Source organism: Pleurodeles waltl, chromosome 11, assembly GCF_031143425.1.
Source record: "Pleurodeles waltl isolate 20211129_DDA chromosome 11, aPleWal1.hap1.20221129, whole genome shotgun sequence".
NCBI lineage: Eukaryota > Metazoa > Chordata > Amphibia > Caudata > Salamandridae > Pleurodeles > Pleurodeles waltl.
The window spans coordinates 585,788,554-585,926,565 of record NC_090450.1 but is presented as its reverse complement, the minus strand read 5'-3'; the positions used below and the strand labels follow the sequence as shown (position 1 = coordinate 585,926,565).

At 47.0% G+C, this 138,012-nt stretch overlaps 1 protein-coding gene across 3 annotated transcripts; it reads right to left on the bottom strand.

The window, feature by feature from the left end:
• Nucleotides 1–16,383: 16,383 nt before the first annotated feature.
• On the bottom strand, nt 16,384–77,416 carry AP3M2 (adaptor related protein complex 3 subunit mu 2). 3 transcript variants are annotated; one of them, XM_069214090.1, is made up of 9 exons: nt 77,186–77,416; nt 69,022–69,344; nt 38,839–39,010; nt 33,570–33,707; nt 33,342–33,427; nt 25,946–26,079; nt 25,374–25,581; nt 22,287–22,431; nt 16,384–19,580 (listed from the first exon to the last, which is right to left on the bottom strand). In XM_069214090.1, the coding sequence occupies exons 1-9, from the start codon at nt 77,316–77,318 to the stop codon at nt 19,480–19,482; spliced, it is 1,440 nt and encodes a 479-aa protein (XP_069070191.1). In that variant the 5' UTR covers nt 77,319–77,416; the 3' UTR covers nt 16,384–19,479. The 3 variants fall into 3 exon arrangements, with proteins under 3 accessions (XP_069070191.1, XP_069070192.1, XP_069070193.1); XM_069214091.1 differs by having other exon boundaries at nt 77,082–77,210; XM_069214092.1 differs by lacking the exon at nt 77,186–77,416 and adding an exon at nt 76,856–76,965.
• Between the last annotated feature and the right edge of the window lie 60,596 nt (nt 77,417–138,012).

Sequence of the window (138,012 nt, the reverse complement as noted above, 5' to 3'; positions counted from 1 at the left end):
TGATGAAGACTCATTTTTAGATTTGTCCCCACCCTTGTCAAAAGACTTACCATCCTTCTTTTTGTTGCCATCTTTGTCACCCCCTGTATGAACTTTTCTGTTCACTCTTGTTCTGACCCATTTGTCTGCCTTCTTTCCCAATTCTTGGGGAGAGGTCAGATCAGAGTCCACCAAGTACTGGTGCAACAAATCAGACACACAATTATTAAGAATATGCTCTCTCAGGATCAAGTTATACAGGCTGTCATAATCAGTAACTTTACTGCCATGTAACCACCCCTCCAAGGCCTTCACTGCCTGGTCAATGAAATCAACCCAGTCTTGTGAAGACTCCTTTTTGGTATCTCTGAACTTTATCCTGTACTGTTCAGTGGTTAAGCCATAACCATCCAGGAGTGCATTCTTAAGAACTTGGAAATTGTTAGCATCATTTTCTTTTACAGTAAGGAGCCTATCCCTACCTTTTCCAGTAAATGATAGCCATAGGATAGCAGCCCACTGCCTTTGAGGGACATCCTGTACAGCACAGGCCCTCTCAAGTGCAGCAAACCACTTGTTAATGTCATCCCCCTCCTTGTAAGGGGGAACTATCTTATGCAGATTCCTGGAATCATGCTCTTTTGCAGGATGACTATGGGGAATACTGCTGCTGCCACCATGGGTATCTAAACCCATTTTCTGTCTTTCCCTCTCTATTTCTAAAGACTGTCTATCCAAATCCAGCTGTTGCTTCTTGAGCTTCAGTCTGGTTTGCTCCACTCTCAATCTATTGAGCTCCCTTTCCAACAATCTGTCATCAGGGTGGGTGGGAGGGACATTTCTAGATACAGAGGTATGATGGGAATGAACAGAAGGAGACCTGTCCCTTACAGAGGGCACCCTAACAGCTTGGCTACCAGTATAATGTGAGAGCACATCATCAGTATGATGTGATTCAACCTCTGTACCAACTATGCTAGACTGTCTAGTAATGGGCAGGCTGAGAAGTTTCTTTCCTGAACCTTTTCCTGGGGGAGTCCCTGGATCAGATTGAGAACCATTAGCTACTTTTTCTACAGATTGGGCACTTATGGCCTTATCCTGTACTCTAAGCATATTAATTAACAGTTCTAAGGAAGGATTCTTCCCTACACTCAAACCTCTCTCTATGCAGAGACTCCTTGCTCCTTTCCAGCTAAGGTGATCATATGCAAGTTTGGACAGTTCAACTTTTTGGCCTGTGCCAGACATTTTTTAGAGAGAGTTAAAGTGATAGACAAAGAAAAAAAGTTTTCAGAACTTTTTGGAAAGACAGAAAAAACTTTTTAAACTTTTAAGAACTTTTTGAAAGTTTAGAAGTACTTTTCAGCACTTAGAAAAGAGTGAAAAGAGGAAATGCAAAACTTTTTGTCTATGTGTATATACACTGACCTTGTTTTGTATATTTTTCTCTTATGAAAAGTACAATGACAAGAGTGGTAAGTAGTCTCAAGCACTTATCCCACCACTGCACAACCAATGTAGGAGGCTGGACTGGCTTGTAGTGAGTACCAAGGGGTACTTGCACCTTGCACCAGGCCCAGTTATCCCTTATTAGTGTATAGGGTGTCTAGCAGCTTAGGCTGATAGATAATGGTAGCTTAGCAAAGCAGCTCAGGCTGAACTAGGAGACGTGTGAAGCTACCACAGTACCGCTTAGTGTCATATGCACAATATCATAAGAAAACACAATACACAGTTATACTAAAAATAAAGGTACTTTATTTTTATGACAATATGCCAAAGTATCTTAGAGTGTACCCTCAGTGAGAGGATAGGAAATATACACAAGATATATATACACAATAGCAAAAATATGCAGTATAGTCTTAGAAAACAGTGCAAACAATGTATAGTTACAATAGGATGCAATGGGGAAACATAGGGATAGGGGCAACACAAACCATATACTCCAGAAGTGGAATGCGAACCACGAATGGACCCCAAACCTATGTGACCTTGTAGAGGGTCGCTGGGACTATTAGAAAATAGTGAGAGTTAGCAAAATAACCCTCCCCAAGACCCTGAAAAGTGAGTGCAAAGTGCACCAAAGTTCCCCTAAGGACAAAATAGTCGTGTTAGAGGGAAAATGCAAGGAAAACACAAATCAGCAATGCAACAACGATGGATTCCTGTCTGAGGGTACCTGTGGAACAAGGGGACCAAGTCCAAAAGTCACAAGCAGCTCGGAGATGGGCAGATGCCCAAGAAATGCCAGCGGTTGGTGCAAAGAAGCTCTTACTAGGCTGAAGAACTGTGAATACTGCAGGAACGACAAGGGCTAGAGACTTCTCCTTTGGAGGATGGATCCCCCACGCCTTGGAGAGTCGTGCAGAAGTGTTTTCCCGCCGGATGGACGCCAACAAGCCTTGCTACACGCAAATCGTGCGTTTGGCGTTTTTGGACGCTGCTGGGGCCCAGGAGGGACCAGAAGGTCGCAAATTGGACCTGCAGAGAGAGGGGACGTCGAGCAAGACAAAGAGCCCTCACTGAAGCAGGTAGCACCCGGAGAAGTGCCAGAAACAGGCACTACGAGGATGCGTGAAACGGTGCTCGCCGAAGTTGCACAAAGGAGTCCCACGTCGCCGGAGACCAACTTAGAAAGTCGTGCAATGCAGGTTAGAGTGCCGTGGACCCAGGCTTGGCTGTGCACACAGGATTTCCGCCGGAAGTGCACAGGGGCCGGAGAAGCTTGCAAAGTCGCGGTTCCCAGCAATGCAGCCCAGCGAGGTGAGGCAAGGACTTACCTCCACCAAACTTGGGCTGAAGAGTCACTGGACTGTGGGGGTCACTTGGACGGTGTCGCTGGATTCGAGGGACCTCGCTCGTCGTGCTGAGAGGAGACCCAAGGGACCGGAGATGCAGCTTTTTGGTGCCTGCGGTTGCAGGGGGAAGATTCCGTCGACCCACGGGAGATTTCTTCGGAGCTTCTGGTGCAGAGAGGAGGCAGACTACCCCCAAAGCATGCACAAGCAGGAAAACAGTCGAGAAGGCGGCAGGATCAGCGTTACAGAGTTGCAGTAGTCGTCTTTGCTACTATGTTGCAGGTTTGCAGGCTTCCAGCGCGGTCAGCGGTCGATTCCTTATCAGAAGGTGAAGAGGGAGATGCAGAGGAACTCGGCTGAGCTCATGCATTCGTTATCTAAAGTTTCCCCAGAGACAGAGACCCTAAATAGCCAGAAAAGAGGGTTTGGCTACCTAGGAGAGAGGAAAGGCTACTAACACCTGAAGGAGCCTATCAGCAGGAGTCTCTGACGTCACCTGGTGGCACTGGCCACTCAGAGCAGTCCAGTGTGCCAGCAGCACCTCTGTTTCCAAGATGGCAGAGGTCTGGAGCACACTGGAGGAGCTCTGGACACCTCCCAGGGGAGGTGCAGGTCAGGGGAGTGGTCACTCCCCTTTCCTTTGTCCAGTTTCGCGCCAGAGCAGGGGCTAAGGGGTCCCTGAACCGGTGTAGACTGGCTTATGCAGAATTGGGCACCTCTGTGCCCAACAAAGCATTTCCAGAGGCTGGGGGAGGCTACTCCTCCCCTGCCTTCACACCATTTTCCAAAGGGAGAGGGTGTTACACCCTCTCTCAGAGGAAGTTCTTTGTTCTGCCATCCTGGGCCAGGCCTGGCTGGACCCCAGGAGGGCAGCTGCCTGTCTGAGGGGTTGGCAGCAGCAGCAGCTGCAGAGAAACCCCAGGAAGGGCAGTCTGGCAGTACCAGGGTCTGTGCTACAGACCACTGGGATCATGGAATTGTCCCAACAATGCCAGGATGGCATAGAGGGGGCAATTCCATGATCATAGACATGTTACATGGCCATATTCGGAGTTACCATGGTGAAGCTACATATAGGTAGTGACCTATATGTAGTGCACGCGTGTAATGGTGTCCCCGCACTCACAAAGTTCAGTGAATTGGCTCTGAACAATGTGGGGGCACCTTGGCTAGTGCCAGGGTGCCCTCACACTAAGTAACTTTGCACCTAACCTTTACCAGGTAAAGGTTAGACATATAGGTGACTTATAAGTTACTTAAGTGCAGTGTAAAATGGCTGTGAAATAACGTGGACGTTATTTCACTCAGGCTGCAGTGGCAGGCCTGTGTAAGTATTGTCAGAGCTCCCTATGGGTGGCAAAAGAAATGCTGCAGCCCATAGGGATCTCCTGGAACCCCAATACCCTGGGTACCTCAGTACCATATACTAGGGGATTATAAGGGTGTTCCAGTAAGCCAATGTAAATTGGTAAAAATGGTCACTAGCCTGTCAGTGACAATTTGGAAAGAAATGAGAGAGCATAACCACTGAGGTTCTGATTAGCAGAGCCTCAGTGAGACAGTTAGTCACTACACAGGTAACACATACAGGCACACTTATGAGCACTGGGGCCCTGGGTTACCAGGGTCCCAGTGACACATACAACTAAAACAACATATATACAGTGAAAAATGGGGGGTAACATGCCAGGCAAGATGGTACTTTCCTACAGGGGGGCCCAGACTTCCCACTAGTTCACTTTACGTGGTCCAGTACCGCAGGGCTCCTCTGTGCCCCAGGATCACACAGGCTCCCCGGCGCACCCCAGCCAAGTGTCTGAGGCAGGGGTGGCTCATACCCTTTCAAAGTGGTGTAACCAGCATAAGAGAAGTGCCAGGATTGGATCGATCGGGCTGGCTATATCCTCCTTGTGGCCCTGGAGGCTTGTGCTTGGTCCCCACCTAGTTGTCTTAAGACAGCCGAGTGGAGAGCTTCAAAGTGCATGTGTCACTTTGTCTGGTGCAAAACAGACGGCCAAAGTGGCATGCACACTTTGGAGCATGCAGTCAGTCCTTCCTCAGCCTTCTGCTGCCAATCAGCAACAATAGACATGACCAGCATGTCTCGGTGCTCGGCACTAGAGCTGCTGCAAAGCACACTGCACCGGTAAAATTGAAATGGCAATTAAATATTTTCATTGCCATTTTATTTTTGCCTGTGCTGCTCGCAGCAGGCGGGGGTCGACGCTCCCCCGCCCTTCAGAAGAAATCACGATGGGCTCAGGCCCTCTGCGGGCCTCCAGCAATCACACTCAGCAGGCCTTCATGCAGTGGTTACCTACTGTGGTTATGGCATCCCCATCTTGAATGTCAGGCCTGACAGCTTGGAACAATAGATGGCAGATTTGACTGTCCACTAAGCCTCTGGCGTCCCACACAGCAGGCAGCTCCCCTCCCAGGGTCAAGCTGCGCGGCTCTGAGCAGGCCTTGCTCTGTGAGGTGAGACACCACACGCTCCGAGCCTCTCTGTCCGGCGGGGGGGGCAGCCTTTGGTGTTAGAGGGAAAGGCAGGAGGGTTGGAGCAGGCACCATATCTCCCAATGTGTCACTAGCGGGTCATTCTGTTGGAATTCAGGGCCCGCTGCTGGGATGCGACGCCGCCATCAGCCCCTCATTCACCACCGGCCATACAGGTCTCTGCTGCGTCGCACACATTCGGACCGCAGTGTGAGGGCCTCCCAGTTTCAGCACCCCCACTCAGTGTACCTTCCTTCCCTGGCCAGGTGCACGCAGTAGCCCAGGTTCATCGGGGAGCCGGCAGGGCAGTTTGCATCTAGTAGCTCCAGGACATGCCACCATCTTGAGGGGCGGTCGCACGGTCCTCTCTCTTGGATTAGCCGATCTGCACCTGCAAAGTCCCCAAGAAATACAGTGCTGGGTCAGCAGCAAGCAGAGCACCACAGCCTCCTGTCCAGCACGGGCAGTATGGGCAGCAAAAGTTCAGGATGCCCTTGGATGGTGAAGTTTGGCCGGGGGTGTTGCAGCTCCCATCCTATTCCCGAGACAGCATCACAGATGATGCCTGAAAAATGGCTTTTTATTGGGGTATGTGGAGGGCTCCAGCTGTAAAACACTCAAGCATTGAACATCCTCGAACCGTTTGTGCACCTGCCGGGTATCTCATTAAGAGCTGATAGTTTAACCACTTGTGTGCCCGTGTCTCTCTTCTCCACCTCCAGAGAAGGCAGTGGCACATTTAAGCATCTTTTTTCCAAGTCAAATGTGGGAGGCGCTATAGGTTCTTCAATTTAGCTCACTTCTTTTCCTTATCAGACAGGTAGGGTGATCAATCAGGTTTGTGCAGGCTGTTTAAGCAAGAACCTTGTGCCCTTGCTGCAGCCCCGTGAAATTACATCATGTAAGTGAATTAATGTCCACCATAGGTCTACAAAAGATGCAGATGAGTTCCTCCAGTGGTTAAGCGTTGTCTTACAGGCCCTTAAATATGATTTGTTTCGAACGAGTAACAGCAAATTGTTCCTTGAGCAAACACTATGATCCTTGGAATCTGCCTGAACGAGGGTTAGGAAGGGCATGCAGCGAGAACGAGCTGCATATCTTACTTATATGGGTAGTACTGCATGGTCCACCTGGGTAATATCAGTCAAGCATATGTGTTGAGCATGTTTTTATAATATGTGTATATTTTAACAGGAGGCATGCTTCGGTCTTGTTCATTTTTATGTGTTCTAAACCTAGGTATATGGGTTTGCGATAGATCCCTCAGATCCCACTCTCCCGTTAGATTGCCTTTTGAAGAAACATTGGTAATGTGGTTTCAGATCAGGGGGATTTGAAAATCTCTTTGCTGTTTTTTTTATTTTGTTGTTTTTGCTCCAGCCTGGGAGTTTTCATATACTGAATGTACCAGCTGCCTTCAATTTTTATTTTTTGAGTACATGAATTTAGTTTTTTTTTTCTCTCCATAGCCATCTATTAGCAAATTTGCAACAATGGGACTGATGTAGCTGCTGTCTGTCTCTTTGGTTCTCCATTGCAACTTTTTTCGTTCTCTCAAGTGCCTTATTCTTCAGTTATTCAGATATCACCTTTCCATCAGCAAGAATGTTAAGTTTGCAGGCAGTTTGATATGTGTATGAAACTAACTTGCCAAATGAGGATAGAAAGATATATTCTGTACCCATGGGAAGTATATATGCGTTCAGTAATTTCTCCATGGATCATGGCTTCAGTTGAGCCCTTCAAAAGACTCTGCCAAAGGTGGCACCAGTTCCCGGTAGACTTCCCATGTGGTCATTTGTGAAGTAGCTGTGGGGTCTTATTTCCGTGTCTTTGGACCTGGTGACTTTCTAAGACTCACAGTTTTCTTTGCTGAAGTGTCTTATCCGGTGAAGGCTGAATCTATTATGTTCATGGAATTAATACACAAGTGCAGCCACAGGTCAACTAAGGTCCGGCATTTTTTAAAAACTAAGTCAAAGTGGTTGGCGCTGTAGTGTTCCCATCTGTAATAGCAGGACACCAGTGGCTGCCATCTGGGGCAACGGTCTAGTCGCCCGGGGGGATTTCCTATTTAATGAAGAAGCTGCTGTGACCGTGGAGCCTCACCAGGATCTCCTGCTGGTAAAACACTGTTTCTGATATTATTTCTTTGTTGCTATATAGCCACCATTTTTCACAGGCTCATTTTAATTTTTTAGCTATAAATTATTTGAGTGTGTATCTTTTAATACCGGTATTGTTTTATACTGTGTCCAAGTGGTTGTGACTGTAGTGTTCTCACCTGTTACAGCAGGACACCAGTGGCTGCCATCTGGGGCAACGGTCTAGTCGCCCGGGGGGATTTCCTATTTAATGAAGAAGCTGCTGTGACCGTGGAGCCTCACCAGGATCTCCTGCTGGTAAAACACTGTTTCTGATATTATTTCTTTGTTGCTATATTGCCACCATTTTTCACAGGCTCATTTTAATTTTTTAGCTATAAATTATTTGAGTGTGTATCTTTTAATACCGGTATTGTTTTATACTGTGTCCAAGTGGTTGTGACTGTAGTGTTCTCACCTGTTACAGCAGGACACCAGTGGCTGCCGATTTGGGTGATGGTCTAGTCATCCAGGGGGATTTCCTATTTAATGTAAATGCTTCTGCGATCGCACAGCCGACGCACCAAAGGCAAGCCCGTCTGCGCCCGTCGATGCACCATTCACGCACATCGCCAGCCCTGCGGCCAACCCCTCCATCAACCCCAGAAAGACCTTGAATACCAGAATCTGCTTTTCCAGGGATAAGCTACTGGACCATTGGTAAGAAAGCTGTTAATCCCATCCCACACTCCTGTACTTATTGACTCCATTGCAAGTCCTTTTGGTGTTGGGAAGCCTCTGCAGCCAGTCTCACTTAAGTGAGGCTTGCTCAATGCCAGGTCCCTGGTGAAACACGCCTCAGAGATCAATCTGTTACGACAAAGCAACAACTGGGACATTTCATTTATCACCAAAACTTGGACCTACCGACTCGGCCGTCGACCTGGGCCTGGTGTCCCCCCCCCTGGTTTTAATATCCTTCGATAAACCCCTTTATTAACAGGAAGTAGGGAGGAGTTGGGATAATATTCAAGGAAAGCTGGAACTTTGCCACTCTTGTTCTCGGCAAACTATCTGGCCCTGAACTGCTGGGCTTTATCCTTAAAACCAAGAAAGGATGTATAATTTCTGGCATGCTCTGTTACCGTCCTCCTGGCCCCCAGGTGCATATCTGCAACCGCTGAACAAGATTATTACCAACCTGACCGTCACTCACTTGAGATTTCTAGTGTTAGGAGACTTCAATTGGTGGGCCGAGGACAATCTCTCCTCCGTTTTTACAGAATTAAATGGCTCCTGTTACACTATGGGTCTGCAGCAACTAGTTCAGGGCCCTACACATCAGAGCGGCTAAACTCTTGATGTGGTCTTTGCTACAGAGGGGCTAATTACCATGGGAACACTCCTTCCCCTCTGTTGGACCAATCATATACTTGTTACCTGTGATGCCTCCAGCTCTCCCAAGCCCTTGTCAGCCCCTAAATGTATTGGTAGAGCAAGGCACAAATTGAATAAACCATTACACAGCAGGCACTTTAACCTGCCAAATGTAGACAATCCTGACAGCACAGTGGGTGGAAATTGTATTGCTTATGAGAACAGTATTGTTGAAACCCTGGATGCAGTCACTCCATTAAAGAGTCTGAAAATCCCTCGCAGACACTCTGCCTCTTGGTTTAACGCATCCCTTAAACAACTTAGACAATCCTGTAATTAACTAGAAAGGAGGTGGCACCAATTTTATAAAGAAGAAGATAAAACTGGTTCAAAAATTTCAACACAGGAATACAAAAGAGAGATTGGAAAGGCTAAAGCAAGCTACTATGCTGAGACCATCCTGGCCACCCCTAGTGAAGAGAAAAATGTTTTTGACATTGTGCGTAATATCTCTAATTCGAAGTGCGTGAGCCAAGCAGTAACTCCCTCACAGGAGCTCTGTGATAAACTCTGATTTTTTTGAGGAAAATATATGCAAGGTCTTCTGAATCAGTTCAAAACCTAGGAGTTATGTTTGACAATAAGTGGTCCATGGAAATGCATGTGAACAAAGTAGCAGGCACCTGTTTTTCACTACTTTAAGGTCTCCAGAAGATTCTCCTGTTGATGCCTCCTACTGCTGAAAAACACTCCTTGTTCTCTGAGTTATTTTGATCAGAATGGGTTATTGTAAAGCCCCTTTTGTTCAGTGCACCAGAGTACCTTCTAAATAGGCTGTACAGAATCCAGATCACTGCTGCCAAGTTGGCTTTAATCAGACCCAGGAGGTCTTCTGCCTCTATGGCATTGAAAGATCTGCACTGGCTTCCATTGTGTTAGCGCATAGTCTTTAAATCTCTTTGTAATGTTTTTAAAGCCCTCTAGGGCAGTGGACCACTGCCATTACAAAACAGACTAAAAAGAAACGACCTGGGGAGGTGTCTTCATTTTGCCACTGCCAACCTTGTGTGCACTCAAAAAATCAGGAAGACAAGACAAGGCAGACATGCCTTTGTGGTAAGAGCAGCTCAAATCTGCAATCAGCTTCCTGGTTCCATCAGATCCCTGACAAAGCTCTTGCAATTCGGAAAAGGCCTGAAAACATAGCTCTTCCCATAGAAATGTTGGCTTACACTGTAGCATTATATATATTACATCATCGTTATCTCTCTGGTAATTTCCCATTTGCAGTTTTTTCCTTTATCTCCTTCCTTATGTTCCAATGAACTTTCTTTCAGCACCAGGATACCTTTCTGGTCACAGTGTGCTTAAAAAGGGTTTAAAATAAATAAATGGTTCTTAATTCTGGACCACAGCTTGGTGCAAAAGGTGATTTTCCTCACTGGCATAGACCGGGCCAAGGAAGAGGGACACAGATTTCATGCTTAGATAACCTTCTCCTAATCCTGTTTTAGAATGCCACACTCCTTGTACGTCACCTAACCCCGCACCCCACCCTAAGTGTTAATGGCTCCATGCCAGACATGAGTACGATATTAAAAGCAGATTATTGCTGTTACAGCACTATTGATGGTACCTCTGCATGAGCTGGGACATCTCAATACTGAAAGTTATCTCAAGGCTGAAGAGAAACAACAGGAATTCTTGTCTTGGAGGTGGAAGTTACACTACTAGTATTGAGTAATCTATACATGAGAACCTGATGAAATCATGGCCCTAATTGGTGCTGAACGTGAGCTTATATCTGGTAAATAAATATCACTGCATATTTTCCTCAAGACAAGAACACGTCATCAGTGCTAAACAAGATGAAAACCTGGAGTACAAGTCTTCACCCCAATCTATCAAAGGAGCAGCAGAAGACTGCAGCAATGGCTAATTCCACTAGCAATATTCCTTCAAAGACGACATCCTTTTGTAGTAAATCTAAAAGAGAGGCTTTTGCGGGAGTGATAATCAGGTCAAGTTGTGAGTATTGCAAGGTCAAAAGTAGGGTGTCTAAAACAAAAAGCAGATCTAAAGCACAGGAGCTAGGACTGTAAAACACTGCCACGTGTCTCCAACCCTGTATAAATTCAGTGAATTCATGGGTCTTGTTTACAACGTTTCACTCGACTCCAACAGATCGTCTGAACCTCCTATATATTAGGAAAATGTTTTCAATCAATTGTGTGTTGGGTAGGGCGCTGCGATGTGTAGATAAGTGATCACTTCTCGTGCTAGCAGGCCATGATAGGAGGTAGCTCCTTGGATGTACTAAACTGCAGTACAATCTGCAATCAGACATGCAAATGAACAGAACTATACCCATTTAAAAACAAGCATTTGCATAGCCAATAGGTCTCGTTTTTGGGACCTTGTAAGTGTTAGCCATACAGTAGAATACCCTGGATGCTGTGCTGATAGGGATTGAAGAGCTACACAATTACCACACACTGGGTTATGCAGTCGGATTCAGGAATACATGCTTGCCTCATGAAACAGAATTAATTCTTGGTTGGTGGAGTGGAGAATAGTGACTTGTGAATTTTTGTGCTATGAGGTCAGAGCCTGTGTGAATATTTATTATTTAAAACTTGCATTACACACAGTATAACGTAGACTGCTACAAAAAGCACATCTGGACAGCACTTTTTCTTCTAAAATACCATTACGAGGTTCTCACACAATTTGGCCTTTGAGCTCTTTGGATTGGCAAGTGGTGTTCTTTTACAGCAAAAAAAAAAAAAATGCATAAACAAAAAAGGTGAAATGTTTCAAAGTATTAGCCACCATCTAATGTAAAGTTGGCCATTTATCACGTCTGTGTTATTCTGGGAGCAGTACATACATAGCGCATAATTTGTGGGGGTGGCTGCACTTATTTTTAGGGACCAGAACCTTTTTTTTACATCAGACTTTAACACAGAGCAATATAAAGTAATCAACCCAATCCCTACAATACATTACTGTAAGGAAATGCCTCCTTGGCATGGTTACCCCCTGACTTTTTGCCTTTGCTGATGCTAAGTTTTGATTTGAAAGTGTGCTGAGGCCTGCTAACCAGGCCCCAGCACCAGTGTTCTTTCCCTAACCTGTACTTTTGTTAAGTCCCTTGTAACTGGTACCCCTGGTACCAAGGGCCCTGATGCCAGGGAAGGTCTCTAAGGGCTGCAGCATGTCTTATGCCACCCTTGGGACCCCTCACTCATCACAGACACACTGCTTGCCAGCTCGTGTGTGCTAGTGGGGATAAAACGACTAAGTCGACATGGCACTCCCCTCAGGGTGCCATGCCAACCTCACACTGCCTATGAAGTATAGATAAGTCACCCCTCTAGCAGGCCTTACAGCCATAAGGCAGGGTGCACTATACCATAGGTGAGGGCATAAGTGCATGAGCACTATGCCCCTACAGTGTCTAAACAAAACCTTAGACATTGTAAGTGCAGGGTAGCCATAAGAGTATATGGTCTGGGAGTTTGTCATGCACGAACTCCACAGGACCATAATGGCTACACTGAAAACTGTGAAGTTTGGTATCAAACTTCTCAGCACAATAAATGCACACTGATGCCAGTGTACATTTTATTGTAACATACACCCCAGAGGGCACCTTAGAGGTGCCCCCTGAAACCTTAACCGACTATCCGTGTAGGCTGACTAGTTTTAGCAGCCTGCCACACACCAGACATGTTGCTGGCCACATGGGGAGAGTGCCTTTGTCACTCTGTGGCCAGTAACAAAGCCTGTACTGGGTGGAGATGCTTATCACCTCCCCCTGCAGGAACTGTAACACCTGGCGGTGAGCCTCAAAGGCTCACCCCCTTTGTTACAACACCCCAGGGCACTCCAGCTAGTGGAGTTGCCCGCCCCCTCCGGCCACGGCCCCACTTCTGGCGGCAAGGCCAGAGGAGATAATGAGAAAAACAAGGAGGAGCCACTGGCCAGTCAGGACAGCCCCTAAGGTGTACTGAGCTGAGGTGACTCTGACTTTTAGAAATCCTCCATCTTGCAGATGGAGGATTCCCCCAATAGGGATAGGAATGTGCCCCCCTCCCCTCAGGGAGGAGGCACAAAGAGGGTGTAGCCACCCTCAGGGCTAGTAGCCATTTGCTACTAACCCCCCAGACCTAAACACACCCCTAAATTCTGTATTTAGGGGCTCCCCAGAACCTAGGAACTCAGATTCCTGCAACCTAAGAAGAAGAGGACTGCTGACCTGAAAACCTGCAGAGAAGACGGAGACACCAACTGCTTTGGCCCCAGCTCTACCGGCCTGTCTCCCCACTTCTAAAGACACTGCTCCAGCGACACGTTCCCAGGGTCCAGCAACCTCTGAAGCCTCAGAGGACTACCCTGCATCTAGAAGGACCAAGAACTCCCGAGGACAGCGGCCCTGTTCACCAAAGACTGCAACTTTGCTACAAAGAAGCAACTTTGAAACCCACACGTTTCCCGCCGGAAGTGTGAGACTTTACACTCTGCACCCGACGCCCCCGGCTCGACTTGTGGAGAACCAACACCACAGGGAGGACTCCCCGGCGACTACGAGACCGTGAGTAGCCAGAGTTGACCCCCCTGATCCCCCACAGCGACGCCTGCAGAGGGAATCCCGAGGCTCCCCCTGACCGCGACTGCCTGCTTCAAAGACCCGACGCCTGGTAAAGACTCTGCACCCGCAGCCCCCAGGACCTAAAGGATCCGACCTCCAGTGCAGGAGCGACCCCCAGGTGGCCCTCTCCCTTTGCCCAGGTGGTGGCTACCCCGAGGAGCCCCCCCCCCCTTGCCTGCATCGCTGAAGAGACCCGTTGGTCTCCCATTGATTTCTATTACAAACCTGACGCTTGTTTGCACACTGCACCCGGCCGCCCCGTGCCGCTGAGGGTGTACTTTCTGTGTGGACTTGTGTCCCCCCCCCCGGTGCCCTACAAAACCCCCCTGGTCTGCCCTCCGAAGACACGGGTACTTACCTGCTGGCAGACTGGAACCGGGGCACCCCCTTCTCCATTGAAGCCTATGCATTTTGGGCACCACTTTGACCTCTGCACCTGACCGGCCCTGAGCTGCTGGTGTGGTAACTTTGGAGTTGCTCTGAACCCCCAACGGTGGGCTACCTTGGACCCAAACTTGAACCCCGTAGGTGGTTTACTTACCTGCAAAAACTAACAAACACTTACCTCCCCCAGGAACTGTTGAAAATTGCACTGTGTCTAGTTTTAAAATAGCTATATGTCATTTATGTGAAAACTGTATATGCTATTTTGCTAATTCAAAGTTCCTAAAGTACCTACCTGAAATACCTTTCATTTGAAGTATTACTTGTAAATCTTGAACCTGTGGTTCTTAAAATAAACTAAGAAAATATATTTTTCTATACAAAAACCTATTGGCCTGGAATTGTCTCTGAGTGTGTGTTCCTCATTTATTGCCTGTGTGCGTACAACAAATGCTTAACACTACCCTCTGATAAGCCTACTGCTCGACTACACTACCACAAAATAGAGCATTAGAATTATCTCTTTTTGCCACTATCTTACCTCTAAGGGGAACCCTTGGACTCTGTGCATGCTATTTCTTACTTTGAAATAGTACATACAGAGCCAACTTCCTACAATTACCTTAGCCTCTCTGTGTCACAGAGTTCTTGCTAAGCGGGAGTGAAAGTTCAGGTGCACAGACAACGAAACAGCCAAAAGGCGAGCAACGAGGGTGAAAAAGAAAGGAAAGGGGCCGCAGGGTGCAGTTTGTGACTTGAAGGGGCTGGCAGTGTAAACAAGGAAGTGAGGTGAGGGACAGCTGGTTGAGCACGCTAGAGAGCCCCAGTGCTGTCTCCATGCACACACAGCAGCAGAACTGGGAGGTGGCGGCCAATCTGTGACACACCTGAGGAAGACGCGGAAAGCATGTGTCTATAGGAAGGGGATATATGGAGGGTGAAGGAGAGCTGTATACGAGATAAGACCTGCTTGGGGGAGCGCACATGAGACAGGTGATATGTGAAAATAAAGAACCGGTGTAAAGAGAAATATGGGAAGGAAAGGTAGGTTGAGACATCAAGCAAATGCAGTTAGTGTTATTTGCCAATCGATATGCCGCAAAAGGGCTACCACTGTATTTATATAGTGCTTAATAACCGATGAGGTGTTGTGAAAAGGTGAGGGAGGGTGTGGGATGCTAGGGGTTATGCGGAGATGCTCTGAGAGATGTGGATTTAGAGAGGTTAAGAGAGATGCAAAGAAATGTACAATGTGGGGAGGTAAGGGGAAAAGGTAGGCACGGATCCATGGGACAATACCAGGTTGTCCTGTTGAGATCCAGAAATGGCACGTTTTCTGAAGGAGCAGTGGGCGTGTCCTATATTGTTCCATAAACCGCTTTTGTAATTTTTGAAACGGTAGATATAAACAGCAAGTGTGTGTTCCATTCCAACTTGGGCACTGTCGCAGCCAGAGTTATGGCAAATAATTACGGCTAGACATGACACCCTGCTTTATTATGTCCGATGGCTCCTTAGCCGAAATAAGTAGATGAAGAAGACGCACCTACAGACAGCGCTTCTGGGTTAGATTAGGATAGACTCGCCACCAACAGTCTGAGTGAGTGACTCGCAAGAGAAGGGGTATGCAACATAAAGAAAGGACAAGGGAACTCTGCCACAAGCAGGTGAATGATTTGGCCCTTTTACTAATGGAACATAGTTGTTGAATCCCAAGCGCAGACTTGAGAGATAAGGAAAAATCAAAACATTCACTCAGGGCAGAAGCCACAGCGGAGGGCCTTCAGGAATCAGAGTCTGACTCTGAGCAGAAAGATGCATGCTTCCTTCTCCTGGCTTACAGGTCCCCCAAACAAACAGATAAACAACTGAAGTGTAAGAGTACAGTACTCGGCTGGTGCTCCTTTTGGAGAAAACAAAAGACAACAAGCATTTGTAATGCAATGGGTCTCACATTTGCTCGAGTTAGAGCTATTAGCGTTGTAAATCCCGATCTGGACTTTTCTTCCCACAAATTGAAAATGAAAAGTAAAACAGTTGACATAAGCAAGCTGATTCAAAGTGCCACGGCCGCCAAGAGCATAAAGGAGAGACAAAGGAAAAAGAAGTTTGCTTGCAGTCAAATGTGCAATTATCTTTGTAACAGAGAGAATGGCCAAGGTGGTAACAAAGCTGCCCCAAGGAGGTGCAAACGTGAAGCATTTACCAATGATAACAAAGGATTTTGAAAGGCAAGTCCATGAACGAGTGATAGTGGTGGTTAAAGATTTTTGAAGGACACTGACCGACAAATGAAAAGCAATGGGGGAACTTGATGCCCACAAAGCATAAACAAAAGGTCTCGAAGCTCGACCTAAAAATGCAATGCCAATTGTAGGCCTGGCCTCCACTTATCTGTGAAAACTGGTCCTTCCCGATCCAGCCTCACACAGCAGGTCTATGGGCAGCACGAACCCATACAGGAATGGGGCTACAATCCTGTGTGCAATGAATACTCAGAGGACAGAAATGTTCATACATTTTCCTTCACATGGTTATCAGCATCACTGAAATCACATACAAAACCTCACATTAGTTTAATGACAATTCATACACAATATGATGGATGCCATACTCTGGAGATTTATTTATGTAAACTCTGCTCCTATCACATAAGGGAATGAGAAGCATACATTTTGTTTGCCACGACAGCTCTCTGAAAAGACAGGTACACATTTACACACACACTCAGGAAAACACAAATGCTGCGCCATTTGTAAACTAACTCTGATGGCTCACGTTCACACAAGTTAAATACACTTCTGGCCTTTCTCTTATATCACCACAGGCAGGAGCCACACCCACTCCATACACCTACTCTTGGGCTTGTAGCAAGATAATAGCGAAGAGATAACCAGAAAACTGGGCAGGGGTGAGGTCGGTCATTCTGAGCTCCACAGGTTCCACCTAAATCAGGGCTTAAATCAGCTCCTATGTGGAACGCATGAGGCTTCTGACTTGGCTGTAGGCCAATACCGACACAGGTGCCATCCAACAGCACTGGAGCAGGATCTCATCTGGGTTGGTAGCCCTAGGTTTGAGGATGACTGCATCTCACTCACATACTGTCTACGCAGGAATCAATGGGTATGAGTTCAAGTTGCTGAGCTCCATCTCCTGTACTTAACAGCCACTGAGAAGAAGCTCTGGCAAAGGCACTCCTGGGGAATATATTTGCCAATGCAGACCACCTGGCTGCTGGCTCACCAAAGGCCTGGTTGACCCTCCAGAAAGGGGACAGGCTCCTCTCGGGGACCCTAACAAAATGAGAGCTCCTCTAACCTATTATTACCCACACCAGACTATGCATGGGCAAGGCTATGCGTTGGCAACTCCCCAACTAACCACTCAATCTCAGATCTCTGCGAAATTCTGACTCTCTGGAACCCCTTATATCTTACATGCCCACCTACCACAGTCACATATTTGCATAAACATACCAATCGATCACTGCGGATCCCATGTGGACATGATAAAGGCTGCAGAGAGCCTCCCACATTCAGGATGGTGAGTATATGGACCACAGCTCAGACTGTCACAGTAATATTAGGGCTTGACAAGTATATGTACTGATCTGTTACATGTTGGGGAGCCTCAGAGCTAAATCAATCAGCCATGTCAATAGTTTCCACCCCCCACTGAATATGCACTTGCTCTGCAGAATACCTACATAGCAGACTCGAAATTGAGTAAAGCAGTTTAACCATGGTTCACTTGACCATTAGTTTAGCTAGGGGAGGCTTCTCTTCATAGAGTAAATGTGTCTGTACTAGAGTGGAATCACATCACAATTTATTAGAGATGTCTGTAAAACAGATTTATCCCAACAGTCCACGGCATCAACCAGCTCAAACAGAAACCTCGCAATATGAAACGTGCCGGGCACCAAAGAAGCAGACAGCAGCATGTGGAGCCACATACTACAGTGGGTCTGTCTACAGAGGGTTGCCAAGGGCAGGTCAATTCTGTGGCCTCTTATGGTTAAGCAATACTGGATCAGGAGGAAGAATGCAGACTCTACTTAAGGAAATAATTCAAGACACAAACGTCCTTAACTTCAGCTTTTTGGTGCGATTATTTGCTTTGACACATTAGAGGGCTGTTAAAAATCAAGAAAGGGCATCCAAAGGTGTCCGCTGCATTCGGGGGGGACTTGTCTTTATCAGGAACATACATGGAAGCATGGAAGAAGCCTATATGAACTCTAGAGATCCCTCTGCCGGCAGAGTTAAAAGAAGCAATGACAGCAGTTTTGCAGAGTAATCATCTGTTTGGTTCAGAGACTTTGCCTACTCCTGCTCTCTGAAGAATATCACGCAATAGTTGTAGAAGGTTTTCCAAATAAGTCTCTGGGAGATCACAGACTCTCGAAACATTTAAAGGAACACTTTTGGACGTGACATTATTTTGTTAGTCCATTGCACTTCCTGTGCAACTCACAATTCCTGCCACCTTCTTTTATGGAGACGTTATGTAAAACAAGGGAATCCATACAAGCCCCACCCAACTTTTGATGCTTTTAAGGGAACTCTGGTATTGCTGGGTTGTTTGGGTCCTCGATTGTTGGCTAAAACCAAACTCCCACTGAACATGGCCCCTTCTTCACGGAGAATGACCTCATACACTATGGTCCAAAACAGCTGCATCTTTCTATACAAAGGACAATATGGGTTGGTGCTACAGACCAGAATCATCACTTAGCCAGGAAAGTTCCAATGTCCTAAATTCATTTGGATTTAAACATATCATTATTATACAAACTAGTCCTGTGGGGCCAACTCCGATTATCACTTGACAACTGATCATAGGCCAATGTTAATAAGGAAGTACAGCTAATTTGCCACAAATCTTGAAAACAGTTACTTGGTCCGATTTCCACTCTGAATATAATGGGTGGCAAAGGACACTGAACATGGAGTCAAAGAGGATTCTGGGATTTCGGGTGACATCATCAGCACCTGATAATAAACACTTCCTCTACTGACATTCTAGGATTATTTACTAAAAGTAATTTTATAACTATTTCAAATGTAACCACTAGAGGACAGTTGTACGCAAAGCATCAGAACATATGACACATTCAAGTTTAAAACCCTTTTATAGTCTTTTGGGTCTGTTCAATTCAAAAGTAGCCAGTACAACTGGGGTCTGCTGCTGTGACTCTCATTGCAGAGTACACAGTCCCTCCTGACACCAACGGCATCATCGCCTCATGTCCAAAGAAGAAAGGGCAGACTTCCTATACTCGTTTATTCCAGTAGCGTTCCCCAGTCCAGAGGGCTTAATGCTAAACACTCATTATTATTCCCACTCCTTCCCCCCAATGCAGAAACACATTTCTAGTGCAAACCAACTCTGGTGTCCACACACCAGTACACTCACACAAGCACAAACTGTCTCTACCCACACACTCTCCCCAGTCCTAGCACTGTTATTCCTTTGTAGTCCAAGTTCCATTATCGGTCGCCGTCTCAAACCCTGACGACCTCTTTCATTCGAAGTCTGAGAGAAGATGGATCCTCCCACAGCAAGGTCTTTGAGTGTCGAATCCCCACTCCCAGGAAAATGGGACGGGGGAAAATGTCTCTGGTCCAAAGGATAACTGCTGGGGTGGGGTAGTCTCCCTGGAGGAGTTTTTTTTTTCCTCACAGATGACCTGTTATGTGCGCACCTGGAACTTTCCAGCCTTTGTCATGTACTTGATGCCTTTGAAGGGTTTGTACTTCTCACCATACATATCCAGGCGGTTCACCTTCAGCCCTGTAAAGTACAAACAGAGGGTGGTCAAAGTGGTGCCTCAGGCAGAGAGCATAAGAGAAGGGAAGCTAAGGGGTATTACAGACAAAGTGGAGGAGTAGGAGGTTAAGCTGTGTTACAGAAAGTCAATCGCGCATAAACCGGCACAGGAAGGAGAAAGTAGAGTCAATGTCACTGAAAGAAATGCTGCCAAGAGCATAAGTCAATGGGTGTAATATACAGTCATATATTCTACAGAGAGTGTTGTTAAGGTGCGATTACTTATCTGTATTCTTGCTTATCATACATGCTAAGTCTTTGAAAAGGGTTGCAACGTGCTTCCTTACTATTCCGAGATGAAGCATGCCGATACCTTTCTGAACAAAAGATTAGAAACCTCTAGGAGCAACGTCATGTTTCAGGGCTGGCGCTATGAAACAACAATGAAGAATTCTGGGTCTCTGTGGAAGAGGCCCTTTTTAAGGAATGAACTTGAACTTGGTTATGGCTGGCAACCCATTGAGAGAAAGGTTCTGTGGTTGCCCAGAAGGGCCAAGCTGAATCAGTGGCGTCTATAGAATTGATTAATAGCGAAGGGAGCACAAGCAGGGCCACTGATAAGGCTAGTGGGGCCCCACCTACAAAAGGTCATCTTAAATGGTGCGCCAGTGTCTGTGTGCGTGAGTGAGGGTATGTACGTGAGTGAGGGTGTGTGCATGTATATCCACGCATATATATATTTATATATGCATATCTGCTTGACATGTTTAAAACTCATTTATAGACATACTTAAGTTCGAATTTAGATTTAAATATTTTAAGTAAATGTGGTTTTGTATTGCCTCAAACAATCGTTGCTTTGCAGTGAAAGGTAGCGAGACGATTTGTGTGTGGAAAGGTGCGGTGTGAGTTTTTTTCTGGATTGCCTCTGGGTTGCCTCTGACTAAATTCAACAGCTGTGGTAGTGAGGCCCAAGACTGAATTATAACTACAAATATGTTATGCCTTGAGGTTGCTAATGCTACTTTTAGTTTTTGATTTGATAATTATGCATGGTATTAATTTTATGATTAAATGTTTTTAATTTTTGCAATATCATTTAATGATAAAGCTGAACTTCTAAGCATCAGAACGTCCCCAAAGTATGTATGCATGTTTCACTGGGGTAGCTAGATTTAAGTCACATGCTGAACACTTCAGTGGCAGGATCCACTGCAGTCTTTCTGCAACTCACGCGAACACAAAGGTTATCTTTGCTGATCCTCTTCCTGATACTTTGCACACCTATATTGCAATGTTCAAATAAGCCAGATGATTTATGTCAATTTCTTTATTGATTCAGTTATTTAAAACCATAACAAAGTGAGGTTCCTAAATCACCACCTGTCCTTGTGCAGTATTGCATGATAAAAGATCAGCTCCAGAAAAAAAACCTTAGCAATTACAGGACCAATAGTTATTGACAGCTTTGAGGCGTCTCCATTAGGAAAAATGCTTAATTAAGATACAACGGTGCATGATAATACATAAAGCGTTGTCTATCCTTGTATAATATTCCTTATTAAAAAAGAATAGATCTAGACCCTTAACAGGATGGCAGATCCAGTCCCAATTATTTGCTTTCTCAGCTAACCGCCTGTAAAATCTTATTGTCCTCTGTTGTTACTTGTGTAAAACTAACATGTTGACCAAATTAGGGTGATCGCCAAATAGTGCGGACCAACAGTGCCTGAATGGGGTGCATCAATACTAGATAGTACTTAAGCACACAAGGTCAAACATTCTATGCTTGCATTCGAGTCACCTTTTACGGGAGGGCGCTTTCATGTGTTGAAAAAAATGTCACCAATTTGAAGTTCAAGTGTGGATCAACTGGATTGAGACTCACTATTACAGAATTTCTACATGCGTGAAAGCCTCTGTAGTGGTGTGGTGTGAGGTTTGTACAGATGAGGTCATGTACAAACCAGGTGTATAAAGTCCTTCTTTCTAGATAGGATAGATAAGCCAAATTCACAACTTAAATTCTATAAACAAGCAAATTAAGTATTCTCAAGAGTCGTCCCTAATTATGCCTTTAGATTAGAATTGGCCACTCTATTATTTGAAAATTAATTTCCGATTGATACATTTTATAAATCTGCAATTTGTGTATCATGAGAAAGATTCTGTCTTGTCAATACTTTCAGATTAGAGTGAAGATGCAGTGACTGTGCACAATTCTCGCAAAAAAGAGCTCTTGTGGCAATCAGTAATTGGATCTTTTTTGCTAGTGGAATAGGGTAATTTATTAGTGTACTAAGCGCATCACAAACAGACAGGGTGGGTTAGTTACATCCTCGACACATACTTTAGGGATCTATTCATATTCTCTAGATGTCAACTGCACCATTGTACACAGATAAGTAAAGCTGGTTAAACATTTATTTATTGGATATGTAATTTACACTAGTACACAGACAGGTCTTAGAAAGGGTTGTTATTCAATGGCGCATAACAAGGATCTGTCCAGTGACGTGGTAAGTATGTCATGATCCTTAATGCTAAAACCAAAACTGCCACTTCAACGGTTTCGTAGGAATAGAAAAACACACAATTGGGGTGCACTGAGCCTCCGACTCCACTGGCCCCCTTGGCTAATTTACCTGCTGCTCTATAGTTACTTTCCTGGATCTGTGCTTTGACACTCAATAATAAGTACCTATCGTAGTCTGCATACAAGACACTCACCAGAGATTGCCAGCTGCTGAATCTTGAAGTTCAGGTTGATTGTAGGGTTTTCGTCCGGTTTGGAGCACCCGGCCTGAAGACTCATAGACCCTTTCAAACTTGGTAACTTTTGTGGGTTTATCTTCCCCATGTCCCATGACAGCAACTAGAGAGAAACCAGAAGAGGACTGCTTAAGACTCGCACACAGGACTCGCAGAAACACAGAGGACAGACGCCTTGAATGCAGAGGAAAGAGGAACTGGAAATCAGGGGTGATGTAGCGGCCTCCACCCAACAACCATAAAATATTGACACTGAAGCGCTGGGAGGATTAGTAAAATCCTGTCCTTCAATATGGCACACCACAAGTGTTGGGAACCTACTCCAGTAACTTCTACTGGCCTTGTTCTTGCATTAATAAATTGTTCCCCACCTAAGCCCCTACCCCCACCAACACTCCCTCTTCAGAATGCCAAAAGCAAGCATTCTGTCGGAGTACAGACCACCCCAAAATAAGTGAAACTCTTCCCACAAACACAGACCGGGTACTTGCCAAAACAAAAATATATAATTTCCAAAGACTCAATTAAAAAAGAATGAGAATTATTAGAATACATATGAATATATTAAAGGAAAAAAACAAAGAAAAAAATAAAAATGAATCGGGGAACCCATCAATGTAGATTTAATATGAGGTCTTGTTGCTAAGGGCAGCAAAGTCTTTTGTGCCTTTACCAAGGGTCGCAACTTTCTGTGCCTTGATTCATATTACGCAAGAGTAGCTGCTAAACTTAAGTTGGTGACAAAAGGCAGAAGTCTAAACACGCTTTAGGATAAACCAATCTGGGAAATCTATGGGATTCCACAGGTAGATTATAGGGACAGCAGCTTTTTTCCATCTATTAAGAGCTGTAGCTTCAGAGCACTAACAGATCAAAATGCTTCCCCTACTGTTCTCTTTGTCTCTATTCCAGGCGCTGTGATGACCTCCTGCCATTCTAAGCCCTACAAATGTGAACAAACATCTAAATTAAAGATGGCAGTCATCAGCAAAGATTAGACAGGAACTAGTTGGACCTGAAGGCTGTGTCACTGCACCCTTTGCACTTCCCAGTAGCTACTCTCAGATCCTCAGAAAGAAAACAGTGATGACCATCAAGCAAATGCACAAAAGACATTCTTTGGCCCAAAGAAGGTGGGAGGATAAGCAACATCAACAGCCTGTCTGTAATATTTTGAAATGTGATAGATAAAAGCATAAAAACAAGGTAACTGATTTGTGCATTGGACCACCAGTTGCGGTCTGGTACAGGCTCACAGCCTGTAGGTTTTTTGGGGGAGTCTAGTAGATGGGTATTTCATGAAACCCATGAGTAAAGCTCAGAGAAGCAGGTATAGGCACCCTTCTTGAGCCTCAGCAATGGATGATATGCTGATCTGACATTACCAAAACATTTTTCAAAGCCAGAGGTGCAAAAAAAATAATATATTCCATTATATAAAGATGGTTTGCACAGCAGACAATGCTAAAAACAAACTTGCCTGTGTGCCAAACACTCGTCAGGTCTTAGGGAAGTTTGTGCCCCCTCTCTCGCTACCCTGGACTACTTGTTCCATCTTTTTTTTTTTTTTTTTTTTTTTTTAACATCTGCTGCCCTTAAATGACTTCCTTTATTGCAAGCACCCCCCACTCCATCTTGCGGTTCCTGGAAGACATCAAGGCACTCAACACCTCCCAATCCGGATTCCGCAAACACCACAGCACCGAGACCGCACTCATTGCTGCCACAGACATCAGGACCATGCTCGACGAAGGAGAAACAGCAGCACTCATCCTCCTGGACCTCTCCGCAGCCTTCGACACAGTATGTCATCATACTCTCCGCACACGCCTCCATAAAGCCGGAATCCGCGATAAAGCACTCAACTGGATCTCATAATTTCTCACAGACAGAACCCAGAGAGTCCGCCTTCCACCGTTCCGATCAGAAGCCTCCAGAATCATCTGTGGCGTCCCCCAAGCATCGTCGCTCAGCCCCACGCTCTTCAATGCTTACATGGCCCCACTCGCCCAAACACACCACATCATAGTTTCCTACGCAGACGACACTCAGATAATCCGCTCCCTCACGAAAGACCCTACAGCTGCAAAGAACAACCTCCACAACGGACTTCACACCATCGCCAGCTGGATGGAATCAAACCGCCTCAAATTAAACACAGACAAGACAGAGATCCTCATCTTTGGTGCCAACCCCTCAGCATGGAACGACTCCTGATGGCCCACCTCCCGAGGATCCGTACCCTCTCCCACCACCCACGCACGTAACCTGGGATTCATCTTGGATTCCACACTCAGCATGACTCATCAACACCATCTCCTCTTCTTGCTACAACACCCTCTGCATGCTCCGCAAAATCTTCAAGTGGATTCCTGTCGAAACTAGGAAAACTGTCACCCACGCCCTGGTCAGCAGCCGACTGGACTAAGGAAATGCCCTATATATGCAGGAACAACAACCAAACTCCAAACAAAGCTGCAAAGAATCCAGAACGCATCCGCCCGCCTCATTCTTGACGTCCCACGCCGCAACCACATCACCCCCACCTCAGAGACCTACACTGGCTACCAATACCAAAGAAGATCACCTTCAAACTCCTCACCCGCGCACACAAGGCCCTCCACAACACAGGCCCAACCTACTTCAACAACAGACTCACTTTCCACACCCCCACACGCAACCTCCGCTCCGCCAGCCTCGCCCTTGTCCCCAGCATCAGACGCACCACCGCCAGAGGAAGATCCTTCTCCCACCTAGCCGCCAAGACCTGGAACTCCCTACCGCTCCACCTTCGCCAGACCCAAGACCTCTTAACTTTCAGGAAATGCCTCAAGACATGGCTTTACGACCAGTAGCTTCCCCCCCTCAGCGCCTTGAGACCCTAGCGGGTGATTAGTGCGCTTTATAAATCCTGTGATTGATTGTGTAACGCTGATGCACTTATTGACCTCTTTTTGTTGGTTCGTTCCTCAGTGGGGGGTATGGAATATTGACTACCTCATTGACAGAAATAACATTTCCATCCTTGGGCTCTACGCCTCTCACCTTAGTAACAGGGTCAAATGTGTATGTCCCCTGTGAAGGAGTCAGGGTCATATTTAAGACTCCTTTGGGCATCTGGCTTGTGACAGTTGCTCCTTCCACAGTTTTTCCCATAGTCTGCTTGGGTCCCACAGTGATCTCAAAGTGGCCAATGGAGCTGTTCTCTCGAAATGTAATGTTATGTTTTACGTAGACTGGAATTGCCACCAGGCTGCAAAAACAAAACAAAATAGTATTAGATGGACCAAGAAGAAGAATATACAAGCATCTGAAGCATTAGTGCAGGGTGAGCAGGGAGTGAGAGAATTTACAGTGAGGAAACAGAGGGAAACTTGCTACACTGGGAAGAACAAGGTGGGGGAAGAATTTATAGGAAGGAACAAGAGAAGCTGCTAGATCAGCAGTTTTCTTGCTCTCAAGCTTCAGGTATTAACCAAAGAATGGGTTTAGGATCAGGTGTGGTGACATATGGCCTCGATAATTGGTAGTGATGTCACCACAAGTTCTAACATCAGGAAGGACACCCCTTCCAGGGCCATGATTGTAGGCTTGCTGCCCACGCACGGACCACTTACTTCTGAGCACTAACATGATAGGACAAGAGCCGGAAGTTCCCATCTGGTGGAATGAAGGACAGAATACGCTCAGACTCCCAGCGTTTGAAACGGACACAAGGATGAAAACTGACATCATCAAGAAGACGGGGATTCTAAAAAAAAAAAAAAAAGAAAAAAAAAACATGTAAAGAAAACAAAATCAATAGTGGCTGAAAACAGAATCAATAATGACTTTTGGATAGCAAAACACCTAGAATTCATTGAGACTGAGCAAATGTGGTCAGGAGATGCTCCAGGCAAACATGACCAGGAACAGGGTCTCTAGATTAGCTAATTCAATCACCCATGTTTTTAACAACACATAAAAAAAGTTTAGTTATTTATTTAGTAGTGCTGTATAGTGGAGAGGATACACAGGGAACAAAGTACACAGAAGCAGTTAACATATGGGATTTCAATGTTTATTGATTACAGGGGTTACAGCAATACATTTGTGGGAGGGAGTAGATCACAGTCCTTCAGGCCTAGTGCAAGGTGTGAATAAGATAGTGGTATGTACATTGCATTTACGTGTTTTACAGGTCAAAAGAGAGCCAGCCATTACACAGTTGTAGTTAAAACAGTAAATTCTGGGTAATAAGGGTAAGAATTGAAGACAGTCCTTTGGAAATAACGTCCACATGGTACAGGTAACGGGGGCATTGTGCACATTATTTTTACATATTTCACAGGTTGAAAGAGCCAAGAATGTACTAAAGTCATGCATCTGCAATTTCGCTTATCCGGAAGCATCTTACAAATCTACATTCAGTGCGAGAAATTATGAGTGTTAAGCAAAGTTTGTATGAAGTCATCAGACGGAGGAGGAATGAGATCATTTATCTGAATTTCAGCAGACTTCGAAGGCAGTGGTGACTGAATAATACGATTTTCAGCTTTTTTTTTTTTTAAACAAATCACATGGTGGAAATTTCCTGGCATTCAGAGGAATGAAGTTTCAGATTCTATATGTACTTCCCCAAAAGGATTGTTTCAGACATTTAATCTTCGTTGCAGAGATATTGAGCAGGAGGTTTTATTGTCTTCCCAGATGTTGTGTATCACCTGAACTCCATGGTGTTCAGCTGGAGTAAACTGGCATACCATCGAACAGTGGTCTTTGAGTAATCCATGCCAGTGTGAATACACACCTTGTGTCCAGGGGGAGCCAATGCAATAAAATCAGCATAGGAAATATATGGTCATATTTTTTGATCCCATAACGAGTCCAGTGGCAGCAAACAGGGCTGCTTTGAGGTAAAACCTGTAACTTACTTATTGCCGACAGTAGGTGTGAGAAAGTAGCCTCTTTCTAGCCTTGTTACCCCCACTTTGGGCCTGTTTGTGAGTGTATGTCAGGGTGTTTTCACTGTCTCACTGGTATCCTGCTTGCCAGGGCCCAGTGCTCATAGTGAAAACCCTATGTTTTCAGTATGTTTGTTATGTGTCACTGGGACCCTGCTAGTCAGGACCCCAGTGCTCATAAGTATGTGGCCTATATGTATGTGTTCCCTGTGTGGTGCCTAACTGTCTCACTGAGGCTCTGCTAACCAGAACCTCAGTGGTTATGCTCTCTCATTTCTTTCCAAATTGTCACTAACAGGCTAGTGACCAATTTTACCAATTTACATTGGCTTACTGGAACACCCTTATAATTCCCTAGTATATGGTACTGAGGTACCCAGGGTATTGGGGTTCCAGGAGATCCCTATGGGCTGCAGCATTTCTTTTGCCACCCATAGGGAGCTCTGACAATTCTTACACAGGCCTGCCACTGCAGCCTGAGTGAAATAACGTCCACGTTATTTCACAGCCATTTTACACTGCACTTAAGTAACTTATAAGTCACCTATATGTCTAACCTTTACCTGGTAAAGGTTAGGTGCAAAGTTACTTAGTGTGAGGGCACCCTGGCACTAGCCAAGGTGCCCCCACATTGTTCAGGGCCAATTCCCCGGACTTTGTGAGTGCGGGGACACCATTACACGCGTGCACTACATATATGTCACTTCCTATATGTAGCTTCACAATGGTAACTCCGAATATGGCCATGTAACATGTCTATGATCATGGAATTGCCCCCTCTATGCCATCCTGGCATAGTTGGCACAATCCCATGATCCCAGTGGTCTGTAGCACAGACCCTGGTACTGCCAAACTACCCTTCCTGGGGTTTCACTGCAGCTGCTGCTGCTGCTGCCAACCCCTCAGACAGGCATCTGCCCTCCTGGGGTCCAGCCAGGCCTGGCCCAGGATGGCAGAACAAAGGACTTCCTCTGAGAGAGGGTGTTACACCCTCTCCCTTTGGAAAATGGTGTGAAGGCAGTGGAGGAGTAGCCTCCCCCAGCCTCTGGAAATGCTTTCTTGGGCACAGATGTGCCCAATTCTGCATAAGCCAGTCTACACCGGTTCAGGGGACCCCTTAGCCCTGCTCTGGCGCGAAACTGGACAAAGGAAAGGGGAGTGACCACTCCCCTGACCTGCACCTCCCCTGGGAGGTGTCCAGAGCTCCTCCAGTGTGCTCCAGACCTCTGCCATCTTGGAAACAGAGGTGCTGCTGGCACACTGGGCTGCTCTGAGTGGCCAGTGCCACCAGGTGATGTCCGAGACTCCTTCGGATAGGCTCCTTCAGGTGTTAGTAGCCTATCCTCTCTCCTAGGTAGCCAAACCCTCTTTTCTGGCTATTTAGGGTCTCTGTCTCTGGGGAAACTTTAGATAACGAATGCAAGAGCTCATCCGAGTTCCTCTGCATCGCTCTCTTCACCTTCTGCCAAGGAATCGACTGCTGACCGTGCTGGAAGCCTGCAAAACTGCAACATAGTAGCAAAGACGACTACTGCAACTCTGTAACGCTGATCCTGCCGCCTTCTCGACTGTTTTCCTGGTGGTGCATGCTGTGGGGGTAGTCTGCCTCCTCTCTGCACTAGAAGCTCCGAAGAAATCTCCCGTGGGTCGACGGAATCTTCCCCCTGCATCCGCAGGCACCAAAAAGCTGCATTACCGGTCCCTTGGGTCTCCTCTCAGCACGACGAGCAAGGTCCCTCGAATCCAGCAACTCTGTCCAAGTGACTCCCACAGTCCAGTGACTCTTCAGTCCAAGTTTGGTGGAGGTAAGTCCTTGCCTCACCTCGCTAGACTGCATTGCTGGGAACCGCGACTTTTGCAGCTACTCCGGCCTCCGTGCACTTCCGGCGGAAATCCTTTGTGCACAGTCCCGCCTGGGTCCACGGCACTCTAACCTGCATTGCACGACCTCCTAAGTTGTTCTCCGGCGACGTGGGACTTCTTTGTGCGACTTCGGGTGAGCACCGTTTCACGCATCCTCGTAGTGCCTGTTTCTGGCACTTCTCCGGGTGCTACCTGCTGCTAAGAGGGCTCCTTGTCTTGCTCGACGTCCCCTCTACCTCCTGGTCCAATTTGCGACCTCCTGGTCCCTCCTGGGCCACAGCAGCATCCAAAAACGCTAACTGCATGATTTGCAGCTAGCAAGGCTTGTTGGCGTTCTTTCGGCGGGAAAACACTTCTGCACGACTCTCCACAGCGAGAGGGATCCGTCCACCAAAGGGGAAGTCTCTAGCCCTTTTCGTTCCTGCAGAAACCTCAGCTTCTTCTGTCCAGTAGAAGCTTCTTTACACCCACAGCTGGCATTTCCTGGGCATCTGCCCATCTCCGACTTGCTTGTGACTTTTGGACTTGGTCCCCTTGTTCCACAGGTACCCAAGATTGGAAATCCATCGTTGTTGCATTGTTGGTTTGTGTCTTTCCTGCATTATTCCTCTATCACGACTGCTTTGTCCTTGGGGGAACTTTAGTGCACTTTGCACTCACTTTTCAGGGTCTTGGGGAGGGTTATTTTTCTAACTCTCACTATTTTCTAATAGTCCCAGCGACCCTCTACAAGGTCACATAGGTTTGGGGTCCATTCGTGGTTCGCATTCCACTTTTGGAGTATATGGTTTGTGTTGCCCCTATCCCTATGTGTCCCCATTGCATCCTATTGTAATTATACATTGTTTGCACTGTTTTCTAAGACTATACTGCATATTTTTGCTATTGTGTATATATATCTTGTGTATATTTCCTATCCTCTCACTGAGGGTACACTCTAAGATACTTTGGCATATTGTCATAAAAATAAAGTACCTTTATTTTTAGTATAACTGTGTATTGTGTTTTCTTATGATATTGTGCATATGACACTAAGTGGTACTGTAGTAGCTTCACACGTCTCCTAGTTCAGCCTAAGCTGCTCTGCTAAGCTACCATTATCTATCAGCCTAAGCTGCTAGACACCCTATACACTAATAAGGGATAACTGGGCCTGGTGCAAGGTGCAAGTACCCCTTGGTACTCACTACAAGCCAGTCCAGCCTCCTACAGTAGGGAGCTGCTGTTAGTGCCTCCACAGTTTGCTTGAAATCGTGGTCAAAGATCTATTACTTCATCTCTGACCAGCTTAAGTTGGATCTGCTCCCTTGTCAATATTATTCATATCAAGTTGAACGGTTAGTTGTTCACCCAGAATGAATCCCAGAGAATTTTAGAATCAACAATGAGTGACCTACATTTAAGAACTAAGCTTACGTTTAGACATGTTTATATAGGGAGGTTGCATTTTGAGGACGATAGGATGAGGACAAAATCAATTTTTATGTATTTTAGATTCAGATGGTGAAAAGATATTTAGGATTGCATTTCATTGAGAACTTGTGATAACACCTTGATGTCTTTTGGTGATGTTCCTTAAAATAAAGTTGTGTGTTGTCTTCCTATAACCCACAAAGTAGTCTGATTAATTTAGGATGGAGGCAAGATGTTTGGTGTAGATGTGTTACGGGTGATGCAAGAATTGAACGTTAAGGTACTACTTGGTGCAGCTCAGCTATGTTGGAGTCGAATTCGACAATTTTGATATACTTTAAAGGAATGATGTGAATCATTTGATGACTGAGCCATTTATGTCTAGTCTTTTGTCGAGTATTCTCAGTAGTGTGTCAAATGAACCATGTTAAAGAACGCAGAAAAGGCTAATAGGAAAAGGAGGCAAGAGTCGCCTTTATCTTAAATGTGGAGGGCATCTGTCTACTATCTTCATGGTGGCAGCTTAAGCGCTGCATCTTGCCCTGAACTCTGAATGAAGTTGTCCAGCAGCTCATTTTCATTTAGGAGGAGTCTGAGTTGTATTTTTACATAGCCTGCTAACATTTTGGCCAGGAAGGGCAATTTGGAGACTGGGCAGGAATTACTGTGACCTTCCAGATTCACCTCTTGTTTCTTCAGACATGGTGTGATTTGTTTAGTTTTTAGACAATGCCTTGCATCAGAATTGAGTGCTTAATATTAAATTGATATTTATCCCACATAACCTGTTCTTTTAGTCACTGTTTGAATGATACACCTATATTTTGGAGGAATGCAAGTCAAATGAAATTAAGACTACAATAGGTGTTTTCACAAAACTCATTTATTTACAGCAATATTTATTTAATTAAATTATGGTCTTTACAAAGCTTGACACTCATCCTGAAGGGGATATCACGGCGTTATAGCTCACAGCATAACACTTACAAAAGTACTGCAGGTGGGCACAAATGGGCAGATAATTCATTTGGAAAGAGCCAAATTTTACGCTTCTTTCTAAATCTAAGATAGTCATTTGTGCAACAAAAATCTAAAGGCAATAAATTCCAGTGTGCTGTGGTCAAATGGGTGAAAGAGCGGCCTCCCGCGCTTACTATTTTCACCTGTATAGTTTTAGCAAGGGCAAAATTAGCAGATCTCAGACTTTTTCTAGGAGTACAAAAATCCAGCTTAGATCTAAGGTCGCAGGGCCAGAGTTGTAAAGAGCCCTGTCTGCATGGCACAAAAGTGAGTTTTGCAGCTGTATTTTGAATCACCTGCAAGCGGGAGAAAAGATGTCCGACATCCTAAAGTAAAGGGCATTTCTATAGTCCAGTCTACTAACAAAAAGGGCTTGGACTATGATTCTGTGCCAACCCACAGGGATCCAGTAAAACCGTTTTTTAAAGAAGTTTCACAAATGTAGCATTTGCCACATGTAGCAATGACTTGCTCAGCATAGATAGAGACTCATCAATCAAGACCCCCTAGGTTTCTTACCACTTTATAATTAGGCATATATTGGGCACTTTTATGGATGAGGTTCAAACAATGGTGTCAGTCAGTATTCAGCGATGAAGTGCAATAGCAAAGGATAAAACGTGCAAATAGAATTTCAAGGATTAGTTGAAGCCGGTTAGTACTCATTAAGTGCTTTTTGTTCATGCAAGAGTCTAGAATGTTATTCAAGATAAAACTTTCAATCTCTTCGAATACTGAAAAAGTTTTAGAAACAGCTTACAACTGTAATGTTATATTTTTTGTTACCACTTTCTTTTTCCAGAAGTGGGTTGGAAAGGTGGCTTCAGACTTTACTACTTCACTCTGCAAGAGACCCCTTATGGACGCCGTCTATAGTTGGTGCCTAGAGAGTAGTATCTGGCTAATTGCCCACCCTGAGACCCTCAAATACGGTGCCCTGTCTCCACCAGGCTAGGCAAAACTTTTAAAATGAGGGCAAAAGCTTCTGAAATTTGTGCACTTTCCTGCCATTTCTTTGTTACTTAATTTTGAGTAAATTTTGCCAATGGTAGAGAGGGTTGAGCTAAAGCAGGAATAATCTTTCAATCATTGTGTCCTTTTTAATTTCAGGGCGACACATATAAAATGTATCACTAAGTAATATACTATTCTAACCTCGCCACCCAAAATGAAATAGGACTCCCCTCTAAAGAGTAAAAACACAAATAAGAAAAACGTCCCTGCCCACTTTAATTCAGATCAACGAATACCCAACAACCTTAAAGCAGCATTTGTATGGTACCTAAAGAATAACAAACAAAATGCAGAAACTTTAAGAGGATTAAATATGTTGATAGATTTCACAGGTTCTATATGCCCATGTCAACTTCCAAACACCTTCCAACCAAACCCTCTGTCTCTGTACAAACCTGCTAATGATATGATAAAGCCAAAGCCTAGGTTGAACTCTATTCTAACCTTGTGACAAATGCGGACTCTGACACGCCCAGAAGTCAGGAAGAAGTTTGAGTTGGTAAGAAGGACCTCTCGAATCAGAAATGATCTACTCCAGCCACATTACCACTAGAGTAAGGCCAGTCAATGCATTCAGTTGACAGTCAAAGTTGTATGTGAGCAGATGTCAGCATCATCTCTATAAAAGACTGCTGATCAAATAATCCTAAAATACAGGAATCGGTTTAAATGACAAAGCCAATATGAAAAATAATGTTCACGTTTTGCTATGTACATGGACACTCAGGTCTTCCCTCCCCCAGCTCCCCTGGTAACTTACCATGAAGGAAAGTGTCAGATCCGGCATTCCAGTCAATTTAACACAGGCATCAATCACACCCTGAATCTCTGCTGTAACTGTTGAGCCTACAGAATGGAAGTGACAGAACACAGATCACAGTGAGCCATAGGAGGGAGGCAGAAAGGAGATGAGGAGATTGCAAGGGAGAACGTTGGAGGCATATCCACTGAGTGTCAAGGGAAATAGAAGAAAGCCCTTGTGAATTACCAGATTTATCCATGATTACATCAATTTCCTCTATCACATCAAAGTAGGCCTCGTTGTTGGTGTACTTCACCCCAGTGCGTCGCCATGGCACGACAGAGAGTTGCCCTGTAGGGAGCTGGTCTCCAACATTAGTGCTTCCTGCAAAATAAGAATATATACTGAGAATGGAAAAGGAAGAAAACAGGTCTTCCGATTAAAGTACTATGCCCTTTATACTCCATGGCAGCAGAAATCCTTCTCCGAAAGATGAAATAAGCCAAGTAACCAGACAATCCATCTTCTATTTGGGGGTGCGGATGGTCTTTCTGAAGCACCGCAGAAGTACATTTAAACATTTCTAGTTTTTCATTGGTTGTGGGCACCCAAATATATGGTGCACATAGCAGTGGAAACCCAATTCACCCAAAATCACTCCCCTCACTGCGAGGGCAACCACCTAGTGCTTCAGAACAGGACTATATGCCAGTATGGTTACACAATTGGCATGGGTAGCTCTATGTAGGCTAACAGGCTGCCAGATTCTATAGTCTCCAGTACCACCCCTCTACTTTTCTCCCACTGAAGCCCTTGCTTTGGAAACTAGCACATCAAAGCTTTGAAAAGGGTTGGAGAGGTCACTACTCTTGGTGATCTCTTCCCAAATTAACACTTCTTGGACCAGCCGGGCAGTCACGAAAACTGACATATTTACTTATTATAGACTATGCAAAGATTACTATGTCACATTCCCAACTGCACCAACAGAATTTGTTACATTTACGTTGCCCCTGAAGGCCCAGTCTCACAGGCGGCTTGTGTCCCAGTTATATGAAAGCAAACAGGCTGAGTATCCCATTGTAGCCCAACAGCTTGCATCAATGGGAAGCCGGTTGGGGACCCCTCCTACACCTAAAGAATGGACATATATGTATGTGGATAGACTGGGGAAGTCACAATGAATGGCTGATTAGGACTGATACATTTTAATTGTATGCATCAAAAATACTATACACCCCTTGGCGCCACCGATGGCCGCTACGCCGCGATGACTCATATGTGCCCTCTAGAGCTGGACACGCAGACTATTTGCAACTTGTTTGAGCCTGTCTCCCTTTTGCAAGTTACTAGACCGATATTCTACTTGCCTTTTCTGACATTATTGGCGTTCCCGTGGCCCTGACCCCAAGCTTGTCTTGCTGGGACTGATGCTCGGGATCTACAATCATTCACACAAACTGGTATTGGTTGGCCTCTTCCTAGCTAAGAGGCTAGTAGTGAAACATTGGGGAGGGCACTTTACTTCAACTCTGCAGCGCTGGATTATGAACATCACGTTCTATAGTGAATGTATGGAAATATGCTACTCTATGATGCCACTGAAAGGCTCCCCTAAAGACATATGGGGCCCCTTTCATACTTACTAAATCGTGCCCATTGGAACACCCAGACAGATGACTAAATGAGGTGGACTGGGAAATCAATCCTGGTGACAAACTGTTTACTATGCAATACCTTGCCAAACATGCAAGCTATGTAACCTTCGCTACCTGTGGACCGGAATATCACATAATCCATCACAACTGATGTTCTATGTCTGCGTATAATGTTATGTCATGTAACTCTTACTGTGTCCAAAATCTGTGTAGTGCATCAAACAATCGACATATACCATTTTATTTTGTACAATCTGAGCTGACTCAATATAAAGTTTAAAATAAAAAAAAGATTTTCAGTTAACTGGTCATTCAAATGATAGCAGTTTATAGTGAAGTTAAAACGAGTAGCCACAAAGAGCCCCTGTTAACTCTCCTACTAACTGGTTACTGGTAACTCCTGGGGAGGATTACCAGAGATTACAAGTGAGGCCCTGAGGTTCCTCTGGGAAGAAAAAAAAACAGGTATTCTCGGTCCGGTTCCCCCAGTAAATCTTTATTTTCAATGCTATTTCACCCAGACACTCATGTTATTCTGATAGGATCATTAACTTCTGGTCCCCACTCCATCAACATTTAATGAAACATGGTTAAGAGGCCCACTCAGGAGTGGGATAACTATGCCTCGGCCCTCACAATAGACCTGCACACTTCAGGAAGTCCATGCCAAGTAGACCACCCGGTCTCCTGCGGGCCCTTTCTCACAGAATTCTGAGGCACCTAGATGACGAATGTCTAACTGAAGTCCAGGAGGGCCGGATCCACGCTGGAGTTTAAGGATGACCACTAAGAGGAACTGGTCATCAGGTTCTGTAACTCAATCTTCCTTGTGCATTTGCTGCCAGTTATCGGTTGAACAATTCTTGAACAAAACATATTGACAGAGGATAATTTAATCAAAGGCCAGGTGGCAAACAACCCCCATGTTGTACATCGGAGCCCTCGCTACTACGACTAGCACTTTGGTACCACCCTGTCAGTCTAAGACAAAGGCTTCGTCTAGATTCCTCCATGTCTTGGATTTCTATAGCTGATGTTGTAGTGCTCTTGTATTTACTAATTAATACTTATTCAAATATTTTCCTTACTTCTCATTGCCAGTCTCGTTAACAGTTGTAAATGCTGTGCTTTCATCTCAAACGGATTATAGGCATGACCCATATCCTTCGGTCCGCCTTTGTGCTTTTTCAGACTCGTTTCAGAGTTTGTCTCCGATTGGTGATTGTAAAATCTCCTTTACACACTGAGACGAGGCCTGTGTGACAAGGGTCTATACTTTTACGATTATGACACCGACTTCCGCTGTGCAGATAACAGATTGTTCCTAAAACGTTAATATTGCTATTAAGCATTAGGTGAGGGTTTTGAACTGCTTGATTCCGTCAACTTGTGCCACTACATGCACTATTGTGATGCTAAGCAGAACACTCCAAAGCGGACATGTCCTCTGTTAAAGATATGTTACAAAGAAGTGTTGTTAACAACGTTCTGCGGGGATATTCTGCATCTGGGGACTGTAGCACAAGCATGGAAACAGCTCTGCCATGCCACCTACTGATACATCAAAGTATATTGTCTTCCTCAGCAGTCTGAGTAAAATGAGAGCGATATCAAAGTTGTGCCATATTTGCAGTATGAAGGACACGTATGGCTCAGTTGGTCAGTTTGGCTACAGCAGGAATCGTTGTACAGTCTGCATTTTACAGTCAAATCCCAATGGGGTGAGTCCTTTGCCATCGTTCCAAGGTTAACAAAAGTGAACCCAACTGACTAGAATAATGTTAAAACTTGTGGCGCAAAAAGCCGTGTAACCGCGAGATAGTGGCAGCAAGACCTTTATGCAAAACGAGCTGGTTAATAAACATTGCATACTTATTCTCACAGAAATTACACAGATGATCATCTGCCAGTAAATTGTGCATATTGTATACTGTGCAACCATCACCTGTTTCCACGAGCTCTTCTTCATTTGGTACCCATTAAATTAATAAGTCACTACTGCATATATTCAGGACTACAGACGTGCCAACCACCTGTCTGAACTCGAAACAGCTGCATGCTCTCGTTGTCTTTTGAAGCATGATCTCGTTTGCTTATTCTGACCCACCAGCTTCACTGTCCACAGCACTTGTTCCCAAAGCCTTAAAGCTGATCTCTTCCCCTGACGAGGGGAGCCAGAGAGGTATTTTCTAAAGCCTTAAAAGTTGATCTCTTCCCCTGACATGGGGAGCCAGAGAGGTCTTTCCTAAAGCCTTGCAGTGGATCTCTTCCCCTGACGAGGGGAGCCAGAGAGGTCTTTCCTGAAGCCTTAAAGCTGATCTCTTCCCCTGACGAGGGTAGCCAGAGAGGTCTTTCCTGAAGCCTTACGGTGGATCTCTTCCCCTGACCAGGGGAGCCAGAGAGGTCTTTCCTGAAGCCTTGCAGCAGATCTCTTCCCCTGACCAGGGGAGCCAGAGAGGTCTTTCCTGAAGCCTTGCAGTGGATCTCTTCCCCTGACAAGGGGAGCCAGAGAGGTCTTTCCTGAAGCCTTGCAGCGGATCTCTTCCCCTGACAAGGGGAGCCAGAGAGGTCTGGATGAAAACACAGAGAAAGATCCGTTCTGAATGGTTAAGCACTGATCATTCAGCGAGGAACCCAGTGTGAGTTGACATCCCAACTTCAAAGTTTGGCAATCATTTGAAGAAACGCCACCTGGATTTTGTGACAGAGGGTTGGTTTTGTATGAGAAGAAATACATTTCTTTCCATTTCACTCTAGCTTTCAAGATTTGTCTGTGCTCGGTGCATTCCTTCTGTTTAGACACTTGCTTAACTCTACACTGGTTTCCAATCAACAATCTTGATTGTAGTGCAAAGTGCTATATACGAATTTCTGCCAATAGCACCGCCTCCCCTTCTCGCTGAGTTAACGCTTATACCTGTGTTCATTGGGCAAGACATGGACGAGTGTGATGCTTAGAAAAAAAGGGAGTGACAATGACTTTTGAATTCAGCTGCTATTGCCTTTTCTCACATAGAACTATATATTATTATCTTTAATATTAATAACAAACAGGTATATATTTATTAAATATTTGTCTTATGTGCCATTGCTTTTAACACAGAAGTAAGGTTCATAAAATGCATATTGTCTCTCTGAAATATTTACAAATATTCCAGTGTTTCAAGTATAGATATGTATTTACAAATGGGATTGCTTTAGGTTTATGCACATATTAAAGATATAACATATGATATGTAATGTTACATTCCGTATTACAGGACATCAATACCTATAATGTCACAATTATTCCATGTTCAGCATTTGTCCAAGCACCACCTTTTTTGCTATCAATGCCTGACCTGAACACAGTGTTTGTGAAGCCTGCCACTGTTATGATGCTCCAAACGTTTGGCACAGAAGATAGACAAGAAGACCTTCCCAGAGGTTAAAATGATCATGTCATCTTTTTGCAAATCTTCCACTGCCAAAATAAACCTTTGTCTCCGGACTGTCTTTCTCCCTATACAACGAGAAACCTTTGAATTAAGCCTGTTATTTTGGTGTTGAACCACATGCACTTACCAAATTGATGTTGTAACCAAATTTGCTTTGCAAATAATCGTTTACGGTTTGTTCATACGTACGGTTCTACAAACAGATGTTGTTAACAAATGATTGAGTAGTGTTGACAGTTACTAAGAAGCTGGTCTGAAACTCCGCCTATATTGTGTGGACCGATATGTATAATGCATATAAATATACATTATATGTATCTCTTGGATCCACGCACCTATGCCCCAACATTCCCAGCCTGTATGCCTTCACTCTGCACAAGATGCTCCCTTCTCCACCCTTGCTCTGTTGCGGTCATTTACCTGTGATGGTGTTGACAACGGTGCGTAGAATTGTGGGGGGTTTAATGAGCTCCTTCAGGATATTCGACTCTGTGGCCAGTGGAAACCCATTGTCCAGCATTTCCTCCAGCACCTCGTACACAACCACAACATTATCCTTAATCACCACTTCGGAACACACTCCAAAATAATCCTGCAAGAGAGAAGGCATCACTAGTAACGGCAGGAAAGACCAAAGAGGGAGAACGCGATGGGTTAAAACAGAGTGGGAGACACTGAAAGAGGGGCTCATGTCAGAAGCGATGTCGGAGTATTTAACTAAAACTGGGGGTACGTTCAGAAAGCCAGGGTCAATGAAGTTGGGATGCCTTGTTCAAAAATCATAGCCTCCATCAACCAAAGTAAAAAGTTTATTTATGGGTTGTCTTTTTAGCCTTCCACATAAGATGCAAAGGGCAAGTACCAACAGATGAATAAAATATAGATTCCCGGAGAGGAAAGGATGGCTCCTTGAGAGGATCCCTGCACTCTGTAATAGAACCAAAAGGAAGGAGGTCGCAGAACGACACACAATGTAGTTGAGAACCACACAAACCAGGCACTGTATATGAAGGTCAGTTTGTTTTTGGATTCATTTCCAGAGGCAGCTGCCAAGCAGCAAAACACATCCGGTCAACCTTTTTCGTTTAGAAAGAGTTCTGGTCACAATGTAAATTACAAACACAAACCAGACAATAGTAAAAGGGCTACGGGGGTCTCCGAATGCAGCCCAAGGGGATGTTCCTCGGACAAGGACGCCAGAATAGTCTTACCCTGTGAAAGGGACACACTATTGTATGGTGCATGCAGTAGGTCCTCACAGGTGGTGCCACTTAAACACCAAAGGCCTCAATGTACACCACATGTTAGCCCAAAACAGTCAAAACCATGCTACACAACCCACAGTGTACATACAATGGAAGTTAAGAACCCTGTAAGGAGAGGCCAAGGAGACGGCTAGTCAGGGTGGCAGTGTACACATTCTCATTTGCCTCTCTGCTCTGTGCTCATACTTCAACATGTTCCTCCTTTCCAAACACTTGGTGACAAGCATGTCTTGTCCTCTCCTCACACAAACCACTGCTGAGAACAATGGTGGTCAAGGAGAAGATTCTAAGGAACCCTGACCCAGAGCTCACCATCCAGCTGCCACCATGTCTCTGGTGCTGCAGCTTCTAGTCCATGAGGCCTTTTTGAAGAAGTGATAGCTGTGCAGCATATACACGGTACAACATTCCTGGTGGTTTTAACCACCTATCACCTCGTGTCGGATTCTGCTTCAAATGTTCAAGTGCACAAAATCTCAAACTAACATCACAATTAATTTTAAGCTTGGAGACCTTAAACTCATTGAGTAGGCCCATCAATATCTGTACCGACCTACTCGGCTAACGCACATATACCAGGGCGTCGTCTGCGTATAAGGAACGATATGGAATGCGATCTCCCACCTGGATCCCCAAAGGCTCCAGCTCTCTGCCCAAAAACTGAGCCAATGGCTCTATAGCCAGGGCAAAGAGGAGTGGAGAGAGAAAATAACCCTGCCAAGTCCCCCCTGTAGGAGGCTGGACTGGCTTGTAGTGAGTACCAAGGGGTACTTGCACCAGGCCCAGTTATCCCTTATTAGTGTATAGGGTGTCTAGCAGCTTAGGCTGATAGATAATGGTAGCTTAGCAGAGCAGCTTAGGCTGAACTAGGAGACGTGTGAAGCTACTACAGTACCACTTAGTGTCATATGCACAATATCATAAGAAAACACAATACACAGTTATACTAAAAATAAAGGTACTTTATTTTTATGACAATATGCCAAAGTATCTTAGAGTGTACCCTCAGTGAGAGGATAGGAAATATACACAAGATATATATACACAATAGCAAAAATATGCAGTATAGTCTTAGAAAACAGTGCAAACAATGTATAGTTACAATAGGATGCAATGGGGAAACATAGGGATAGGGGCAACACAAACCATATACTCCAGAAGTGGAATGCGAACCACGAATGGACCCCAAACCTATGTGACCTTGTAGAGGGTCGCTGGGACTATTAGACAATAGTGAGAGTTAGCAAAATAACCCTCCCCAAGACCCTGAAAAGTGAGTACAAAGTGCACCAAAGTTCCCCTAAGGACAAAATAGTCGTGTTAGAGGGAGAATGCAAGGAAAACACAAATCAGCAATGCAACAACGATGGATTCCTGTCTGAGGGTACCTGTGGAACAAGGGGACCAAGTCCAAAAGTCACAAGCAGCTCGGAGATGGGCAGATGCCCAAGAAATGCCAGCGGTTGGTGCAAAGAAGCTCTTACTAGGCTGAAGAACTGTGAATACTGCAGGAACGACAAGGGTTAGAGACTTCCCCTTTGGAGGATGGATCCCCCACGCCTTGGAGAGTCGTGCAGAAGTGTTTTCCCGCCGGATGGACGCCAACAAGCCTTGCTACACGCAAATCTTGCGATTGGCGTTTTTGGACGCTGCTGGGGCCCAGGAGGGACCAGGAGGTCGCAAATTGGACCTGCAGAGAGAGGAGACGTCGAGAAAGACAAAGAGCCCTCACTGAAGCAGGTAGCACCCGGAGAAGTGCCAGAAACAGGCACTACGAGGATGCGTGAAACGGTGCTCGCCGAAGTTGCACAAAGGAGTCCCACGTCGCCGGAGACCAACTTAGAAAGTCGTGCAATGCAGGTTAGAGTGCCGTGGACCCAGGCTTGGCTGTGCACGAAGGATTTCCGCCGGAAGTGCACAGGGGCCGGAGTAGCTTGCAAAGTCGCGGTTCCCAGCAATGCAGCCCAGCGAGGTGAGGCAAGGACTTACCTCCACCAAACTTGGGCTGAAGAGTCACTGGACTGTGGGGGTCACTTGGACGGTGTCGCTGGATTCGAGGGACCTCTCTCGTCGTGCTGAGAGGAGACCCAAGGGACCGGTAATGCAGCTTTTTGGTGCCTGCGGTTGCAGGGGGAAGATTCCGTCGACCCACGGGAGATTTCTTCGGAGCTTCTGGTGCAGAGAGGAGGCAGACTACCCCCACAGCATGCACAAGCAGGAAAACAGTCGAGAAGGCGGCAGGATCAGCGTTACAGAATTGCAGTAGTCGTCTTTGCTACTATGTTGCAGGTTTGCAGGCTTCCAGCGCGGTCAGCGGTCGATTCCTTATCAGAAGGTGAAGAGGGAGATGCAGAGGAACTCGGCTGAGCTCATGCATTCGTTATCTGAAGTTTCCCCAGAGACAGAGACCCTAAATAGCCAGAAAAGAGGGTTTGGCTACCTAGGAGAGAGGAAAGGCTACTAACACCTGAAGGAGCCTATCAGCAGGAGTCTCTGACGTCACCTGGTGACACTGGCCACTCAGAGCAGTCCAGTGTGCTAGCAGCACCTCTGTTTCCAAGATGGCAGAGGTCTGGAGCACACTGGAGGAGCTCTGGACACCTCCCAGGGGAGGTGCAGGTCAGGGGAGTGGTCACTCCCCTTTCCTTTGTCCAGTTTCGCGCCAGAGCAGGGGCTAAGGGGTCCCTGAACCGGTGTAGACTGGCTTATGCAGAATTGGGCACATCTGTGCCCAACAAAGCATTTCCAGAGGCTGGGGGAGGCTACTCCTCCCCTGCCTTCACACCATTTTCCAAAGGGAGAGGGTGTCACACCCTCTCTCAGAGGAAGTTCTTTGTTCTGCCATCCTGGGCCAGGCCTGGCTGGACCCCAGGAGGGCAGCTGCCTGTCTGAGGGGTTGGCAGCAGCAGCAGCTGCAGTGAAACCCCAGGAAGGGCAGTCTGGCAGTACCAGGGTCTGTGCTACAGAACTCTGGGATCATGGAATTGTACCAACAATGCCAGGATGGCATAGAGGGGGCAATTCCATGATCATAGACATGTTACATGGCCATATTCGGAGTTACCATGGTGAAGCTACATATAGGTAGTGACCTATATGTAGCGCACGCGTGTAATGGTGTCCCCGCACTCACAAAGTTCAGTGAATTGGCTCTGAACAATGTGGGGGCACCTTGGCTAGTGCCAGGGTGCCCTCACACTAAGTAACTTTGCACCTAACCTTTACCAGGTAAAGGTTAGACATATAGGTGACTTATAAGTTACTTAAGTGCAGTGTAAAATGGCTGTGAAATAACGTGGACGTTATTTCACTCAGGCTGCAGTGGCAGGCCTGTGTAAGAATTGTCAGAGCTCCCTATGGGTGGCAAAAGAAATGCTGCAGCCCATAGGGATCTCCTGGAACCCCAATACCCTGGGTACCTCAGTACCATATACTAGGGAATTATAAGGGTGTTCCAGTAAGTCAATGTAAATTGGTAAAAGTGGTCACTAGCCTGTTAGTGACAATTTAGAAAGAAATGAGAGAGCATAACCACTGAGGTTCTGATTAGCAGAGCCTCAGTGAGACAGTTAGTCACTACACAGGTAACACATTCAGGCACACTTATGAGCACTGGGGCCCTGGGTTACCAGGGTCCCAGTGACACATACAACTAAAACAACATATATACAGTGAAAAATGGGGGTAACATGCCAGGCAAGATGGTACTTTCCTACACCCCCTCTGACTGACCATGCTTTCGAGAGGCCTATTTTCAAACGAACCATGGGATTAGTGTACAACAGGCACACCCAGCCACTAAAGTTGGGTCCTTCCAACACTGCCATCAAATAAGCCCACTCCACCACATCAAAAGCTTTCTCTAGATCAAGGGAGCTCATCAGTTCCAGTTCACGTTCATCCCACATGGTCTCATGCATCAAATGAGTGAGTCATCATAGGTTGAGTGTTGTGCGTTGAGCTGGCATGAAGCCGCACTGGTACTCATGTACCAACTCACAGATTACCCCTCTCAGTCTAGTCCCTAAGAGTTTACACAGTATACTTAGATCAGAATTTAACATAGTAAGGGGTCTCTATGAGGAGGGTTCATCAGCGTCACCCTCTGGTTTCAACATAAGACATATAACTCCTCCCCTCATGGTAGGCGGGAGTGTACTGCTTTCCTGAGACTCATGAAGGACATCTATTAGTTTTTCTTTAAGCGCAGCAGAGTATGTCTGAAAAAAACTCAACCGTAATCCCATCCCTTCAGTGAGCCTTTGATCTATTGAGGGCACTTAGCACTTCACCCAACTCCGCACCTGTGATTTCACCCTCCAAAGCCCATGCTGTGTTAGGTGACAGAGCCGGCTGCCTAACATCCATTAAGAGTTCTTCCAAGCTACCAGGTGGCCCCCCACCTCCCCACCACTATAAACCACTCGGAAGTGCTCTGCGAGAACATTCAGGATGTCCTGTCAACTAGTTACTAGTGCACCACCAGGGTACAAATATGTAGTATAGGGGAAATCTCCTGCTTTCGTCGCAGAATCCATGCGAGGAGCCTCCCAGCCTTATTACTCTCCCTATGCAGGCACTGTCGGTATGTCCAAAGGGTGCATTTATCTGAAGTATCCCAAGTCCTGTGTATCTCCCGGTGGGCTTGAAGGGCCCCTACACGTGCCTCTGCAGCAAAGGACTCCGAGCCCTGAAGGCATGCCAAACGTCATTCCAGCTCCAGTATTTCCACCTCCAGCTGTTGGCAGACCCCACAGGTGGTTCCAATGCATGCCCCCTCATAACTGCCTTTGAGGGTCTCCCAATCTGCAGCCCTAGAGGACGCAGTTCCCCAGTTAGCATCTAAATTATTAGTGAGAGACATTTCCAGTGCTTCCTGACGCATTACATCCGACAGGGGATCAGGGGGCATGTGCCAAGTATGCACTCTGCGCCCAACACTCCATCGCATTTGCAGCAGCACTGGCACATGGTCAGAAAGGACCCACCCCCAAATGTGTCACCCCAGTCAAATTCTGCAAATCCATCTCAGCTACTAGTATGCTATAGGTGTCATGGGTTAGGGACCGACAAGTGTATTCCCAGTCCCAAGGATGGAGCACACACCAACTATCCCTGAACCCCAAAATCTTCATAACTGCATTAAGGGAGGAGGTCATCATAGGTTTGGTATCATTTTTAGGTGGGTAGCGATCCCAATTTCCATCAAGGACACAGTAATAATCACTTGCCCAGATCATCAGGGCTCTCACGCTGTCCTCCAGTAGGCCCTGCATTCGATCAAAGAAGTGCCTGTCATCAACACTGGGGGCATAAACATTCAAAAACGTAATTTTCTTACCATCCAATACAACTTTAGGGAGGAGATAGTGGCCCTCTATGTGTGCCTCACTGTAGTTGTGTTTAAATGTGACTCCAGGTGCAATCCAAACGACTACCCCTCTAGCATATGATGAGTATGTGGTTGAAAACAATTGGCCTGTCCACTTTTCCCCCAGTTTCTGTGCCTACCTCCTGACAAGTGGGTCTTCTGCAAGTACGCAATTTGTACCATGTGCCACCTGAGAGTGGAATGGACCATGTATCCCTTAGCATAACTTCTCAGGCCCTGGCCATTCCAGGTTAAGACAGACGTATAATCAACCTTGCAATGTTACCATTCCCCCCCCTAGGAGTCAATTGCACACGTCTCCCACCCCCATTGGTTGACACCATAAAGAATGCCATCTGATGCATGTACGTACTGAGCTCAATTCCTGCACTGCAAACTAGAACGACTAAAACTGAAAGGAGTGCAAAACACCACAACATCCCCTACACCCCCTACCGTGGATAGACAATAAAGCAATGCAAAACGTATACTGCAAATCCAGCAATATCCACAATGCTAGGACTGACAGCCTAACCCCCAATCCCACAACCATGGCCTACTACAATATATGGGAGGAGCTTTCCCAGCCCCATATAAAAATATACATCTACATCCGGCGTCATGGGAAAATTAAGTCATCAGGTTTTATGCCCTAAATAGACAAAGTTGTGTCTTGACATAGCAAAGCTGCAAGAGATACCTATTTAAACAGCAGGGGGGTCACCCACATTCATGATAGAGTGTGAGAGTCCCCCTCTGCAATGGATACAGCATCCTCAGGCACTATAGCCATGGTACCATCTCCCTGGATTATCACTCTTGTTGGGCTGTCCCCTCCAGAGGCCTGGGATCGGTCTGTCCTGACCATCTCCTAGATCTCCAGTGAGCTGCCCAATAAAATCCAGGCCTCATCTGCCTCGAGTACACCCGCTCTCTGGGCATCTTATCCCAGAACTCCAGCCACTTCCAGACATCTTCGGCATGTTCAAAAAGGTGGGACTTGCCTCCTGACAGGACTTTCAAACGGGTTGGGTATAATAACTTGCAGCGAAGGACCACTGATTGTAGTTTAGCTTTGACTTCCAGAAAGCCCTTCCTGAACCTCATGACCTTACTGATGTACTTTGGATACATACAGATCCGATGATTTTCAAAATGGGCCGAATTGGTTTCTCATGTCGCACGGAGGTTGCAGTCCCTGTCCATATACTTCAAAATGCAGGCAAAGATAGCCCACAGAGGCACCCCGGGTCTCGGGGCACCAACAAGGCTTTGTGCACCCTTTCAACTGCAAACAGTGGAATTCGTCCGATGGGTTTCAAAATTGTATTCATCCAGTGCTCCACAAAGGCTTCCGTCGCAGTCTTGTCGCACGTTCTGGGAACCCCAGGAGACTAACATTATTGTGGCAGGACCGTTCCTCCATGTCCTCCACTCTGGCTTCCAGGGTCCCCATCCGGGAGGTGATCTCTGCGACCTGCTTTCGTAAGACGGCCACCTCAGTCTGTAGATCAGAGATAGAACTCTCTGCAACTTATACCTTGTCCAACACCTTGCGGAAATCAACTCAAAGGAGATTAACCTCCAGCACCACTGTCTCTATATTTCCTTCTAGGGCCACCCTGGACCCTTTTATCGCCGCAAGCAGCTCCAACCATGAGGGCTCCTCTGCAGCCCAGCCCTGTCCTCCATCCTCCCTGTGTCCAGTTTGTACCGTCTGCCGCTGTGATGCGTATGTGCAGGTATGGCATACTGTTCCATGGTATTTCCTTGAGAGGAAGCTGACTGCTTATTCCTCTGCATAAGAACAGAACTGGGCATATGACTGACCCTCCTCTTTTTCAGATGGGCCACACTTCTTCACCCCATTTGCTTGATGTACACAACATCACCCCAGGAGGTCCGCCAAGCAGCCTTGAGCCAGGGCAACCAGTCGGGCGCATCAATAAAATATCCAACCATTGACACTACCATGCTCCCTGCTTACATCGTGCCCCTGGAAACAGAGATCAGGAGTGAGATCAACTGTCCCCAATTTCTTGTAAGCAACAAGTTGCCTGTGAACCAGGCCATCATCTGCTACGGCAACTCAGCAGTATACGCCCCATCGGGCTCCCAGGCTCCAATATGTGGTTCCCCAGACCCAGCAACCACCTCTGCTCAAAGGGCCCATTAAGCTCTGAGGTGCTGAGCCACCTCTTCAGATTCTTCACGATGAGGGCCCTCCCCCCCCCTTGATTTCCAGCACCCCCAGCTACAACACTCGGGTGTCTCCAAGTAGAGGCCCGAGGATCAGCTGCACAATGAAACTCAAGGGTTACCCAGGGCCCAGCGACCGTCTCAGACAGGTGATGATGATTCCCAGAGGGCCACTCGACCCAGACTCACTGTTCCGCACCATTCCGCAGGCCTCCATCCTTAGAGGAGAGGCCAACTTGAGTTGTTGCCCCTGGTGGTGCTTCACGACATATTCTGTGTCCCAGGTGCGGCAAACACAGCTGTCTGCATTCGGCAGCTAGCAGACCCACCCCACAGTCCAGATGGGGATCAGTGGTAAAATAGCAACACAGCCCCAGGCCCAGCCCTGTCGGTGAGTCATCCAGGTGAGAGGCTGGGGTGCAGAAAGCAACTTAGGCAGAGTTAGCACATCCCCAATACCATCCCACTGGCCTGATTCCACCCGCAGTATTTCCTCGCTGGAAGCAGGAAGGCCTACTCTCCATAGTGGCAGTCCCCGGGGCCAATTGACACCACAGTCAGGTGTCGCACCAGCCACCAACAGCATCCCCTCCAGGCATCAGGGATGCACGCAGCAGCCCCCAGAGCAGCTCCGCAGGCCCCCCCGCCGCAGAGGTGCAATCAGTGCTTGTCCACAGCCCCAAGGAACACCACAGGCCAGAGCGGCTGGGGGGAGAATAAACAGCTTCCCCCCACCTCCAGCCACCTAGTTCTCAGGCATCCTGGGAGTTAATGTGGTACAGGGAATTGTTTCAGGGTTTTTAAAGCTAAAAGTCCCTGATAGTGGCAGGATCATGCAGGGTTAAAGGAGCTCGTCAAATGTGCATCCTGTCGGCCATCTTCCATGGCCACGCCCCCTGATTTAGTGAAATAGGTAATATGATCTTGGATTCTATATTCCTTCCTAGTGTTGTACATGAACTTCTCACACTTATTAACCACATATATGAATGTTCTGCACATGCCATACTTGTGAAAGCCATGTGTATATGATGTCAAACAACTTGTCTGAGATGGGAGTATGAAGCAGTCAGGACTAATGTGGTTTGTAGTGTCTTGACTGAAAGTAATGCTGGGCTTCTTAGTTGTGAATTTGCTAATCGTAGGGTTTCCTCTAGTATGGTGCAGGGCTTGTCACGTTTGGGCTTCTATATGGCACGTTGACACCAACATACTATTTTTTCATTCTTTTTATTCCACTTGGTCTTGAGAGTGTTCAGGAAGTACCCCTGTTAATACCCTCTATGTGACTTTTTGCTTTGTTGAATACCTTTTCAGTGTATCCTTTGTTGTGTCAGTTGCTGCATTTTCAAAATTATAATTCAGACAATAAATAATTCTTCTTGTGATCACTTATTTGCATGGAGTGTATTTCTAATTTTTGGTGGCCACTGCCTGTAAGTAGTGCTTCATGAAATGCATAATCCTCTTAATTTATTCTGCATTTTTTCATTGAGAGCAAATAATTCTATATCTAGAAATCTCACTGGTTATCTGTTGTACTCTAAATGTAAGTGTAATTTAAAATCACTGTGCTGTAGACGGATGCGTGGTTATAGTAACTCTTCCTCAGTCAATTCCTGTCCAGATGATCAGGATCTCATCTATGTATCTGTCCCAAAATTGGATTTGTTGGTGAGACGTCCAAAGCCCAGAATGCTTCTTCTTATACCAACCCATGAACAAATGGACATATGAGGGAGCAAACTTGCAGACCATGGCAATACCCTGAAAATGTTTGCACAACCAATCTTCATGCAAGAAGACATTGCTCTCTATTATCATCCTGATTATGTCCTCTTCTACCCAGTTATATTCAGAGTAATTCACAGATCTGGAGCATGTGAAATAAGTTCCCATTGGTAACACATACAGACTGGCCTGTAACACCCATGCTGACATGAGTTATGTACTGTAGCAGGATAGGTCATTAAAAGGTGTGGAACATTTCTTGAGGGCCCTGTAGAAATTATGGTAAGTTGGTCACATTGTAAGACTCTTGCCAAGAGGGTACAATTGCTTAGGCTTTGGGCGGCAGCACTACCGCGTGTGGGCGGCTGAGTCATTCCCACACCGACTGCAAGCTGTCGGCCTGTTTTCGACTAGCTAGCAACACCTCACTCAACCTAGAAAGTAAAGGTGATTTGTGGCAGCCTGACGCATGACCCAGACTCCTCAGAGAAGTCATGGAGGAACAGATCTTACCCCTTTCTCTCATTTGCACAAGTCTCACACATGCGAAGACAGACAAGGAATGCAAGGTCTTAAGAACACACCTACAGATGCAAGTTTTTCTCTATGCCCGAGATGATAGTTTTTCCTGGGTAAATAGATCCTCGTTTGTATAGATTTTAGACAATATGGATGCATGTGTATTTGGGACTGTGTGCAGTGGGGTATCCTGCGTTCATCATCATTCAGTAGTGTTGCGTTACTGACCAGACATCAAGTCGTATGCTAATAGGTTTGACAATTTTAAGAAAAGGTTTATTGTCTAAAGCGTAATAGAATTCTGTGTCATTAGTTACATTATTTCATTGTCCTGGACATCTGTTCTCATTACACACAGGTTAACTCATTTGATTTCTTTGCTTATGATCAGATCGCCTTCCATCTGCAATTTCTTGATAACGGAGGTGAAGTTATAATCACCCAGTCACCGTTTGACAACGTTTTTGTTCTCTAGTTTCCCTATATCCTTTAGGACTACATCTTAAAGCATGTTAACACTGCTGCAAATTGGTGGTGGTGTTAAGAATGTGGATTTGTGTCTTAAACCTCTAATAGCTTAACCCTCAATTTCTCACTGTCAGTAATCGCCTCTTTGAGTTTGGGTCTGTGTGCCAATCATGTCTTGGGTGTGTTTACATATATCTTGTTTTTGACCCCGTAAGCGTATTAGAAACATGTACAGATCAACCTTAAATTAATTATTGTAACATTTATTTATTTATGAGGCAGAATCCAATTCCTTCTTTTAACAACAAAATCATGTCATCTGTCTGTCAAATGAACCACAGAGATATCTGTGTTCTCCACCATGTCATTGGTCATCTGTTCAGGAGGGTGGGTCTGAAGATAAAGCAGGTTGGTCTAAGGATATCTGTGGGGTTGTCGTGGACCACAAGGGTATCTGCATCCCATCTTTGGCTCTTCCCCTTTCCTGGGGCTTTCTTTCCCCTTCTGGTGTTTCGTTTCCACCTGCTCCTAGTCTTGTATTCCTGTGGCACCTTCTTATATTGAGACCACTTTCAAAAAAAGGAAAAGGGAGGACCATGGAAGTTGAAGGCATTTATGAGAATGTGCCTCATCTTGTTTCTCGATGTCACTACTTACATTAGAGACACACAAGCTACTAGTACTGGGTGTTTTGTCTACTTGATTCCTGATATGGTCTGGTTCCCTTTTGATTAATTCAGTAAACCTTTTTGCAAATATAAATATTTACTCCCTGCTTGGAATCTCACTCATCAAGCTTCAGTTTCTTATTTTTCATGTTTTATGCCTTCCTGGAAGTTCTTAATATCTTCCATACCTCCTTCTTCAGCTTCTGCTAGCCATTTTTACTTTATTTTGGAATTCTCATCACCTTTATTGATGTTATGTTGAGACCGGTCTCCTACATTCTCATTAGTTCTGCATCTAGATCTCTGATATATGCCCAGTTTATGACTCTGTAGGCAGCAGTGTGTCTGATAAATGTGTACCCACTTGCTAACTTAAATATTTGCTGAAAAAAATGCATTGTGCATGGTTAAAAAGCCACAGTTGCTAAATCTCCATCAAGTCCATAAAGCAGCTGCGTCCTTGGGCTTTCATTTGACTGGAAAGACTGCGATTTCTGTGTGTGAACCCTCATTTTGCTATGAAAGGCATCAACAGGATATTCAAGTCACTGGCCCACACAGATGACATCTCAAACTATTTGCCTCCAATGATTGCACTTACTTTCTAACAACTAAAGGGACATTTATATTTTCAATGTTTTAACTTGTTCACAGCTAAGCAGAGACAGGATAAATCAGTGTCGTTCATGTAATTTAGAGCCACCTCACCAGGCTTGTGACCTGCATGATATACGCAGTCTGAGAGAGTCTATGTTTGCATGTTAGTCCTTCATAATCAGACTTTCTCAGACTGGGAGGACCAAACTTTTCTCTGGTCTACATTCTGGATGCATTAAGGAAAATAAATCTTCTTTGTGCGTGGGGAGCAATTAAGGCCCAAATTCGTGAATTACGCCAGAAGCAAAAGATATCCTGAGGAGGATGAAGCTTGTTGGCATGTTAATAAAATAAACCCTGTAAAAATCAGACTCTAAAGAAACCCATGGAAAAATGTGATGGTGATCTTCTGCATGCTAGTCTCTGATCAGCAGGGGTCTATCTACCTCTAGCTGTATGCACCAGTTTTAGATGGCCAATCCGGGATGGAAAGTCTCTGAAGGTAAATACATACCATAACGTTCCAGCATACAAGAGAGAATCCCTAACATAATGAGTGTATGAGGCAAACTACACCGAGCATCCTAAAGTGTTCATCTCCATCGTCTATCTTGAACATCATTACAGCAGCTTTTTGACACTCCCTTAGTCACACGAGTCCTGGCCAAAGCCAAAGCCAAACACAAATTCACACTTTAAACTGAGAAGCAGAAATGCCATAATCTTTGTCTCTGTGGAAAAGCTCCCTGTCCTGCTGCTGAGTGTGTTCAATGCCCATGTCCTCTACACTGATCAGTAGGCCCTGCATATGCTGACAAGGTACATGACAACTTTTTGGGGGGAAACTAATGTCCCAATGCAGCAACAGCAGCTTGAGAGCATCCATATTTCTCTCAGCACTATCCAACTTCGAAATGGCGCTGTTAGTGTTGCACAACAACCTGCTTCCTTGCGGCTCGAGGTTGGTCATTCTGCGAAATCTGATGAAAGGACTAATGTCTCCAGTGCATGAAGGTCACAAGACTCACACATACGAAAACAGACAAGGAAAGCAAGGTCTTAAGAACACACCTACAGATGCATGTTCTTCTTTAGGGGAACCGATGCCTGAGATGATAGTTTTCCTGGAAAAATAGATCCTTGTTTGTATGAATGAGACAATATGGATGCATGTGGACACAAGTGGAGGACCAGCTTCCTGGCACTGATGAGGTGGTGGTGGTGGAGGAAATTGAGGCAGACCACATTATGTTCCAGGTAGCAGACTATGCAAGAAACCCTTTGAAGATACAGCACAACTACACATTCATCTAAGAACTGCTCTGTCACGTTCAACAGGATTGCCAGGTCTATCTCAATAGGTGTCCCCCACCAATGAACCTGCAACTAATGTAATATTTATGAAGGAAAGGAAATTGGGAAGCATCCTGAACACAGACTCCTGAACAACGAAGTTGTGGAAAATGAAAGCGGAACAACGCTTTCGTTTTGCATGACTTCTTTGTTCGGGGGCCTTAACCACGCATGTGCTGAACCACGCACATGCATGGTTAAGGCACAGAAGAAGGGAATCGGCTGAGGAGGATGACGCGATCAAGGAGGAGGTAAGTTGGGCTGGGACTGGGGCTGTTTTAAGGGCAGGAGGGGGTCGGGGTATTTTTAGTTTTAGGGGGTCGGGTGGTTTAGGGCCAGGGGGTGGGGAGTCAGGGTGATTAAGGTTTATGGGAGAGGGGTTCAGGGCATTTTTAGTCTTTGGGGGTGGGAGTGGGTCTGGGTATTTTTAGTTTTTGGGGGTGTGGGTTGGGGTGGTTTAGGGGTGGGGGGTCTGGGGTATTTTTACTTTTTAGGAGTAGGGTTGGGGTAGTTTAGGTTTTAGGGGCGGGATGGGGGGCGGTCGGGTATTTTTACTTTTTGGTAGTGGAGGGTTGCGGTAGTTTAGGTTTTAGGGGCGGGGTGGGGGGGGTCGGGTTATTTTTAGTTTTAGGGGTGGGGGGTCAGAGCGGTATTTTTTGTTTTGGGGCAGGGTGGGGGGGTCGTCAGGGCATCTTTCGTTTTAGGGGCGGGGTCTTTTTAGTATTTGGGGGTGGGAGCTGGGATGGTTTAGGTTTGTGGGGTGGGGGGGTCGGGGTATTTTTTAGTTTTAGGGGTGGTTTAGGAGTGGGAGAAGGGGGGGGGGTCGGGGAATTTTTAGGGCGTTGAGGTGGTTTTAGGGGCAGGGTGAGGGGTTGCAGTAATTTTAGGGGTGGGGGTTAGGGTGGCTGTGGGGGGTTGCGGTCATTTTTTTTTTTGGGGGTGGAGATGAGGGGGCAGGGAGGACGCATGCTGGAATCGTGCATGCCGTTCACTAATGCCTTTACCATGATTGCCTTTACAACAAAAAAATCGTTAAGGCATTCGTGGTGAAGGCATTAGTGGTAACAACGAGGTTGTTGTTCTGACCTTTTCCAGCATGCGTTGTTCTGACGTATATTCAAGGAAACCACGAAGCAAGGCAAAGGTAGGTTGTAAAACCCCTACATGTACAAACACAAGAAGTATATGTAGAAGCCAATTCTAGTACGAAATGGATATCAAAAGTGCAAACTAAATCAAAACTTCAAAATCACATCCCATGCAAGTATGACCATGGAAGGTACCGTGATTACAGATACTTGATGGAATGAGATTGTCTCCAAGAACTCATTCATGTAATAACACAGAAGAAAAATAGGTACCAATACGGTCACTTTCCAGTTGAATCCCGAGCCACCAGTGATGTGTTTATAGTGGTCCCAACCAAGCTAAAATACCTTTTGCACCATGTAAATCTTCCACGTGTTAAAAGAGCAGTCAAAGGTCACAGACTGCACTGATAGCCAAGGTTCTTGCACTCTTAAAACCATAGGTCAACATGCGAGTCAGTTTACACCAGATGATCTTAGCCTGTGAGCCAAGGACCCCTGTAGGCCGCGGACAAGAACTGTGGGGGTCCACGACTGTTTGGAAAATTAAACAATATCAGCAGATTAATTAATTATATATATATATATATATATATATATACACATATACACACACACACACACACACACAAAGAAGCAAAATGTAAAACTGCAAATATTAAAACTTTCTCTAAATGGGAAGGCATATAAAATTGGATGCTAAAATTAAGTTATCCTTAGCTCGATTTGTAGGAGCAGTGTAAATGCACTAAACAGAATACAGTATGTGCGAAGGGTGGCCTCAAATAAAGTGCTGAAGAAAAAAAAAAAAAAAAGGTGGCCATGCATTACGATGAAAAAAGACAATGCAATAAGCTCGAGTCTAGTACATCGCTTTGTCTTTTAGAATTAAGAAGCAAATTTAGAACATTCAACCTTACAATTAAAATGAAGAAAAAAAAAAAATCACATTTTGTGAATCAAATAAAATATTTCATCGTTTGTGTGTTTTTTTTTATGTATATTTGCTTTTTTATTCTTGTGCATTATTTTGAGGGTCAAATGGTAGGAATTGCTTCGAGTGCATTTCTCCGCTTCCAGCAATGACTTAGTGAGGATCCCAGGAATCACGTAATGATTCAGTGAGGGGCCACAGAAGTCAATAGGTTAAGAACCACTTTTTAACAGTTTAAATTGATATACTACGTCGAGGTTAAGGGCTTCTAGTTTTGACTTTTGAGGGGTGTAATGTGCAGCTGACTGCAGCATGAGGCTCAATAGCCTTTTCAATGCCTGATGGTCATACATAACATCCATCTGCCTGTAGCCTCATGCTTGTTTCGCTAGAGACTGGAGGTGTTGCAGTAAGTAATATACAGCTACCCATAGGCCCATGCTCGTTTCGCTATAGACTGCAGGTGTCCCAGTAAGTAACATACAGCTACCCATAGGCCCATGCTCGTTTCGCTATAGACTGCAGGTGTCCCAGTAAGTAACATACAGCTACCCATAGGCCCATGCTTGTTTCGCTATAGACTGCAGGTGTCCCAGTAAGTAACATACAGCTACCCATAGGCCCATGCTTGTTTCGCTATAGACTGCAGGTGTCCCAGTAAGTAACATACAGCTACCCATAGGCCCATGCTAGTTTCGCTATAGGCAGAACTAGCCTCCTGCTCCCCTCGGCGATGTCTTCTACCAGACAGGCCATCCTGCTTCCTTTGCAAACAGTGTTTGCATTAGAAAATCAACGGCTCTGGAAGACAACGCACTCCTAGGAAAAACATGTCAGCAGCAGAACCTGATATGTGAAACAGGAGACGCAGGTCTTCAGAGGAATGAATAAAACAAGAGCTAGCAACAGACAGAAAGAGCAACACAGTGTAAAAGAGTGGCGTGGGTAGAGACAGCGGGAAGCAGTAGGTGACGGTAAGAGACTGAAAGAGCACAACAGGGGCTGTAAAAAAAAAATGGGAGAAGGAGTGGTAAAAAGAGGGGTGATCCGGTTAATACAAAGAGGTGGTCTAAAAGAGAGATAGAAAAGAGGACTAGGAAAAAAGAAAGGTGATAAAAAAGGGGGTGGTAGAAAGAGAAAGCTTGGAGAGACTGAGAAGGAAATATATTGAGAACGTGGCAAAGGTTAAATAGTGAGATGTGGGTGCGAGCGGAGGGTGAGAAAGAGAGCGAGTTAAAAAGACATTGTCCCGAGTGAAAGCCAGGCGAAAATCAAGATACTAATGAACATAAAAATGGGCCCACCATGAGAACCTCCCCCCACCCCCATCAAATATCACAGCCTTTTACAGGGAAGGCTGTTAAAGACAGTAAACTATCCATTAACAGATAAAACCAAGAAACTCAGTCAAAGACCAAACATAGGATGAACATTGACTGGTGTACGAGGGGCTGTGGCTGTTACCAACAAAGATTCAAGGCTGGGACTGGGAAGTCAGTGCAATATTCGCCAACAGTCAGTGTCTCCAGTTGGCAAGTATAGTATGAAAGACCCCCCCCCCCCCCCCAATCTGTAAACATTTCCGAGTGCGTGATCATACAGGACATCGAGCCAGAAACTACACTTCCGACGACTCCAAGCGTCGCTTGAGTAAGTATTCAAGCGTCGCCGTGTGCCAAAGGCGGACCCTCCTGTATCTGGGCAATAAAGTCAGTTAACGCCCATGTGACAGGCTATTGGCGTGAACCAGTGTTCAAAATACAGTGTACAGATTTACTTTTCAAACTGTTGTGATTAAAAGCTTGTGCTAATGGCCATTAAGACTCCTGCAGGGTAGTACATCCATCTTCTATAGTTGTTTACCAACAGGGTAACGGCACTAGTGCCAGCAAATATGTTTTTCAAAGCAATACTTAGATTGTTTGTGTGTTATTGTGGATATTCCAAACCGCACCCCCTTTGCATTGCAGAATATATTTTGGGACTGGAATGTGGCTTCCAGCCAAAAGGAGGTTTTGGCTCAAGCAGACTTAGATTTGTTACCTCAGAAGAGCTCCGAGTACTCAAAGCTGTTACATCGCTGGTCTATTCATCTATCTTGAGTAGCACTGTACCCTTTGCAGGCTGCTTCCAAGGTCAAGCCTAGCAAATCTTTTGGTATCACGCGAATTACTGCTTGAGCACAGCTGCATTCTGTTTTTTGGGTCTAGTCGTTAAATTGTTTTCAGGAACGTAAGAAAAAAAATATTGAGTGGGTGGTGGAAAGCTGCAATCTTCAAACGGATTTGTACACCAAATCTGACATGAAATTAAGTATAAGTCTGGTACAACTAATATAATTTCAAGCCATTTTTATTTGATTATCGTTAATGTAAAGCATTTTTCAATCGTGAACAAAGTATCATTAATATGCACTGAGTATGTATGTAAAGGGACACAGGAGTTATGGGACTCATCCGCGTTGGCATTTTCTCCATAATTATGGATTTACCAGGGTTGCCACATATTCCATTATTTGCAGCATAATGTGCAGATTTCAACAACAAAAAAAGTTCCAATCTCAAACAGATCAAAAGTTATTAAAAATGTGTGCCACACATGGTGCTGTGTCAGGTGCGGCCCGTCCTTTAGGGCGGTGGCGCCACGCTCCCCCACCAGAGTGTCTGTCAGGGTGAACAAAGGTCAGCCTGACAGACACTCTTCATGTCCAGGTCAGGCAGCCAGGAGGAGACATGCGCGATTTGCACAGACTCCTGGAAGCCTGAGCTGAACTCTGCTGGGCTGAAGAGGTCACAGCTCCTGTGGGCGTGACCTCCTCAGCTCAGCAAAGGTGCCTCGAGGCCCTCCCCCAGTGACAATGGAAGCGTCACCCATTGACTTTGACCAGGGCGCTTCAGGTTTAAGCCCTGAAGCGAGTGTCAATCAGTGACACCTCATCACAGAGTGGGGTGGGGTCAGCAGTCTCACTGACCCCATCGCACTCTGTGACGAAGTTGAGACTGCTGCCTTCCCTCCGAGGCTAAAGGTAAGAGAGTGAGTGTGTGTGTGTGTTTTCTTTTTAAGAAAATGTTTGGTGCGTGCGAGTATGTTTGAATGTTGTGTTGTTAATGGATGTGCGTGCGTGAAAGTGTGAGTGTGCTTCCCGCCCGCCACCCTCCCTCCTAAAACTGCTGACCGCCACTGTGCTGCGCAGTGCCAGAAACTTTGCAAAAGTAACTAGCCACACAAGAGTAAACTGTCACTTTATACCACATAATTACTTTTTCTTGACGCATTATTTCCTCAATCCCGATGCATAATTTGATCCTCCAGTGTTAAGTTATTCTAAAGGCTTTATGTCTGGTCATGGTGATCAAACCTTTTGGTCTCATCACCTTACTTTTATCACCTTTTTTATCACCATCGACTTCTTCACTGTCTCCATCTACTTTTCAGACTAGTTTCTGTTTTCCCTAAAGTCATTTTTATTCTTGATCTTCTAGGTTAGAGATAAGTAAGAACTCCCTGCCTCTTTCAGTATAATTGTCCCACATTTTGATGTATTGCCTTTGTTTTTTGTAGTGCAGCATCAGTTCACCTACAGCCACTTCTACCCTCAGGCCCGTTTGCTGAGCTTTAGCTATAGCAGTACTAGAACAAGACTGTGAGAAGCTGGATCTCTATATAGTGCACTTAGATGAGGTACCCTGTGCAGGGAGTCTACTGGCTCCCCAATTGGTATTGCAGAGGCAAAAGTAGATAGGACTAATACTCTATTTTGTGGTAGTGTGGGCAAGCAGTTAGGCTTATCAGAGGGTGGTGCTAAGCATTTGTTGTACTCACAGGGGCAATAAATGAGAATAAATCGGAGATTAATTTAGAAAAATCATGGGGAGGAGCCAAAATGGCGGCCGGGACGGTCGCTTGACTTGAGCGCTCCGTCCCCGGCTCAAAGGAAACATCCTGAAAGGCGCCCTCCGCAGCCTTGTTGAAGCGGCTGGGACGGCGGCCCGTCCGGGGAGGACTGGAGCGTCCGCTGTGTGCGGCGCGTGCCCCTCGGCGATCTGGCAGACCGGAGCCGGGTCTCGTGGGCTTGCGCCTGGCGCGGCGAGGAGCGGGGGAGGGGGGGTGCTCCTGCGGCCCCGACCGCACTCTCGCTTTGCTCGGCCGCCTTTCGCCCCTGTGCTTGCTAGTGCCCGGGGGGGCTGAAGCGCCGCGGCCAAGCGGGCCGCACGGAGAATTTTTCAAGGCGCCCTGAGGCGCGCGAGGCTGGTGCCGGCCCGAGGGGTCAGAGCGCCATCTTGGACGTCGTCGCGGCAGAAGCCGCGTGCACACGCCAGAGAAGCACAGAGAAGGGGCACCCCTGCCCAGGAGTGAAGATTTATCATTATGGCAGTTTAGAAGGACGCAGGGGATTCCAAGAAGGAGCAAGAGGAATGAGGTGAGGAGGGCACCTGGAGGGGGGGTGAAAAAATTAAAACCAACGCTGTGGGGAAACTCCTGGACTTTTGGACACCCCCCCCCCACCCCACCTCATCATTAATGCAGGGGAGCAAGACTGATGTGGGCCGCGTGCCCCCGTGAGCTCGGACCTAGTAATCAGCACAGTACAGACGGCTGGTGCACGCTGCGGGCGCCTGGCCTGCGCTGGACCCCCCTGCAGTGGGCGCCTGTCACGACTGTCCTCTGCTAAACGGAGCCCATCCGCGGCGCCTGTCGTTCGCCCTATGTTGTGGTCTCTCACATGCGACGACGCCTCCCCCGGCCCTCAAATACGCTCCCCTTCTATTTGGGGAAACCTCTGGCACCAAGCCCTGCCATCACACATGAGGGAGAGAGTGCTCCCCTCCAGCTCCTACGCTCCCTGTGCGCCCCGGTGGGTCCTGCGGACAGTCCCACGAGAACTCAACGCCAGACCACCAAATCAATCAATGGCTGCAGCGTTTGTCAATAAATACAAGGCCCCAGGCTACCAACACGCCTGAATAAGGCTACAACATCCCTTGGCATCGCTGGCCAATCTCGCGCTCTTAACAATGAATGTGTACACCACCCCCAGGTCGCTCAGTAAAAGTTTAAATCAACAAACTAAGTGGACTAAAAGTGCGAAATCACTGTAGTTTGGGAGGAGATCTCGAAACAGCCAAAATGGCCGGTAGAGCCAAAGCAGCTAAGAACTCAGACCGAACCACTCAAGGACTAACGCCGGCCGACCAACAATCTAACCCATCCCTACAGTCACTAGAAAGTACACTTCTTGCGCATTCTGCTCAGTTCGAGAAAGTATTGCAGGCAATATTGGACACTAAGTCATCTCTGGAAAGCAGAATTGACGCAGTTGCGCAAGACTTGAACCTTTTGCGAGTGGACCACCGAAGCTTAGCTGAAAAAGTGAAAACAGAAGCTGAAATAGCCGACTTAACTCCAATAGCGCAAGGAAACCAAAAGCAGATCCAGCGCATGGATGAGGAGCTGAAGGTACTCTGGAGGAGATCGGAGGAAATGGAGAGCAGGGCGCGCCGCAATAACGTGAGGTTTCTGGGCTTTCCAGAAAGTATGCGACAACCGGAATCAGAAATTTCCCTAGAGCAGTGGCTAATCAAGGAGGTGTTAAATGGGGCTCCATCTAAGTTTTTTTCAGTTGAAAGGGCTTACAGAATTCCGGGTAGACCCCCGGCCCCCGGCCAGTCCCCCAGGCCACTGATTGCTAGATTCTTGAACTACAGAGATCGAGATGCAATATTGCAACAATTCCACAGTAAAGGACCAATCAAATATGAAGACTCGAACATTAACGCATACCCAGACTTTACACAAGAGGTGCAGAACCAACGCAATTCTTTCATCAAAATTAAGCAACGCCTACGGGAACACAACATAAAATATGCCTTGCTCTTCCCTGCCAAACTAAGGGTAGTAATGGAGGACCGCACCCATATATTCACAAACCCCGAAGATGCCTGGACAGGGCTACACGCCAAGGGCCTAGCACACCCCCGGGAAGACAAGGAAGGGGACGAGAAATGGCAAACTCCTGCTGCTAGGAAGCAATCCAAAAGACGCACCAGAGGCCAGCCCAATGACTGGCAAGCAGCAGAAGAAAGAGCAAAAGTGCTAAAAGAGACGCCGTTACACATGCAAAGTCACAGTGCAATAGCTAGGAAACCCCCAGAGCCGGGATCGGACTCAGACACGGCCAGCTCCACATCCACGTTAACAGGAGAACTAGGTGGGCCAAAGGTCACCCCCAGAACCGCTGACGAACTTTAAAACTATACGCACACGCCCAGTGAGACCGCCAGCGTCGATGCTTGAAACCTGGAAATCTGCAGAGACTTTGTGGCACCGCCGAGGTGTGGGGACAATGTGCCTCCAACAATATGTATCTTTGACATAAACGCTAAGCTAAGGGATTGGGGGCACACGGGGCGGAATACGATTGGCGGGCGGGGCCAGAGGGAATAAACTCATGCCTAGGTGGGGCGCCTGACGATATCAGCGGACTAAGTCCGCGGAAAGATGTGAGCCCCTTATAAGAGCCACATCTGTATGATATGAGAATCCCACTATGTAAATCCAACTGGATATGGGTTATTTCACGTATTTTTAAGTTTTGTAGTTTCACAGTAGTTGAAAGTAGTATAGGGGGTTTAATAAGGGGAGTTGGGGTTAATAGTTTAGTAGAAACGCAAGCTTCGGAATCACTTAATGCACAAAATGATCACCTGCGCCTGCTATAATTAAATACCAGCTACAGAAAGGCAGTGACCAGATGGGCCAATTCTAGAGCCCAGATCCTTAACACAGCAATGCACCCTCAGAATTCCATATGATGTCTTCCCGCAATAATACTAAAAACCAGTATATCATAGTAACATGGAATATCAGGGGTCTTGGGGCGCTGAGTAAACGGGCCAGAGTGCACGCTCGACTCAAACGACTAGGAGTACATATTGCTATTTTGCAAGAGACACACATGTTAGAGGGGGACCTACGCGACCTGCACACGAAATGGGGTGGTCAGTTGATAGGCACGACATACTCGGCCTTCGCAAGGGGGGTGTTGATCTGGATAGCGGCAGGAGTTCCATTCCTTTTGACATCACACAAGATAGATCAGGGTGGGAGATACGTTGTTGTGGAAGGCAGACTAGATGGCAGACAAATGGCGGTGGTCGGGGTATACGCTCCAAACAGTGGCATCATGGGTTTTCTTACCACTCTCACTCCAACATTGTTGTCCCACCCCATGGCCCTAGCCATCTGGGGTGGTGATTTCAATAGTACCCCATCTGCAGTATTGGATAGAACCAGTGCCTATTCGAGCTCACTAACCAATAGGAAACCCATAGGTCCCCTGCAGGAATGGGCAAACGTTATGGGACTCCATGACATAGGGCGACTAGGTCATCCAGAACAAAAAGAATATTCATTTTACTCAGTACCACACAACACTCATACTAGAATAGACATAATATGGGGCACTCGCAAAATAGGGGCACTGGTCACTGAATCGGAATACTTAGCAAAGACGCTCTCGGATCATGCGCCTTTGAGAGTAATACTGAACTGCGGTAGGACACGTCAGGCAGTCCCCACTTGGAGATTCCAAGCGGAGGCTTCACAAGACCAAGCATTCAACCAAAATATTGGGAAAATCTATAAGCCAATACTGGGAAATAAACGCTATGTCTGCAACAACTCGGGCGACAGAGTGGGACGCCCATAAAGTAGTAGCACGCGGAGTATGTATATCCACTACGTGGGGAGTGAGACTCTCCTTACAGGCAGAGATTAGCAAACTAGAGAAGGAGCTAAGAACAGCGGAAAAAGCGGTAGCGCTAGGGGAAATCTCCAACACCGTCCTCAAAGAAAAGCGCTCAAAATATAATGATGTAGATAGCAGACTTCGCTGTCACGACTATAACTACTACTTAACTAGGTTGCAAACGGAAGGAGATAGATCAAGCAGAATGCTAGCATGGCTACTCCGCGAAGATAGACAACAGGCTCCGATAGCCATCTCTTGCGCACCCGCACGGTTGGCACCTACTACACAAGTAGAAATAAACGAGACGTTTAGGAATTACTACTCAAACTTATACACTAAACGCACCTCATGCACAGCTACACAACTTGAGGCTTTTCTTGCGGACTCCCTCCCGCCCCAACTATCACAAACAGATAGAGATATAATCGAATCCCCCATAACAACAGAAGAAATAGAACTAGCCCTTGCACAGCTGCCCAGGAACAAAGCGCCCGGGGCAGATGGCCTCCCCTCGGAATATTATAAAGCTTATCTACCCAGCCTGAAACCCCACCTGCTAGGAGTGTTCATAGAGGCGTGGACTAAAGAAAGCCTACCTATATCCCAAAGGGAAGCTATGATAGTGGTACTCCCTAAACAGGGCCGAGACCATACGGATGTCAAATCCTATAGACCACTATCGCTTCTAAATACAGACTGCAAAATATTAGGCAAAATATTAGCTAATAGATTAGCCCCCCACATGCACTCATTGATACACACAGATCAAAACGGCTTCATCCCAAAGCGTAACACCTTCCTAAATATTCGCAGACTGTTGAGCATAATGGGGGACACCCCCGTGATGCACAAGAGGAAATGGTGCTCTCACTAGACATAGAAAAGGCCTTTGATACGCTGGAGTGGGATTTCTTGTTGGCTACGATGGCTCGCATGGGAATAGGTCCTAATTTCATCTGTTGGGTCCGGACACTGTATTCCAACCCAAGTGCGAGGCTGAAGACGGGCGGGGTGATTTCTGATAGTTTCCTGATCTCCCGGGGGACACGGCAGGGCTGCCCCCTATCCCCGCTATTGTTTGCCATAGCAATGGAACCGCTAGCGGCAAGAATACGCCTCATGGAACACGAATGGGGAATAATCAGAAACGGGTTATACCACACGGTCTCATTATACGCAGATGATGCTTTAATATATATCAGGAACAGCTGTGCAGTTATTCCTTCTGTAATATCCTTATTGGCTGAATTTGGAAGCCTGTCAGGCCTTGTGGTAAATTGGGAGAAGTCCTGTGCGTTTCCCCTGGCAAAGAGGGCTCCCAATAATCAGGATGCCCCTAAGCTAGGGCACTTAAAGTGGTGCCCGACAACATTTAAATATCTTGGGATAAACATATATCATGACACAGAAGATTTAAGAGACGGGAATTTGGGGAGGGCGCTAACCTCCATAAAAGGCTCCCTGCAATTCTGGAATAAGCTTCCGCTCTCGCCACCCGGCAAGGTGGCGATTGCCAACATGTTGATCCTACCTAGACTGCTATATTATTTTGCGGCCCTGCCGATAACTATTGCCAAAAGCTTTTTCGGCAATTTAAACACAGCTCTACTGCAGCTCATCTGGGGTGGTGGCAGAGCACGGGTGGCACTAACCACGCTGCAACGCCCGCTAGATAACGGCGGCCTGGGAACTCCTAATTTTGAAAGATACTATGCAGCCGCACAACTTCAGTGGGTCCAATATTGGATCCACAGACCAGAGCAGGCAGAACCCATGAGCCTAGAGTCTCGGCGGAACGGGACCCCCCTCATAAATTGGCTGTCGTCTAAGCCCCCCAAAACGGAACAGGTCAACCCATTGCTTGCAGTTGCGCACGTGTGTTGGGCTAAATATGTGCAAAAAGGAGCGGATAAGTTTCCTTACTCCCCACACACACCACTCAACTATTTATTGGTGGGGACAGCAGCCGGAATGCAAGCTGCGAGGGTGTGGAGTGAAGCAGGAATACAGACAGTAGGAGATGGTTTTGAGGAGGGCAAATTAATGTCGTTTGAGGCTCTCCAGGCCCTCACGGAGAAAAACCCGGGTCAGTTCCTGACATATCACGCCGTATGCCACGAAATAAGGAAAATATGGGGGGCAGGTATTTTGGAACCAACGATTTCCCCAGTAATCCACCAGCTTTTACAATATAATGACCAAATAAAAATTATATCTAACCTATACAAAACCCTCAACAAGACTCCCGAACCACAGGCGGGGAAAGCCTGGGGGAGATGGAACGCAGTACTCTCCACCCCGATCCCACAGGCAGATTGGCCAAAAGCCTTGTCCCACACCTGCGGCGTGTCAAGGAATCCCAGATTTAGGTACACTCAATTCAATTTCATGCATCAAACATATCTCTCCTCAGCCAGATTGAAGCGTAGGTTTCCCGACTCTGAGCCAGTATGCCCAAGATGCAAAACACCGTCAGCACCCTTCTATCATATGGTATGGGATTGCCCTAATATACAAACGGTCTTGGTGGAGGTGGTAGGGGAGGTATACGAGTTAACGGGGCTTGCATTGATAGCAGAACCCAGGTCCTGCCTACTGGGTCTGAGAAAGAGACCAAAAAAACAAAGATACCTACACAAGTTTACAGACCTAGCCTTTTTAATGTACAAAAGACTAATAGCGATACACTGGAAAGCCCCCAAGGCTCCCGACCTGAAATCCTGGCACTCTCTAATATTACGTTGGGCTCGCACTGAACACCAGGTACTAAAAAGAATGGTACGCGAGGGGCGACAACAAACAGGGTGCACCACCTGGGAAGATCTGGTAACAAAATTGGAGGCCAAAAACAATGAGATGCCCCCTTGAACGTGGGAACACACACTTGTAATAATTACGACACAAATCACCCTGCATCTCCCACTACAGAAATAAAACCCATAGGGCACCCAGGCACCACAGCACATGCGCATCACCCCCTTTCCCCCTCTCTTGTAGCAACAATCCGTCAAACCTCCGTCACTGAAGTACCAGCGACACACGAGGAGTAGAAAACTTGGGCAGCTGCCTGCATTTATTATTCTGAATGGAGCCCCCGTTAGTCAGCCAGGGAACTCACGCACGCAAAACAGGGCCCACACTGGTCACGAGCGAATACCTTTATAAGATAAATAGCAAAGGGTAAACTCATGGCGGGTGCAGTTAGAAATGATACTGTGAAACTGGAAGTGTTCCGTCTTGTGCTTATTGGGGGCGTTTGTGATTGTTAAATGGTTTAGATACCAGATATTGCACTGGGTTATCCTGTGGTTGAAAATTGTACAACTTGTATTACATAAAATCAATAAAAAATATTTTAAAAAAAATAAAACAAGGTTTAGAAAAATCATTATAGGTTTCAAACCCAAGAACTTCATAATCAGATAAGTAGATTTTTAAGCACAAATACTTCACAGTTTTAGAAATCAACACTTAGTGCAATTTTCAGAGTTCTCTCAATGTTATGCTATAGAGAAAAACAATGTTCAATAAACACAGGGTTAAAAACGGCTGACAAGGTTGAGCTCAGGAAGCAGAGTTAAGTAGTGGGCACTGTTCAGAACCACACCAACAGGTCACACCAGGCAGCACTAGGGCAGCCGGGTGTAGGAGGCAGTAAGGCGTCAGGTGCCCATTGGTTCTCTATGGGAGTTGGATCTCGTGACAAACAGGCTGCAGTTTCTGGCTAGGAAACTTGTTAGGGACAACAAGCAGGTAAGTAATAGACTTGGGGTGCTCAAGAATGTGGTTGCACCTTTGGTCCTCTCCTCCCATGCCTAGGGGTGACAGATGCAGGGGTGTCTTTAGAAGTTGGGTTTTCTCATCCAGGAGCACTCGCCGTCAGGGGGTCCAGTGTGTTGAGGTTGCAGGTGTTGTCGAGAAGACCGTCAGGGGTGGGTCTGAGCTCTTAAGAGCCAGGGGATGTCGATGGCACCAATGACCCACCTCAGCTGGGGCCAGCGGTCACGGATGCAGTGGTTGCTGGAGGTGTCAGATTTTCTCTCACCACAAGCCTGAGGGAGAGGGGGCCTGCGTGCAGATGCTGCACGCATCTTGGGAGAGTCCAAGATGGGCAAGACCACATTGAACTCTGTCTCTGGGCAGCTGGGGACCCACATTGGCACCGTTGGTTGGCTTTACCTCGGGTCGTGGACATAAAGTGCAGTGGCCACTTCTGGTATGGGGTTTCTGGGGTCCAGCAGCTGCAGAGTCTTTTCCTTGGAGTTTTCTTCTGCCCATGGGAGACTTTAGTCTTTATTGAAGGCTGGACGAGTTGACTTCTTGTGCAGGGTCCTTTGAGGTCAGCAGGCAGCCCGGAGTGGTCAGCTGCTTCTTCTTCTCCTCACCTGTGGGGGCAACTCTTCTTTGTCCAGGTCTTCTTAGGTTGTCGAAATCTGAGTTCAAGAGTTCAGGGGTTCCACCTAAATACTCAATTTAGGGGTGTTACATGGAGTACCAGGCGGTAGTCAATGGGCTGACCACCTTTAGTGTGATTACACCCTTCTTATGACCACATCTACTGGGAAGTGGACATAACCCTAAACCTAGTGGACTAATTCCTTCCAAGCAAGATGGAGGATTTGAAAAAGTAGTGTCCACTTCAGCTCGTCTGCCTTAGGGGTGGGACTGGCATGAAGTGGGCACTTCGCCTAATTTAACAAATTTTCCCGCCTGTGCTGCTGCCAAATGTGTGGTCAGAATTGGGGTTGGGGAGTGTTGGTCACCCACGCCATTCGGAGAGACGTGGGATGCATTACAATGGCAGCAGGGACTTTGAGGCTCCCCGTCTTGGAATGTCCATCCTGCCTGGGAGAGGAGGTTACACCTCTGGACAGTTCAGGCTTTTGTCTCAGGCCCTCAAGAGCGCTGCTCTGACCCTGGGGTGGCAGAAACGCATCTGTGGTGGCTTACCTAGTCAAGACCAGTCAACGTACTAGTAGTTCATAGGTTTTCAGGGGGCACCTGTAAGGTGCCCTCTAGGTGCATTTTTAATAAATTCATCACTGGGGTCAGTGAGAGTTTATTGTTCTGAGATATTTGATACCAAACATCCCAGGATTTACAGAAGCCATCATGTAGCTGGCGAACTCGTAATGACTGCTGTCCAGCACATGCATTTAAAATGGCTTTCCTGTGCACTTACCGTGTCTCAGAATCAACAGATATAGCAGAGGCATATCTGCTCATGCATATATACCCTCACATATACTTGGATGCACCCTGCCTTAGCACATGCAGTGACAGGGGACCTGGCACACAGGGATGTGTGGCAGGTCGAGTTTTCAGTTTAGCCTGCACCAACACATGCAATCTGCAATGGCAGCACTGTTTGGGTTTGGTGAGGGGTCTCTGGGGTGGCACAACTGGTGCTGCAACCCTCCTAGACCTTCCTTAGTACCCCAGGCCCTAGGTACCATTTACTATGGACTTACAGTGGTAGCTAAAGAGTTTGCCAATTGTGCAAAACAACTGAGCAGTTTTGAGGAAAGAGATCTGGCACAGGGGACCTGGTTATTAGGGACCCAGTGCAGTAACAGTCAAAGCCACATCAGAAACCAGGCAAAAGGTGGGAGCTAACCATGTCAAAAGGGTGCTTCCCTACAAAGTCTTTAAGATATGCTGATTCTTACCTGAACTATAGTACTTGCTTGCCCGAGTGACAATACTTGCATGCTAGACACAACCTTTCATCTCATGCACATTCATTCTCATTGTCCCCAGAATACACCAGGCGCAAAATTACTCCAAGTTATGAAGATTTATATTTAATTAGTTTTGGAAACAGTAAACGGTTTGCCTTCTGGTAACTGTTGTTACTCAGACTGGCCTCTCACCAATCCTCGTTTTTGCAAGCTTGTTAGTCAGGGCATGGAAAAAAGGGACATCTGGAAAACATTTCCAGCAGCTCCAAAACAACGTGTTATTCTCTCCTGAAGAATGACAATCATCTTGAAACATGTATCTAGCGATACGCAGCACTGGCTGCAACAAAGACGATGAAAACTAAAGATTTTTACTAAAGTAAGTGTTACCATGCACTGCATTTATCATAACACATCTGAGCAAACTGAGTGCTAGGATGAGAGGTTGTGTGCTTCCTTCCTCCTTTGCTGGAAAAGTGTATTTGCTAACAACGCAACACATGCCTGACGGAAAACAATAACTAAACACGCCAGGCATGATACATGAGATAAATGAAACAGAAGACTGACGTACTAACACGCATGTTGTCATGTTTTGACACATGAATAAAAAGACTTACTAAAAAGTCTGGCATAAACAACCTTAACCATAGCCAGTTTGCACAATATTTGCATAAGTTGTGAATATAAAAGCATAAAAAGTATAAACTGTGTTCTAATTCATAATTGTATTGCAATAAAAAAAATGAGGAGAGAAAGGCTGTAGCAGGTATAAAAACAAGGCAAGGCGTACCAGAGACATGAGGTAAAGCAATGTGGCTAACTCTACTCATGTCCAACTATTCCACAAACCCCTCCTTAGCAACTACTCAATGGTTAACACACCGCTGAGTTCCCCACTCTAGCTCTATCCATTTCTCATATGCTAAATCCCACTGTCTATCCCATTCCAACAGGTAACTTCTATTTGTGAGCTCACCTGGAATGTGTCCACCACACGGTGCAGAAACTCTATTGCAAAGAGAGGAGGCACCTCGGTCTGGATCACAGCCACAAAGAAGATCTTGTGCCGGTAAACACTTAAGAGGTAGTGATGGGGGGTGGGAATCACAGGGGGTACGTTCTCAGCTTCAGACGCCCGCTCCTGTGCCTCAAAGAAGTAATCGCATACAGAGCGGCTGACTACGCTCTTCCAATGTTTCTCCAGGAAGATGTCTCCTGATGCATTGATGAGGAAGAGGCTGTGAATCATGGTTGGACTACGAATGACTCCAGTGTAAGGTACCTTTCCAAATCTCAGTCCTAAGGGAACAAAGAGATTTATGTCATGTGTGACAATCAATAGGGGGATGCACTAAGAACAAAGGAGACATTCCATTGGGAGCATTACAATACATAGACCACAGTAGCAGGCAGTGTTTTGGGACACAAAGTGACATCACTGGTCTTTTCATACCCCATGCCGCTCTCGAACACTCATCTCAGGACCACCAGGCTTCTTTAACCTAACCACTCTATCTCAGATATCTATATGTACTTCTCAAAGCTTTGTGCAGCACTCCATTGCATTGTAGATGGAATCACTCTATATAAAACTCATATATACATTGTTGGCAAAGGTAGAGTCTTTCACAGAGAAGAGTGTGTAATGTAAGGTTTGCTGGTGTTGAGTAGTACTACCAAGATGGTTAAGTGGGTTGCATGACAGAACCACACATGCCATTACCATGCATGCCTTTACAATGCGGTCATTACAAAATGTGTCTTTACCACGCAAACCTTTACAACTAATATGCCTTTACCACATAAACATAAGTACTATATATATATATATATATATATACACACACATACATATACACACACACACCTTACCTTCTTAACCTACAACCAAAAACCCATACCCACCCACCCTAACCCCTAAAAAAACCTTTACCAAACATAAATCCATACCCGCCCTAAACACTAAAAATAACCTTGTCACACAAAAACACTTAACCACCCTAAATCCCAAAAAAATGCCCTCGCCACCCAACAACCCTCATCAACTCTAAAAACAACCTTGCCGTAACATAGGTGTATATATATATATATATATATATAAAAATAAAAAAATCTATAAATAAATAATTCACTTACCTGCGAAATACATTTTCACAGCAAAAGCATGTTAGATTTTTGTGGTAAAAACCCATGCGTTGTAATGGATGTGCGATAATGGTATTGCGTGGTTCTGGACACCTTCTAAATGCTGTTTCCTGGTTAAATGAGGTCACAGATTCATAACAGAGCATTATGTTCGAGAGAAGGGACTCCACATGCTTAATGAAAGGATAATAGTTGGATTAGGTAAAATCCTTTAACCACTTGCTTTAAGATAGCAATTCCTCTTTCTCCAAGACTGTGGGTTTGTCAGAGTTAACCATGGCAGCATTTTAATGGTGTCAGGAGCTACAGAACCTAATGTGTTGGTATAAAGCACACAAACATGGTGTTTTTTTTTTTTTTGGTCAAATGTATGAAAAAACAGAATACCCACATTCAAAAGACTGAGTAGGTATAAACTTAACTGTAGGACTTTGTGTGTTTCCAAATAAATCGTGTTAAGTGTTCTGTTTTAATCCCCACTGTTGAAAACAACATTTTCAAAATCCATGTATACGAAGCCAGCTTTTTATGTCCTGGTTCATGGGAAGTTTACATCCTTTCTCTCAGAGTGGGTTATGAACATCTTATCTTTCACCCCCTTCCACTGATCTGTGGGGTTTCACAGGAGTTTATCTTGAGCCTCTGAATCGGTCACAAGTATCCATGTTTACAAACATATGGGTGATACCAACATAGTCTTATGGTTGGATGGCACACATCTGTTATCACACTCACATTCCAACAATGTATGTTCGAGTCCCAGGACTGATGGGAAGCAATTGGATCTTTTTTATGATATGTCTTGACAGTGCAGCTGTCGCCAGACAATTATGTGAGAACCACCAGGAGAGGGGTTTTGGCTCCCCCACATGTTGGGAGTCAGGAGTACGTTTTGATTAGGCAGGAGTTGTGTGCTTAAAACACAAAAAGTGCTTGCCCTCCACACAGCTATGATCATTTTGTTTATTTATCTAGCAGCCTGAGACTGAACTTCCAGGGGCACACAAACAACACTAACGCTATTAATTAGACAGTTTTTGGTGGTTTCCCTGAAAATAGCACCGATGGGAGGAGGGCAGTCATTTACCTACATGGATTTTCAGGTCTGCCTTGACAGTGCATTCATTAGACAGACCTATTGGCATTGCCAATGTTTATCATTAGAGGTGGGCAAGTCACTGAAGCTTGAGCTAGGCTCAAGCCAGATTCCTAGCTTTTGCTCAGCTAGGGGTCCTCGTGGATCATTTAGCTCAAACTAATTCAGCTAGCATTTAGCTTATTCCTGCCATCTATGCTGTAACCTATTGCAGCAAGAATTAAAGCCAAAGGAGTGTCCTCCGATTTTGAACTGGAGGGGAGAAGAAGATAGTTAGGAGCTGAGTTGCACAATGTGAAAATATAAATGGTGGGTTGAATACCAGCTCTGCTACTTGACCAAATTATCTAATTCTAGGGATATATTTTATTTCACCAAGCTTAGCTTCCTGTTTCTACATTATCACATTTGAGAGCACCTTCAAATAAGTGAGTTCAGGATGTGTGTTGTAAAAAAAAAACAAAAAAAAAAAAAAGATTGTGTTTGATTTAACAGCCCATAATGTTACTCCGCCTATAATAGGAATCAAAGCCATACATATAGGTTACACATGACAGCTGACTTGCCCCTTAGTTCACTACTAATGCTGTCACTGTGGTGGCAGTTATATTTCTAAGTTCATAATTAAAAGCTATCACTAATAAACCCCTTGCACAGACCTTGTCAGCGGATCTAGGCAGGTGCTGACGCATCCCACTGAATCCCTTGGCCCGCATCGCCCTTTTCAAGATGGTCTGTCTCCCCAATACTTATACATCTTGTCAAATTTCCCAAACTTGGTCCCACAGGCTTGGTTCAGATCCCTTACTTCCAAAAACTTACCTATTTTGTATGGGGGGCTGGGGTGCACAGGGAGGCCTTCAGCTCGGAAGTCTTTGTACAAAGAGGGAATGGGAATCCCAGATTTGTACATCTACTATCTGGCGGCACAGACGATCCCCATTAATGAATGGTTGAACGGGGTTGGGATGACCCGGCCTATCGGCTGGAGATTGGCCAGGCGGGTTTTGAGGGTCTCTTGGGATTCCTATAGAGAGGCCGCATTCCCCATACTGCCCCTCACTGTACGCAGGAGGCTGTGAAGTGCTGGAGGGTGGTGCTGCGGTTGACGGGGTGGGAGCGACGCCTCACTAAGTTGACAACCCTATGGCAGGGCACCTGGCTCCGGCAGGTTGCGGAGCTAGAAGGTTTTAAACAATGGGACGATATTGGAATTACCTAACTAGGTGACGTGACAAACATAGAAGGGATTTTGTCCTTCCAACAGCTGAAGGCCCATTATGCACTGACTAATGCACAAATCTTCCTTTTCCTCCAGCAGCGACATGCCTTGAAGACTCACTTGTCTCCGGCTCAGTCCGTCCCCAACTACAGCCCGCTTGAAGCTAAACTCCTGATAGGAAAACTGGGAAAGGGTGCCATTACCCAGTTTCACCGCTCCCTACTCACCAATGCACCCGATGGACTTGGAGGGGTGTGGTACAGATGGGCGGCTTGGGTTGGAGATTTGGATAAAGATGACTGGAGAGAGGCCACCCTAGCACTCCGGGAACTGGCTATCTCAGCGTGATTGAGGATGGTACAGATTAACTATTTCCACATGGCGTACCTCACTCCATGGCGCTTGCGACACATGAGTACTGGGACTTCTGGGAAATGTGTGAGGTGTGGACAAGAAGGGGCGCATCTCTTGCATGTTGCCTGGGAGTGCCCGAAGGTGCACCCCTTCTGGGAGAGGTTAGGGAGGGAAATCTCCACAGTACTGGGAACGCTCGATCGATTTGAATGTCAGGGTGGTGATATTGGGCCTTCTGGAGGAGCTGGGGGGCCCAGGCAGAGAGAACTTTCATTGGGCTGCTAGGCCTAGTGGCCAAAAGAGACATTGAGCAACAATAGAAAAATCCCAAGACGCCACCTGTCCCGAAGTGGCGAGCAGGGATGGACTTGTATTCTGTAGTGGAGAAGCAGATTTACGAGGTATGGGGCTGTCCCCGGAAATATGAGGCAATCTGGGGGTAGTGGAGGGCACATCGTGGACTGCACTACTAAGCAATGTACTTGCCCGGGGCAGGACTGGTGGGTATTTGGCTCCCGATCCCACACTATGTATGACCCCCTCCTATTGTACTTGTGGGCTACTGTACTGTAGTTGTATTTTGTTCTTCAATGTGAAAGAAAAAATAAAACAAGAAATAAAATTGGATATAAAAATAAAAAGCTATCACTAATAAATACCTCTCTATGCAGTGATATAATCTGAGGTACTAAGGTGAAATGCTTTTGCATGCTAAGGGAATAGACATTTTTTGGATTTGGAAGCGACTAGGTCATATTTTGTACAAGATGTTTTGTGCATGGTTTACATGCCAAATATTTCAGGGCTCAGCTCGAGCATTGGCTTCTAGAGCCAAGCCAGACCCTTGGTTTGGCTCATGCTGTTAATTTGTTTGCTTATCTCCCTTTAATTTTCATCCCTGATAAAACAGAAATGATGAGCGACAGCAATAGAGTTTGGGGTTACACCTTATGGTCCCAGGAACAGGATTCTTTTCGAACCACAGTAAGCTCATTAAAAAAAATGAGGCTTCAAGATGAAGATAGGCATTCATATCCTAGGTCATCTTCATGTTTGTCAACTCAGACAGCGTTGGTAAATGAATTCCCTGCTTTACTTTTCTTTAAGAATTTCAGACAGCCTTCCATTATAGGGTCGGAGCTAGAATAATCTATGTGCCCACACAATGGTCTTTCTTCCGGTACTTCAGGACACTCCTGCTGAAGTCTTTCGGTTTGAGCTACACAAGCAGTACATTTAAAAAGATGTGCATTTTTCATTGTTCTTCTTGTGGACATGCCCTACAACTTCTAAAGACCACACTGTACAAATTTATAGTTTCTGCAGTCAGCAAGGCTGCTTGGAAAAAGCCCACTTCAAGAACGAGCAGGCGGGGGAAGGGTTACCCTTTTCTGTGGTTGATCCAACCGTCTGCAACAGCCTTCTATCTGAGCTATGGCTTACCTGTACCAGCCTTGGCTTCAGAAAGCTTTTGAAAACTGGACTTTTTATTTCATGCTACAGTTGCTAATTTTCTACCTTCACAGGACTCTGCGTGTTATGAAGGTGCCAGGATCTTCTTTTAAGAGTCCAATCTTTTCCTGCTTTAAAGAAAGCCCTACTCTGTTTGGATATTGATTATATTGCAGACCATTATGGACTCTAGATTCTGAGTTTCAAACCTACTACCACTTTTCAGATAAACGTGGCTGCTTGATGAAGGAAAAGTCAAGGGCTCTTGGTCAATCCAACTGGGAAAACAAACCTGCTGGATACCGGGACATGCCACAGATACCACACAGGAGCCCCTGGCTGCCACAGGACTCGCAGCGCGTCTTTGTTTCATACATAGCCAGTGGATGTATGTTGAGGGTCTAGACACGAGGTAAGCTAACACAGTGGCAGTGATAGTACATGGGCACAAGTCCTAAAAGAAGAAGTAGGAGGAGGACTAACCATGTAAGGCAAGATGCAAGTCACCTCATGGCACGTGCCCGTGCACGAGATTACAGGAAGTGGCATTATTTTGGGAACACAAAATTTTAGGATCATGATGTGGCAATGGAAAGGGGCTAGATTCACAAGCAGCTGAGTCTTGGAAAGCAGTCTGACAGTCAACTTACACTTTAAAAAAAAAAAAAGCTATTACAACAAATTGGCAACAAGGAGAAACGTGACAGTAAATCAGTTCTGGCTTAATTGGTTGCAAAGACTACATTTTAAAATATCTTTATGGGTTTAAGGCACCTGCTACAGAAATCTGTGTGTGTCAGGTAGATGTCATGGAATAATAGTAATGGTAAGGTATCTCTGGTGGTTAATGCACTTGCTGAAGGGATCTAAGTTTTGTCTAGTCACAGTTTTGACTCAAGATGGCATAGAGGGTTAATGCGTTTTCTGCAAACAACACCTTGTAAATGCAGATGACAGATTTTTATTTTATGTAAAGAGGTAAGTGGGTTGCTGATTTTAACAGATCATTGTGCTTTCTACAATTCATAAATTACAACCCTTTTAATACAGCACAACCCTTCTAATATAGCACAGTGATCTCTGACAGACATGTAACTCGTACAAATTGTAATCCTCACTCTCTGTAACACATCGTCATATTTCCCTATTTTAATACAACACCAATCCTTTTGGGGTTCCGCAGTAGCGTGCTACTAGCTGAAAAGGCATCAACGCCTTGTGAGGGTAGTAAGCACTATATAAATATAATTACAATTATATTCTGCACATTGATTTTCACACTTGTATGATTTATTGATAATATAAATGTGTGTTTGATGTAAAGCACCCAGATGCCCTAATTGGAATGGGTAGCACTATAAAGGAATTAATTTAAAAAATAGTGGTATTTACATTTTTATGTATACTCGTCCACACCAATGCATCCAACATTTATAAAGTGCACGCATGTGCACAGCAATTGAACAAAGTCAAAAGCTTGCCTCCAAATCGCAGCTTCTTCTAAGTACTTGTAAAAAGATGACTTGTGCCTTTGTTTCCTCTAAATTGCATTGGCACCTATGCCAGAGGCTAGGAGAGCCACGCAGGATCACTCTGAAACAACAGGAGAGCTGATGGCCCATTAAAATCCGTCTTTCTTGTGGGACTAGCTGAAACTTTAAACATGAACGCCCCCCAGCATGCATGCTGCTCATGTGAATGGAAAACAGACAACGTACAGACATGTCCTGGTGTCCGCAAATAACACTGGGACAATTATTTTACTGGGGCCCAAATCCTTGGCAGGGGGGACGGTGTCCAACCTCTGAAATTAGTGGGTGGAGGCCATCCACCCGCGCGTATCCCCGACTTGTGCCCTGAACAGTACATAGCATAAGAAAGTGTGAGGGTTGCTGTAATACGTTTAAAGTCACAATCTATCCATTACAGTCCTTACTTTCAAGCTCCTGACTCAGATTACTGGGCACGTGTATTTTAGGGGAAGTGGTTGGTAACTGTTGTATTTTGTGTCGGGCCCTCACAATTGATAAAACACTTTAGTGTGTTTTGTTAATTGAGTACGCAACAAGACAAATATTACTGTTCCAGAGCCTCGTGCCCCCTCCTAGCAGCAGCTGTCACCCAGCTGAGCCCTCCCCGGCCTCCTGCCCCATAGATGGACTGGGGAAGGGGGGGGGGGAGAAGAGGGTGTTCCGCTTACACTGAAGCTCAATATGCACTGAGCAAACCCCTCTGCTGAGGTCGAAACTGAAGTAAACAGAAAATATCGGTGTTCAGCAGGAGGAAGACAGTGTGCTTGAAAACGATAAAAAGAATCCCCTCTCCACGCCCGCTGACGAGCGTGATGCACTCGGAGCTGCAGAGCTCGCATTTACCCACAGCAACAATCCCCACCCCCGGGAAAAATAAACAAGGAGAAAAATGAGAGCTGCTTCTCAACATCGATAAGATTAGCTTTATCATCCTGCAAACAATATAACTCTATCCTTCGGGCTATTACCCTCTCCACACATCACTCTCCACACATCACCCTCCACTCACCGTGTCCCGGAGCCCACCATCACAAGCTCCATTCATTGCTAACCCGGATCTACTTCTCCCTGTAGCCTGCATCTCCTTCCAGCTCTCCACACCAAGAACCTCCTTCTCCAATACTCGTCTGTCCCCCCAGCCCCATAGCCTAATCACTCGAACCCCCTCCATTCACCCGCACCATTCTCTTCCTAATCCGGGCTAGCCATCCGTACCTTCGTCACGATCTCCCTACCTTTCTTTTGATAACCCCTCCACCCTGCCGGTCACCCCACTCCACGCCAACAGTCCCAAGTTTTCTCCGGACCCCGCTCTGGTCTTTGACAGCTGAGTCGGTACCTGAACAGTTTAGTAGGTAGGGCCTTCCTCCGTAGCAGCCTCTTCCTCTGATAAACTCCCGCGTCACCCTCCTCTTCCTCTCAGTCACCAGCCTCGTCAGCTGATCACCCTCTCTCCTCCTCCCTCCGCCCATGCCTTGCTCTGCCCCCTCCTTCCTACTGTTCCTGCCTCATCTTCGCTGACCCCATCGTGATCGCATCCCCATTCAATTGAGACTCCATAACCCCCGCCCCTCAGCAGACCGCCCTTCTCTCTCCTCTGACCTCTGATTGTCATCAGCTTCTTGATGAGGAAAACAGCTTTCTGACAAACTAATCTACCAATATAATTATTTTTGTATTTTCATATAGTGCGAATTTGGCCCGAGAGCATTGGAGTGACCTCTAGATTATGTTACAGAAGGTCAGATACGTTTTTTTAGGCGGGGGGAGGGGGTGGTGGGAGAGTTTGTCATTTGCACAGAATAACAGGATGTTGGGCTGTCAAGGGATTGGTTCCCCTGTTCAGGAATCGGAATCTCTGGGTATTAGGCCAGTCTCTCCCCAGCTCCTTTAAAAAAAAAAAAAAAAAACACTGATGTGAAGTTGACAGGGCTCCGAGCCCTTTTATAAATACAAAAGAGTATCCCTGCGAAACGCATGCGCGAGCGCATGCAACGCAGGCTCGACCCTAAAAAAATCACTGAGCCCCTCTGCTTCCGCTTTCACTGGGTGATCACTGCCACTGTATGAACAGCAGGTAAGATGGTGAAATAAACCAGACCAAATAAGAGTAAAAGGCATCTTTTAATCAGCGGTGGCTCCTTCGCTATGGTGGAGGAGCGTCACCTCTCGCCAGCAGCAACCACTGCAAATCCTTTAAGAATAAAAGAATAATAAACTAAGTTTATTATCCTTTTTTTGTTAAAGGGGCGGGCACTGGGGATGACGAGCACTGAGGGGAGTGCACTGTGCATTCCCCTCCGTGTGCATGTGTGTTTGGCCAGCCAAAAGGTCTTGCACTGGCCAAACACACATGCACACTGTGCTCTCTCCAGCCCAGCACTGTGTTGCCAGGTTGGAGAGAGCAGGCACGGGCTCCCAGTCTACCTGGGAGTGCCCTGGCTGGGTGCTCCCAGCCAATCCTAACGCTGCTCTGAGCAGCGTCAGGATTGGTCACAGGGCAGACAGGGAGCCTGTGCCTGCCTGCCTGCCTGCTGCTGAGGAGACGGAGTATCGGCGGCATGGCGTGCAGATACGTTTTTTAATTTTTTTTTTTTAATTTTGTTAATATCAACCCCTGTTACCCTTGTGTGCCGCGACTGCTTTTAATAGGACCGGTATGCAGTTCTGAAACTTCACCAAAACATTTTACAATTTAAATTAATCGCCTCACTAACACAATAAATATAAACCTAACACCCATACCATAAACCTCCACCCCAACATTAAAATGCACCAAACCATTCTTACAACTTTCATTCTTCACCATCCCCTTTTTTCATCCACAGCCTTTCCCACCTGATTCAACTATAGCTCCCCTGTGTCCCTCTGCCAAAGTTAATTCTATTTCAGGACCGGGGGCTCCGATTATGCTGTCTCCTTCTTTACTTACTCCAAACAGCAGCCAATCATTACACAGAAAAACAATAACTACAAACCCCATAAGGCATAAGTCCGGTATCACGTGGCCCAATCACCACCCATACCCTTTGTCCATAAATGTCATGACCTATAACGTCACTTCCTCTTTCTTTGCTGCTCCGCAGCAGATAAGTGACTTTTTCTATTCTCTCTTCATAATTGTGTGTTTAGATGATATATTCAGATTTAAAATATCTAGTTAATGTAGTCAGATAGCGACGCGATTCCGCTCGCATTGACCCGTGTGTTTTTGCCGATTTGTATTCAGCCCTGTGGAGTGGGAGCGGGAGCGTCTACACGGCTGTGTAGTCCTTCTTCAATTGCAACGCTCACGCTTCGAGCCGAGCTCATCACTTTTGATGAGACGGCTCGATCTGCAGACGCGCGGAGCGTTCGCCTACTGCTCCCTTGCACCTTTCATTTCTGCTCCCTGACGCCCGGTTCCTTGTAGAACTCGGGTTGTAAAATAATATAAGGCCTTCGCCTAGAGTGTTTTTTCACTACAGGCAGCTCCCTCCACGCTGAACTCGGGCTGCTGATTGCCTGTCAGGGGTTCACCCCCCCCCTGTTATTGGAATATCAAACCCATATTTTCCCATATTGGAATATCAAACCCATATTTTCCCATTATGGTAAAATGGAGTGAGAATGAGACAGAGTATTACACTGATGATTTGGGCAACCAACTAGAAGTAAACCTAGTTGAAGCCCTGGATAACAGAGTGCAACAATCTGTTAATGACGCCCTGGTAAAAGCTTTGGGTCCCTTTTCAGGGCAATTATTTGACTTCGCCAAATCCCAGGGTTGGCATAGCGAACATCAATCCTCTTCCCAAGAGAAGAAATCTAAATGCAAAACTAAAACCAAAAACCTGGAAGAAGTTGAAAACACGATCTCTGGTGTGCATGCTGACGCATTTCACAAATTATTTAAAAAACATTCCTCCGAGCATAATTATAGTAACTCTAAAGACCTAGACTCCTCTCAGTCCTCCTCTGATTCTAATTCTGACTCCAGCGACTCTGACGCTTCGGACCCTCCTATCCCCAACAAAAAACCTAGGAAAGAACCTTCCTCAACTAAAACCCTAGATTTCGACCCCACACAGATCATGCACCCTAGAGCCTCCAACTGGACCCCATCTCCTGAAGTAGCTCAATACATACACGACAACGTCAGAAGAAGTTTTGATAAGGAAGTCCGCTCACACCTTAGGGCCGAATGCCCTAGACCTGATGTAGATGAAAAGGTGACGGACACTCCTGACATTGACCCCACCATGGTCACATTCATGAAAAAATTTGGCAAAGACCCCAAAAAAGGTTTGGACAGATCATGGCGGATTTGCCAAGACAAACTACTGGATGTCACAGGCCCCTTGACAAAAATCCTAGACATGGCCTACCTGGCCAAACAATCAAATACACCCGTGGACACAGATGTCCTGATTGGCTGGGCCCAGAGGTCACTTTGCCTACTGGGCAACGCAAACTGCGCGGTGTCGTCAGAACGTCGCAAATCCATCCTTATGAGGTTAGATCCCAAACTAACAGACTAGGCGACCTCCGAAGCTGGTCCATCGGCCGATGGCCTCCTTTTTGGATCGTCCTTTATCAAGGATTTAGCAAAATTTTGCGCTACTTTCTCCTCCCTCGACAAGGCGCACTTATCACTTAAGAAGGTCTTCAAACGAAACCTTTTTGCCAGGGCCCGATGTTTTGGAGGGCTTATGCCCGGCCGCGGATCCTTCCAAAGCTCTCAATATTCCTACCCAAGAGGGAGGAACAACTGGTACTCCGATCAATCGGACACCACCTTCTACCCCACTCACAACCGAGGCGGACGCCCCTGATACAGTCGAGGACCTCGCAGAGGTCAGCAGGGTGCGATCCAAGACTCCAGTTATTCAGGTGAGCATTATTCCTCATACTCAAGTACGTCTTGGGGGCAGAGTGGGCTTATTCCTAGAAAACTGGAAAAGAATTTCAGGAGACCCTTGGATTCTTCAGACAGTTACTGGTTTTCATCTAGAGTTTATAGGAACCCCGATCCAAACTTCCCCCCCAACACAAATGTATTTTTCCCTAACAGATCAGATTTTTATAGATGCAGAGGTACAAGACCTCTTACACAAAGGAGCGGTAAGTTATTCCTCCCCGCATCCAACAGGTTTCTTAAGCCCCATCTTTGTCGTAGACAAAAAGGGAGGAGGTCACCGTCTAGTACTAAATCTCAAGGAATTCAACTACTGGATTTTGTACAGACACTTCAAGATGGAGGGTATCCACTTGTTATGAGACATTCTTCTAGAGGGAGATTGGATGGTACGTCTCGTCCTCAAAGACGCTTACCTGTCAGTACCCATTTTTCACCCTCACAGGAGATTCCTACAATTCCTTTGGAAAGGACACTGTCTGGAATTCAATGCTCTACCCTTCGGTCTCTCATCGGCCCCGTGGTGCTTCACGAAATTATTGAGGCCCGTGATGGAACGACTGAGATCCAAGGAAATCAGACTCATAGTTTACCTCAACGACATCCTTCTGATGGCTCAGAAACCCCAGACACTCCTGATACATCTGGAATGGACAATCAATCTTCTGCAGGAATTAGGTTTCCTTATCAATGCACAGAAGTCATTATTGAATCCTACCCAAGTGATAGACTTTCTGGGATTCAGGATAGATTCCAGCCTCTCCCTTCTTATTCTCCCACCTCAAAAAATCCGAGGCATCAAGAGAGAACTGAGGGCTGCCTTAGCCAACCAGATGATTTCCCTGAGGAACATTGCCAGAATAGTAGGTCTCCTGGCCTCTTCGATTCAGGCAATCTTCCCAGCCCCTCTCCACTACCGTGCCCTTCAGAGACTCAAAATCAGACACCTCCAACAGGGTCTCAGCTACTCAGAACTGATTCCCCTGACCAACGAAGTGAAAGCAGAACTTCATTGGTGGCTCCAGCACATGGAAGCTTGGAACGGCAGGGCAATTTTTGTCTCTCACCCGGAAATTGTGATAGAGTCCGATGCCAGCCGTTGGGGATGGGGAGCCCGGTGCGGCTCGATAGTAACTGGAGGTCGTTGGTCGACCTGGGAACAAACCCTTCATATCAACTACTTAGAGCTCCTAGCGGGCTCCTTTGCCATCAGGAGTCTTTCTCCTCAAAAGACGGACTGCTGCATTCTGCTACGAATGGACAACATATCTGCAGTGCGGTATGTCAACAAACTGGGGGGCACAAAATCCAAGATACTGGCCGAAATTGCCAAAGAATTCTGGCACTATTGCCTCAGCCACCGCCTGAGTATCATGGCGGAATACCTCCCAGGAGACCAGAATACAATAGTGGACTGGAACTCCAGATACCTGACAGACTTCAGCGACTGGAGACTGGACCCGATAATTTTCCAACAGATCTCCAAATTGTGGGGCCCCTGCAAAGTGGATTTATTCGCATCTCGTCTCAATACTCAGATACCAGCTTTCTTCAGCTGGCGCCCAGACCCTCTGGCTCTAGCGACCGACGCTTTTCTCCAAGATTGGTCGAAGTTTCGGGGATATGCCTTTCCCCGTTCTTAATGATCCCCAGAGTACTGACTCAGATTAGACGCCAGAAAGCGGAGATCATATTAGTGACCTCTTGCTGGATAGCTCAACCTTGGTTCCCACTTGCCCTTCCGTTAGCCTGCGCTCTACCTCTTCTCATTCCTCCTCGCCCAAATCTCCTTTTGAACCCGGAGAATCATCAACATCCAGTGATTGTTTCACTGAAACTAAAATTGATGGCTTGGAAGGTTTCAGGGCAAGATGGAACTCACCAGGAATTTCGCAGCAAGCTGCAACATTCATCAAGCAAGCCTGGGCAACAGGTACCCACAAGAGATATACATCTGCATGGTGAAGATGGACTAGTTGGTGTGATAGACGGGATCTCAATCCCGTGGAATCAAATATTGAAATGATTGTTAATTTTCTGGCTGAACTAGCTGGCTCAGCGTATAGAACAGTCAACAACTTTAGATCGGCCATTTCAGCTGGCCATAACCACCTGGATAGGAAACCGGTGGGTGAGCATCCGCTAGTATGTAAATTACTTAGGGGTATTCGCTTATCCAATCCTCCCCAAACTAAATATTCTGTCTTGTGGGACGTCAACATTGTACTGAGGTTCTTGGAATCCTGGCCAGACAATGGTTCTTTATCCCGTAAACAGATTTCAGCCAAATTGACAATGTTATTATGCCTCATCTCCTGTAAACGCGTATCAGACGTCAAAGCCTTGGACTTAACAGGTAGAGTATACTCGCCAGAAGGGGTTACTTTTAACATCTCCAAACGAACAAAGACTAATTGCAGGTCGGTATCCTACCCAGCATTCTCAGACAACCCAAAACTTTGTGTGGTTCAATGCTTAAGACAATATGAAATGGCTACAGAGCCTCTTAGACAGGATACCTCTGGTCAGCTACTTATAGCTCTACAAAAACCTTTTAAACCGTCTCATCTGCTACCTTGTCTCGATGGGTTAAATGGTTAATGAATGAAGCAGGCATAGACATTAACGTATTTGGAGCTCATTCAGTGGGAGGCGCAATGGCATCCAAGACATTTGCTCTAGGTTCTCGTTTAGAGGACATTATGAAAGCGGCAGACTGGTCGTCTGAATCCACATTTAGAAAATTCTATCAAAAACCTGTTTTAGACGTTGCTTCTGTGGTTATTAATCAGCTTTAAACAAGCATAATCGGAGCCTCCGGGTCCTGAAATACAATAAAAACATTTCTAGCTTACGCGTCAAGAATTTTCAATTCTATTAAGGACACGGAGGCAAGGATTATCCCTCCCTAAGAAACAATGTTGTTAATATCAAATGATTGTAATTATGATTTGATTATATAATAGACATTATTTCTTCCCACCCTGAACTGCTATTACCATTGAAAAATGTTCTGCTGCTTTAGTACGGGATATTACCTTATGTATATTTTTTCCTCAGGGCCTGATCAGAAGAACTCTTGAGATCGCATCTTCCCTACTCTGAGGATTTTATTCAAGGACCTGTTCGTTGGCCCATCCAAGAAATTCGGTTCCAGAGAAGTTCGTTTCACACCAAGTTTGGAGTTTTGAGAACTTTTGTTTTAACTGTTTGCGAAGGGACCTAACCAAAGAAAGAGGAAGTGACGTTATAGGTCATGACATTTATGGACAAAGGGTATGGGTGGTGATTGGGCCACGTGATACCGGACTTATGCCTTATGGGGTTTGTAGTTATTGTTTTTCTGTGTAATGATTGGCTGCTGTTTGGAGTAAGTAAAGAAGGAGACAGCATAATCCTCGCCTCCGTGTCCTTAATAGAATTGAAAATTCTTGACGCGTAAGCTAGTTTTATTCTGCAGTGGCCCCAACCCTTCTAGCCTGTCATGAGCTTCTTATGTCCTGCCGCCAGGAAAAATCCCTGCCAAGTTGTTTTTCCTGCCCCCCCAAACTTCATTTTCTTTGGTATAGATGTCTGTCTGTCACCAAAGCAGCTAGCCACAGGAATTCAGTAGGCTATAAAAATTGGGAGGGTAGGCTGTCAGCAAAACAGCTTCAAAAGTATGTCAGTACCATCTCTGAATAGTCAAAGTTAATGCTAACTTTTCCCTAATCTCAAGCAAGTAAAGCTCATTGTCTACAAAGGAAACATGTACTCCATCCTGTCTGAAAAACTGAAATTGATATCTGAATGTTCTAGCCAAACTATACCCCTACTTCTTCACTGCATTTCACCATTAACATTGCACGTTGCTCTTTCTATTGCAGTAAACTTAACAGCACCACGCCAAACTCTCCTAGGAACCAGACCTATAAATATTACCTTCGTCCCACTCCAAGACTGCCCAATAATATCTAGATCTTTCTTCATCTCTTTTATAAGCCCAAACCCCGATAATTGTACAAGGTAATTTTCTCCTAAATGCAATAGAAGAACATCAGGACATACTCTAACTTATAATAGGTCAGACATGCAAGGGAACATTTTACCCTATTGCATGCCCCTGCCAATCAGTCTTTATTTCAACACTATGAAAAAAACGATTCTTCCCAAAAGGAGGCTTCGGAGCTTGCTTTGCAGCCCACTTGATATAAGAATGTCCAACTATCCATATGCAAAGAAAAGCTAATGCTGGTCCCGCTATGCAACTTGAAATGAGAAACAACAATCACCCAAATTGTACAAGCTAAGCATCCTCAGTCTTCCTAATATAACAAAGGCAACAATCAGATGATCAGCAACATAACTTTGTTACCTCTATTAGAGAAAAACCTAACCTGGCAGCTTCAAAAGCAGCACCAATTCGAAAGGAATGGGTGCTGTAATGGAAAGGGTCCTCCCCAATTTGACATATAGCATTCATCATAACCCCAAGAACTTGGGATGCTGTCAATCGTGATTCATCCTGCTGAGCAAAGCTCATACCTGAAAGAGCCTCCCCACCTCTTTACAATCTTGCCAAATGGTCACAGGATACACCAAATTCTGCTGAGTAACACCTCCCTCCCCTTACCTTTCTGGTTCATTTTCGAATGCTCCAAGAAAATCTGGATAGTGTCACCTGCTACCTTTATGTTGTCTACTCATGCCTCCTGATTTATTTTTTTCCCCAAGAGCTCTGATATCCTAAAAGCACAAAAACAACCAAGACATACAGAACCTGAATAACAACTGCTCAAAAGAGGAAAAATACAGATCCAAGGCTCCTAACCATGCGCTGGAGCAATTTCATAGAAATAAGATCTCGTACAACACAACCTCTCTGGTATTCCTTAGCTCAGCCCTGTAACATTCTCTTACCCATTTCACCAGCTGAGGGCTCATAGCCCCATAAAAAGTTGCCATAAATACATAACCCAGCTAACTTACCAGCAATCAATGGTCCCAGCTGCATCTGAAAATATTTGAACCATCCAAGTAAAATCTAGATCCAGCGACCACATGGTAACCCCATTAAAACCTTTCAAAAACATTAACCAAACTTCAATATCAGCTCATATTGCAGTTGAAATCCTGATCCTTTGGTGCAGCAATTTAGATCCTGACAAGGCAAAACCAGGGCGTCTACAAAATGATCTGCCTGCTCTGCCAGTCTTCAAGCAAAGTTAAGATGCCCCAACAGGTGCTGAATCTCATGTAGCTGAAGCTTCAGTGCCACCAATGCTTCTTCAAGTAATTCTACAATTTCTTTGACCTTCTTCCTCACTATGGCTATTTCAATTGCAAGAAAAACTAAACATGTACTTGGACCTTCTGTTTTTTCAGGGGCCAACTGCACACCTAGTTCATCTGTCATACTTTGAAATTGTTGTAGAGCCCACTCACATTCCTGGGTATTGTTGGTACCAAGAAACAGAAAGTCATCCAAATAATGAGTCATATGGTCATAACCTGTGCGGGACACAAAGCACCACTGTAGAAAAGTGCTGAAAGCCTCAAATAAACTACAAGAGATGGTACAGCCCATGGGTAACACTTTATCGACATACAACTGATTTTTTAACCAATTACATAGCTAATTCCTGTCCACAGGGTGGACAGGAAGCAGGCAAAAGCCTGATTTAATATAGCATTTTGCTAGTTTAGCACCAGGGCCTACAGCTCTAATCAAGGCTAGAACAACATCCACTGAGGCAAATTGCACCGTAGCATCCTCCCTCACTATGTAGTCATTTACTGACAATCCATGTGACCATAATAAGTGATCAATCATGTGAAATTCGCCCTCATTCTTTTTAGGTATTACTCCTGTGAGAGAGATCATTAAATTTGGTTAAGGCCTATCGGAAAGGGACCTGCCATCCTCCCTTCTGCCACTTCCTTGTTTAATTTCTGCTGACAATGTGATGATGCTCTTTCGCTGATTGTAGATTCTCTGCAAACCTGCATTCTCTGGGCCCTTAATATCCAAGTCTGAAACCTTCTTAGAAACCTCATTCTATTTTATTTGCGTCTTCTCTATTAGGATAACATTTTAACCAATAGGACAAACATTCGGTATTAATTGGTGTAAAGGCCTTTGTATCCAATTTGGAAGGATCCCCCACCTCTACCTTGCCCACTACCTCCAAAACTTGCCTGCTCACTAAAGCAATGGAGAACTGCATGCTTTCCCTCACATTTGGAACATTCATATTTATATTTGCAAAGGTTCCTTTGGCAATAGCCCCTGGTAAAATCCTAGCATGCTCCTAGAGGGTGTGGCCAGGAGCAGATGTAGTAAGACTTGAGTCGCCGAGCTCCTGCCCGGCGACCCGACAACCTTAAAGATCCTGACTCATCGGCGGCCCTAACAAAGGGGGGGCACCACCTCCCCTAGCCTCCAGTTACCAGGATGGCAAAATTAAGCCCAGACCATGAAAAAACACGTCCGAAGCGGGATAAGGCCCAGAAATAACCAGCCTAGGTGGAGCAGAGACAAAATAGTGCCGCCCGGCAACGGGAGAAACAACGGGAGAGCGGAGGCTGGAGAAATGATCCAGAGGCCCCGGAACGATACCGATGGGCCTGACAGTAACGCAGTTCACAGGAAGCGCTAGAGGAATGCCCAGTGGACGGTGCCTCCCCCATAAAACGAAGAGCCGGAGGTGAGACAGGGAGAAGCGGGAGTGCCGAGAGGCCTCCAGGCGTGCACTAGGGGCGCATTCTCTTGTGGTGGACCCGAGCTATAGCGGTGAGCAGCTGAGTGGGAGGCCAGTAAGGACAGCGGTCTAGAGGGAGGTGGCACCCCAACAGAGACTCCTGCACCTTGGGCCCTGGGCAGATGCAAGGAGGCTGGAGGAGTGAAATTGTTGTAGTTTGGACTCTTGCTCTGAGCAAGACTGCTGGTTTAAGGATGTACTTTTGTTTGTAGGCGACTACGCCTTTCCTACAACAAGTCGCAACTGTTGTCCCAACCTTACCGGCTCACTAGCAGCGCCTCACCAACACAATAGTAAAAGGTGATTTAGGGCAGCCGTTACGCATGGACTCGAGAATAAGATATCTCAGGGAGTGTCGTGGTTAAATCGAGATTACTCTTTTCTCACAGATATATCATGTCTCATACAAACACAGGCAATGACACAGATGCAGTAGAGTTTCAATAGTTTTTATTTAACATATCTGCAATTTGCGATAAGTGGCATGGGCTGCAATGATTAGGATAATGAATAATGCAAGAAACAGAATTGTGAAGACGAGATTCATTATTACAAAGACCCCCACCATCTTGCAATACTTAGAAAAGATATATGAGATGTAATATGCCCTAATACCCTAATGTGAAAAGCCTAACCTCCTACCTAAAGGAGAGCTGGATTTGTTAAACCTAATCTGTCAATGCCATGTCCATGAGAGGAGCCCCCAACCCTCGTTACCTTGGAATGAGTTCTCTATCTCAGACTCCGCAGGGACACGAAGACTGGGTCAGCGTCAAGACGACTGCAGCATCGGTATCAGCGATGGTGGCGATGCCCTCTGGTCGGAATCCCTCTGATTATCTGTCTAAAGTGTGATGTATTTATACAGATCTACAAGGGCCCCTGACGTAGGTGTGTTCCTAAACAATAGATAACAGACATGCTTGGGACGGCAATTAATATCAACAATCCCTCGAAAGTATAGAGAGGGAAAATCCCTAAGTGTGAACACCTACTGTTTGTTTGTCTTTGGTGCTTGATCTTGATGTCTTGGCGCGGTGACACTGATAATGTTACCCATAACAAGTGGCCTAACTATGAACAAGGCAGCCATCTTAGAAGATATAAATAATTAAATGGGCTAAGACAGTGCAAGCTAAGTAGATTAAAAGTCACTAGGTGACGGGGGCACGCGTCTACAAGCCAGAGGCTAAGCTAACTCCTGTTATCCCATTAAAATGAACTAGGATTCACTACACCCTCCCCATTGCCGTAACAGGTATGATGAAGGTACAGGAACCCGAATGCTAAAACTTGCTTCTGAACTAAAAGCTAAAAGCAAAAAACAAGCTAAAAAAGCTTTAGCATGTGTTAAAAATATGTTAAAACAAATCTGTTAAAATACATACAGAGATGTTAATGTCAACTATGACAAGTACAGCGTGCAACAGCAAACGTCAATTTAAATGCATAATTTGGAATCGGGAATGGCAAGTCAATTCATCAAATTATTTGTTATACGCATGATCTTGAAGAATGTCATCGAAGTCACCAACCAAGGACCTAAAAAATGAGTCAACATCGTCCGATGTTAAGTCGAGTGCTGGGCGGACAAACGGATCCACAGAGCAGAAGTGAGCCGTATTTCCTGATGTATCGTTATCCGTTGCAGTGTCCTCATCCATGGTAGATCTCACAACGGAAGGCTCATAGGTGGCCTCGCGGAGCAACCTCAGTCTCAAGGGGCATGACCGTGTATGAACCCTCATCGGGGACATCAGCAGTTCGTGGTCCACAGGAAATGTCAGTGCAACAGCAAGACAGACCATAGGCAGATGTTCAAAGAGACACCATATGCAGCGGAAGACTGGTTGTACGCACCAGAGAAGGGGCGGAAATGACAACGACCAGTCAAGCTCCAGTTCCACCAGCAAGGGTGCACCGAAGATCCGAACCATGCGCTCACGGCACAGTAGAGTTGGTGGGAGCGGCTCCATTGCTCTGCGTTGCTGGAAAGAAACAACCACTGTGAATCAGAAGAAATAGCAGTAGTAGTCCGCCAATCAAAGCCAAAATAATTGGAAAGCCACCAAACACACTTGAAAAGAGAGAATGGATGGCTGATGGGATGACTCCGAAGACAGTCTGGAAGATGGATACGAAACCAGACCGACAGCCTTAAAGAAATGAACAATCCCAGTGGTGCTCGAAGCATTGAATATTCTGGACACCAGTTCTCCAAAGTGTTTGGGGAAATTGATATTTAAAAGGGATTGTATCTTGGCTGATGATCTCGCAATCTGGAGAGCATACGTCTGTTTTGCGGATGTCAAGGCGACCTGTTTCTGAAATAATAGCGCCTTTAGCCTACTCAGCTTGTCATAGTTCACATTAATAGTATCTATGTGGGGCCACATGTCAGATACTTTTATCTCTCGTGTGGGGGGAAACAAAACATGTCCACAACACGTAACGACCTTTGAGACCGAGATTGCGTAGGCAATTCCGGGTCGCATGTCGCAACAATTTTGATCGTTCAGTACCACATAACTTCCATTGGAAAGTACATGAAATACCGGGCGAATCAAGGGGACAGGAGTATCCTTCAGAAAACAGGCCATATTCACGACCCCCGCATTGCAAAGACCGTGAAGAGACACCTGCTTGCATATCATAGAATGACGAACAGCAGTCTCACATTCGCTTCCGCTAAGAAAGACCTCCTTCTCGCCGTTCAGACATCTATAGTCAAAGGGCAACTCCCACTCTTCCTTAATAAAGCTATCTCCTAGTTGTTCATATCTTCCCGCTGCAAGATGTTTCAGGCAGCTCGAGAACCGAAAGGTCGAAATCGGTAAATTAATAATGCCATGTAAGAGCCAGATGGTTGAAGGACTCTCTGCTACCGTGAAGGGCAACTTATCTAACTTCTCTACTTGAAGCAGGGTGAAACTAGCCTCTCTTTTAGCCATTGTTGCTTGTTCCTTGGAACAAATTAAAAGCAGTGAAGAATTCACTCCCATTAATATACTTCCATGGAATGTGGCCACTTTTCAGTGTCTGTAATGTCCAACGTAGCTGCATGATGGAACGTAGCTGTGTTTGCCCATGATATAACCGGGACAAATCTGTCTGAGTGATATCAATAGCAGACAACACTATATTTGATAGTGAATAAATCCTGTTGGACAGTGTATTCATGCCATTGTCGACAACAGCTAATGTTTTTTCAAAATTCTCTTTATCTAGTTGCCTTAAACGCGCAGCAGCCTCAATCTGGGAAAGTTTCCAAATTTCATTGTACATAGCATATAAAAACCTTTTCGAGCGCTGTTTCCTAGGACCCAGCAGAAAATCCTGCAAGTCTACATTTTCAGAAAGAGTGTTCAGGTGTTTCTTAACTGCGGCTAACGTGTTCGTTTGTACCCATTGCTGGCACAGCTTACCCACACTGTATGTTGTAACTATACCTGTATGTTGACCCGATATGAAGCGAGGGTCTGGCCTGTTAATTAAAAACCCCTTGAAGAGTTAAAAAAACGCACTTGACAATCATTAGTGTCAGTAGGCCATATTACCCACCCGCCGGGACTAGAAAGTGAAGAATTATAGGTACCAGCCTTAACCATTGCGTCTAGCCTTTCCTCTGTGACATTAAGGAAGTGTTGCCAATCTTTAAACCTTGCCGGAGTAGGGATACTGGGCGTGTTCAGATCTTTAATTTTTGCTAACCCCAGACAGGATGTCTGCTGAATAGTGTCATTTAAGAAAATCATTTGCACAGGAATCAGGCATGCTAGAAATAAAGCCTCCCCACCCTGTATTTGCCAATCTTGTGCTCCCCATACACTTTTTAAGTCAATAGTGTTCTTCCTGTATTCGTAACCCTCAATTGCGAGCCGGGAAACAAAGGGATCTGAATAGATCAGTTTTGTATCAGTTAGCAAAATTTTCCTAATGTGTGCCAGAGGTAATTTAAAATAATACGACTCCGCTTTTCTTGTATCATGCCCAGAAAAGTATGTACATTTATCACTATAATACTTTGGACTCCCCACCAGTGGTGTAGAACAATGTTCCCACTGTGTGTAGTTCAATACTGGCCTGTATCTAGTGGCACGGTGTAGGTAGTGATGTCCCCAATAGTTGTAGCAGAACATTTCCCCATAATTCATTGTATAATCAAATACATCATCACTTTAAAAAGCGGAATAGTCCTTCATTTCAGTTAGCATGGAATCAACTGTTTGGACATCCCAATCATCAGAGACAACATTAGGTGTAATTACATCAGTCATTGAAATTTTGAACACGTATGGTATTTGAATTATTTCTGTAGGCCCGTATAAATAGAATGGAACTTTGTCCCACACAATCCCATCGATAATCGGTATTGCTGTAATATTTACAGGGGACAAATCTCTTCGGACCTTAGGTGAAGAATGATGTGGTGTTAAAACTTCAGCAACAGGCTCCACAGAGGAGCGATCAGGAATATAGTGACCATTTATAAGTAAAAAGAAAACAGTCACAAAACCAATCCATAAAAATAATGCAATAAATGTCAAACAGAACCACAAGTAGTTCCATGGATATATCAAATAGTTCTTTTTAAGCCATCGATACAGCTTACTACTTTTTGAAACATTGTCAATCACAGTAGAGGATGAATCCGAAGAAAAATCATCAATGTCAATGAAATAGCCAGAAGTAGTCTCTGCAAACACAGGAGCCGGTGTACTCTGATCCACTGCACGTGGAGGCTCTTGGTAGACAATGTCATCAGTCGTTGAAGTGTTCGTGTAAAATACAGCTAAATCTTGAAGCGGGGTGGTCACTGAAGATGTGACTGGAACCAACAAGAGTTCGTTTTCCGCCCTCCCAATAGTCGAGGAGGTGTCTGGAACAGCAGTTGACATTGTTGCATAGTCTGTAGTAGTGATGTTCATCCTACTATGTAGATGGATGTCCTGTTGGGTAGTGAGAGGGGATCGGGAACCCCCCAAGGGACCTCCTGGTCTACTGTGAAGGATCGGCCACATGGTGTAATTTGATGTCATCAATGGAGATGAATCTGTTTGTCTTAGAACCAGACAGTGGTGGTAAGATGACAGTCCTGGTGCCTTGTATTCCCAAGACTGGTACAGGTGCTCTGTATGATGGACCGAACTCCTTCTTCACAGCGATCTTCTCACAAACCAGATCCCCAACTTTAGGAATCCAGCCAGTTGAAGTTTTCGCCAAATCCCTTATTCCTAAGGTGGCAGCACTTGCAGATGATTTATCATCACGAAATTGTTGAAGCTCCTGTAAAACAGTGAGACGTTCTTTTATGTCAAATGGTGTTTCTGCTGCCACCATACCAGGGGCATCAAGATCTGGGACATACATAGGTATCCCAAAGAGAACCTCATATGGAGAGTGTCCCCCCAAGGACCGTCTTGGCAGATTATTCAGTGCTCTCTGGACCCCATATAGGTGGTGTAACCAACTGCGGCCTGAACCTAATACTCGAGCTGTTAAGGACTGCTTTAGATCACGATTCTGCCTTTCCACGACCAAATTTCCCTCGGGATGGTATGGTGAGGAGTAATGGAGTTCAACACCCATCGTCCCCATGGTGTCCCTGAACGCCTTAGAGGCAAATGCAGGGCCCTGGTCCGAATGGAATGCTGCAACCGCATATGTATCGATAAAGATCAGCAAGTCTTTTATAACAGTCCGGGCGTCAGCTGAGCACTGTGGCCATACCCACAGGAATCTAGAACAGGAATCTACAGCCACTAAAATGTATTTGTATGCACCATCAGGCTGTAAGGGACCACAATGGTCTAGGTATACACATTGTAGTGGCTTGTTGGACACTAAGAGGGATGTCTGCGCTGGGCGTTTGATATTAGTGCCCTTGATCTGCTGGCAAATGTCACAGCAAAGGACATACTGTTTAGTTCGTCTGCATAGACCAGGCCACCAGAATCGTTGCTGTAGGAGTGTTATTGTGGCCTGTATACCAGCATGCGCAGAAGCGACACCCTCTTGCACTGCTTTAATTAGATCTAATCTCTGGTCCTCATTGGGGATCACTCGATCTCCAACCCCAGGAATCGGTGTGTAAGCAATATTCAGTGCACTGATATGGTAAGTATAGTTTGTAGGGTATCCTTTCGGAAGGGGCTTGCCTGCAGCCGAGGCTTTAACGGTAATCAGTATTTAATTATCCAATCTCGTCCGAGAACAAGTCACTGCAGCCACAGAAGCCGTAGCTACTGATGCTTTGGCCGCTTCATCAGCCAATGTATTACCGGCAACGTTGGTGTCCCAATGTATGGACTACATGGACACACGGTAGCTTATCCTTAAGATCAGCCACTCTCCCCCACAATGTCTTGTGTTTAATGGTGTTCCCTTTAGAATCTCTAAACCCGTTCAGTTTCCAATGATTGAGATATTCATTGTATGACTGGACACAGTAATATGAGTCACAGACTATCAAACTCTGGCTTCCTGTCTCAGTATGTTCGAGCGCTAGAATAAGAGCTTTAAGCTCAGCCAACTGGGCCGTGCAGTCCCCTAAGGTCTGCGTGTAGGTATTGTGAGGGTGGAAAACTCCATCTTCTATCACTCCGCTCACGGCTGCGCAAGCTGCCGAGTATTGATGTTTAGTACCTACAGCCGGTTGTGCCGAACCATCAGTGTATATGACAGTATGGTAGCTGTCAAGTGGCAAGATATTCAGAGGAGCGGGGTACTCTTGTTCATACTGGAGAAATTCTTCTGTCTGAAGTTTGGGATCGAATATATAATCGACATCAGTGGCGGTCAGAGACGTTGCCCATTGAATCAAAGGTGGATGTAATGCCTTAGCGTTAGGAACGCTTGCTTTGGTGACAGCCTCTAAGGCCGGCATCGGGGAGACAACAATAATACGTTTCCCCTGGGCAAGTGGCCTCTCTTTTATGACGGCCATCTGAACTGCCGTCAGAATCTTTTCTATAGGTGCAAAACTCTGTTCAGCATTTGAGTATAAATGTGATTTATATCCTATTGGTACCGTGTCATCCTCATTAAAGGTGACATAAGTAAATCCAATGGCACCAGCAATTATTCTGATGACTAAGTTTGTTTTATTGTCACGTGTGTGTGTGTAAATGTTTAGCTTCCAGCATGTCCTGTTGCATGTCCCTAAGGATGTGCGTGTGTTCAATTGTCCAGTGTCTGCTAGAAAAATTGGGCTGAACCAATTCATAAAGTGGCTTGATGCGTTCTGCATAATCTGGAATGTATGTTCTGCCAAAATTGAAGAAACCCAGTAATGACTGCAATTTCTTAAGTGTGTTTGGAGGCTGTAGTTGAGCACACTTCTCTAGAAAGTGCGGGCCAGGCTCTTCCCCTCGTTTGATAGCTCATATCCCAGGAATAATACACTAAGAAAGGCTATCTTGCTTTTCTTAAAATTGAATTTATAACCGAGGTCTGCAAACCCCAAAATTATCCGATCGACCCTCGCAAGATGAATGTTGAGGACGTCGTCTGTGAGATATATGTCATCCACATAGGACAATGCCTCGGAATCAATATCATGTAATATTGATGTTACACGGGCTGAAAACAGGCCTGGGCTATTTTTATAGCCTTGAGGTAAACGACAAAAGCGTTACTGAGAGCCAAATTAAAATGCACTTAGGTCCCGACTTTCATGTGCTAAATTCTGGCAGAAGAATCCATTAGATATGTCTAGTGTTGTTTTATATTTTTTACGCACTATATTGTTTATCAGTGCTGTGCTGTGTGAATTTTGTATAGCATACGTGCGTGTATGACTATTTAAGTGTCTACAATCAATGACTATTCTATATGAATGGTCTGGCTTTGCAACGGGGAATAACGTATTATTCATTGCAGATGTACAGGGCTCAATTACTCCCTGGTACTCAAGTTGTGATAGGATCTCCTTCACCTGAGCTTTCGCTTCATGTTTAACAGGGTATTGCGGCTGTGGTTGGGGTGTAGACCTAACGGGAATAATATGACAAGGAGACTCCTTGTCCCAACCTACATGATTGCGATATAGCGCAGGAGCCTGCGCTAAAGCCCATTCAGCAGCATAGGCTTCTTTTGCTGCTTCCCGAACAAGATCGGAGAAAGAAGGCAAAATGACATGTTCCCCATGCGGGAGCTTGCGGACATGTTCAGGTGGCCAATCTCTTTCGGCCAATAGGATATCACTAGTAAGTTCATCCCAAAATATCACACTAATAGTGCGCTCCACGTCTCCCTCTATCTGAATTTTTAAATCATACACCCTATCGGGGGGAAGAACGCGGCCATCCGCTGTTTCAACCGCAATGTAATCGCTAGTTGCTGTCGCATCCAGATGATCTTTCAGACTCTGGCGACATATCGTGACTTCTGCCGTGCTGTCTAACAGAGTCACTGCCCACGTCTTGTTCCTTAACAGCGTTCTCAATTTTACTGGCATTTTTAACTGTCAGTGCTGCCACCTTCTTCTTTTTAAACTGTGGCTTTTGCTGAGGAGTCTTTTCTTCTTTTTTTAATGGTAGACTGTAGTGATTCTTTCTTTTCTTTCACGTATTCCAGACGTCGATCTTGACGGCCCCCTCTCTCGCTACGTTTAGCCGGTGCGTCCTGAAAGGAACGAGAGGGACGTGAATCAGTATATCTGTCTGGAGTTTTAATGTGCTCACTATTTCTGAGATTATATCTCCTTTCGGAGTTCTCCGGGTGTGGAGAATCAGCTCTCTTATTTCGCCTGTCTTTGAAATCTTTTTATTTGTCCCAGCGCTTCTTAGAGCCCTCTTGTGCCTGCTTCGTACCCTCCTTGTGGGTGGTACCTTGTAACTCCAATTTTTTCGGTTAGGCTCCCAAACTATCCCGTCCTATACTAGTATAGGTATCGGAAATTATTTTCAGTAGCTGTCTCTCTTGTTCCTGGTGTGGAGTTTCCCGGAGACGCTGGTGAATTGCCAGTGCTACCGCTTCCCCCTTAATATTACTGAGTATTATTGAGGATACGGCGTCAAAGTTACGCATTAATTTCATCCCCAAATCCAGGGCTGGTGCAGCCCCATGTTCATTTTGTATTTGTTTTAACACTTCCGACAAGTTGGCAAGTGTCGGGGTACCATGTGTGGTAGTATATATGGCAGCGAAGACTGTACCCCATGTGGCACAGTCATCTACCGAGGGAACAATCCCAAAAGGCAAGCACATAGTGAGCAACCTATGTTTTTCCTGTGGTCCCGTATGGGGAAACACAGCTTCCAGCTGATTCGTTTTCTGGGCAATCCAGAACGGTACTTTTTCCCGTTCCGTGGGCACTTTACCCATAATAGTATGCACTGTTTGCGGATTAATCCCAGTAGCCAATTGATAACCACTAGCTACTGGCGGTGCTGGACGCGCTGGTGTTGTGTTCAATGTTCGCAGTACGAACTGGACTAATCGTCTATATAATGCCACTAATTCATTATATATAACTCGTAAATCTGCTATCGGCATATTCTGTATGCCTGGGTGAGGTGTGTATGTGGCAAACCTAGGCCACGTAGCTCCATCATTACTTAAGGGACCTAACCTCACTCTTTGTAGTACATGTGGTAGGGCGCCTTCGAACCAGTTCTGATGTTCCTGGTAGGTGAGCGATATTTCATGATACTGGTATGCTTGGTACCGTAAAGGTACGTTTGCAACTTCATATGTGTGAAATGTGTGCGTTCTTTGGTCAACCTCAGGAAAGGTGACCCAACAGTAAAATGTTTCTGTTTGGTATGCTTCATTAGCTTCTATTATCAGAGTAACATCCCCGCCCTTATCTGTAAGGCCATGCGTTAATAAATGTTTTGTTAGCGCTTGTCTAGCATTTTCAGGAATGTCTATGGCATCAGCCATATTTGTTTAGAGAAACGGAACACCAAAAATGGGTAGTAATGTCCTTTTATGAGTTCGAGCTTGAACAACCTACAGCTTAATCAGATGTTACCCTTTCAGCTGAGGAGGATTCTCCCAAAGACCACGGACGTCTCCGTATAATGGTACTAAGGGTACCTGATGTCTGTGAGACAGTGATAGTCAGGGTATCCGTAAATTAGTGCCTAAACACCATGTCGTGGTTTGGACTCTTGCTCTGAGCAAGACTGCTGGTTTAAGGATGACAGTACTTTTGTTTGTAGGCGACTATGCCTTTCCTACAACAAGTCGCAACTGTTGTCCCAACCTTACCGGCTCACTAGCAGCGCCTCACCAGAAACACAATAGTAAAAGGTGATTTAGGGCAGCCGTTACGCATGGACTCGAGAATAAGATATCTCAGGGAGTGTCGTGGTTAAACGGAGATTACCCTTTTCTCACAGATATATCATGTCTCATACAAACACAGGCAATGACACAGATGCAGTAGAGTTTCAATAGTTTTTATTTAACATAACTGCAATTTGCGATAAGTTGCATGGGCTGCAATGATTAGGATAATGAATAATGCAAGAAACAGATTTGTGAAGACGAGAGTCATTATTACAAAGACCCCCACCATCTTGCAATACTTAGAAAAGATATACGAGATGTAATATGCCCTAATACCCTAATCTGAAAAGCCTAACCTCCTACCTAAAGGAGAGCTGGGTTTGTTAAACCTAACCTGCCAATGCCATGTCCATGAGCGGAGCCCCCAACCCTCGTTACCTTGGAATGAGGTCTCTATCTCAGACTCCACAGGGACACGAAGACTGGGTCAGCGTCAAGACGACTGCAGCATCAGTATCAGCGATGGTGGCGATGCCCTTTGGTCGGAATCCCTCTGATTATCTGTCTAAAGTGTGATGTATTTATACAGAGCTACAAGGTCCCCTGATGTAGGTGTGTTCCTAAACAATAGATAACAGACATGCTTGGGACGGCAATTAATATCAACAATCCCTCAAAAGTATAGAGAGGGAAAATCCCTAAGTGTGAACACCTACTGTTTGTTTGTCTTTGGTGCTTGATCTTGATGCCTTGGCGCGGTGACACTGATAATGTTACCAATAACAAGTGGCCTAACTATAAACAAGGCAGCCATCTTAGAAGAAATAAATAATTAAATGGGCTAAGACAGAGCAAGCTAAGTAGGTTAAAAGTCACTAGGTGACGGGGGCACGCGTCTACAAGCCAGAGGCTAAGCTAACTCCTGTTATCCCATTAAAACGAACTAGGATTCACTACAAAATGGCACCCAGGGGCAGTACAAAATGGCAGAGTGGCCTGTGATGCAGGAGAGGGCCTATAATAGCAAAAGTAAACTCTCACACGCCTCAAGGACTGAAAGAGGCAGCAAAGCAAAAGAAACACAGCAGACTGGAAGCCAGCATAGTGCTCTCAGGGAGCGGCAAGACATATTGGTAGGCATGCGCGGGGGAAAGCGTATGCCAGAAGCACCACCAGCATAGAGAGAGACGAATAACTGCTGCATGAGAGGGCCACCACGAACAGAGTAAGAGTCCTATAACCCTCAAATACGGAATGTATGTAGTAAAGGAACTCATTACCAACCGCACTATGTGTCACGGTTTCGGGCGGGTCTGATCAGGACTCTGGCTGGGACACCCCTTGAGGTCACCGAATATCCTAGAGAGGTAGTGTGCTGGGGCAGAAGAGCAGCTAAAGGCATACACGGAAAGGACAGCTATGGACAGGCACAGGAAACAGGAAAGTAAAAGCAGAGCAACCCTTGTGTGAACAAACAGGAAACGGATTACCAGTGGACAAACACGCTGGGGTTGTACACAGAGTTAGGCGCAGAACCTCCCACAGTGACAGGGAATCTCAATGCCTCTGTGCAGTTTGCTCTTACAGATAGTCACCCTGCCAGCCCCATAGAAAGGAGGCAGCAGAAGTGATTCTGTCTCTGGACCCTAGAGCACAAACAAGGATAGTACTTACATACATAGGACACGCTCTTGTGGGTCCAGCTGGAAACACAGTGGCGATTCCTGAGAAAACAGCAATAGCACACTGTCACTGTTAGGCACGAAATACAACGTATAACACTGGACAAGGATGGGGGCTGGAATTGCCTCCTGGAAACCAAGAGCCAACCCCAGTACACAGGAGGACACGTATACACTGGTGAAGACTGATAGAACACTTACCAGACACAAAGAACCAAGAAGAAACAGAAACAGAAGGGAACAAACAAAGAGGCAGAGGCAAGAACTAGGAACAGGTCCAGGCTGAAGCAAAGGCGGGACTAGGACTTGAAAACAGGGCGCAAACTTCTGGCTGGGACAAACAGAGACAGGACTGGGAAACTGAGAACAGGCTCTGGCTGGAACAGGCAAGGACAGGACTGGAATACAGGGAGTAGGAAATGAGCAGTAAACAGGACTGGGAAACAGAGAGAAGGTTCAGGCTGAAACAAGGCAGGAGCAGGGCAGAGAAACAGGGAGCAGGCTCTGGAAGAAACAAACAGGTACAAGGCTAAGAGATAGGGAGCAGACTCTGGCTGGAACAATCAGGAGCAGGGCAGAGAAACAGGAAACAGGATCAGGCTGGAACAGAACAGGAACAAAACTGGAACACCATCCGACAAGGGGTCTGTAACACAAAGGAATTGAAGTCCGATGCGCAACGGGGAGCTTGAGGAAATGGCTGCTTATAAGCAGTTCCAAGCTGGGCTGCACAGGAGAGGTCACAGGTGTGTGTAGTTTCGGACACTTGCAAGTCCTGGAGGAGAGGATCCAGTGAAAAGGAGCAACTGGACTTCTCCCATAGAAAACAATGGGAAACAGAATCCGGGTTTTCCTGACTACCAAGCTGTGCATTATGGGATTTGCAGTCCCAAGAAGCAAATGTAGTCCTACACAAGTGTACCATGGAGAAAAGAGAAACAAACAGGAGTCAGCAAGGGACTCTAGATAGGTGTTCAAGGTGATTCCCAGGCTTCTGACAGTCCCCTTACAGCGCCCCCTGGAAATGGGACGACCGAGTCGTAACACTATGAGCCATCGATGCGGGAGGTTGCAGCTGCAAGCATCTCCGGCCTAACCACATAAGGGGGACACAGTGACACTGTACTAGGCGTCCAGTAACACCCATAAACCCAGTGATAGTGACTAATCTTATGACCCCCTGTGTGAGAAACTGAACCCCGCTCCTGGCCTGCCAGTAACCGGGTACTAGCGACAGAACACTGAACCCTGCACAAGGGACACCCTAAGGAGTCGAGGCGAGAGAACTACAGCACAAGTTGTGAGAGGCAGCCATTAAAGCATGGAACAAAGGGCACCAGGACTCACCCTGCTTACCAATTATGGGCAATGCGAGAGGGTCAGAGGAGAATAGGGGGACACAACTAGACAGCCAAAAGACTGCTACAGAGATGGCCAACCGAGACCCCACGCTGATGGACATTTTGATAGCTATCACCACCACAAGAGAATCACTTGAAACAAAGATAGATGCACTAGGTGTGGATTTGAATCTGTTAAAAGATGACCATCGAAAGCTAACTGAAAGAGTGACAACAACAGAGAAAACAGTATCAGAGCTTAACCCAAAGGTAAGCACAATACACTCCCGGCTTGCAGACCTGGAGAAGAAAATCTGCACCTTGGAACTGCGAGCAGAAGACAGCGAAAATAGATCCCGGAGGAATAACATCAGAATTGTGGGGATGCCTGAAAGAATTGAAGGGAGAAACACTATAACGTGCTTAGAGAAGTGCCTGCAAGAAGAAGTAGCATCAGAGGGACTCTCAGCCTTTTATGCTGTGGAAAGGGCGCATAGGGTCCCGGCGAAACCGCCGCAATCTGGCAAGCCGCCTAGACTGATTGTTGCTCGTCTCTTACACTACCGGGATCGGGATAATTTCCTAGCAAAAGCACAAGAGAAACAAGAGGAAATGATAGACAATCATAGAGTGATGATCTTACCGGACTTTCCCAAAGCCGTACAGAAACAAAGGACAACGTTCACAGCAGCGGAAGCAAAAGTAAGACAGTTAAATGTCAAGTATGCCATGATGTTCCCTGCTCGACACAGAATCTCTAGTACTGAAGGAACGCAATTCTTTCATACACCTCAAGCCATGTTGGAATGGCTGGAGGTCCACGAGCGCCACGACCCTAACCACCCCATGCCAACAGGCAAAACTGCATGAAAGAAGAACGACAGAAGGAAAAGGCAAAACATCCTGGGAGGAACACCAACTAAAACTGAGACACAGAGAGGACAGCAGAGAGTAGTGGAAACAGTGGGTGAGTTGAACCATAGGAGGCAAGAGAGCAACTGCCCAAGGAAGACGACCATTGATAGTGAGGTCTCGATCTCCAGCGGTAACAACTCTGCTGACCAGAGGATGAGCTCCCCAAAATTACCCCCAACACAGCGGATGAGCGTTTCTAAACCTGAGTGGGATGTCTTCAGAGGACGACAACCTCCATGGAAGGAGGAGAGGCACTCCCTACACCTCATGGGCCCAAAATATGGACAAGCAATGGAGACACTGTAGGAGGCTGGACTGGCTTGTAGTGAGTACCAAGGGGTACTTGCACCTTGCACCAGGCCCAGTTATCCCTTATTAGTGTATAGGGTGTCTAGCAGCTTAGGCTGATAGATAATGGTAGCTTAGCAGAGCAGCTTAGGCTGAACTAGGAGACGTGTGAAGCTACTACAGTACCACTTAGTGTCATATGCACAATATCATAAGAAAACACAATACACAGTTATACTAAAAATAAAGGTACTTTATTTTTATGACAATATGCCAAAGTATCTTAGAGTGTACCCTCAGTGAGAGGATAGGAAATATACACAAGATATATATACACAATAGCAAAAATATGCAGTATAGTCTTAGAAAACAGTGCAAACAATATATAGTTACAATAGGATGCAATGGGGACACATAGGGATAGGGGCAACACAAACCATAACCCTCAAAAGTGGAATGCGAACCACGAATGGACCCCAAACCTATGTGACCTTGTAGAGGGTCGCTGGGACTATTAGAAAATAGTGAGAGTTAGAAAAATAACCCTCCCCAAGACCCTGAAAAGTGAGTGCAAAGTGCACTAAAGTTCCCTTAAGGACAAAGAAGTCGTGTTAGAGGAATAATGCAAGAAAGACACAAACCAACAATGCAACAACGATGGGTTTCCAATCTAGGGTACCTGTGGAACAAGGGGACCAAGTCCAAAAGTCACAAGCAAGTCGGAGATGGGCATATGCCCAGGAAATGCCAGCTGTGGGTGCAAAGAAGCTTCTACTGGACAGAAGAAGCTGAGGTTTCTGCAGGAACGAAAAGGGCTAGAGACTTCCCCTTTGGTGGACGGATCCCTCTCGCCGTGGAGAGTCGTGCAGAAGTGTTTTCCCGCCGAAAGAACGCCAACAAGCCTTGCTAGCTGCAAATCGTGCGGTTAGCGTTTTTGGATGCTGCTGTGGCCCAGGAGGGACCAGGAGGTCGCAAATTGAACCAGGAGGTAGAGGGGACGTCGAGCAAGACAAGGAGCCCTCTTAGCAGCAGGTAGCACCCGGAGAAGTGCCAGAAACAGGCACTACGAGGATGCGTGAAACGGTGCTCACCCGAAGTTACACAAAGGAGTCCCACGTCGCCGGAGAACAACTTAGGAAGTCGTGCAATGCAGGTTAGAGTGCCGTGGACCCAGGCTGGACTGTGCACAAAGGATTTCCGCCGGAAGTGCACGGAGGCCGGAGTAGCTGCAAAAGTCGCGGTTCCCAGCAATGCAGTCTAGCGAGGTGAGGCAAGGACTTACCTCCACCAAACTTGGACTGAAGAGTCACTGGACTGTGGGGGTCACTTGGACAGAGTCGCTGGATTCGAGGGACCTCGCTCGTCGTGCTGAGAGGAGACCCAAGGGACCAGTAATGCAGCTTTTTGGTGCCTGCGGTTGCAGGGGGAAGATTCCGTCGACCCACGGGAGATTTCTTCGGAGCTTCTAGTGCAGAGAGGAGGCAGACTATCCCCACAGCATGCACCACCAGGAAAACAGTCGAGAAGGCGGCAGGATCAGCGTTACAGAGTTGCAGTAGTCCTCTTTGCTACTATGTTGCAGGTTTGCAGGCTTCCAGTGCGGTCAGCAGTCGATTCCTTGGCAGAAGGTGAAGAGAGAGATGCAGAGGAACTCGGATGAGCTCTTGCATTCGTTATCTAAAGTTTCCCCAGAGACAGAGACCCTAAATAGCCAGAAAAGAGGGTTTGGCTACCTAGGAGAGAGGATAGGCTAGCAACACCTGAAGGAGCCTATCACAAGGAGTCTCGGACGTCACCTGGTGGCACTGGCCACTTAGAGCAGTCCAGTGTGCCAGCAGCACCTCTGTTTCCAAGATGGCAGAGGTCTGGAGCACACTGGAGGAGCTCTGGACACCTCCCAGGGGAGGTGCAGGTCAGGGGAGTGGTCACTCCCCTTTCCTTTGTCCAGTTTCGCGCCAGAGCAGGGCTAAGGGGTCCCCTGAACCGGTGTAGACTGGCTTTAGGCAGAATTGGGCACATCTGTGCCCAAGAAAGCATTTCCAGAGGCTGGGGGAGGCTACTCGTCCCCTGCCTTCACACCATTTTCCAAAGGGAGAGGGTGTAACACCCTCTCTCAGAGGAAGTTCTTTGTTCTGCCATCCTGGGCCAGGCCTGGCTGGACCCCAGGAGGGCAGATGCCTGTCTGAGGGGTTGGCAGCAGCAGCTGCAGTGAAACCCCAGGAAAGGCAGTTTGGCAGTACCAGGGTCTGTGCTACAGACCACTGGGATCATGGGATTGTGCCAACTATGCCAGGATGGCATAGAGGGGGCAATTCCATGATCATAGACATGTTACATGGCCATATTCAGAGTTACCATTGTGAAGCTACATATAGGTAGTGAACTATATGTAGTGCACGCGTGTAATGGTGTCCCCGCACTCACAAAGTCCGGGGAATTGGCCCTGAACAATGTGGGGGCACCTTGGCTAGTGCCAGTATGCCCTCACACTAAGTAACTTTGCACCTAACCTTTACCAGGTAAAGGTTAGACATATAGGTGACTTATAAGTTACTTAAGTGCAGTGTAAAATGGCTGTGAAATAACGTGGACGTTATTTCACTCAGGCTGCAGTGGCAGGCCTGTGTAAGAATTGTCAGAGCTCCCTATGGGTGGCAAAAGAAATGCTGCAGCCCATAGGGATCTCCTGGAACCCCAATACCCTGGGTACCTCAGTACCATATACTAGGGAATTATAAGGGTGTTCCAGTAAGCCAATGTAAATTGGTTAAATTGGTCACTAGCCTGTTAGTGACAATTTGAAAGAAATGAGAGAGCATAACCACTGAGGTTCTGATTAGCAGAGCCTTAGTGAGACAGTTAGTCACTACACAGGTAACACATTCAGGCACACTTATGAGCACTGGGGCCCTGGTGAACAGGGTCCCAGTGACACATACAACTAAAACAACATATATACAGTGAAAAATGGGGGTAACATGCCAGGCAAGATGGTACTTTCCTACACAACCCCCCCCCAAACGAAGGACAATAAGACTAGCCATGACATGATGAGTCTTCATTGTCTAAGTGGAAATATCTGGAGAGTCCATCTGCATTGGAGTGGCTACTCCCAGGTCTATGTTCCACTGTATAGTCCATTCCCTGTAGGGATATGGACCACCTCAACAATTTAGGATTTTCACCTTTCATTTGTTTTAGCCAAAGTAGAGGTTTGTGGTCTGTTTGAACAATGAAGTGAGTGCCAAACAGGTATGGCCTCAACTTCTTCAGAGCCCAGACCACAGCAAAGGCCTCCCTCTCTATGGCAGACCAACGCTTTTCTCTAGGGGTCAACCTCCTACTAATAAAAGCAACAGGTTGATCCTGGCCCTCAGAATTAAGTTGTGATAGGACTGCCCCTACTCCTAATTCAGATGCATCAGTTTGGACATAGAATTTTTTAGAGTAACAAGGGCTTTTCAGGACAGGTGCAGAGCACATGGCCTGCTTCAGCTCCTCAAAAGCTTTCTGACAGTTTGCTGTCCATAATACCTTTTTAGGCATTTTCTTGGATGTGAGGTCATTAAGAGGGGCTGCAATGGAGCCATAGTTCTTAATGAACCTCCTGTAATACCCAGTGAGGCCTAGGAAGGCTCTCACCTGAGTCTGAGTGGTAGGGGGAATCCAATCAATAATTGTTTGGATTTTCCCCTGCAGTGGTGCAATCTGTTCCCCACCAACAAGGTGTCCCAGATAAACCACCTTACCCTGCCCTATCTGGCACTTTGAAGCCTTGATAGTGAGGCCTGCCTTTTGCAGGGCCTCCAAAACTTTCCATAGGTGGACCAGGTGATCATCCCAGCTGGAGCTAAAGACAGCTATATCGTCCAAATATGCTGCACTGAAAGCCTCCAGCCCTTGCAGGACTGTGTTCACCAACCTTTGAAAAGTGGCAGGTGCATTTTTCAAACCAAAAGGCATTACTGTAAATTGGTAATGGCCTCCAATGGTTGAAAATGCAGTTTTAGGTTTAGCATCTTCTGACAATTTGATCTGCCAATACCCTGCAGTCAAATCAAAAGTGCTTAGATACTTGGCAGATGCCAGTGTATCTATGAGCTCATCTGCCCTGGGTATAGGGTGAGCATCAGTTTTGGTTACCAGGTTGAGACCTCTATAGTCTACACAAAACCGCATTTCCTTCTTTCCATCTTTGGAATGGGGTTTTGGTACAAGTACCACAGGAGAAACCCATGGACTTTCAGAGTGCTCAACCACGCCTAGTTCTAACATTTTCTGCACCTCTTGCTTTATGCAGTCCCTGACATGGTCAGGCTGCCTATAGATCTTACTTTTGACAGGTAAACTGTCTCCAGTATCTATAGTGTGCTCACACCAAGAAGTGGTACCTGGCACAGTAGAGAAGAGTTCAGAGAATTGATCTAGGAGATTTATGCAATGGTCTTTCTGCTCAGCAGTAAGACAATCAGCCAAAACTACACCATCCACAAGAGCATCTTGATCTGTGGAAGAGAAGAGATCAGGTAGAGGATCACTGTCTTCTTCCTGTCCCTCATCAGTTGCCATGAGCAAGGTGAGATCAGCCCTGTCATAGTAGGGTTTCAGGCGGTTTACATGGAGTACCCTAAGGGGACTCCTTGCAGTGCCTAAGTCAACTAAATTGGTGACTTCACCCTTTTTCTCAACAATTGTGTGGGGTCCACTCCATTTATCTTGGAGTGCTCTTGGGGCCACAGGCTCCAAGACCCACACTTTCTGCCCTGGTTTGTACTGAACCAAAACAGCCTTCTGATCATGCCATTGCTTCTGGAGTTCTTGGCTGGCCTGAAGGTTTTTACTGGCCTTTTTCATATACTCAGCCATCCTTGATCTGAGGCCAAGTACATAATCCACAATATCTTGCTTTGGAGCTTTTAACGGTTGTTCCCAACCCTCCTTGACAAGTGTTAGTGGACCCCTAACAGGGTGTCCAAAGAGGAGTTCAAAGGGGCTGAAGCCCACTCCTTTCTGGGGTACCTCCCTGTAGGCAAAAAGGAGGCATGGTAACAGGATATCCCATCTCCTGCGGAGTTTTTCAGGGAGACCCATAATCATGCCTTTGAGAGTTTTATTAAATCTCTCCACCAGTCCATTTGTTTGTGGATGATAGGGTGTAGTGAACTTATAAGTTACACCACACTCCTTCCACATGGCCTTTAAGTATGCAGACATGACATTGCTTCCCCTGTCTGATACTACTTCCTTTGGGAAGCCCACCCTAGAAAATATTCCTAGGAGGGCCTTTGCCACTGCAGGTGCTGTAGTGGTCCTTAAAGGATTTGCTTCAGGATATCTTGTGGCATGGTCCACTACCACCAAGATAAACCTATTGCCTGAAGCAGTAGGAGGGTCAAGGGGGCCAACTATGTCAACCCCTACCCTTTCAAAGGGAACCCCAACCACAGGCAGTGGAATAAGGGGTGCCTTTGGAGTGCCACCTGTCTTGCCACTGGCTTGACAGGTTTCACAGGACTTACAAAAATCTTTTGTGTCCTCAGACATTCTAGGCCAATGAAACAAGGGAACAAGTCTGTCCCAAGTTTTCATTTGTCCCAGATGCCCAGCTAGGGGAATGTCGTGTGCAAGAGTTAGGAGGAACTTTCTGTACTCCTGAGGAATCACTAATCTCCTGGCAGTTCCAGGTTTAGGATCCCTTGCTTCAGTGTACAAGAGGTTGTCCTCCCAGTAAACTCTGTGAGAGTCACTGACATCCCCATTAGCCTGTTTGACAGCTTGCTGTCTTAGACCCTCTAATGTGGGACAGGTTTGCTGTGCCACACTCAGCTCCTCCCTGGCAGGCCCCCCTTCACCCAAAAGCTCAGCAGTGTCTGCTTCAAGCTCCTCTGGTGTAGGTTCTGCACAGGGAGGGAATTCTTCTTCCTCTGAAGTTGAATCCACTGTAGAGGGAGGGATAGTAGGAAGTGGTTTGCTTCTACTAGCCCTAGCTTTAGGGAGCACTTGGTCCATTGTTCCAGGATCCAAGCTTCCTTGTCCTTTTTGCTTTTTGGCCTGAGCCCTGGTTAAAGCAAAAATATGCCCTGGGATGCCCAGCATTGCTGCATGGGCCTCCAACTCCACATCTGACCAAGCTGATGTCTCCAAATCATTTCCTAGTAGACAGTCTACAGGTAAATCTGTGGCTACCACAACTTTCTTTGGACCAGTAACCCCCCCCCCCCCAGTTGAGATTAACAACAGCCATGGGGTGGCTAAGTGTGTTGTTGTGAGCATCGGTTACTTGGTACTGGTGACCAATTAGGTGTTGTTCAGGGTGGACCAGTTTCTCTATGACCATAGTCACACTGGCACCAGTGTCCCTGTAGGCCTGAACCTCAACACCATTTATTAGGGGTAGCTGCTTGTACTTATCCATATTAAGGGGACAAGCAACTAAGGTGGCTAAATCAATAGCCTCCTCAGAGACTAACACAGCCTCTGTGGCCTCCCTAACAAGGCCAACCCCAACTAAGTTACCAATAGTGAGCCCAGCTACTCCCTTGGATTGGCTATTAGTAGGTTTGCTCCCACCACCACTGCTATTAGTAGGGACACTAGGGGTAGCAGTAGGGGTTGTAGTGGTAGGAGGCTTGGTGCTTTTCTTTGGACAACTGGGATCTGTTGTCCAATAGCCTTTTACTTTACATAAATAGCACCATGGTTTCTTTTCTTTGTTTTGATTAAAGGAGGATTTGGACCCACCACCCCCACCAGAGTGTTTTTGTGGGTCTGATGAAGACTCATTTTTAGATTTGTCCCCACCCTTGTCAGAAGACTTACCATCCTTCTTTTTGTTGCCATCTTTGTCACCCCCTGTATGAACGTTTCTGTTCACCCTTGTTCTGACCCATTTGTCTGCCTTCTTTCCCAATTCTTGGGGAGAGGTCAGATCAGAGTCCACCAAGTACTGGTGCAACAAATCAGACACACAATTATTAAGAATATGCTCTCTCAGGATCAAGTTATACAGGCTGTCATAATCAGTAACTTTACTGCCATGTAACCACCCCTCCAAGGCCTTCACTGAATGGTCAATGAAATCAACCCAGTCTTGTGAAGACTCCTTTTTGGTCTCTCTGAACTTTATCCTGTATTGTTCAGTGGTTAAGCCATAACCATCCAGCAGTGCATTCTTAAGAACTTTGTAATCATTAGCTTCATTTTCTTTTACAGTAAGGAGCCTATCCCTACCTTTTCCACTAAATGATAGCCATAGGATAGCAGCCCACTGCCTTTGAGGGACATCCTGTACAGCACAGGCCCTCTCAAGTGCAGCAAACCACTTGTTAATGTCATCCCCCTCCTTTTAAGGGGGAACTATCTTGTGCAGATTCCTGGAATCATGCTCTTTTGCAGGATGACTATGGGGAATACTGCTGCTGCCACCATGGGTTTCTAAACCCAGTTTCTGTCTCTCCTTCTCTACTTCTAAAGTCTGTCTATCCAAATCCAGCTGTTGCTTCTTGAGCTTCAGTCTGGTTTGTTCCACTCTCAATCTATTGAGCTCCCTTTCTAACAATCTGTCATCAGGGTGGGTGGGAGGGACATGCCTTGAAACAGAAGTATGGTGAGAATGGACAGAAGGAGACCTGTCCCTTACAGAGGGCACCCTAACAGCTTGGCTAACAGAAACATCAGTACCACTGTGGTGAGAATGAATGCTTTTGCTATGATGTGAGACAACACTATTTGTATGGTGTGACTCAACATCAGTACCAACTATGCTAGACTGTCTAGTAATGGGCAGGCTAGGAAGTTTCTTTCCTGAATCTTTTCCTGGGGGAGTCCCTGGATCAGATTGGGAACCATTAGCTACTTTTTCAACAGATGGGGCACTTCTAGCCTTATCCTGTTCTCTAAGCATGTTAAGTAACAGTTCCAAGGAAGGATTCTTCCCTACACTCAAACCTCTCTCTACACAGAGACTCCTTGCTCCTTTCCAGCTAAGGTGGTCATATGCAAGTTTGGACAGATCAACATTTTGGCCTATGCCAGACATTTTTAGAGAGAGTTAAAGTGATAGAAAAAGAGAAAAAAGTTTGTCAGAGCTTTTAGAAAGACAGAGAAAAAAACTTTTGAAACTTTTTAGAAAGTTAGAAGTACTTTTCAGCACTTAGAAAAGAGTGAAAAGAGGAAATGCAAAACTTTTTGGCTATGTGTATATACACTGAACTTGTTTTGTATATTTTTCTCTTATGAAAAGTACAATGACAAGAGTGGTAAGTAGTCTCAAAGCACTTATCCCACCGCTGCCACCAATGTAGGAGGCTGGACTGGCTTGTAGTGAGTACCAAGGGGTACTTGCACCTTGCACCAGGCCCAGTTATCCCTTATTAGTGTATAGGGTGTCTAGCAGCTTAGGCTGATAGATAATGGTAGCTTAGCAGAGCAGCTTAGGCTGAACTAGAAGACGTGTGAAGCTACTACAGTACCACTTAGTGTCATATGCACAATATCATAAGAAAACACAATACACAGTTATACTAAAAATAAAGGTACTTTATTTTTATGGCAATATGCCAAAGTATCTTAGAGTGTACCCTCAGTGAGAGGATAGGAAATATACACAAGATATATATACACAATAGCAAAAATATGCAGTATAGTCTTAGAAAACAGTGCAAACAATATATAGTTACAATAGGATGCAATGGGGACACATAGGGATAGGGGCAACACAAACCATATACTCCAAAAGTGGAATGCGAACCACGAATGGACCCCAAACCTATGTGACCTTGTAGAGGGTCGCTGGGACTATTAGAAAATAGTGAGAGTTAGCAAAATAACCCTCCCCAAGACCCTGAAAAGTGAGTGCAAAGTGCACCAAAGTTCCCCTAAGGACAAAGAAGTCGTGTTAGAGGAATAATGCAAGAAAGACACAAACCAACAATGCAACAACAATGGGTTCCCAATCTAGGGTACCTGGGGGACCAAGTCCAAAAGTCACAAGCAAGTCGGAGATGGGCATATGCCCAGGAAATGCCAGCTGTGGGTGCAAAGAAGCTTCTACTGGACAGAAGAAGCTGAGGTTTCTGCAGGAACGAAAAGGGCTAGAGACTTCCCCTTTGGTGGACGGATCCCTCTCGCCGTGGAGAGTCGTGCAGAAGTGTTTTCCCGCCGAAAGAACGCCAACAAGCCTTGCTAGCTGCAAATCGTGCGGTTAGCGTTTTTGGATGCTGCTGTGGCCCAGGAGGGACCAGGAGGTCGCAAATTGGACCAGGAGGTAGAGGGGACGTCGATCAAGACAAGGAGCCCTCTTAGCAGCAGGTAGCACCCGGAGAAGTGCCAGAAACAGGCACTATGAGGATGCGTGAAACGGTGCTCACCCGAAGTTACACAAAGGAGTCCCACGTCGCCGGAGAACAACTTAGGAGGTCGTGCAATGCAGGTTAGAGTGCCGTGGACCCAGGCTGGACTGTGCACAAACGATTTCCGCCGGAAGTGCACGGAGGCCGGAGTAGCTGCAAAAGTCGCGGTTCCCAGCAATGCAGTCTAGCGAGGTGAGGCAAGGACTTACCTCCACCAAACTTGGACTGAAGAGTCACTGGACTGTGGGGGTCACTTGGACAGAGTCGCTGGATTCGAGGGACCTCGCTCGTCGTGCTGAGAGGAGACCCAAGGGACCGGTAATGCAGCTTTTTGGTGCCTGCGGTTGCAGGGGGAAGATTCCGTCGACCCACGGGAGATTTCTTCGGAGCTTCTAGTGCAGAGAGGAGGCAGACTACCCCCACAGCATGCACCACCAGGAAAACAGTCGAGAAGGCGGCAGGATCAGCGTTACAGAGTTGCAGTAGTCGTCTTTGCTACTATGTTGCAGGTTTGCAGGCTTCCAGCGCGGTCAGCAGTCGATTCCTTGGCAGAAGGTGAAGAGAGAGATGTAGAGGAACTCGGATGAGCTCTTGCATTCGTTATCTAAAGTTTCCCCAGAGACAGAGACCCTAAATAGCCAGAAAAGAGGGTTTGGCTACCTAGGAGAGAGGATAGGCTAGCAACACCTGAAGGAGCCTATCACAAGGAGTCTCTGACGTCACCTGGTGGCACTGGCCACTTAGAGCAGTCCAGTGTGCCAGCAGCACCTCTGTTTCCAAGATGGCAGAGGTCTGGAGCACACTGGAGGAGCACTGGACACCTCCCAGGGGAGGTGCAGGTCAGGGGAGTGGTCACTCCCCTTTCCTTTGTCCAGTTTCGCGCCAGAGCAGGGCTAAGGGGTCCCCTGAACCGGTGTAGACTGGCTTATGCAGAATTGGGCACATCTGTGCCCAAGAAAGCATTTCCAGAGGCTGGGGGAGGCTACTCCTCCCCTGCCTTCACACCATTTTCCAAAGGGAGACGGTGTAACACCCTCTCTCAGAGGAAGTTCTTTGTTCTGCCATCCTGGGCCAGGCCTGGCTGGACCCCAGGAGGGCAGATGCCTGTCTGAGGGGTTGGCAGCAGCAGCAGCTGCAGTGAAACCCCAGGAAAGGCAGTTTGGCAGTACCAGGGTCTGTGCTACAGACCACTGGGATCATGGGATTGTGCCAACTATGCCAGGATGGCATAGAGGGGGCAATTCCATGATCATAGACATGTTACATGCCCATATTCGGAGTTACCATTGTGAAGCTACATATAGGTAGTGACCTATACGTAGTGCACGCGTGTAATGGTGTCCCCGCACTCACAAAGTCCGGGGAATTGGCCCTGAACAATGTGGGGGCACCTTGGCTAGTGCCAGGGTGCCCTCACACTAAGTAACTTTGCACCTAACCTTTACCAGGTAAAGGTTAGACATATAGGTGACTTATAAGCTACTTAAGTGCAGTGTAAAATGGCTGTGAAATAACGTGGACGTTATTTCACTCAGGCTGCAGTGGCAGGCCTGTGTAAGAATTGTCAGAGCTCCCTATGGGTGGCAAAAGAAATGCTGCAGCCCATAGGGATCTCCTGGAACCCCAATACCCTGGGTACCTCAGTACCATATACTAGGGAATTATAAGGGTGTTCCAGTAAGCCAATGTAAATTGGTTAAATTGGTCACTAGCCTGTTAGTGACAATTTGAAAGAAATGAGAGAGCATAACCACTGAGGTTCTGATTAGCAGAGCCTCAGTGAGACAGTTAGTCACTACACAGGTAACACATTCAGGCACACTTATGAGCACTGGGGCCCTGGTGAACAGGGTCCCAGTGACACATACAACTAAAACAACATATATACAGTGAAAAATGGGGGTAACATGCCAGGCAAGATGGTACTTTCCTACAGACACCAGATAGGCCTGAACTTTGGGGTGACTAAGCAGCGACTTAGCTGAGTAAGCATGTGTAGATAACTAGACATGGGGGTGAAAACGGGGTCCAGATATGTACAGATTCAGACGTGAGGAGGGAAGTCGGACGGGACGCCGTCTGCTAATGGCATCCGCCCCACAGAGTTATTTGGTGGAAAACTCCAATGTTCAGTTGTGTGTTATAGTTTGGATGAGGAAGGAGGTCCTACTTGTCATGGGGATGGGGAGTTTAGGGGATTGTTTATGGTTAAATAGGGAGGGGGACAAAGGGGCCGGTGCCACATCATCACACGAGTCACATCACAGGTAGGCACAGAATCACCAAAAGGGTGAAGAGCAGGGATGGGTAGTGATAATACTAGAGAGGGACAAATTATGCATGGCAAGTGTCGCAACATATACGATACTTACTTGGAATATAAGAGGGATGCATACCATGACCAAGCGCTACAAGGTTCACTCCTTCCTGAAGCGGAGGAAACACACCTGACGATTAAGGAAGAGCGAGCACTTCAGCGCTGATGGCAAGGGCAACTATATTATACAACATACACTGCATATGTGCGGGGGACTTTGATATGGATTCGGGCGGGAGTACCATTCCAATGCTTACGGCAACAAATTGAAACAGAGGGTAGATATGTGGTAATACAGGGCAGGTTAGATGGCCGAGACATAATGCTGGGGAGTATCTATGGACCAAATGTTGACCAAACGCAATTCTATAACAACATGTCTGGAGTATTAGCCCCGTTCCTAACAGGACCAGTACTAATGAGGGGGACTACAATTGTGTAGCAGACATGGTCCGAGATAGATTACACCCACCCCTACCGGGGACACAGATGAAGAGGGTGGCCCAAGCTTCTACAAGCTGGAATACGGAATGGGGGCTAAATAGACTCCTGGAAGAGACAGCACCCTGAAGATAGAGACTATTCTTTCCATCCCGGTGTTTACGACTTACATGTCCGTTTGGACACTATGTAATGTTCCCCAGATATGCATGCTCAAGTACAGATGACAGAATATTTGACTCGCACCCTTTCCGATCACAATCCACTATTGCTGGGACTGAAGTGGGAGGAGGAGTGACCCAGTATCCCTACATGGTGCTTGTGACCTGAGAGTTTGGAGGATCCAACCTTTTGGGCCAAGATCAACATAGCTATTAACCACTATTTTGCTGAACACTACGATACAGCAGACTCCCCACTGGTGGAGTGGGATGCGTTCAAGGCAGTGATTAGGGGGAGTTATATTTTAGAGGCCGTGGGAGTCTGTAAACCGCTATTACAGGAGGTTCTGGAGGCAGAAACACTGCTTAGGGAATGGGAAAGGAAATGACCAGGGCGACCGGAGACCCGTCAGGAGCTCCTTGCGGCCAAGGAGGAGGTGGCCGCTAAGGTCGAAAAATTACGGTGCTTTGACTATCGAAATTATATGGTGCACGCCCATGCAGAAAGAGATCGCACCTGTGCCCTCCTCGACTGGTTGGCGAATCCCACCAAAAGAGGACGGTAATCACGGAGTGAGAGGCAGAAAATGGCTCAAGGGGGTACAACCAGGAAGAGATTAATGCAATATTTAAGGAATACTATTCCCAGCTGTATCAAGCGCATGCTGACCTATCAGGGACAGAGTTGGAGTGGGTGCTAGGGGCTCTCTGCTTACCACGGTTACCTCCAGAGTATGTAGAGATAATGTGGGGAGACTTCACAGTGCAGGAGGTACGGGAGGCAATTAAAATTATGGCCCTAAATAAGATGCCAGGCACTGATGGGCTCCTTATCGAATTTTATGATCAATAGAAACCCTGGCTCCTAGATTGACCATCATATTTAATGAGGCTAGGGCCCTTGATATACTCCCTCAGACTACCAGGGATGCCCTAATCATACTTTTGTTAAAACCAGGCAAAGAACTCTACGACAAGTAGGCATATTTACCGTTAGTGATGTTAAATACGGACTATAAAATCCTCAGAAGGATGTTAGCAACGCGTCTTTTACCGCGCATGATTCATGTTGACCAATCGGGATTCATCACAGGTAGAAGCTCAGCGCATAACATACGGCACCTGTGTGCACTTTTGAGAGCAAGCGCAACTGGTAGACAGGAAGCAGCAGTATTAGCAGTTGATATCGAAAAGGCCTTTGATCATCTGGAGTGGCCTTTCTTATATCAGGTGATGGAACATATGGGCCTTGGGGAGGTATATATTGCCTGGACCCGACTGCTTTATACACACCCAATGGCTAGGGTCCGCACAGGGTGATATATATCCCCGGCTTACAGTGTAGAGAGAGGAACTAGACAGGGGTTCCCACTGTCCCCCCTGCTGTTTGCACTAGCCCTAGAACCCCTAGCATGCTGGGCACAGGATGGGCGGATATTTAGGGAATTGGAAATAGACTGAAGGGAGCACTGTATAGCATTATATGCAGATGACATGCTCCTTTTCCTCCATAATGCCTGAAGAGACTTTCCGGGAGTGTGGAATATGTTGCAGCGGTATGGGGCCTTCTCTGGATTCCAGGTAAACTGCAGCAAATCTGGCCTCTTTTCCATACAGGCAGATGGGGAGCCCCAGAGGAGCTGGGGCCTTTGCCTTGGCAGTCGCGCTCTCTTACTTACCTAGGTGTTCACATATATCATTAAAAAACGAATGACTTCCTGGAAGGCAACTTGGGAAAAGCCATAAGAGGCCAGAAAACAAGCATAGCATTTTGGTCTACGCTACCGCTCTCCGTGGTAGGGAGTGTGGCCTTGCTTAAAATGGTGGCACTTCCGAGATTACTGTATTGCTTCACAACCCTACCCCTCTGGATACCAAGGGCATACTTTAAAGAAATAGATAAGATAATAACGGAATTTATATGGAGCAAGGGCCGCAGGCGAGTTGCTTTGGCAGTTCTACAAAGGCCAGCAACTGAAGGAGGAATGGCAGTTCCGGAGTTTGAGGCGTACTACTTAGCTGCCCAGTTGCAATGGCTGACACAGTGGGTAATGGGGCGGCGGACACCGGGGGCACCAGTCCATATCTTGACCCTGAACCTCAAGGCGCTGAGTAGGGCAAGACTACGGCTCCCAGAGAGAGGTAGATAATTTAACACCGAGTTCCAAGTCCTGCAACAGTGCTGGGCACGACACCTTAGGAAGATGAACAAAAGAACTCCGTACTCCCCAGATTTACCAATGGGGTTCTTAGATTAACTTCTGCATGGGGGGTCTTGGAGGGGACTGCAGGCATGGGTGGAAGTGGGAGAAACAGAAGTGGGAGCTCTATACGGCTGTGGAATGCTCCTCTCTTTTGATTACTTTAGGGAACAAAATGACTTGCCTATGGGCCATTTCCTACTACACAAAGCAGTAACAGACGCCATTAAGAGGCACTAGCAAAGGGGAGTAAAAGAACCAAACCAATCCATCAGCTGCCAATATCTGGTGATATCCTCAGGAAAGTATAAAGCAGTAACCTGCATGTACAAGAGGTTACGCACAGAACTAATGAAACTGCTTGAGGGCCTGAAATCTAAATGGGAAGCAGACCTAGGCACAGCAATGGGGACAAGGACTGGGAGAATATCCAATATAATGCAGCAAAAGCTACTAGGAATGTTAGGTTTAAATTGATTAATTTTTATATATTGCACAGAGCCTACCTTACACCCAAAAAACTCAATAGAATATATCACATACAAACAGCTCAATGCAGTCGATGCACTGAACTTCACGCCACATTCTTTCACATGCTCTGGGAATGAATGTCCTCGGCTGAGAGATTACTGGGAGGGTATTGCACACACCCTATCAACAGTCCTAGATGAAGAGGTCCCTTGCTCAGCAAGCTGATGCCGGCTGAGCTGGTTCCCGCACACATCCAAAAATAAGATCCCCAGCCGCTTCCAGGACCAAGCATACGTAATAGGGAAAAGAGAAATAACTAGAAACTGGAAAAGCAAGTGGGGCCCGAGTATAGATACATGGAAATCAGAATTTGCTAAGTGGGCAGGATACAAATCTGAGCTTAGACTAAGAGAGGCCGCACCTCATTAGAAGGAGCACAGGCATGGGAGGCCTTAGTAGATGCCCTCAAAGATTAAGCATAGTGAGAGGCAACTTTTCCTGCAAGGACAATACAGGAAAAGACCCAAACTTGGGAGACCATGGGGTTTGATGTGAATAAATAAGAACATTCCTCGTTAGCCATCTGCACCTTGGCCCCGATAATAAAGCAGTCACACACAATGTGTCTAGTGGCACTACCTGAGCCTTATCAACTAACCGTAACTGTAAACCTAGAGAAAAGCGATGATGTGACAGTAAGGCACCTAATAGGAGGGAGGGGGGAGAAACGTTTTGCAAGTTAAAGAAGTGCTAGATCAGTAGAAAGAGCATACCAAACAAAGAATCAAAAAAACTATGAGATATTAAATAAAGCAGATTGAAATTAGATACTAACAATAGAATAAAGTGGATACTAACCAATTCAATTAAAGCTTTTGATGTAAGACAGAGCACTGTTCTAATGTGTTATGCACGTATGACTAAGAAACTGCAATAAAAATCTGTTTAAAAAAAAGCCCAGCATGCTCCTGAATTCAAACGTTGTCCCCCTCCCCCACGAGGTTGGTTTCCCAAGAAAGGGCCGATGTGGCACTGCTAGGCCGCTTGCTGTATGCAATGTTGAAGGGGGCCTTTGAGGGTACATCTATTACACCCATAACTCAGTGTCTGCCTCACCCCAGGTTTTTTTTAGGTAAAAGCACCATACGGGCCCTGAACTCCTCATCGTAGTGCAACCACACAAAACTCCCAAATTCTGTGTGCGCCTTGTGTCTATATTCTTAAACAAGAAAACTGCTCTCTCATGATATTTCTCACAAGAGATGCTGGCAAAAATGAAAAATGCCGACGTCAATGTGTCTATTGTAGTTGGTACTCTAGGTCTTTTTGCTAATTCCCAAGCCTCTGACCTACAGCTTTCCTGTCAATTGCAATTCTGTGTGTAATAATTGGTAAACATCAAAAAATTCACCTTTCCAAATGTTTTCTTTTGTTGTATTACTTAGATGTCCCTTCAAAGGCACCGAAAGCCCCATGTATGATAACCTTTTCAAACCTTTGGTTTTACTTTTTACTTTTTCCCCACCTTCTTTCGATTGTTCTTCTTTATTTGTCCCTAGACTTTATTGTGTCATCAGCTTTGCCTTTTACCATGGTAACTTCGCCCACTGCTGTTTCATTGCTTTACATTTTTTCACCTGTTTTTTCAACTTCTTCAATTATCCGGTCTGTCCTCACAGCTTTGTCCTTTAACACCGTACCAGTATCTTTACCTGTTAATGTTTTCTGAGCCCTTTCTTCAATTTCGCCGAGGCTATGCCACCTTCAGTCTCACCTGTTCTCAGCCTGTTCATCGCCTCTGGGGAAGTTCTCCTTTTTGCACTCTTGTCTACTGGCCTCTTAACACCCCTTCTTCTTTCGTGTAGCCCCGCTTGTGATTTTCTTGCCTGAAAGACATGACCTTGGGACAAATCTTTAGCACCCCCCCCCCCTTTCTCTATACCTCCCCTTTCTTTACATCCTTCTGTTCACGCCAACTTGGTATTCCCCCATCTTCCAAATCCTCCTCCTCTTCATCATAATCAAACTCATAATCTATATCCCTTCAACAGGCACAGCAGTCACACTTGGATGTTCGCTATCCCCCCACACCTCTATCATAATACTTCCAATCCACTTTTTTTGCGCTGATATTCATCGCCAACGCAGTCTTCCTCACCAGCGATGTCAGGATGGTGGCGCCAAACCTCTCCCTCCCTTCTGGCCGGTCCACCCAGGTCACTTGAAACCCAGCCACTGGGCTTCACTGCAAGTTATTGTGCTATGCAGCATTCTCCCATCGTTGCCCTGCGGCCGCCACAACGTGCTGGCACTGTGGTCTCTGTCCTCCTGGCACTGTTCCGGGACACTCCTCATCCTTGGGTAACCAAACCCATTTACCCAAACCTAACTTGCTTTAGGATTCATTTGAAGTCTGTTGGAAATTTTTGCTGGGTATTTCTTTGCCCATAATTACCAATTAATTATTCCTAAAGTCATTAACAACTTCAACAGTTGCCATGTCTTGTTCTTCTGTCTTGTTTCCAATTTTCCCCCATAACTGCCTTCATGTCTTCCTTCACATATTTGCTAAATTGCCCCTCAGATGTACATACTACAGCTGGCAGGGTTTGTTCATGTAGCGTTTCAACTGGGGCCTGAGAAAGCATGTGTTTTAATGTGTTTCTAAAAATAGGAACCATTGTAAACTGAGAGCTTGCGGTGTGTAGTGCTTTTGAGCTCTCTGCTACCCCCTCCTGGCTAAACACCTTCACCGCACTCTTTCCTGGTGGCGCCAACATGGCGCACAGCGTGCCCGCCTTCATTTCCTGCGCTAAATGCCCTGGGGCCAGCCTTTCACTTGTCCAGCGATTTCCTGCAGAGGCAAGGGAGCCCGCACGGCCCCTGCCTCTCTCTCTCTAAAGACAACGCGGATTTCTCAAGCGGGAAGAGTCACGTCTCTTTTGTTTTTTGCTGCCTGACCACTGCTTTATTGTTCCCCACATCCTAGCCATCAGCAGGTGATGATTCAACTTTCTTTTGTGGCTGCAAGCAAGCCAAAATAGCTGCCGTCACACCACTCGCCGCACCGCATTTCGGTCACTCCATTTCGACCCATACCTGAGATAGCACACCGGGCTGTATTAAGTCAGCCCTGCCCGCCTCACATAATACTCAGAGGACATTTCTAACGGCGTCCAATTTATCTACCATATTCAACCTACCACTAATATCCTGACGCAAGGAAAACACTCTAAATGTCACCCTCACTATAGGACCACAGCGTAGAAATGATGCAAAATGGCCCTTGTCTGACTAACGGACCCCTTTAACCTGCCTGCTTACCAAACCCATCAATCCTATCCCCTGAGGCCTGGACCTCACCACCTGCCCGAAGACACCCGAGGGTGGATGTAGGAGGCTGGCCTGGTTTTTAGTGGGTACCTTGGGTACTTACACCTTACACCAGGTACAGTTATCCCTTATTAGTGAAATATAGTAGTGTTCTAGCAGCTTAGGCTGATAGAGGTAGCTATAGCAGAGCAGTTTAGGCTGAACAAGGAGACATGCAAAGCTCCTGCAATACCACTATAGTTACACAGTACTTATACACAATTAAAGACAATACTCAGTGTTACCAAAAATAAAGGTAGCTTATTTGGGCGACTGTTAGAAATGGGGTCTCTAGTTGGCAGTCGGTTTGCACCCTGTCTAAGTAGGGACCCTCACTCTAGTCAGGATAAGGGAGATACCCGCTCAGATAACCCCTGCTCACCCCCTTGGTAGCTTGGCACAAGCAGTCCGGCTTATCTCAGAAGCAATGTGTAAAGCATTTGCACATAACACACGGTAATAAGTGAAAACACTACAAACGGACACCACACCAATTTTTGAAAAATAAGCAATATTTATCTATATAAAACAAGACCAAATACGATAAAAATCATACAGTAATAAAAATATGAATTCTGCAAGATTTACTCAAAAACACAGGTCCTTGAAGTCGATAGCTCCACCTGGGGCTATCATGGCGTCGTGGTCAACAAAACCAACAGTTCAGGCCGGCTGCGGCGTTGCAGGCCGGCTACGGTGTCGGGAGGACCCACTAACAGTACCTTGGATTTGCAGGGCGTCGTGATCCTCGCGGTAAGCTCCGGAGAGCGGCGTCGCTGATGTTGCAGTGTCAGTTCCGGAGTCGGTGCAGGTATCGTTGGACCCTTGAGGTCACATGCGTTGCGGATCGAACTCCAGGCTGATGACGTCAGGTGCGCCGGCGTGGATGGCGTCGGGGCTGCGGTGCGAAGTGGGACAATGCGACGTGCGGTGCCCACAGGCCACGGTGCAAGCAGCGGCTTGGTGACGGCGTCCAGCAGCATCAGTAAGACCAGGGCTGCGGTGCGAAGTGGGGCATTGCGACATGCAGTGTCCCCAGGTCACAGTGCAGGCAGCGGCGTTGTCATTGCTGAAGCGCTGTCGGTGGTAGGCCCAAGCCAGCGGTGCGAGACGGGACGGTGCTTCGTGACCCTCACGAGCAGTGTCCACAGGCCACGGTGCAGGCAGGATGCCTGGTGACGACACAGGAGTCGATGGTGATGCCCAGGCTGCCGTGTGAGCAGGCAATGTCGGAGTGCAGGGCCCACAGTTCGCGGTACGAGCAGCGGCTTGGCGAAGTCATCCGATGACAGCATCGGGGAGACCAGGACACAGCAAAGTTCACCCTTTGCACTCTTTTCAGGCAGAAGCAGCAACTGCAGGCCAGTCCAGCAAAGCAACACAGCAAAGGGACAGTACTCCTCCTTCAGTCCTTCAGCTCTTCTCCTGGGCAGAGGTTCCTCCCCGTTCCAGAAAGATTCTAAAAGTCTGGGGTTTTGGGTCTTCTTCTTATACCCAGTTCTGCCTTTGAAGTTGGCAAACTTCAGAGCAAAGTCTCCAGTGTTTGCAAGATCCTTCCTTGTCCAGGCCACGCCCCAGACACTCACCTGGGGGACGGATGCGGCATTGTGTGAGGGCAGGCAAAGTCCTTTCAGGTGTGAGTGACCACTCCTCCCCTGCCCTCCAACACAGATGGCTAATCAAGATATGCAGGCTACACCCCAGCCCCCTTTGTTTCACTGTCTAGAGGAGAGGTGTGAACAGCCCAACTGTCAAACTGACCCAGACGGGGAATCCACAAACAGGCAGAGTCACGGAATGGATTAAGCAAGAAAATGCCTACTTTCTAAAAGTGGCATTTTCAAACTAACAATCTAAAAACCAACTTCACTAAAAGATGTATTTTTAAATTGTTAGCTCAGAGACCCTAAACTCCACATTTTTATCTGCTCTCAAAGAGAATCTGCGCTTTAAGGATATTTAAAGGCAGCCCCCATGTTAACCTATGAGAGGGATAGGCCTTGCACAGTGAAAACCGAATTTGGCAGTATTTCACTGTTAGGACATATAAAACACACTAGTATATGTCCTACCTTAAACATACACTGCACCCTGCCCCTGGGGCTACCTAGGGCCTACCTTAGGGGTGCCTGACATGTAGTAGAAAGGAAGGTTTAGGACTGGCAAGTGGGTAAACTTGCCAAGTCGAATTGGCAGTTTAAAACTGCACACACAGACACTGCAGTGGCAGGTCTGAGCCATGTTTGCAGGGCTACTAATGTGGGAGGCACAACCAGTGCTGCAGCCCCACTAGAAGCGTTTGATTTACAGGCCCTTGGCACCTCTGGTGCACTTTACCAGGGACTTACCAGTAAATCAAATATGCCAATCATGGATAAACCAAACAAGAGTACACTTTACACAGAGAGCATATGCACGTTAGCACTGGTTAGCAGTTGTGAAGAGCCCAAAGTCCTAAAGCCAACAAAAACAGGTCAGAAAAAATAGGAGGAAGGAGGCAAAAAGATTGGGGATGACCCTGCAAAAAGGTCAATTTCCAACAGTGACACAAGGCCAAAAATATCTTAGAGGCAATACTCCTTCTGCAGGTAAGTATTATGCACAATATATACACTAGACACCAAAATAAGGTAAGTAATTAGACATAGGATAGTGCAAACAATAGGAAATGCAATAGAATGCAATGGGAGAAAATAGGTCTAGGGGCAATACAGACTATATACTAAGAAAGTGGAATGCGAACCACGAGTTCCCCCCTAGACAAGATTAGTGTGTATAGAATCGCTGGGAGAGTAAGAATACAGTAAAGGTAAGTAAATTACCCCACCCCAGAGCCCAGGAAAGTAGGAGTAAAGTACTGCAAGTTTCCTTAGGACACACTACAAGTCGTGATTAGAGTTTTTGCAAGAACCAAGCAAGACTGAAACAACAAATGGTGGATTCCTGGACTTGAAGACCTGTAAAGGAAGGAGACCATGTTCAGAGGATGGAAGAAGTTCCAGGAAGGACAGGAGCCCCTGCCAACAGAGAAGAGGGTGCAAAAGAAGAGTCCCCGGTTGGACGAAGACTTCAGAAATGCACCCAGGAAGATGTCAGCGAGTTCCTGCACGATGCAATGGATGTCCTACGAAGAGATGTTGGATGCAGGCGAGATTTGGTGCTGGATTTGTCAAACAAGTCTTGGTTCCGCCAAAGTCGCATTTTGCATCAGCGTGGCGCTGTCTGGACCCAGGAGGGACCTGGGGGCCTCAACTCTGCATGAGGAGGAAGAGGGGGCTCTCAGCACTTCAGAAATCCCTCAGTCGAACAGACAGCACCCACAGGAGTCCCAGGACACGGGGACAAAGGAGGTGTAAATGTGGTTGGTGCAGCACTACAAAGGAAGGTCCCACGCCACCGGAGGTCAACTCAGCGAGTTGAGCGTCGCAGGATAGAGTGCTGGGGACCTGGGCCAGGCTGTGGAAGAAGGAATTCTGCAAATAGTGCACAGAGGCCTCAGGAGGTGAAGAAGACGCCGTGCATGGGATACTGTCGAACTCTGGGAAGGCAAGGTCTTACCTCCTCCAAATTGGGACAGCAGGACCTCAGGACAGTCTGTGGCAAATGGGTCCACCACCTGTGTTCCAAGGAGCACGCTCGTCGCCAGGAGAGGAGTCCAAGAGAACCAGTCGTCGACTTAGAAGGTGCCTGCTTGAACAGGGAAGTGACACTGTCACTCCATGGGAGATTTCTTCGGTCCTTCTGGTGCAGGGTGAAGACAGGGAGCCCCCAGAGCGTGCACACTGTGGAAACTGTTGCAGTTGCTGGCTGGAGCTGAAGTTGCAGAGGAAAAGTAGCCCTTCTGGATACTTTGTTGCTGTTACAGCGGTTCCTGGAGAAGTCTACAGTCGATCCGAGGTCAGAGGATGAAGTAGTAGTTGCAGAGGATTTCTGATGGAAGCTTGCAAGCAGAATCTGAAGAGAAACCCACAGGAGAGACCCTAAATAGCCCTGAGAGGGGGATTGGCTACCTTATCAGTTATGGACCTATCAGGAGGGGTCTCTGATGTCACCTGCTGGCACTGGCCACTCAGAGGCCTCCAGAGTGTCCCCACACTTTTGAAAACAAGATGGCTGAAGTCTGGGACACACTGGAGGAGCTCTGGGCTCCACCCCTGGGGTGGTGATGGAATGGACAGGGGAGTGGTCACTCCCCTTTCCTTTGTCCAGTTTCGCGCCAGAGCAGGGACTGGGGGTCCACGAACAGGTGTAGACTGACTTATGCAAGGAGGGCACCATCTGTGCCTTTCAAAGCATTTCCAGAGGCTGGGGGAGGCTACCCCTCCCCAGCCTGTTACACCTATTTCCAAAGGGAGAAGTGTAACACCCTCCTCCCAAAGGAAATACTTTGTTCTGCCTTCCTGGGACTGAGCTGCTCAGACCCCAGGAGGGCAGAACCCGGTTTGTGAGGTGGCAGCAGCTGTGGCTGTGCAGAGAGCTGGTTTGGCAGTACTGGGGGTCCAGGATGCATGGAATTGGCTCCCTAATACCAGATTTGGAATGGACAATTCCATGATCTTAGACACCTTACATGGCCATATTCGGAGTTACCGTTGTGAAGCTACATATAGGTATTGACCTATATGTAGTGCACGCGTGTAATGGCGTCCCGCACTCACAAAGTCCCGGGAATTGGCCCTGAACTATGTGGGGGCACCTTTGCTAGTGCAAGGGTGCCCTCACACTTAGTAACTTTGCACCTAACCTTCAGTAATGAAGGTTAGACATATAGGTGACTTTTAAGTTACTTAAGTGCAGTGAAAATGGCTGTGAAATAATGTGTGCGTTATTTCACGCAGGCTGCAATGGCAGGCCTGTGGAAGGGTTTGTCTGAGCTCCTTATGGGTGGCAAAAGAAATGCTGCAGCCCATAAGGATCTCCTGGAACCCCAATGCCCTGGGTACCTAGGTACCATATACTAGGGACTTATAAGGGTGGGTCCAGTGTGCCAATTGAAATTGGTAAATGAAGTCACTAGCCTATAGTGACAAATTTAAAAACAGAGAGCATACGCACTGAGGTGGTTAGCAGAGCCTCAGTGACACAGTCAAGCACTACTGACAACACACACATCAGGCCATAAATTATGAGCACTGGGGTCCTGTCCAGCAGGATCCCAGTGAGACAGGCAAAAACATACTGACATACAGGTAAAAATGGAGGTAACATGCCAAGAAAGATGGTACTTTCCTACAGTGGACATCCTTCAGATGCCACTCCCAGGAGCCCACAATGCGGCAATCCGCCACCGCCACAGTATAACCGGGCTAATATGCTTCCTATGTGACCTCTATGCGTGTTAAAGGCTATCTGTTTCATTCAACCAGAGGAATGCAAAAATGTGGAATGCAAAATGTCAGTGGGGGGGGGGGTCTTTAAAAGGAGTGTGGACAATGTAATCAGGGCCGTGGCTTAAACATGTAAACAACATTATCGTGATCCCTATAGTGTGCCAGACGACTGTTATTTTTTGTGCAATATTGAGTAAAACGTTAAATCTAAGGCAACAAGTACGTACACTAGAATAGGTTTGGTTGTCTTGGACTGCTCTAGAACCCACCTCATAAAGGACATAATTTACAAAGACAAAGCACTTTCTGAACTTCAGTTATATAGCATTGCTCTAGACAGAGGGCAGAGATACCTACCTGGCTACTCCCATTCCAAACATTACAAGACACAGAGTTCTGACAGGAAATGCAGGATGCCATTGGTTCCTATTTTACTCTAAAAGCGAACACCGCATGCACACAAGGGATAAAATGAGACACCATGAAGGTAGTGGTTTGAGAGAGGCCATGGCGGGGATTAACTCAAGGAAAAGGGTACTGAATTAACAATTGCAGCAGCTGAAAGGTAGCTTACAGAGCAGCAGGCACATCAGCACAGTGAGGCAATAGCTCTGCGACTGGCACTTGACTTACATATGATCATATTCAAGAAAGCACTAGAGAAGGAGCAGTTACAATAGGTAGAATTTACACAGTTACTGCATATGGAAAGAGACAAGGAAGACTAACTATTAGCTTGGCTGCTTAAGAGAGCTAGAGCGCCAACAACCAAAGTAGCAATAAGGGACAAACTGGGGTCATGGTGCACACACAGGACCAAATAAAAAATGCATTTCTAGCCTACTACATACACCTTTATACCCACCCATGGAGATGGCACGACATACCTTTTACGCCATTCTGCATGCAGCACAGCTGCCCAGTCTCATGCAGGATCAAAAACTTCACTTAGAGGAACCCATAACACAACAGGAAATTAAAGGGGCTACAAAACTAAATAGATCCAAAACACCAGGCCCAGTCCGGGATGGATTCCTAGAGGAGTGGTATCAGATGCTTGTAGACCCGTTGCAGAGAAGCTACTTCAGGTGTACCAGGAAGCTGTAGGAGGCTGGACTGCTTTGTAGTGAGTACCAAGGGGTACTTACACCTTGCACCAGGCCCAGTTATCCCTTATTAGTGTATAGGGTGTCTAGCAGCTTAGGCTGATAGGTAATGGTAGCTTAGCAGAGCAGCTTAGGCTGAACTAGGAGACGAGTGAAGCTCCTACAGTACCACTAGTGTCATATGCACAATATCATAAGAAAACACAATACACAGATATACTAAAAATAAAGGTACTTTATTTTTATGACAATATGCCAAAAGTATCTCAGTGAGTACCCTCAGTATGAGGATAGCAAATATACACAAGATATATGTACACAATACCAAAATATGCAGTAATAGTATTAGAAAACAGTGCAAACAATGTATAGTTACAATAGGATGCAATGGGGACACATAGGGATAGGGGCAACACAAACCATATACTCCAAAAGTGGAATGCGAACCACGAATGGACCCCAAACCTATGTGACCTTGTAGAGGGTCGCTGGGACTGTAAGAAAACAGTTAGGGTTAGAAAAATAGCCCACCCCAAGACCCTGAAAAGTGAGTGCAAAGTGCACTAAAGTTCCCCAAAGGACATAGAAGTCGTGATAGGGGAATTCTGTAGGAAAGACACAAATCAGCAATGCAACAACGATGGATTTCCAAACGAGGGTACCTGTGGAACAAGGGGACCAAGTCCAAAAGTCACAAGCAAGTCGGAGATGGGCAGATGCCCAGGAAATGCCAGCTGTGGGTGCAAAGAAGCTGCTACTGGACAGTAGAAGCTGAAGATTCTGCAGGAACGACAAGGGCTAGGAACTTCCCCTTTGGAGGACGGGTCCCTCACGCCGTGGAGAGTCATGCAGAAGTGTTTTCCTGAAGAAAGACCGCCAACAAGCCTTGCTAGCTGCAAATCGTGCGGTTAGGGTTTTTGGATGCTGCTGTGGCCCAGGAGGGACCAGGATGTCGCCAATTGCGTCTGGGGACAGAGGGGGCGTCGAGCAAGACAAGGAGCCCTCTCAGAAGCAGGCAGCACCCACAGAAGTGCCGGAACAGGCACTACGAAGTGGAGTGAAATGGTGCTCACCCGAAGTTGCACAGTCCCACGCCGCCGGAGGACAACTTAGGAGGTCGTGCAATGCAGGTTAGAGTGCCGTGGACCCAGGCTGGACTGTGCACAAAGGATTTCCGCCGGAAGTGCACGGAGGCCGGAGTAGCTGCAAAAGTCGCAGTTCCCAGCAATGCAGTCTGGCGTGGGGAGGCAAGGACTTACCTCCACCAAACTTGGACTGAAGAGTCACTGGACTGTGGGAGTCACTTGGACAGAGTTGCTGGATTCAAGGGACCTCGCTCGTCGTGCTGAGAGGAGACCCAGGGTACTGGTGATGCAGTTCTTTGGTGCCTGCGGTTGCAGGGGGATGATTCCGTCGACCCACAGGAGATTTCTTCGGAGCTTCTAGTGCAGAGAGGAGGCAGACTACCCCCACAGCATGCACCACCAGGAAAGCAGTCGAGATGGCGGCAGGATCAGCGTTACAGAGTTGCAGTAGTCGTCTTTGCTACTTTGTTGCAGTTTTGCAGGCTTCCAGCGCGGTCAGCAGTCGATTCCTTGGCAGAAGGTGAAGAGAGAGATGCAGAGGAACTTGGATGAGCTCTTGCATTCGTTATCTAAGGAATCCCCAAAGACAGAGGGGGTGATTCTAACCCTGGCGGTCGGTGATAAAGCGGCGGCCAACCCGCCAACAGGCCGGCGGTCCAAAAAATGGAATTCTGACCCTGGCGGGAACCGCCAACACAGCCCGCCACTTTAACACTCCGACCGCCACGGCGGGACAGACAAACAGCGCGGCGGTCACCGCCAACAGCCAGGCGGCAGACAATGTACCGCCCACACTATCACAACTCACCAATCCGCCACCTTTTCCGGGGCGGGAGCACCGCCGATAAAAACACGGCGGAAACAGACTACGAACGGGAAAACGCTCACCTCTACGCACTCCACGAGGAAGGAGGACAGCATGGAACCCGAATTGAACATCCTACCTGCTCTCGTCTACCTGCTCATCTACCACGAGTACGAACGCCGGCGCAGACGACAACGGTGAGTACTGCACCTACGACACAGGGGAGGGGGGAGGAGGAAAGCTTACGCGCACACACATATGCGACCCCCACCCCCCCAAACTATGTACACACCAATGCAGAGCAACAAGTCACAGTGACACCACCCAAACCCCCCGGAAAAATTCAAAGACATAATTAAATAGAGAAACAAAATTTATGTAAAAAATAGCCTCTGGTAAGTCATGGTCAAATAGCAATAAAAATTATACAAAAGAAAATAAAGATTTTGTGCAATCGATAAACCGAGGCAATTAGTCCTGCACATTTAAGGAAATGCCAAGTGTCCGTGGGCCAAAGTGTATCAACACAAGGGCAAAGCCCACACAGGAGACCTGAGTCCGTTGGAGAGAACACTGCTGGGGCATCTGATGATAAAACTACAGGCACCTCAGGGGGAAGGGAAGGGGGGCACCACAGCCACATGAGTCCACGACGCCAGATCCACGAAGGGGCCACCATGCCCACTGTGCCATCCTGGGGAGTGCAAAGCCACAGTCTCTCAATGTCTCTACAGTGGCTGGTTTGCCCACTGTGCCATCCTGGGGAGTGCAAAGCCACAGTCTCTCAATGTCTCTACAGTGGCTGGTTTGCCCACTGTGCCATCCTGGGGAGTGCAAAGCCACAGTCTCTCAATGTCTCTACAGTGGCTGGTTTGCCCACTGTTACATCCTGGGGAGTGCAAAGCCACAGTCTCTCAATGTCTCTACAGTGGCTGGTTTGCCCACTGTACAAACCTGGGGAGTGCAAAGCCACAGTCCATCAGGTGGATTACAGAGATCACTGATCATGGAGGAGGCATGGTGGGCAGAGTGAACCGTGACCAGTAGCTCGACACAGAACCGGCACTGTCATTGTGCCAGCGGTGCTTGAGACGGCGGGGCCCAGCGGAGCGGTGCTTGACAGGAAGGGCCCAGCGGAGCGGTGCTTGAGACGGCGGGGCCCAGCGGAGCGGGGCTTGACAGGAAGGGCCCAGCGGAGCGGGGCTTGACAGGAAGGGCCCAGCGGAGCGGGGCTTGACAGGAAGGGCCCAGCGGAGCCGTGCTTGACAGGAAGGGCCCAGCGGAGCCGTGCTTGACAGGAAGGGCCCAGCGGAGCCGTGCTTGACAGGAAGGGCCCAGCGGAGCCGTGCTTGACAGGAAGGGCCCAGCGGAGCCGTGCTTGACAGGAAGGGCCCAGCGGAGCGGTGCTTCAGACGGCGGGGCCCAGCGGAGCGGTGCTTGACAGGAAGGGCCCAGCGGAGCAGTGCTTGACAGGAAGGGCCCAGCGGAGCGGGGCTTGAGACGGCAGGGCCCAGCGGAGCGGGGCTTGAGACGGCAGGGCCCAGCGGAGCGGTGCTTGACAGGAAGGGCCCAGCGGAGCGGGGCTTGAGACGCACGGCGGGGCCCTGTTCAGCGGTGCTCTTCTCCACGGCGGGGCCCTGTTCAGTGGTGCTCTTCTCCACGGTGGGGCCCTGTTCAGCGGTGCTCTTCTCCACGGCGGGGCCCTGTTCAGCGGTGCTCTTCTCCACGGCGGGGCCCTGTTCAGCGGTGCTCTTCTCCACGGCAGGGCCCTGTTCAGCGGTGCTCTTCTGCACAGCGGGGCCCTGTTCAGCAGTGCTTGAGACGCACGGCGGGGCCCTGTTCAGCGGTGCTCTTCTCCACGGCGGGGCCCTGTTCAGCGGTGCTCTTCTCCACGGCGGGGCCCTGTTCAGCGGTGCTTGTCCAGTAATTCAAGGGAGACAGACCTGGCCTGGACTCCCTGCTCACTCGCCCTCCGACCGTCCGGTTGCTGGACCCTTCGGTGACGGAGTCCTGGGCCCTTGGGTGTCCTCCCTTACACCCGGGATTGGGCTTGTGGGGCCCTCCTGCTCCGCACTCCTGCTGGCTGACTTCTCCGCCCTGCTGCCCTTTCGCTCCTTAGATGAGGCTCTCTGGGCCTTGCCTCCCCTGGATGTTGTGGCAGGTGAAGTGGGCGAACTTTGGTCCTTGGGGGCAGCCGTGTCAGTCTTCTCACGGCGGCCCTTTGAGTTTCCGGGTCCTCTTGCCAGGGGGGGGCTGGCTGTCCCCTTGCTGCTGACAGATGTGTCACTGCTGCCAAAGGGTGGACTCCAGAACCCATGCACTACAGTCACACTTGTAGCTGGGCTGGTGGTGGCTGAGGTGCTCTTGGGACTCTTAGCAGATGGAGGGGGTGGGTCAGGGGAGGGAAAGAGGTTAAGATTTGAGAGGTAAAGTTTTTTAGGACCAAGGTAAAGGGTGGGAGTAGTGGTGATGGGAGTGGAGGAAGAGGATGTGGTTGTAGGAGAGTCAGGTGTGCTGTCTTTGGGTGCAGGTGATTGTGACGTAGGCTGTCGTGAGGTGGATGGCTGTTGGGTGGGTGGCTGCCTGCGTTTGTGTGTCTTGGAAGAGGGGGTGACAGACACAGTGTGAGAGGACACAAGGGACGTGTAAATGGCAGTGGGGGTGGTGACTGCACGTGTGCGGACTGGTGTGGAGGGTGTGCTGGGGATGGAAGCACTGGCTGATGGTGGTGTGCATGCAGGTGTGAGTGTAGACGTCACAGGGAGGGAGGAGGGAGACGAGGAGGAGGGGGACACAGAGGTGGTAGTGACTGTTGCCATGTCTGCATCTGGGTGTTGCTTGGGTGACTGCTTGTGTGATCTGTGGTGCTTGTGTCTGGATGAGCTGCCCTTGGGTGTTGAGGTGTGTGCAGGCTGGTCTGATGGTGTGGATGGGATAGGCTGAGGAACAGGAGACAGAGACAGGGTGGAGGCAGTCAGAAGAGGGAGGCTGGAAACAGGGACAATGGCTGCCGTCAGTGCTGAGGCCAGAGCATTGAACGATCGTTGATGGGCAGCCTGACCCGAATGAATGCCCTCCAGGTAGGCATTGCTCCGATGCACCTCCCTTTCTACCCCCTGGATGGCATTCAAAAGGGTAGTCTGCCCAACAATGATGGTCTGAAGGAGGTCAATGACCTCCGCATTGAGGGCAGCAGGGGTAACAGGGGCAGGGGCTGAGGTGCCTGGGGCGAAGGAGACGCCCGCCTTCTTGGGCGAGCGGGCACGGAGCGTAGGCTGAGGGGCTGCTGGGAGGGCGGGGCTGGTGCGCTGGGTGGCGGCTGTACCTGTAGAGGCGGGGGGCCCGGATGTTGCCGCCACCGCTAGGGAGCTCCCATCCGAGGACGTGTCGGTGTCGCTGGTGTCACCACCGGTCCCCGTTGTGGTGCTCCCCTCGCCCTCCGTATCACTGGTGCCCTCGGTGTCTGTACCACGGCCCACCGGGGCCTTGTGAGTTGCAGCTCCCTTGTGCTCTGATGCCAATTCTCCTCCGCCTGATGATGCTAATGCACACATGCACAGGAAGAGTAAGAAAAAGGGTGGGGGGAGAAAAAAAGAAACAGGTTGAGTGCATGCAATGTCAACACCGTTGGCGGAGAGGACAGACACAGGAGCCTCATGCACTACGCTGCGCAATCGGGGTATACTACTCAGTACTTGTGACCAGGCCTACAGGTCTATGCACAACAAATGCACACATGGATGATGCAGGACCATGGATAGCTGTACTTGGCACCCTACAGAGGTGGGGGGCGGGGGTACAGGGCCATGCCTAAAGGAGAGGACTACACTACAGAAAGCGCCCTGGCCTAATGTCACCCACAAGCCTCCTCCCCCACCCAGACGCCTCCACTGCGCATATAGATAGCAGAATGTGCTGATACTCACCCCCTTGTGTCTGCTGTGATGTCCTCAAGCGCCCATCCAAATCAGGGTAGGCCACCGCCAGGATCCAGGACATCAGGGGGGTCAGGGTATGACTGGCACCCCTCCTAGGTTGGGAGGCCATCCCCAGTAGTGACTCGGCGGTCTTCCTGGTCCCGCGGCGGATGTCCTCCCACCTCTTGCGGCAGTGGGTGCCCTGTCTGATGTGGACCCCCAGGGCCCGGACTTCCTTGGCGATGGCACGCCAAATGTCGACTTTCTGATGGGCGCTGACCTATTTGACATGTACAGGGTGGGAAAAGAAATATCATCATTTATCTGCATGTTAGATGTGATTGCCCCCCCCCCCCCAACTTTGCCATGTGGCACATGCTCACATCTGTCGTGCGTTGCACTCCTCATTCGCTCCCCACCCCACCATCTTACATCCACCTCACTCAACACAGGCATAGCCCATTCAATGTGCACCCAGTGTACTTACCTGTTGGTCTGGAGGACCGTAGAGTAACGCATACTGGGGGAGGACCCCATCCACACGTTTCTCCAACTCTTCAGACGTGAAGGCAGGGGCCCTTTCCCCAGTCGCAGCAGCCATTGTCTCTTCCAGACCGAGGTCACAGCAGCACTTGCAGTATAGGTCCTCTCCTGTGGATGATCAGGTCTCCAGTGATTAAGCAGATAGAAAATGGCGGTCACGCCCGCGGCGGTGCTTACCGCAGCGGTGCGTACCGCGACCGCCGGCGCACATCCTCATTGGCTCCTGAAACCCATAGGCTTCAATGTTAACCAATGCGTCTTCGTACAGCGGTCTTCGACCGCCTACCGCCACGGTGTGCCACGACAGCGCATTGACCTCACATCCCATTGTCCCACTTCACAGGTCAGGCAGCCGCCATTTCAAGGGCCCACATGGCTTAATTTCAACTGCGTCACACAGGCCTAGGCCTTGCATTGCCACACATACACGCATTTCAATACATAGATAACCGTGTGCTATGCAAGCTGTGGTGAACGTACCTGTGATTTGCTTGACTCCATACTCCATGTTGTCCTTCCTAGGCACCGTCCGCTGGGACTTGCGAGGAGAAGGATGAATCCTCACGTGTACCGACCGCTGGTGGACCTGTCGACAATGGAAGAACGCCATATCATACTACGTTACCGACTTGACCGTGCCACTATACATGAACTGTGTGCCCAGCTGGAGCCAGCCCTGATGTCCCCCATCCGCCAACCCACAGGAATTCCCCCTCTAGTGCAGGTTCTGTCAGTCCTCCATTTTTTGGCAAGTGGCTCATTCCAGACAAAGGTGGCCATGTCATCTGGCATGTCTCAGCCTATGTTTTAAAAGATTTTGTCCAGAGTGTTGTCTGCCCTGATGAAACACATGCGGAGCTACATTGTTTTCCCTGAGGAGGCTGATTTGCCCACTGTGAAGGGTGATTTCTATGCCCTTGGACATATCCCCAACATCATTGGTGCCATTGATGGGACCCATGTGGCTTTAGTACCCCCAAAAGACGATGAGCAGGTGTACAGAAACAGGAAAAATTACCATTCGATGAATGTCCAGGTGGTCTGTTTGGCTGACCAGTACATCTCCCATGTAAATGCCAAGTTCCCTGGGTCAGTGCATGACGCGTATGTTATGCGTAATAGCAGCATCCCCTATGTGATGGAACTGCTACAGAGACAACGTGTGTGGCTAATTGGTGACTCTGGTTACCCCAACCTGCCTTGGCTATTGACCCCAGTGAGGAATCCCCGGACCAGGGCAGAGGAACGGTACAATGAGGCCCATGGTCGAACTAGGAGGATCATAGAAAGAACCTTCGGCCTTCTGAAGGCCAGGTTTAGGTGCCTGCATATGACAGGGGGATCCCTGATGTACTCACCAAAGAAGGTGTGCCAGATCATCGTGGCCTGCTGTATGCTTCACAATCTAGCATTGCGACGGCAGGTGCCTTTCCTGCAGGAGGATGGTCCAGATGGTGGTGTTGTAGCAGCTGTGGAGCCTGTGGAGAGTGAAGAGGAGGAAGACGACGGGGACGACACAGACAACAGGGACACAGTTATCCAACAGTATTTTCAGTAGCACACAGGTAAGAATCACCCACGCCATTTAACATTTACTTAAAGCCTCCTGCATCTCTACTTTGTGTATTTCCCCACAGTTCATTTTAACTGATTTTTGATGTTCCCTTCCCTTTTCAGTGCTGTATGACCCACTGCGTGACTTCTGCTTGGTTAGCCCATGGACTAAAGCTTATTGACATCGGTATGTTGTCATCACAAATTGACTGAACATTATTGAACAGTAATGTGTAATACATTTGTAAAAAATACAGGCTGACTCCTGAATGATTTCAGTGCAATGAGTGATTTATTTATAGTGCTAGATATTTGTACATGATATTAAACGGTGATGGGTGGGGGTGGAGGAATGTCCATGGCAGAGTCCAGTTCTCAGTCGCACAGGTGCATTGTCCATATGCCTGTGGAAGGTTGAGCAGGGGCAGTTCAAGGTTGGACAGGGTGACAATGTGGGACAGTGGGATGACATCAGGGGGGATCTTATGCTGGTGGCGGTCTTGGCATCCTACTCTGTCTTCCTGTGAGATCTCAGGTTCTGCTTGCGGGGTGGTTGTTCTTCAGCAGGAGGTGGGGTTCTGGTGGCCTGTCGTTGTGGTGGGGCCTCCTGTCCACTAGCGCCGGCGGAGGTGGTAGGCTGTTCCTGGTCCTGGCTAGTGACAGGGGCCCTTTGGGGTGCCACATGGTCCCGCAATGTGTTTTCTATCCGGTTGAGGGCCTGGACTATGGTCCCCATAGCGGTAGCGATGTTCCTGAGTTCATTGCTGAACCCCATGTACCGTTCCTCCTGCTGTGCCTGGATCTCCGTGAACCTGGCCAGTACCGTCGCCATCGTCTCCTGGGAGTGGTGGTATGCTCCCATGATGGTGGTGAGGGCCTCCTGGAGAGTCGGTTCCCTGGGCCTGTCCTCCCCCCCCGTCGCACTGCAGCCCTCCCAGTTGCCCTGTTTCCCCGGGCCTCTGTCCCCTGGACGGTGTGCCCACTACCACTGCCCCCAGGTCCCTGTTGTTGTTGGGGTGTTGGGTCAGCCTGGGTGCCCTGTAGCGGCGGACACACCGCTGATTGACGCGTCCTAGAGACAGAGGCATGGGCCCGCTGGGTGGGTGCTGTGCTGATATTCCCAGAGGGGGTTGGGTCTGCTGTGGCCTGTATCTGTGTGTGGGGAACCGACTGTCCAGAGGTCCCCGATGGTCCGGGCTGGTCATCAGGTTCTAGGTCGACAGAGCTGCTGTCCTCACTGGGGGCCTGTTCTGGGGGTGGGATAGACAAATCTGGACCCTCCGTGGCGGTGTGTTGGCGTTCGGGCCCTGCAGGGGTAAAAGAGTATGGTTATTGCTTACGTGGCGTGCATTTTGTGAGTGCCCTTGTCCCCCAGTGCTGGCATTCCCTTGTGGGAGGTGTTGTGAGGGTGGTTGGGGGGGGGGGATGGGTATGTGCAGTGGTCATGCATAGGTGATGGGTGTCTATGGTTTGTGTTGGCATTCAGGGGTTGGTGTTGTTTAGGGTGGGTTGTGATGGTGAGACATTGGCAGGGAGGATGTGTGCTGGGGGGTTGAGATTGGGGGTGAGGGTGGGCGTGTGGTTTGGCATGCTGGGGGGGAGGGGGGGGTGAAGTATTTGAGAATCGACTTACCAGAGTCCATTCCTCCGCCTACTCCAGCGAGGCCATCAGGATGCAGGATGTTTACTACCTCTTGCTCCCATGCTGTGAATTGGGGTGGAGTGGGTGGGGGTCCGCCGCCAGTCTTCTGCACAGCGATGTTGTGCCTTGACACCATCGAGCGCACCTTCCCCCGTAGGTCGTTCCATCGCTTTCTGATGTCTTCCCGATTTCTGGGATGCTGTCCCACAGCGTTGACCCTGTCTACGATCCTTTGCCATAGCTCTGCCTTCCTGGCTATTGTGGTTGCACCTGTGTGCCGAAGAGCTGGGGCTCTACCCTAATTATTTCCTCCACCATGACCCTGAGTTCTTGGTCCGAGAACCTGGGGTGCCTTTGGGGTGCCATGGGGTGGTGTGGATGAGGTGTGGGGTGGTGTTTGTGGTTATGTGCGTGGTGATGTGTGCGTAGATGTGGTGTGGGTGATGATGTTGGGTTCCTGTGTGTGTTGTGCTTTGCGTTCCCTGTGCGCTCTCTCAGTGTATTGCGCCTTCTCTCAGATATTTGTGGTCGTAGGGGTTTGTGGGTGATGTGGGTGTGTGTTTTATATTGGATTGGGTGTGTGGGAGTGTTGTTTGGATGTGTATCAGGTGTGTGTATTTCAAATTGTCCAATGTGGCTGTGTTTTGTATATGTGTGTGTATTTTGACCGCGGCGGTGTGTACCGCCAATAGAATACCGCGGTTGAAAGACCGCCGCGTGGATTCGTGGGTCAGAATGGCATGGGCGTATTTGTGTTGGCGTGACGGTGGAGGTTTGGTCATCTCCAGTTTATCGCTGCCCGCTGATGAGGCGGCCTTCCGTGGATGTCGGGTTTTTGGCGGTTTGCCAGTTGGAGGTCAGAATGACCGTGGCGGTTTACCGCGGCCGTGGCGGTAGAATGGCGGACTTCTGACCGGCGGTAAGGGCCTTTTACCGCCAAGGTCAGAATGACCCCCAGAGACCCTAAATAGCCAGAAAAGAGGGTTTGGCTACTTAGGAGAGAGGATAGGCTAGCAACACCTGAAGGAGCCTATCAGAAGGAGTCTCTGACATCACCTGCTGGCACTGGCCACTCAGAGCAGTCCAGTGTGCCAGCAGCACCTCTGTTTCCAAGATGGCAGAGGTCTGGAGCACACTGGAGGAGCTCTGGGCACCTCCCAGGGGAGGTGCAGGTCAAGGGAGTGGTCACTCCCCTTTCCTTTGTCCAGTTTCGCGCCAGAGCAGGGCTGAGTGGTCCCTGAACCGGTGTAGACTGGCTTATGCAGAAATGGGCACCATCTGTGCCCATGAAAGCATTTCCAGAGGCTGGGGGAGGCTACTCCTCCCCAGCCCTAACACCATTTTCCAAAGGGAGAGGGTGTAACACCCTCTCTCTGAGGAAGTCCTTTGTTATGCCTTCCTGGGCCAAGCCTGGCTGGACCCCAGGAGGGCAGAAACCTGTCTGAGGGGTTGGCAGCAGCTGCAGTGAAACCCCGGGAAAGGCAGTTTGGCAGTACCCAGGTCTGAGCTACAGACCTGTGGGATCATGGGATTGTGCCAACTATGCCAGGATGGCATAGAGGGGGCAATTCCATGATCATATACATGTTACATGGCCATATTCGGAGTTACCATTGTGAAGCTAGATATAGGTAGTGACCTATATGTAGTGCACGCGTGTAATGGTGTCCCCGCACTCACAAAGTCTGGGGAATTGGCCCTGAACAATGTGGGGGCATCTTGGCTAGTGCCAGGGTGCCCACACACTAAGTAACTTAGCACCCAACCTTT

Bases quoted from the DNA above. Each gene is read 5' to 3' on its own strand.
- AP3M2 (XM_069214090.1), bottom strand. From the start codon at position 77,318: ATGGGCGGAGGGAGGAGGAGAGAGGGTGATCAGCTGACGAGGCTGGTG. The intron at 69,345-77,185 runs GTACCGACTCAG...TTGTTCCCTTAG, and splicing joins CTACCTACTAAACTGTTCAG to GACTGAGATTTGGAAAGGTA. The intron at 39,011-69,021 runs GTGAGCTCACAA...TCTCTCTTGCAG, and splicing joins GTGTGGTGGACACATTCCAG to GATTATTTTGGAGTGTGTTC.